A 144,179-nucleotide genomic window follows, 5' to 3' on the forward strand; every position below is an offset into this window, starting at 1 on the left:
AAGTGATCATTTGACCCAGGTTACATATGAATCTTTCAAGGGATTAGGAGATACAGAGTGGACACAAAATTGCAGGCTCAAACCTTTGACCCAGAGTTGTGACCTTCACCTTCAGCCAACATGGCTGACTCATAAGTTCTGCACATCATCTTGATGAGGTGATCATTTGACCAAAGTTCCATGAAATTTCAAGGGGTTTAGGAGATACATTGTGGACATGAAATGGAAGGCTAAAACCTTTGGCCTCGAGTTGTGACCTTGACCTTGAGCCGACATGGCTGACTCATGAGTTCTGAACATCGTCCTGATGAGGTGATCATTTGACCCAAGTTTCATGAAAATCCTTTAAGGGGTTTAGGAGATACGGAGCGGACACAAAAGTGTTACGGAAGGACGGAGACCATTTTAACCACCACCCCCAACCACTCCCTTGGAGGGGGATTAAAAAGGGACAAACCAAAATCTTTACAAAGTTTATTTTTTGATAATTCTTTGCTAATGTAGGTAAAAAATGAACCATGGATTAGGGTCATTTGAAGATTATGATTTTGAAAACAAAATATTTTATATCACTGCAAATATGTAATTCAAATATAGTAAGATCTAATTCTGTCTAAACTTAAGAAAATTGCTGAAGAATATTATGCTATTAAATAAGGTAACCGCCAGGATTTTAGGAGTAAATTATACCGGCTCATGATTGGAACAGAATTACTAGGTATAGCAATGCTAAATGAAAATCTTAAAGTAGGCTTCTGGATTTATTTGAAGAATTCTTGACAATGTAAAATAACAAGTAAAATGCTCATTTGTGTTGGGGGTCAATATGCACGAACGCGGGAATATTGAGATTAACAATATTTTTGTAGAATGATCTATTGCAATGCACAGTAAATATTTATATTAGGTTCTGTTTAAGTATTTAGAAATTTTTTGATAGATGATTACTATAAATAAATAAAATGACCCACTGTTGAGGTGAATTTGACCGGGGTCATGTATTGAAAAATTATTTGTACAATGACTTGAGGGAATGACTATGTTCATAATTATCTAGCTTTATCCTTATTGGTTTATTTATTAGAATTTTTTTGAAGATTTTCTATTAAACAAAGTAGACCCTTTATGGTGCAATCAAATTATTACCTCGTAAGTTGATTGGAAAAATTTAGTTAAGTACAGTGATGGCATTCAAATTATACAGAGACCTTTCAGGATATCTGGTTTATGAGAATAAGATTGTTACCTTTTAAATAATGATCTGGGCGGATTTTGTACAAACCCTCGTTTCACTTGAACAAATTTGTAATTCATCATTTTTACCGGATATATTAAGACCTTGAGGACACTGGTTTGATGTAAGAGTATTTATAAAGTTTTCGGATTGTCATTGCAACAAATCTGTATGAATCAATTCTTTGTAACAATTTTTTAATGATAAGACCTCACAAACTACACAAACTTATATTGAAAAAATGAACCATGTTAAAGATACAGATGTTTTATAAATAAAGTGTGAGACAACTCATCGGACGAAATTGGGACTAAATCGTATGACACTTGGTCAAATGGTGAGCTAAAATAGGCAGTACAAAAAAATCTACTTTTGTAACATAAGCTTTTAACTTTAATAATTCATTTAATGCAAAGATGATTTAATAAAGGATATTCTTTTTAAGATTTATCAATTTTATAAAAGAATGAAACATCAAAATAGCAATGTTTTCATATGTACATTGGAAAAATAATGTAAATAATACAATAGACATATTCTTGCTCAAACACATAATAAAAATATGTACATGATTAGCCCTGAGAAGTGAAATTTAATTAGGTTGGTCAATAACACCTTCAAAATGGGCTGTAAGTATATCGTAATATACAGTATTATGGTTAAAGGTTTCTTCAGATGTTTAGTTTGATCTTCATTTGCGGTAAATAAAGCAATGTATTATGCCATATCCAATGTTAAAAAATTGTCTTAAATTTGTATAGAATTAGATAATTTCTTCACAATAACCAGGGCAAATTACTGCGATAAAATACTTTCACCTTGACTTAGAATCAAAGAATGAAATAATTATGTTATTAGATTTTATGGGGGAAATATGCACGAGATCTGCAGTTGAAATATTGCACGACTTTAGGAGCGCAATATTCTTCCGCTAAAGAATGAGTGCATATTTTCCAATGCAAAGATAATAACCTTTTTATATATGTATAAATGTAACGTAAATATTATGAATTTGTTCAATAACCTGAATAAGACTGACAATACTGAACTAAATAAATAAATTAATGCAACGACACACATTACGTTATTCACCCGGTACAAAATTTAGGCGTTGGTGTATGGAAAATTATTGACGTTTCCAGTACAATTGTAACTTAATGGGGAATAGAAACGAGTATGTAATAATTAGATTTTATCCTGTTATGTTATATTCCACTAATATTGGTTTCATGTTAAAATTATTGACATTTTTTTTTGCAAGTATTATATTTAAGTTCAGTCAAACATTATTCACTCCAAGTTGACGGGACCAGAAAAATTTGTTCCAGCAGTTATCAGTAGATGGAGCCATCGACATTATACAGAGACTCTTCCGGGAATTATGCAAGTTAGAGCAAATGAAGTTTGATTGTGTTACCTTTTTCATTATTATAATATTGGCAGATTTTGTAACTAAAACCGAACTACCCAGTTTTCACTATAAAATAGTTTTCATTTCATCATTTTTTACCGGATATTTACAGATCCTTGATGAAACACTGCAGAAATCTTGATGTTAAGATGGTCCAATTTAATAAAGACTATGACGGCAATGTAATATACACTTAAACTGAACTGAGATCACTGCTTTAGATGTTCATTTCTATTTTTTTTTTCTACATGATAAAGCTTCTCACAACATCTCCACACAAACTTCTATAATTGAAAAACATGAACTACATGTATAAAGATACTATGATGTTTTATGAACCATAAAGTTGCAAGACAACATCAAATCGAGACCAGAAAAAATTGGGACTAATATAGTATGATCACCTTGGTAAAAATTTGGTGAAAAATAGGCAAGTACAATAAAACTCGTACTTTTTGGCTGTAAACCCAGTGGACGGCTTTAAACATTTAATAAATTATCATGATTATATATGAAAAAGATATTTTTACAATAAAGATATTCTATAATGTTAAGCATACAATTTACCAATGTAAATAAATACTGTTCACAGAATGGAAAATCAAGAAACTTTATGGAATGTTTTCATATGTATAACATTTGGTAAAAATATTGTAAATATATGTAAATATGACATCTAGAAGTAGGACGGAAACACATGATGATGAAAAGGAATGTGTACATGAATTGAGCATGAAAAATAAAACATTTAATTCAAAAGGGTTTGGTACAAGGGTAGACAGCGTCTTAATACCTCGGGTGTAAAAGTAATATCTACTGTAACAGGGTTACTTCCCTTACCTTTTATGCCTTGCTTTAACTGTGTGTTTTCCCTTACAGCTGCTTTTAGTTTGTTATTGCTTTACCACTGTTTGCCGGGAAATAGTTTTAAGCTAATGTTATTTATTTGCAATATCCAATGTTAAATAAAGTTTCTTGTATTTTGTGATAGACTTAGGAGTATTTCTCTTCAACAATTAAGGCTCCAGGGCACAAAATCTACTGCGGCAGATATAGAAGTGTTTCTCTTTGATAACTTAGGCTCAAGGACACCAAATCTAGTGTGATAGACTTAGGAGTATTTCTCTTCAATAATTAAGGCTCCAGACTTGCATGATAGACATAGGTGAGTTTCTCTTCAATAATGTAGGTTTCAGGACAACAAATCCACCATGGTAGCTACTTTACCTAACACCAACAACCCTTGTACCACCCTTTTGCTACAAACCATATACAATCACTCGTACAATAAATATAATTTAAGCAAAAACATAATGATCAATTAATACAACCATTAGATACAAGCAAATACAACAGTCAATCTGTGAAAAAAACAAATCAAACATAAATGACAATTCATGAATTATTGTTCTCAATTGCATTATTGCTTTCATATTTAATACTTTTTTCTACAGGACTTCATATCCCTCTTTGGACACAAGCACAGGACTACCTATTCCCAATGCCGTTACATCTTAATGTTCTAAACAGCTAGCATTGTGGAAATGCATATAAAAAAGCTTAAAAATGCATTTTAGCCTGAACTTTACTGGCTTACTTTTGTTTCTATATAAATATACAAAGTCACAACAAGCATTTATGATATGCTCCCTAATTTTGATATAGTGTTTTCTCTGTGTATGTTTTCAAGCTGATTTTTGTGAAAAACTAAAAATGGAAGCCATGTTTAACATCGGCACTATTTATGCTGTATTACACGCATATAAAATCATTTCATGATTTCTGTAAAAAGCAGAATTCTCTAGTTTATCATAGACAGTTGATTTCATTTATGTTACAAAAACATAAAAATCAATTCTTTTCAAACGTAGTAGACAAAAAGATTTCATTGTATTTTTTTAGTTCGACAGATGTTGCTGATAATTTCATTAACGTGTTCCGTGAGTCTCACCCAGGGAAGATGATCTTCAATGACTTTTTCAACATCAACTTTTGAAATTTAAAATGCTGACTAGGGGCGGAGTTACTTTACTTTTCCTACCCTCATCTCCATATTCGGCATGTATTATCTTTACTTCCTGAAAATAAAAACATATCTTAAAGTATTCTAATTTGTAAACTTGTTATTTTTCTGTTGGATGAAGCAGAGTATCATGTTTTTATGCTTTTATGTTTCTTTTGGGATTTAGTGCTGTTTTCAACAGTACTTCCATTATGCAAAGGCAGGTAGTTAACCTAATCAGTGTTCCTGGATTATGTACCTGTCTGGTCCAGTATTAACATGTTCTCTGCAAGTAACTACCAACTTCCCCGGATGAATCAGAGGTGGAGGACAAACATAACATCTTTCATCATTCATCACAGAGAAAATATGTCTTGCCCGGGATCAAACTTGATGGACTTAATGCAAATTTTTGATATTTATTCTCTGCCTCTTGATAAACCAAAAGATTATGATTATTCAAAATTTCACTTTTAAGATTATTGCTTGACATAACACAGCAGAGTCCTATATATTTTCTCTTCACACAAGTCCAAACAAAATGGCTGTCTAGGTCAGAAGCATAGAATTCAAGCCAATGAAATAAAAAAAAACAAGAGGATCATGATGACCCTAAATCACTCACCCGAGTAATATGAGCCACATGTTTGAAATGGCAAAATGATGCTACAATATTAGAAACTAGGTCATTAGGTCACATTCATGGTCACTGAAAGTCAGTTTTAAGATTGGTGTGCAAAACTGTACATGTCATCCAAATTTCAATGCTGTGTCTTAAAAAACAAGAAAGTAGGTCAGTAGGTCAAGGTCAGAGTCAAGTGACCCTTAATCGCTTGTGGTTATCAGGTAATTATAATTAAACAGTCTAGGAAATATGATCTGATAATTTTTTAAATATTTATTCCTATATAACTCATATAACAAGTGACCCCCAGGGCGGGGCCTCTTTTCACCCCAGGGGCATAATTTGAACAATCTTGTTAAAAATCCACTAGGCAACGCTACATATCAAATATCAAAGGCCTAGGCCTTGAACTTTCAGACAAGAAGATTTTTTTTCTCCCTATCATATGTAAGTCTATGTTAAATTTGGGACCCCCCAGGGCAGGGTCTCTTTTCACCCCAGGTGCATAATTTGAACAATTTTGGTAGAGGACCACAAGACAATGCAACATACCAAATATCAAAAGCCTAGGCCTTGCAGTTTAAGGCAAGAAGATTTTTAAAGTTTTTTCCTATATAAGTCTACGTAAAACTTGAGACCCCTCGGGGCTGGGCCTCTTTTCACCCCAGGGTTATAATTTGAACAATTTTGGTAGAGGACCATAAGGCAATGCTACATACAAAATTTCAAAGGCCTATGTCTTGTGGTTTTAGACAAGAAGATTTTTAAAGTTGTTTCCTATACAAGTCTAGTATGTAAAACTTGCGACCCCCGGGGCAGGGCCTCTTTTCACTCAGGAGCACAATTTGAATAATCTTCATAGAGGACCATTAGATGATGTCACACGCCAAATATCAAGGCTCTGTGCCTTGCGGTTTTGGACAAGAAGATTTTTAAAGCTTTTTCCTATATAAGGCTAAGTAAAACTTGAGACCCCCGGGGCAGGGCCTCTTTTCACTCCAGGGGCACAATTTGAACAAACTGCATAGCTGACCATTAGATGATGTCACATGCCAAATATCAAGGCTCTACGCCTTGTGGTTTTGGACAAGAAAATTTTAAAAGTTTTTCCTTTCAGTTGCCATGGCAACCAGAGTTCTGCATGGAATTCAATTCTTTGTTCAATTTTGAAAGCGGGCCATCCAAGGATCATTCCTGTGAAGTTTGGTGTAATTCTGCCCAGTGGTTTTCAAGAAGAAGATTTTTTTAGAAATTGTTGACAGACACAGGACGCAAGACTGACGACGGACATAGAGTGGTCACAAAAGCTCACCATGAGCCTTTGGCTCAGGTGAGCTAAAAAGTTCATACATATTTACAGAAATGCTATAAAAGGTTAAGACACAAATTCACAAAACATACACACCTGTTATAACTGTATTTCCTTCATAATTGAATGCACAGCTGAATATTTCATCAGTATGTCCTTCAAGAATTTGTTTACACTCGCCAGTCTCGGGATCCCACAGTCGTGCCGTCTTGTCAGAACTAGCTGTTAAAACTGAAGTACCTTGTGGATTAAATGTTATCTGGAAACATAAAGAATAGGAATATTACAAATATGGCAATTTTACGATGAATTATTATGACCACAGGTGGTTAATGAAAGCATGCTACATTGTATTTAAGACATTAAGTATACAGTTTGTTTTCTTTTGGATTAAGTACCATATTCCGACAGTATGCCGGATATGTAATGGCAGGCAGTAAACCTAATCAGTGGATTCTGCACTGGTACTAACCCATTCTCCACAAACAAGTAAATGCCAACATGTGATCAAATACTGAGGATGAATGACACACTGTCTTTCACCAATTATCGCCGAGACAGCTTTTCCAAGGTATCAAACTCCTGATTCTGCTGTCCATATATCTACACTCTCCATACTGAGCAAAGTGTACAGACTTAGGCAGGCTGTGATTTTAATACAAGAGTAACATAATGTACATACAGAAATTCCTACTAGTAATTACTAGCATCTGTTATAAAACTGTCAAAACATTTGAACAATTGGCATACATGTACTACTCAAAAATCTTCATCTTTTTGAACAGCAAAATCATATTTTCAACTTGTGTTATACATATGCATCTCTAAATATGTTTAAAATTTCATCCCTTCGAATTATGACATTAAACTGCTATAATGAAATTTATCAATATAAATTCTACATACATACCAGTGCATACAATGTATCTGCACTTATAAATCTCATTGCCTCTATTATACTAAATGCAACTTTCCTTTTTTTAATATCTAAACAAACTTTACTCTTCCCTTGTGATAAATAGAATGATAAACTTTATGAGTCTCAGAAATTTCAATCAAGTACATTCTGCACATGGCTACAATGTGCACAAGTTCTATAACTAAACTCACTTTTGAAATTTCACCTTCATGACCTTCGAACTTTGAGATGAGTGTATGAGTTGTGGCATTGTAGCACCGTGCTGTCCCATCAGCAGAGGCCGTCAATAAATACTGTCCCGTCATATCAAATGCCACGTCAAGGACTTCATCCTCATGGCCTCGTAAAGTTCCTACACATGTACCTAGAATATACAAAACATATTTCCAAAATCTGTATAACAAAATTTTTATTCAGTAATTTTGAGAAAAAATTTAAGTAAGGAGACATATGTGATGGAAAATAATGATATATATATGATAAATTATCATTGAAATCTGCAGGTTACTGCCATGAACTAATTCTTCTATGTTTGTTTGTTTGTTTGTTTTGGGTTTAACGCCGTTTTTCAACAGTATTTCAGTCATGTAACGGCGGGCAGTTAACCTAACCAGTGTTCCTGGATTCTGTACCAGTACAAACCTGTTCTCCGCAAGTAACTGCCAACTTCCCCACATGATATTCTTCTATGTTGCAAGATGACATTTTGTCTTGAAATACAAATTTATGCTTAAAAGTTACAACACATAATACAGATTTTGAATCCACAGCAATAATTAGGGTGGAAAGAAGTGACGGTAACCTGGGTAACTTGCTTCATGCTAAAACATGTTTTCTGATTTCAATGTTCATGATATTTACACTAGTTCCACCAGTACTAAAATTAGCACATAACAGCAAGTCATATGACACATTCCCTTAAACTGAAACACTATCAGATGCCTAATAAATAGTCATCTTATAACAGAACATTATTTGTTACTGTTGTTATGATAAATACTGTAAACAATATTAAAACTGTATCTCAAAATTTGTGCTGTTTATTAGCTTGCAAAAGTAAGAAAAGAGTTCAATAGCAACAAACCATGGTTTGTCTCCCATATTTTACAAGTTTTATCCATGGATCCTGTAGCTATCAAGGAACAGTCATAATTGAACTGGGCACTGCTTATTTCTGCTCTGTGTCCAATTAAAGTATGTATTCTCCTAGAAAAGTCATTGAAATTACTAGATAAGTTAAAACAATACTGCACAGGCAAATTTTAAAGTCTAATATGACAATAGTATATTTACCATTTTGCTAGGTACAGCCTCATACACCTACAAACAAATAAAACTGTGGGTCCTTTATGTCTTTTGCTTGTTTGTTGAAATTTGTATTTTGTTTAACACATTAGGAGAACATAGTTTTGCTATGCAACTACTTTACGGCTAACCAAAAGAATTTGACTAACGGCTGTCACAGATAAATATTAAACATGGATTGAATGTTGAATTTCTGTGCATCTTTTTTTGTGAATGACATAAGACCACATGTGTGTCATCTCACAGAAAAGGTAGCCCTTGATATAACTGCACCATATTATTGAATGTTGTTCACATGAAAATCAACATTTTTTTTTCTTTCTATACAATTAAATGAAAATAGTTTTTGACATTCCATTGTGAAAATTATGTCTTAAGCTTTAAAAAATTTCATTAATTACTTAAAGTTATGTCAGACTTTTAGCTGACATCTGTCTCAAGATTATGATCAATTAGATCAGATTTTGTTAAGCAAACAACTTGGGCACATATGAGGATAGAACATAAACACAGAAATAAAACAAATATTTACTTTCCACTGATGACGTCCCACACCATAACTGTATGATCAAATGAGCCAGTAATCAACTGGGATCCCGACGAGTTGAAAGAAAGGGAGATAATCTCAGCAGAATGACCCTAAAATATAATACACAAATAACTGAGAATGCAAAATTTAAATCACAATTCTGATGCCAAACTATTTGTTGAACACATTAAATTTTGCTTTAGTTTGGTTTAATGTCACGCTGACACAAGTACACAATGTATAGGTCATATGGTGACTTTCCACCTTTTGATAAGTGGAGGAAGACCTCGGGTGCCCCTCTATGTATTGTTTTGTCACAGGCAGGCACCTGGGTAGAACATTGGACCTTCCTTAAGCCAGCTTGGTGGCTTCCTCACATGAAGAGTTCAATTTTAACACATTTAAGTGAGGTTTATAGCAAATAGCAGTATCTGAACTTGAAACAACAATTTTCCTGCTTTACTGGTGAAGGAAGTCCCAATATTGCCATCAAGCAATGTCATACATATACATTTTAGTGAAACCACAAACATTCTACTGTATCATAAACTTATATGAGAAGTTTCCACTACAGGGTTGTTGTCACAGTGAAGGATTATCAATGGTATAATTAAAGATTATTTTCGAGTGCTTGCAGATCTATACATTTTTTGCACACTTCTTACAACATAAGTTAACAATGTTGAACTGATGTGTTCAGTGGATGCCCCCACTCCCGCCACCTCTCCCCCATCCTTACTCATGATTTATGGAGACAGCAGCCAAATTTCAAACATGACAAAAAGAATCCTGAACATTCATGTATGGAGTAAAACTTTGTAACTAGTAACACTGGCTACTTCCTTACATCAGTGGTTAAATGCTAAATAAATGTTTAAAAGAACTGTTTTGATGTTACAAGAAATTCTTCAGTATTCAAAAATGATGAAAAAAAATCTATCGAATCTTACATTTAAAGACGCCACTTCCTGTCCAGTCTGTATATCCCAGAGTTTTGCTGTGGTGTCCATACTTCCAGTAGCAATCATTGTACTTGGTGGGTTAAAACTTAAACATACCTGTAATAATAAATGCACAAACTTTGCTATCACATCATTCTATCTTTAGAACACTTAGTCATGCGACACTGCTTTTTTTATGTACCCCAAATTTAGACCGTGTGAAAAGTTGAATTATTAAACTCTGTTGTAATTCATTTGTTCCACTGTACCTCATTTTAATGCATCACAAACTTTAGTACAGTCAGATGAATCCCTCTCAGTTTCATAAAACACATACACAAATCAAAATAACTGAAATGTTATGGGACTGCAAATATACTGAGATGAAAACAATTGTTATTTTATTTATCATTTATTATCAACTCTTTCATTTTGGAAATCTCCACATTTTGAAATTCATTTCCAAAGGTTTAATCAACATAGTAATGTCTGTATCTTTGTTTAAATTTGCCTGAGCTAAAAATTTAGTGCCTTGACAAATGTTCCAACTACACATGTATAGAAATATCTTTTTCGGCGACGCCGTCTAAATTCGTTTTCGTTACCTATGCCACATGACTTCAGTTTGCAAATCAAACTACTTGATAACGCATTATAGATAATTTATCAAAATGGACAATTTATGCAACACTCTGCCTGATTGGACGACAGCGTCAATTTCTTTCACTCTGTTGATTGTGCTATGCTGAGTAAAATGTAGACAAAGTGTTTATCCTAAACGACGCTGTTCACAGTTTTAAAGCTAACTTTGGCTCAGTATATTTAGCAAGAATATTGATATATCTCAAAATGATAAGTAAGTTTAATAAATATGATAAAAACATGTGTAAATACCAACATATATCAAATTAAAGAAAGAGCTGAATACGGTCTGCGTATCACATGAATAAGGGTGTGATAAGAGTCTTTTATGTAGAGAAGTGCTTTTTAAAAGATTTTCCTTGTTACAATTGTCGTCTGTATATGAAAAGGTTTCTTGCTTTTGTGACTTATTCAGATTGCATACTAAAATGAGTACTTGTTTGCTTTGATATATTTGTTATAAATTATTTAACTGATTTATTATATATGAATATTTTTCTTTAGTATGGTATGCAAATATTGAACTCAGTTGAAATCTGTTTCATTATATATATGCTATATAATGACTGAATCTCATTACACTGAAATGAAGGCCTGCTGCATACAGTTTATCTATGTAATATGACTACGGTCAAACTTTGCTTATGAAACAGAAATATTGAAATAATTACAATTGCATGTTTTGCTTGACCTTCACCTTTTTATAGGTGTGACGTCATTGTCCAAAGATTCATGAATAGCGAATATGCATTTCTTAAAGCGGGATCAGTTGGCCTATTTTAGAAATAAATAAAAATAATAAATAAAAAAAATCCTTTAATTGATTTTTTCTCATGTATTCTAATCAAACTTGATTTGTAGCATCTTTATTAGGCCCGCAGCCAACTTTGTTCAGCTGGGACATTTGACCCCTTTTAGGGGCTGCTAGAGCTAAAACTAGAAATGCCTTTATACAGCGTCTCATGAACAGCTTGGTGGATCTTTGTCATACTTGGTCTGGAGCATCATTATAAGGTCCTCTTCCAAATTTATTTATATAGGAACTTGGGCCCTATTAGAGACCACTATAGCTAAAAGTATGCCTTTCTTCGCATTAACCACTAAAATGTAATGGATTTTTATCAAACTCGGTGTGTAACAATATCGTAAGGTCTCCTGCTATTTTGTTACAAATGGGGATAGGGACCAATTTAGCTAAAATAATCAACACGTTTAATGACCTCTTCTCATGAACCGCTTCATGAATCTTCATCAAACTACTGCTGTAATTATTCGTCTAAGGATAAACGAAACAAAATTGCAACCCTACGAAATCTTTGCGAAAAATTAAAAGATAACCATTTAAATTGTTAAAGTGCGGTGTTTAGTTTTGCAATTTGAAAAATGTTAGATGAATGTTAGATGAAAAATTCATAAACTTCTTTCCTTATTACAATTCGCCGACCATCATTTTTAAAGATATTTCTTGTTTAGCTCTATATATCTTTAAAGAATTTATGTTGTTTACTGAGCCTTAAGAAACACCCTAAAGAATAAAAATCATGTACAAAGGAACTTACAATTTCAGCAGTATGGCCTCTGAACGTATGATAACACTTTCCTGATTCAAAGCTCCATAATTTACACGTCTTGTCAAATGAACCAGTAGCTATTTTATCCCTGCAAAGTCAAAACAAAAGCAACTTTAACCCAAATCTAGATAAATATTTCCTCGGTAAAAACAAGCTTACACTGCTAATTTTAAACATTTTCGGGAAAATCAATCAAGCTATGCTTTCACATCTGAAATAACCTCATTTTTAAATTCTAAGAGAGTTTAGTTTTCACCTGGTAAATGTAAAAATATATAACAACAAAAATAAGCCTCCCCATACAAACAACAAATGCATTAGAAAGAGTTATAAACTACAAATAAATGTGTAACATCTTCAACTCTACAATAAATATTCTGTTCAGTTATATCACACATATCACCTAAGTCCTATTATTATTACAAACTTGTTTTTATTCAAGTTACAATGTAATCTGAAACAGTATTTTTCCATACCGATGTCTGAACTTCATATCTGCTGGTTGAGATCTTTTTTATGTGTCGCATAATTTATGTTATTTAACAATATATATGTCAGTACTGTCAGTTTTATTCAGGTTATTGGGCAAAATCATTATAAATATGAATATTAACTGCTTTGCTTCAAGAAATATGCACTCATTCTTTAGTGGACCAATAATGCGCACCTTAAGTAGCACAATATTTCAGCTGCAGAATTTGTGCATATTTCTCAAAGACAAAGCTATTACCGGTACTCTATAATTATATCCTCTGTAGGTATACTGCCACTTCATACAAAATAAACAGATTTTGCCTGTCATGGTGCTCTACACCGGGCATGTTAAACAATTAATCATTCACAAAGAGGTAGGCTATGTTAGTGGAGCATGTCTGTATCTAACATTTCTATGGTACCTACCCATATGGATTATTGAAGGCTATTGCATACACTACATTTCTGTGTCCCTCTAGAGTATGTAACTCTTCCCCCGAGGCTGTGTCCCATATTTTACATGTTCGATCATAACTTCCTGTGATAAAACTGAAAAACAGAATATTCCTTGTAATTAAACACAACTCTTCTTCCACTAAATAGGTTGTTTTTCTAAGACATATCATTCAAGTCAACACTTGCATTTTATACTCTTTTGTTCAGAAACATCATTTTTTATCAGACTGATTAAAATGGTTTCCCCTTTGATAAACAGTCTACCTGTTTTAAGCAGCCTGCCATGGCAGCAACACAATCTGGCTGCTTAAGACAAGTTGAAATTATAACAAAACAGAACAAAATATCATTTACGGAAGTCAGCAGACTGGCTGCTTAGGACAAGAGACAATATGGACCTTAAGTCTTTTAGTTTTTAGGTGGCTTGCTGCTTAAGGTAAGTGACTGTTTAATACAGTTAGCTGCTAAAGCAAGTTCAACAATAAAACTTAAGCTTTACTTCATTTCTATGAATTGAAAATAAAACAAAAATTCTTCAGATTCCATTTTTTCCTATGTAGCTTCTTCCAATGTCACCTAGGTAACATACAATTTACACTTGTAAGTTCCTTACGTAACTCATAAAATCTACATTTAAGTTACCTTGATCCAGATTTATTGAAGGCCACATTTGTGAGGGGCAGTATATGTGCTCTTAGCACCTGAAATTTAAGTTCTAATATTAAACATAGCTGAAGCATAGGTTATATTATCAACTTTAAATAACAGCCACCATCACCCTCAACAAAAAAATCGAAAAACATTGATGACTGATAAATTATTAAAAGAATTTACAGCAAAATCTTACATGAACATACTTATATTATAATAGCAAAATACATGTACTTTTAGCTGTTAACTTTATTATATTAAGAACTGACAAATTAAGAGCATAACATCTTAAACTGAAAATAACTTGAAACTGACATCATAATACTTCAACAATAAATAACATTTTTTCATTTTAAATTCATAAACCGTTGAAATGTCCTTCAAGCTGCAACAGAGTTCATAATTTTTTATACTTACTTTAAACAAATAAAAATGGTGTTCATCTTTTATGGCAAGTTTCTCTTGTAACCCTGATTTTAGTTAAGGTTTGATATTTTACTTATTTTCTGAACAATTAAACATTATTTAACTAAATATTAACAATCCTAGACTCATTTAAAAAAGTACTGTTTTCAACTATATGGCAAAATTCTGACAAGATTTTTAAAATTTCCACCATACATATCAATAGAATGGGGACCATGCCATGTTTTTTTTGTGCTAACATTTGAAAGGATACGTCCGATGAGTTTTCTGACTTGTTCAGTTTTTGATGCTGTAATTAATGCCTCCTTTCTTGCTATCTCGTCTACAACAGCATCCACATCTGTTCTGAAATCATAATATAGGTAAAACATAATTAATTAAAAATCATATACTGTTTTTTCTCACCAAGTAACAGGGTTCTCACTAGCAATTTCAAGTTGCAGTCCTGGGACTCCAAAAGCTGAAAAAGTTGCAGTCCCAACTACTGACTAGACTGATGGACAGACTTAAATGTTTCGTCAAAACACAGGCCTCTATTGTACTGTCAAATTAAGTGTAGACCGACAGACATTTTGTAATCACAATTCTTCACCCAAATATTGTTAAGGTGCGATGAAAAGGTAAAGGTAAATTGTAGTCAAAAATTAATGCAGGACAAAATCACCCCTGCACAACACCCCCACCCCCTCTCTGTCCCATCCCTGCTGTTTCTGATATTCCTGGACAAAATCCCCCTGTGAAATTATCAAGGTGGACAAAATTCCCCTTGTAAAAATATAAAGTTTGACAAAATTCTTGGCGATAATTTTATCTTTACCTTTTTATTTCAAAATGGAAACGTATATAAACATACAGTGAAAAGAAAATACATGAACAATTACTGCTTTTATTTTAATACTTATTAAAGTTAAAACATTCGGTCTAAAATACATTAAGAATGCACAGTATGTCTATGATCAACTTATTAATAAATGCTTCTTCAGTAAAATCATCGATTTTGCAGAATAATAATCACGTTACTAAGACTGGCATCGGCAGCATCTTAAATTACTCGGACATTCATTCCTAATTATCACTTCTTCTAAAAAAGTTCTTTAAAACTGCCTGGTAATTAGTACGTGTGAAAACAATCAGAGTTACTCCAAACACTACGTAATCCGTCGTTAACAATTAGAAATTGTCACCTATGCAATCACGCCGACAATCACATGTATACAACTGAGTAAATTATACATATGCAGCTTATCTCTCGGTGTACTGTAAACGGGCAACGCTGATTGGCTATACGCGGCTATCGGTGACAAGCGAGTGACTCCGCCCACATATTTTGCTCTCGAGTCAAACCTTGTGTATTCACAGGTTTATGTAATCAATTAATTTTCATTGCGTCTCACTGCAGAAACGTGCGTCCGGGGACTCCCAAGCTGCAATAAACACGCGTATACCGGGACCAATTATGCGTACAGGGACGCCGATTTCGGCGTTTCTGAGAACCCTGAAGTAATAATTAAAGCCTTGAGATGTCTGGTGGTTGCGGGTTTTGCTAGATTTATTTTCTGTTTAAATGCCAATCTATAAATAAACATGTATAAGAATCAAATACAAATGTGCCTCATATCTAAGATTAAGCCTGCCTGACCTTACATGAACTTATCTAGATTGACAGCTGGAAGTCAGTGATGTAACAATGGGCTGGAATACCTTATCTATGATAGATCTTGTATACCGGTAATCTAAATGGTAAGTGTGAATGGATAGAGGTTGAATAAGAACTGCATGATCGTTGATAATTCATCTGATTTGTTCATGAATGGGACTACTTTGTGTAGCACATGAACAAACTTTGGATGTGTTTTGGAATCAAAAAAAGATGCTATATGATTGTCAGAAATACACTTAACTTTGGTAGCAGGATAAACCCGCAACCAAAAATTACCAGCATCAAATTAAAAATTTTAAGTCAGATTTATTTGTCAATATCAGGTTTGTTAGCAAATTGAGAGATTTCTATCTTTAACATGTTTAAGTAACCTCAGAGCTTGAAGACAAACTATACTAGGTTGAATGACAAAACATGGACAGAATGCAGATGGCAAAAAAAAATATATATCCCAAAGCAATCATTATGTCTAATTCCTGTATAGATTCATTTAATTTCTTTTCATAATTTAAAATGGCAATGGCACTTGCTGGAATGGAGGTTAACACTGAACAATTCAATCAATATTAAATTACCATTTTCGCTAAATACTTACTCTGGTTTCAAATCTAGTAAATCTATTGACTTTGTTTTTATATTCCCACCTTGTTCATACTCCAGTATAATTCCTGAAAATAGATAAAATGATGTGAAATGAGGAGGCATTCTCCAACAGCGGTAAGGCACTTTCCTACAGAGACAATGTAAAGGCAAGGGATGATCTGCAGTGAATTTTCCTTGTTTTAACTGTAAAACTTACTGCATTTTTTATGCAATTATATTAAACAAGAACTGTTGCAGGAAATCAACCTGTCACCGAAAAAAGTGAAAAACTGGGATGAACAGGCAAGAACATCCTGGCTGGAGATTTTAATTGTCCAGATATAGACTGGGAAACTCACTATCAATCAAAATTCATCAGTTAAACAACCATCCAATGCGAAATGACAATATTCTTGATCTTGCGTTTTAAAACAATCCGTCTTTGATAAAGAACTCAACAAGTACACCGGGAATCAGTGATCATGTGATGGCAGAGATAGACATAGAAATTAAACAAATTTAATATGCAGAAACCAAGCAAAAATTATTTGTTCTCAAAAGCAATGTGGAACAAAATATATCCAGCCTGTGAAGAGCTTTCAAACAAAATCATAAACAGGACAACAAATTCTGTGCAAGAACTCTGGGACACTCTGAACTTGGTATATCCAAAACTTCTTGGACAAAAATATTGTTGTTATGTTATTCCAGTCTTATATAGCATCCATTTCATGATAATCCTTAATCATGTTGAAAGGAGTTTAGCATAGCGCAAAGGCTGCCACTCAGGGCACCAAATTCATCCTCTACTGGTACATGCACAGTGCAATCTGACCAGAGTGACAGAGCAGGACAAAGCCCCTAGAACAGAGAGAGAGAGAAGCCTCACAAGCCTCCTCATCATCATCTTCAGTAATCGACTCACTCTAAAAGAGCATAACTGCGTTTTGTCTGTCCAGCTAACTTAGCCTAGCTCTTTGTGAATAGACAGTCTGGTTCTTTAACATGTCCGATGTATAACACCCACACACCCAAAGCCATCTTTTCTGGGAAGAACCGGCAGTTCTGGCCTCTTAGTTATAGATGGGAGACACTCAACTTGTCTCATGAGCATCTCAGAAAATTCCAGGGTCACACTACTGAAAGTTCTATCATGATGAATAGTACAGTATCTAATCAGAAAGTATACCATTTGGAATTCTTTTCTCAGTTGAAAAATATTTTCCGTCATCTATATGTAAACACGAAGGCTTGTTACGTCAAATCTGTCGAAACATGTGTCAACTGCTAAATTTCGTCAAAACTTTTCACTGCTCCTGGCAAAGAGAAAACCCTGGACTAGATTGGCCTGATATAATTGTCAAATAGAGGTACAAATGGCACATGCAGATTTTCTTACCCGGAGGATAGTATCTAAGCAAAAATCTTTTCAATTTCATGTCTAAACTTTACTGTTTGTCAGCAGAAAAATTTAACATGGCGGAGCGTCCTGGACGGCAAGGGCAAGTAACTCTATTTAACCGATCGCACTAAAATCAGTCACCATATCCGTCCTAATCAGCCCACGGTAACCATGACAATTAATAACACATTTGTCCTAAGGAATTTGACGAAGTATTTCGTTTATACTAATAAACATAATAACAACACATTTAAAAATGCCTGACTCACAAGAATAAAACTGTAGCAGAAAAAAACTGTTTAACATTGACAAGATAGTTGTTGATATTTTTTTTCAAGTTTGCTGTAATTACATCAAGATTTATATAATATTTGGTTCTGGTTCTTAAAATTGTCGGTACTCCCGTATATTAATATAAATGAGGTTTTCGCTCAACAAATTTATCCCACGATTATTACTACATTTTGTGGTTCCGACATTTTATTTTCAGGGGTGATGACTAGAATTAGGCCTACGGATTGGAACTAACTATTATGCACCTGTCAATATTTTGCCCGCCCGGGGGAGCGGCGGGCATACACGGGACTTTAGACAGAAGACCATTCCCGACAGGCGGGAATTTGACAAACATTTGATGTACCAACCAGGCTCTAGGGTGGGATTTAGACAAAAAAAGGTTGTCTCTAGGGTGGGGATTTAGACAACAAAATTTTTGAAATGTCAAATTCCCCTGGGTCAGCCCGCCGCCCCCCTGGGCGGGCAAAATATTGACAGGTGCATTAACATATGATTGAACACAATGAATTTACATTCTTCTTGTGTTTTTAGATATCCAGTATAATTTGGGCATAATAGTAAACTTATGCATAGACCTGCCGTCATTATAACCTTTCGGTTTTAGCCGATGGTGTGCTAATCTTAAAAATTAAGCTAGAACATTAGTTAAAACAGTGTAAGTTCATTTAAAATAACTCAGGACACATTCAGAATACCGATTTCATTCTAAAACAGCTTCTTGTAAAAAGGTAACGTTATGTTAATGAATGTTCTATCTCTGGTCAAATACTTTTTATGGTACATGTGACACAAAGTTCTAGACCTTTTATACATATTTTGACACGGATAAGGACAAACTATAGCCTGGCTCAATGAAATCACAAACAAACCCCATAAATGATAAAGGCGCCCAACTTCGCATGTTACATGACAACCATCCAATGTTTCATGACCCTAGGTCAAAATCCGCTAACAGGAAGTACGTCATGACGTTACAAAGACAAACGCAACGCAATAGTTCCGGTTTTGTTTTATGTTTTCCCCGTAAAATGACGTCTTTTGAATCGGGAAATACACTGTAATGAACAAAGAGGAACTATCATGGTATTTGATTTTTATCCAGTTTTACGTAACATCAGTATAATTACCACACGAATCTGCTACAAAGATTGCAGTAGTTCGTTATACGTCATTTAGAGCACGAGAGTCATCTTACACTCCATGGTGTAATTATTTTCCAGCACCGGTGAAATCACCATATATCCCAGTCTGGTATGCAAGAAATTCTTTGGCTAATATAATGCAGGTTTGTCCATATCCTTTGTTCAGTGCGTCTAAATAGGTGCAGAAAGCGAAACATTTAAAGTTCCATAAATATGACACAAACTAAGAGAACAGAATGCAAAGGCGATTTGGGCATCTATCATTTGTGTAAACCTTGCCAGGGATTATGGGACAGGTGGATGGTGGGACAGACACCGAAAGCAAAACAATAGCAATTATATATCTTCCCCGCAAGATGATGATGATGATGATGATGCCATAGTTAAGTTACAACACCGAAAGTTGATGACAGAATCTTTGAAAATGTGATTTTCTTCTTAACCCTCTTCTTGGACAAACATATATGTCATATTTGCAACATGTGAAGAATTCACAAGTGCGTGGCAAGTGCGATCTGGGAAAATATGGTCCTACAAAAGTACAGCTGATTATGAACTGTGATACCTATGTTGTAATGCGTGAAATTAATGCTTTCACTTATTGCAAAACGTATAACATTAGAAGGTCAATAAATTATTTATGGTTACCTAGAATTTAACTTAATTGTTTAACCTTTAGCCTGAAGGCGGCAAAAGATTCTGCCTTTGACCAGTGCAGACCAGGCTGACCATGGTCTGCACTGTTCGTTATTCAGTTAGTAAATTTTCAGTGAACTCCCTTCGAATAATAAATGGTATTGCCCAAATTGAATAATGGAAGTCCATTTTAGAAATTTAGCAGGGTACGTAAGGGTTACCTGTATTTAGGATATCTCTTAATGAAATTTTAATGAATAATGTTATTGCTTTCAATTACTGTAAAACGTTAGAGGGTCAGTTACATTATCTATATCTTTAACTTATCTTAAACCACAGCCAAGCCACTTTTTGTTAATTATCTCAAATTTCTACGACAGTTTTGTGTTATTTTAAGGTTCTTGTGAGATAGTTGGTCATATTCCTTCAAATAAAAGTTCACTGAAGGTAACCTAACACCTTAAATGGACGTCTGAACACTAATCAGGACCTTATTCTATTTTCTACATATCAATACAAAATACATGTGTACTGATTGTTATTAATATAGAATTATTTATGAAGTGATTGGCATATTATCCTAATGAAAACACATATTAGTTGTTATCTATACTTGTAAGCATGTATGAGGTATGAGTTTTCATTCTTTGTAAACACGGGAATAAAATATTTATCAGGATTTCAGTTACTGATATAAACAAAGCTTTAATAAAAGTAACATGTGTAAAATGATTTTTGGTCATTTGAATGCCTTTGAAATATATTTCAAGATTTTACTTTATGTGTTTCTGTCTTTGAAAATGCTATGTTCCGCTGTACACCAATGTTCTAGAATGAATGAATTTGATTTATATGGCGAATCGACACACACAGATCCATTTTCGGCAATGTATGTGTTTTCCGTACTGAAAGTCGCACAAGATAAATTAAAGCTATGATAATGCACGAAACTTGCAAGAAAATAGAAACAAATGAAATGACTAAAATAAAATACACAAATGGGAGAAAGTCAATTTCGACACTGAATTGATGTCTTGATACGTCATATTATCTATTCCTGGGACTTGGGTGCTTTTCCTACCCATACCTGTCAATAAAAACTTTTGAAGACTTTTTTACTATTCAAACATAAATGAAAACGCAGGAAACACACACAAATTGTGCTCTATTTTCGTGTTTAAACAAACTAAAAGAGTCATTGATTTGATTTAATTGGTTTTAGTTCAGGATGTACTCAGACAAATTGGAAGTTAATTTTCGAACTAAGAAAACATTTAACTTCATTGCTAAGATTGAATTTCCCATGGTTCTAAGAGATACAGGTATTACAATTACTGAGAGAATGATGGTTACCTATTGAAAACGAAAATCACTTGTAATTGATTACTAAACAATTCCCAGTGTCCCTCTGTACCCGATCAATTAAAAGCGGAAATAAAGAAATAATGAAATCTCTTCATAGATTGATTCTATATCGCATTTAGAGCGTTTAATTGTTGTATTTATAAATATTTGACGCATTTTAAAATCATTAGCCGTTGAATTAACAAATGTTAGAAATCCGCTTGGTATATTTTCAAGAAAACTATAAAACGGTGTCTTTTGATATTTTGTTATCGTGTGTTGTCTTATGATACTCAAATGTATTAGATATTTCAACGGAAGCAAAGATTCAGTATCAACAGACGTTTTTGACAAACTTACTTATATCTAATACCTTTTTGATTGTGATGAACAAAGCAAAATATCAAATTACTTCGTCAGTAGATAAGGCTACTTTCTCAGACGCATGCATTTCTTGCACTCTTTCATATTGTCTTTTTCAATAACGTGTGGCCAGATCTGGTTAGAATATGTTATATATTACAAGTTATATATTATACATTTTGATTGTAGGTATATTCGTGTAAAACCAGACTCTCTGTAATGGTTTACTACCTTTGAAATAAATTTTCTCTTCAGTGTTTATACATGCATACAGAAAAGGACTGTACAATACTTTCGCTCGAATGAATTTTTGATCTACGGTTTTCATGTATTTTTGTTACAATGGCATATGTCTCATAGACACTTTAGTTTGAAAGTCTAGATCTCTTTTACATCACCTCATCAGGAAACGATAATAAACCAAGTTGAAAGACGAGTCTCTTTTCAGTTTTTGACCAACATTTTTGTTGAGTGATACACAACTCTGGTCATACGGCGAGATTTGTAGAGTAAGGTCCTAGGTGCCAGGGTCTACTTCCGCAATGTAAGATGGGGAACCTAGATTCTTCTTCATTATCAAAAATCTGTACAACTCGCTATATGACCTAGATCGAGTTAATGAGACCCTAAGCACAACAGAAATGTCTCAAACCATTTGGATAAAAAGGATACTGAATATCTAACATTTATGTCGAATTATTAGGGAATCGATCAACCGATTTTCGTCGCAAACGCAAAGCGACGAAAATCGGAATCGATCCATTACGGTAACATGCGATATATTCCGAATGAGATATACTATCGAATTCAAGAATGTGGTCTTCCGGCACGTGCACAGAGCGTCTGACTTCTGATGTTTTCCCTTGTGTGTAATAAGCGTTTTACATAACTTGCCCGAACCGTCTTGCACATCAGTACAAATATGGGCAGTCTCGTTCTTTATTCCAAAATCTACCTTTAAATTGATATAAACGCATATTTCTGAGCAAGCTGATGGACTGTCACGATTCCCGATTGAGGCATTGCCTTATTTCTTATTATTCCTTTACCGTAGACTGATAAAATAAAATAAAATATCAGGGAAAAACTTAGAGATTCCTACTCAATGGTTTATGATGCATACATGTAACCGTAACCTCAGGTCATATGATTGCCCTCGTTATTGAAGTCGAAAATCAGAATGTTGGCTTATCATAATATTCGCTCTACAGTGAAATCCGTAATTATAAATGTATGTCAGTCTTATCATTAACTAAGAACGGCAGTACTAAAAAAAAGATCATGAAAATATCCAATAATTAATAGAAGCAACACGGGCGTAAACTAAACTTGGGCTCAGTGCTGTTATATTTTCTGGTTCTTTGGGACTATGTAGCCTATAAAAAGAGTTCTAGTTAAGTCGGTACTACGGGACGTCAGGAGAGTTGAACACTTCATTATCTCTCATAACCAAACTCGGTCACACCGAGCATGCTATTATATTAATATGCTTCCAATTCTTCTTATAGATTTTTATTAGCATGCAGTATCACGTGATTTTCTATCAACTTTTCAATCAAAACACAAAGTGAAAACGCGCGTGCAAATTGTCTCAAATGCGCTGTGTACTTTAGATATCACGTAAATTTCAACAAGACGAATAAAGTTATTTCAAGCTCGCCAATACTGAGTGAATGAATACAACTTTGGTAATCAACATGAACATAGAAAAACGTTAAGAATTTGCATAATTTCCGGGCCGATATAAAACAAATGAACAATAAATCTGATAATCGAATTGCAGAAAAAAATATTCCACAATTTTCCAAACGGTCCAACATACTGGGCATGAATCCGTCTTTTGACTATACACGTGGACAATATTTAGTTCGCGAAATGAAATCGACGCGAACAATTTGCAATCAACTGCAGCCGACTCCTCTCCTAAGTTTCCAGATCTGGTTTACTTCCATTTAATTGGCTCTAAGTGGAAGAAACTGACAAACTCCTTCTCAACCAATATTGACAGAAATTATGCTTAAAGAAATAAAATTCAACTATTTTGTTACCAGACGCGCCAATCAGCAACTTACGTTAGACATAATGACCTGCCTCCTCAATTTATCCAATTTTACCATCTATCAATATGAATATGGAGTGAATAATAACCGCCCACCATTAGCGGCTAAGATCAAACGAATATAGATTAATTAGATTTAAATGAGAGAGGCTTATTCGATTATGTCACAAGCGTTTTAGATCAGTTTGAAAAGTTTCTACAGCGAAGCCTGAAGTTTCTTGGTACAACATAATAATATGCATATTATTGTAAGACAGCAATAACTTTATGTAAAATGTCGGAAATAAAAAAGCATTCCTATGATATCGAATCTCTGATCGGCAGAAGATCGCAGAATAGAGAGGAAGAAAATGGTAAGATTTTCTTTAAACTTTATCATAAGCAATCTCATTTATTCACAGAGTAAATTGTATTACGCTTTAAAGATGCAAGCCAAAGCATTTCTTCCTTTGAATATTTAAAAAAGAATATGTTCTTTATATTTATACTCGTGTGAATCAAAAATGCTAATCCCACTCTGAAGCTGTTTTGAATTTAAATACAGTGTATTTTTACTGAAAAACAAAACGTATAAAAGAACCACTTCAAACGTTTTTTTTCCAGTCCCGCGCCGTCGTTAAAAACGGTCTTTTAGCGTGACTTTTCACGTAATTTTAGACTGTTTTGTCTTTTATACCAACTCTGAATTGGATCATGCAGTATTTCTGTCAGTGTATTTGTAAGATTAAGAATTTGATTATTTTTTATAATTTCCTTTGTAAACTTTTGATGTTCAGAATATGACTTTAGTTTCCAGTTGCTGATATGTAAGCAGGATAATTTGCAATTAATTATTTGTCCGTCTTTGTTCCATCCTGTTCAATTTAAACAAAACAAATGATGTGTGTATGTTAGTATTTTCTTTATTTTTCATAGATATTTTATTTCCCGATAGGTACAGTACATTTACACACAAATACATCAGTGACTGTAATTTCTGGTATTTTTAAAAGACAAATTGACAAAGTAAAGTAAAGTAAAGTTAAACGTAAATTATAGTTAGAGTAAAGTAAAGTGAAGCAAATTCATGTAAAGTAAACTCAGGTAAGGTAAGGTAAAATAAGGTCAGGTAAGTTAAGTTAAGGTAAGGTAAGGTATGGTGAAGTAAAGTAACATATAGTAGAGTAAAATAAAGTAAAGTAAATAAATAATTATCACATGCACCCCTATTTTTACACCAGCAGACGCTTAATTTTTAGAGTAAATAAGACAATAAATAGTGCAATACTTTCCACTTTCGTCCTCTCTGATGTTTCTGTAATGTGTCTGGTACAGAAGTGCTATAAACGGGTAAAACTAATTGCTTAATGTTTATAGGAAGATAAACCAAATGGCCCTATTATAGGGCTTTTTTGTAAATCGATCTTTGATTAAAACCAGTGTAGTATTTAGAGGTTCACGTGTGGTAAAATACAAAGAATATTTATTTTGTTTTGTAGTTTTAGAAGTTTCAGCTCAGCTTGAATTATTGGCATACTTCCGGCACCGACTTTACATTAGTCTCAAATGACGACGATTTATTATCATGTTTATTTTTCTAATTATTTTCAATATTTTCTGTTTTGTTCAACATCTATGACAGTGACTTAGCAAAAGTACACGAAATGGGGTTTTCACAAAAATCGGTGATAAAGTATTTCAAGTAATAATTTTATGCAATATTAACCTTGTTCAACTAATGTTTTCTCCTGTAAATCTTGCACGAGATAAACAATGTACACAAAACTGACTTTTTAACCGTTATAAAAGCAGCGCCACACGAGCCGCCACTATTTTTTCTTCTTCCCCGATCCTTTATCTTTCATCTTTTGTACCTTTATATGTATGTATAAATTAACTTGCGCAAAATCAAAAATTGAACAGACAATCTGTTTAAGTTTTTACGCTTTTCTACATTGAACGCAGAATGTTTCTCAACTGTTTTGTTTTTCTGTTTCAGCGTTAAAATAACACGCACCTGCTTTAAGAGAATTAGGTGGGGGGGGGGGGGGGAAATCTTGTTTCTGTTTCCACATATTCCGCTATGGGGGAGCAAAATTAATAATTCATTTGATAAACGTCCATTAATTTGTCTAAACCCTGATTCAATTTTCTTCTATTGTTTTCCTATAATGCCGCTAATGGACATTTTATCACATTACTTCCCCCGTCTTTTGGTATTATATTATCTAAAGCAGCTGTGTCAGCTCATCAAATTAGTACGCGGCAAGGCAATCTTGAAGAAAACGCAAACAATTTAGCTATATTCTGTTAAAATGTGGTTTAAATTAAAATGATTTATTCTAACACGACTTGATTCATTTCTTATTAAACAAAGAAGGCTGAAAGTTGTGTGTTATTTTACAACAATTCACTGCTCTGACGTAACAATTATTACGGCATAGCGTCAAACGGCATAACGACGCGTTGAAAAAGAAACCAACAAAAAACAAACAAACAAAACCCCCCCCCCCACCACCACCACCACCACCAAAAAACAAACAAAAAAAAAACAGGGAAATATTTGACGGACGTCTTCAAAAAACTTAAAAACCTGTTAGAATCGAAACAGATCTAAGATATCTCATTTAGTGATTTGCTCTTGAATAAAATCATTGTTTGTCGTTCAGATGCGCCCTCATGGTATACTTCCTTCGCATCTTAACTCCAAACAATGATTTTAGTCAACTACAAATCACTGGATGAGATATATTATTTCTTAATTAGGAAAAATGATCTTACATGTCTGCCTGTGTAAGACAGTTGTTTTTCCAACCCCCGGGACAGCTTGGACATAAAAAAACCCAACTTACTAATGCTCGGTTTTTCATCCCACACTGTCCCTTGGGTAAGGAAAAAACCAGTCTTACACAGGCAGGTATGTAAGATCCTTATAGTCTTCTAAGTAAATATCAAAGTACATGAAACGGGGAAGCTCGTGCATCGGACGGTTGCTTTAAATTACACAGTTTGCTACAGGGCAAGCAACTCCTCTTGATTTATATCTTGTTCCTAATTCCTTTAACAAATTAATACCATGCATTATTAATACATATAACAATTACAGCAGCAATTAGATTATCTCGAGAAATTGAATAGATTTTCCATAGAAATTTAAATATTTTTTTCCCGGAACAAATCTTAATTGTATTAAAATTTGCTATTCTTTTGCGGGTTTTAAGTCAAGTACAACGTGGTCATTAAGCGATTTTTCCCACTTTGATGTAAAGGCACGTCTCCTTCAGATCAATCTGGTAGGGCGACGTCGGCCAAGAAAGTCCACTATTTCTAGGGGTAAGCCATAAAATGAAAAGGGTGCTTTTTGTAAAAAATAAGGCTTTCCTCATTCACTTTGATGAAACAAACTGCTGACAATAGCCTGGCATGCATTGTTTTGTAGAATTATTGCAACACGCCTTTCATAAATTGTGAAACATTTAAAGCCAAAAAAATATGTCCAAAGGTCAAATTCCTGCTAATAATACAAAATTTACCCATTCATTATCACTAATTTGTAGTTTTGAAAACTAGAACATATAAATCCTCTTGAAAGAATTCAAAGAATGACGCAAAAAGATTATCTGATACAAAGGACGACAATTATTGATGTTTTACAGTAAAACTGTTGTAAAAGGTATGCATACTAATGTGACTTTATATATATGCGCATTACAAGCTGGTAAACAGAAAAGTACTTGAAGAAGTTGATACATATTGATACATTTGTCAAATTTTCTTCTTCAATTTATGCAGTTATGAAAAACAAATGTTGTGGTCAGTTTCTAGTTCTATTTTATGTTTTGTATTCCCCCAAGGATAGGGATTTTTTTTATCCATTATGAGGTCAGAACATCAGAACAGCTACATATCTGGTTCAGTAACGGTGATTGTTTTAAATTCTGTATATTAGTACATTTATTTATATTTGTTATTATGGACACGGATAATGTCGTATTATCCATAGACAGGTTTTCAATGCTGTTCAAATATTGTGCACATATTGCCTCAAGCAAAGATTTGCATACAAAAAAGAGTGTATTTTTGCATAACTTGAAATATATGCACCTTGATAGAACATTATAAAACGTTTTTAAAACGTTTTGACGTTGTCACTGAAATAATTAAAAGTCTAATAAATCAGTTTTACAAGAGCTGAAAAAAATAATCATCGTCATATTTTCCAAAAAATTATATAATCATATTCGGTTTTAAATGTCAAAACTGAAAACAAATTGACACTATTGCCCTGCTTAAACGTAAGAAAGATGCCATATATAAACTATTTTTTCAAACCCTTGTTTTAATAGTTGACTAATGACCTGTCCCAAAAGGGGATACGGTAGGTTGACAAATTTGTCGCCCCTTTATCGTTAGAGAAAGGGGCATCGACCCTGTGATGCGTGTATGTGGTCGCACGGTCACGTTTTTTTACAACGGTGTCCCTTTTTTTTTTAGTGTATTCATGATACTGTGAGTACTACTCACTGAGTAGTGTACACGGCTCCATGAGTACTGCTCACTGAGTAGTGTTCACTGAGTAATGTTCACAATACTGTGAGTACTGCTCACTGAGTAGTGTTCACGATACTGTGAGTACTACTCACTGAGTAGTGTTCACGATAGTGTGAGTACTGCTTACTGAGTAGTGTTCACGGCGCCGTGAGTACTACTCACTGAGTAGTGTTCACGATTCTGTGAGTACTATTCACTGAGTAGTTTTCACCGCACCGTGAGTACTGCTCATTGAGTAGTGTTAAAGGCACCGTGAGTACTGCTCACCGTGTAGCATTCACGGTACTATGAGGACGAACTTATGGACATGTTTTTGCATAAATACTTTCGAAGTCTGAAAATTGTCCCGAAATCATATGCTATATATATACTTTTATCTATCCGATATTGGACTTTTATGATTATATGACCTTTTGACTTTTAATCTGCATAATAATCTTAGGCAATTTATGTTAAAAGGATACTCATAAAATCTGACATATCGCAGTAAAATATTAAACAGAGAAATAATTAAAACTTATATGAAAATGTAGACATTACGCTGTGTTTTAACATCGTAGTCATCATTACTTTGTGGCGGCCATCTTGGACGCCATCTTAGATTTTTCAGATCGCTACCATTTATGCAAATTTATGCCGACAGCCTGATAAATTTCAGACATTTACGAATATTTTGGTATATAACTTGCCTTGTTAAAAAATGGGTCCAGGTTCGCCTTTTTGAATGGCCTAATTGTCGCCCTACCAATCTGAGACACTGGCGGGAGAGTAAAATAGAGTGTGTTCGATATTCCGTAAGCTTGGTAGATGGCGTCCTCACAAAAAAAAGTGTTTTGGGTGATGCTAGAACCCACAGGACATAAAAAGCGGTGGGGGAATTATAGACCATAACTACTCGGTCGATTAAGGAGGGAGTTTCTTAGGAAGAGAGTTTCTCATAAAAAGTTTATAGCTTTCCTACTCAATCCTTTATGTTGATATTTGTAATGTTGTAACAATTGCAATATGTCAATAAATTTTTGATTTAACCAACTATTCGGCTGCAAAATGATCTAAAGGCTTACAAATCATATGCAGACGTAATACATATTTCTAAATTTAGTTTGATGTTTCATTTACTGCCATGATAGACGTAAGAATGAACGCAAGTGAAATAATGTATATTGTGTACTGTTTGGTTGAGCACTATGAATATTGTATACTGTTTGTAGAGTGTACGTATGTCAGTGTGCCCATACCACGTGACTTTGACGTCATTTTATGGCTAAGACGGCAAGCCAAATTCCGTCGATTCGATTCTTCAAAGAGGCGTAAGTTCTTTATTTTTTTATCAAATATGACCAAATAAAGCGCAGGCTAAGGAAAAAAGTGAGTACTTCACTCACAAGTAAACGGTTTTATCAACAGATGAACAGTTTTGGCCTGAAAACGGGAAAACTGTTTTGTTTAGAGAAAATGAGCATGGTAAGACGGCAAGCAAGAGCCCTTTTTGACAGAAAAACGGATGATTGTACACATCAGAGATGTCGCACGTATTACCGATTCACAGGTATTTAATGTCGGTTCTGTGGGAGGCCTTAATTGACAAAAATGTAGCATAATTATTTAAAAACTTTTTAAAAATCCAAAATATGCTAAGACGGCAAGTCCGCTAAGACGGCAAGTCATTTTTATTAGATATATCTGGTTGCACCAACTTACGTAATTCAACACGTCCGTGGTTACAGGCTATCCATCCTTCTATCGATCCGTCCGTCAGTAACATTTTTACTATGTTTCATCAATGCTTGTGAAATAAAATAGAGAAAAGTGGAAACTTTACAGATCGCCAAACACGACAAAAACAAAAATATTGCAGGCTCGGTTTGATTGAGCCTATTCATGGACGGTAGTGGAAATGCATGCTACCGCCCACGCCCTCTAGCCCCGGGTTGAGCAGAACTCAACATTTACACATGCTAAAAGTACAATAGGCAATTTAGAGACATCCGCAGGTGTATTCAAACGGCAATGAACATGGAACCTTCAATAAACACTTACATAAAAGTTCAGTGACATTCATTGACCATCTTTCATTTTCTCCTTGAATCACTAGTGCTGGGCAAAAGAGATATGAACGGTTTATCCTCACTGTTTTCTCATTAAGTCAAAACAATTATTTTAACTTTGGACCATACACCGTTTTTGGTGGAATTACACACTATCATTGAAGCTACCATATGCATCGCCGAATGAATACATCATCAGATGTTGCTAAATTGATTTTTAGGTTGAAACCACGAAGTGGTTGAGACTAACAATTACCGTATTCCAGAGCATGCAAAAATATCAGACTAACATTTTCACTGAAAAACAGATTAATCCGCTGTAAGGTTTTTGCCCGTTTTTTTTCTCGGGCTAATCGACAGATATTCTTATTGATGTTTTCTGAACATTGTTCTACAGTCGGTTGATATTTTCGTACATATGTAAATACAGTAAGGTTAAAGAACGCGTCATTTCGTATTAAAATTATGTTTTCAAGTCTGTTGATCCATCGAGCATGACTAAGTTGAAAAGCGAACGTGTATTTCTTTAAAACAATTCAGAAAATCGAAGCGCATGAAAATATGCCGTGAAAAAAAATAGTTCAAAACGTATAAGAAAGACTTCCCTAGTTTAGCCTTAAATTAATACATAATGCACCCGACAGTAAACAAAAAGCATATGATCTGAATCATTTTTTCTAGTTGTATAGGATATAGATCTGCATGCGATTCTTTCTACCTGTCCTGATTCGAATGACAAGGGAGATCACTCTATAGGAGTAAGCTAAATGATAAACTGCGTTATTTAATTTAAAAATAGATTTTTTTTTGTACAGCTTTTATAACGACCGATTCATATTATTTATTATTTAACATTTTACTTTATCGTTTTAATATCTCTGTAAGGCTGATACAAAACTGAATCAAAATATTTGTTTAAGATTTCCTTTTTATAAATAATTATATCTGTAGTATATTAATTGCCACAGTGCTCCACTGTAACATAGGAAGCTACACGTTACAGGTTAAAGCCCTGCATCGCGGCTATTCAAATTCTTTTGTGTGTATGCAACTCATGATTACAATAGGTAACAGTTAACGGCCACGTGCCAACCTTTAGCACGCAAAACCACAGGTATTTCATATAGAATTTCATATACAATAGACACTATTTTGACAGATGTCACTGTTCATAGTCAAGATTTTCATGCTTTTTCAGTGACAATCCAAGCTTTAAGGAAAATAGTCGTGCTGCAAGTACACGTCTGGTTAACTTAACTATTTGTTTCGATATTAAATGAAATAACCTATATTAATACTTACAAGATAAATAATTGACATTCCTTGCAAATCCTGAATACATTTAGATGTTAGGGATACTTTACTATGACTTTTAACAACATTACATCAGTTCCGGATTATGATAATTGTTATTGAATTGAAAAATTTACATGAAAGTTGTCATTTTGATAAACGTTAATAAAACAGAGTAAAAGCTACAGAGTTTTTTTAATAGATTATGAAGCAAAATAGAATCAAAACAGTACATAACGAGAATTTATAGTCGGTTAAAAATCTCATCAGAGCTAATGTTACTTGTAATTTGACTTTCCGACTCAATTAATAAATCTTATCTTAGTATATCAAATGTTGGTGTTTGCCTGATGTGAAGTTTCTATGTATGTGTGCCCGATAAATGAAACTGTTTGATTTCTTTTGAGCAAAATTGAATCAAAGCATATCAACGGAGCATTTGCGTCTTCTCCCGATGGTTTTCATGTGTATGGTTCTTTTTGTTATCTCAAAACTGCACGGAAGTCGAAACAGCAGGATCTTGTGGTAGATACAGGTCTAGTTTCCAGTTTGGCGGACCCCACTGACATCTAATGTTGTTGTAGCATTTAATGTTTTGGTGTCACGATTACTTAAGTCGTGACATCAGTACATTTTATTTCTAGTCTCGGCTAAACAAGAAGTTGATTTTGCAGAAATGTGTAGAATTATACAACCCTTTCTCCAAGAATTGTGAAAGTTGGTGTATTTGTGGGTGGTTCCAATACTCCCGCTTTCATAGCCTTGGGTATTGTTTAATTACCCCTTGGATATGGTGCCTGCTTTTTAATTTTGTCTTTTGACTGTTCTTGTGATACACAGGCTCCATAACCTCAGATCCCCTTCCTAAATTCCAGTTTGTTTAGTTCTGCCCATTGTTTTCTCGTTTGGGGCAAACCCTTTATTTTATCTGGGGACCAATTAAACGCCGCTCTTCATGGAATTACACGTCTCAACACGTGTATCATAGAAGGTTCCATGTTCATCATCGTTTGAATACATCTGCGGATGTCTCTAAATTGCTTTTTGTACTTTAGCATGTGTAAATGTTGAGTTCTGCTCAACCCGGGGCTAGAGGGCGTGGACGGTAACATGCATTTCCACTACCATCCATGAACAGGCTCAAACAAACCGAGCCTGCAACATTTTCGTTTTTGTTGTGTTGAGCGACCTGTGGAGTTTCCTCTATTTCTAATTTAATATGTGATATCGTGTTAACTTTTGGGGAAAAATAAGATGTTTCTATTCTACTCAATACTTTGAACACAGCTACAAAGAAATACTTTTTAAAGCATGTCTTCTAGCTTATAGACTGAGTTAAGAAAATGATTCTTATTTGTCAAAACATTATTCTATATATCTGAAAATTGTGTTTTTGATTTGTGGAAGTCGACAAAATGGCTCTTCTTAATAAATAGCGTTATTTTTAATACATAACGATTTGTCAAGAAAACATTCACTCAAACATTATATGTACAACAGAGTTGTGAACATATAAAATAGTACTGATTAGGTCAAAAATGTGTATTATTTGTTGTTGCCTGCTGCCAACTGTATATTTGTTCTTCAGTTTTCGAAACGCTATAACATACTTTAATCCAAAGACCGACACGCAGAGGTACATCCAAGATGGTATACATTCGTAATCTTTCTAGAACAGTGCTCACTTATATGCCAATCCTGCTAGAGCAAATTATAATTCTCGTTTAATTTATCTATTAAGCCTCACAATTTAGCAACTGTACCAAAAACAAAAGCATATAAGGTAGTTCAAAACATCATATGACTTCACATATATAACGGTTCTTTGATGTTTTCCTATAGTTTTGACAAGAAGTAGAATAATCTACTCTTGGTAAACACCCAATGACCGCTTGTAGAGAAGTGCGACTCCATAGACGATATTACTATAAAAAATGACTTGCCGTCTTAGCGGACTTGCCGTCTTAGTGTATTTTGGATTTTTAAAAAGTGTTTAAATAATTCTGCTATATTTTTGTTAATTAAGGCCTCACAAAGAGCCGGCATTAAATTCCTGTGAATCGGTAATACGTGCGACACCTCTAATGTGTACAATCATCCGTTTTTCTGTCAAAAAGGGCTCTTGCTTGCCGTCTTACCATGCTCATTTTCTCTAAACAAAACAGTGTTCCCGTTTTCAGGCCAAAACTGTTCATCTGTTGATAAAACCGTTTACTTGTGAGTGAAGTACTCACTTTTTTCCTTAGCCTGCGCTTTATTTGGTCATATTTGATCAAGAAATAAAGAACTTACGCCACTTTGAAGAACTGAATCGACGGAATTTGGCTTGCCGTCTTAGCAATAAAATGACATCAAAGTCACGTGGTATGGGCACACTGTATGTGGTGCTGGAGAAGTGGACAATTCATGCTGTTTGGTCGCAGGATACATATGATTAATTTGGTTACTTGTTGCGGAGATCACGTGCTAAATAAATTGCTTTCATATGGGGGAGTTAAAAGATTGTACATGCTCTGTATAGTTTAACTGTGTGCTAGAAAGTTTACACTTCCTGTAGAAATTGGCGGGAGAGGGCGTAAAAGAGAAGAGGCTTTGTTGTGGTCATAATGGAGAAATCTACAAATTTCTACGCGAAAATATAGAAAAGGTTGCAACAAACGTTTTCCAAAACAACAAATAATGTGATTCGGTGTACGATTCAAGCTTACTCTGAACTAGATTTAGACGTCAAGAAAAAACGTATCCCGGGAAACGATAATCCAGGAATTTAGCGTGTATAAGTATATGTGCGACAATATATTACAAAGTAGCCAAAACGTACATTACGGACATATTACTGAGTTGATCAAAATGGTTACAAATATTTGCTGCATATTCATATTAATCACTGTTTCTTTACCAGTTCAGTAATAAAGAACACTCATTTGATTGACAAGATCTCCGACATCCTCCGATCTATACTTTTTGCAGTCTTGAATGTATCAGTGCAAGCTCCTCACAGCGGTTACCTTCCCTTGCATTCATTAATTAATGTACCGAAAGGGGAAGTAATCGCTACGGGGAGTTTGGTACCATTGCGCTTATGTCACTATTTCAAATACATGTGCATGTTTTGCAGAAACCTTTGAAATCAACAGACAAGATACAGAGGAAAAGCTCACACACAATGCCAAGTCACAAATATGTCCCGTAAGTCTGCCAACTGATTGTGTCAGACGATCACAGGGTCTGAAAATACCTTCGTTCTACAGGACTTATTTTGACTTCTTAAATACGAATAAGGAGCAAACGGATGCAGCATTTGGATTCAACTTATTTGATAAATCAGGTTCCAGCCAGTTTGAGACAAAGATAAATGAAGACACGGATAGAAGATATGGAACGGGTTTAGGTCCATTAGAACAAGAACCACGTGATTCTGTTCCGGAACGTTCAGTAACAATACCGTATGCAGACAACGTTGACGAAGAAGCAAAATGCCAACGACTGGACGCATATAACGAAAAGACAGTGTTGACTTCTAGCATTTCAAATGGTAGTAGGTAAGAATGATTTAAATATACTTTTTATCTTAGATCCACCCAGTCATTGTCATATATTCTACCTTGCATTGTCTTAATACTGTAAAAGCACATATTTTCACTGGTAAAGAATTTCGCGCATTTGATATATTTAGTATATTCGTGAAGTTTTATATTCGCGAAATTGTAAAAAATAGTACCATACTTGAATTCGAATTATACTAATGGTGAATATTTACGCGATGATTAATTTTCGCGAGAGATAGGGCCTCGCAAATAGCGAAAATTAAACCCTCGCGAAAATTTCTACTGTTTACAGTACCCTTTGTAAACTTTACTGTTTTCTGCAGAAAAGTGCAATAGGTTTTCATAAACTGAAAAAGTGTCTGTCCATGTTGGAAGGTCTACATGTTCCATAAATGACTTAGGACACATGTAAACCTGAGACTGGTGTCACATAAAAAGATCCAATTAATCTGAGTGTGCTGTTGTTTTGCTTGAATGCTTCAAAAGGTTCTTCTTTATTCACATCATACTGACAGCAAGATTTTTGAACGAAAGACAAGAATTTTTATATCTCATAGATGTAAGTAAAATAGTGAATGGAGGACCAAGTCAGTACCTCTTTGAACACAAATGATACACAATATTTGAGCAGTGTCATGAGAAAACCAGCATAGTGCATTTGCGACCAGCATGGATCTAGACCAGTCTGGTCAGGATCCATGCTGTTCGCTAATAGTTTTTCAATTGCAATAGGCTTTGAAAGTGAACAGCATGGATCATGACCAGACTGCGCGGATGCATGCTGGTCGCAAATGCACTATGTTGGTTTTCTCATGGTGCGGCTCATTTGAAGTTCGCGATGCTCCTTTATTTTGTAAGAAAATATGGACACAAAAGGTTTATAAAATTTAGTGTTTTTGCTGAAAAGCGTATGAATACGTTTTTATGTAAATAGCTGTCGAAATGCGGTCCCAGAAAATGATAAAAATAAAATACTACCTTCCTTTGAAACGCATTTCATGTACCTTTATATGTTTTGATTTTTAGCTGCGAAGATGAGATGGCACCTGAGTTTGAGAGATGTAGAAATAATGGAGATTTTAACAAAAGAAAACAACGACGATATAGAACGACCTTCACTAGCTATCAGCTTGAAGAACTTGAGAGGGCTTTCCAGAAAACACACTATCCGGATGTATTTACAAGGTTTAATTTAGTTTGTACTATCACTATCTAGGCTCGATTGTTCCAAAAACTCCCATTCTCCCGAGTCGAGTCCTCTGTCTTTTGAAAAAGCCTGTTTCTCATGTAATATGTACGGTCATGACGCCCAGTTTGAGTTCCAATTCCCGTAGCCCGCATTAAACGCTTTTCACTTTATCCATTGAACCTAAGAGTTTCGAATTTCTCCAAAAAGCGCAAATGCAGTTTAATGACGAACTGATTCAATTCAGTATTACTTTTGCGAATACTATAGTGAACCTTCAGGATTACAAATTGGTGAATTACTTGTGATCGTTTTAATGTAGTACAAGTTTTTTTTTAGTTTCAGCTATTGGTACGATGATAACCACTAAAATGTTTCATCAGCATATAGCTTTCGTTGAATGCATGTCAGAATGTCAATGCATATCTATTTCAGAGAAGAATTGGCAATGCGCATTGATTTGACAGAGGCAAGAGTACAGGTACTTTAAACTTCTCCAGTATATTTAATATTTGATAAAATATAAGCGTTTGTATAAAGATCAAAATCATTAATAGTACTTCAAGTGTACACACGAGTCTCTTTTTTTGTGTGAAAATTACATTGCTTTGCGAAGGTTCTTCTACATTTTACATAATGTCAACATTAATGTTTTGCATCTCAAAGAGAGGTTGCTTTCAGTTGGAGTAAAATGAAATGTCGCTCTTTCCTGACACATCATTATCTAGTTTTTAAAGCTGGTAATTGTTTGTTCGATCCTTGTTTAAGGAAAATATTCTCCATAACAATTTGACTCAATAAATACTGTCCGAACCTGTTTATTGTAGATAATTCGACAATGCTTGAGGAGATAAAGCCTTTGAATTTGTAGGAAATGCAAGGTAACTGTTAGGGCCCATAACAGAAATACATGCACTGTTAAAAAACAGCGATAAAGCTTTCATTTTCTATAAAATTAGGTATGGTTTCAAAACAGAAGAGCAAAGTGGCGAAAGAAGGAAAAAGTAGGTCCGGCCGGACATCCATACAACCAAGGACCGTTCTCAACAACTTTAGGACTGGCATCGAGGTCGCTTTTGCCGCAACAACACATGTTTACTGATCTTTTATTCAAAGCATATGAAGCACAATTTATGCAGAAATATTCTTTTGACGGCATTCCGATTTCGTCGAGATTTTCTGTTCTCGCAGCATTGCCTCCCTTTGGCCAAACCAATATGGCGGGCTTACTCCCAGGAAGTGACGTTTTGTCACAAATAAGAAATCAGCTAAACATGAATACGAGTGCAGATATTCGGGACAGTAAAATACAAAATGGAAATGATGACATTATGTTAGATAAAACTGCTTTAAACGGAATACATGCTTCAAGTATAGCTGGACTCAGGCAGAAAGCAATGCTTTTCGGATTTCCACACAGTGACAAATGAAAGATGTGTTCTTATATACAGTCCATATGTATATTATTTGTGGGCGAAGTGCAATGCTTGCTGGACCCTTGAAATACGTTTTTGCTTTTATTTAGTTTTTGTAGAATATATATGATATAAAATATCTTTCAACTCTGCGCAGATAATGTAACACTAGTGTTAATGTGTGTATTCTGGTGTTAACATCGATCTAACGCAAGTAAGAAAATCATAACCACAAAAGTGTCCGACCCATGTGACGTTTTAGTGTACTTATTCCAGTACAGTATTTTTGCTAACAAATTCCTTATTTCTTGACCAATGCTTTGATCCAATGAAGTACACCAGTTATGGAAAACAGGTGCTTTCTTCGCAGGTAATGGACCCATAATACCATTCGGCAAATTTCGTTTGATTCCGTATTCCTCGAATGGTATTTCGGCATTTTCCGGCTGCTTACATCATTCATACGAACCACCAGTCGGAGAATGCCGAAACCGCATATACGGAGAATACGGAATCAAACGAAATTGCCGAATAACGTTAAAGGTCCACTGCCATATTTTTTTCAGAGAGAAAATGTGTAGGTAATATCAGCGCTCTTTATTGGATCGAAATCCGTCAAGTTCTACATAACTTATTAGAAAAATTAACGTTATCCGGATCGATCTAATTTCCCATGTGTACAACACAAAAATTTCACACAGGACGGCTTGGCCACAGTATAGTAATGTTATATCTTATTTTCTTCAAATTAATATTTAAGGTAATTCTGCAAGTTCGGATCCAAGTTTTTCTATTGTGTAGAACTTTATTAAACACTTAATTTTCAAAAGTTAAGAATATGTACTTAGAAATTTGGCAAATAAAAAAGGCAAGGTCGTGTGCTTGATTTTTTGCTTGACTGATTAGAAAAATTTGGACCTCGCACTAGGTTTCAGAATGGGAGTCTATGGGAAAATCATATTTTTGATACCATTTTCGTGAATAGCAATATTTTTAAAAATAGCTTTTAATGAAACTTCTCACAGTTGTTAGTAATCACATGGCATTACGCCATTACTTCCGGTTTATGAAAAACGTGCAGAACTACCTTAAAACAAAGAAGTAATGAAATGACTTTCTTTTCGACCACCCATCCTATAATAACTCTTTCTTATTTTTATGATGATCTTATACATTCTTCATAACTTGATACTTTAATGGTGATTAATTACCAGTTTTATGTTATCAAAGCGTGCAAAATGCTTCTTGATCATTTCGGTATAAATTAATAACTAATAACATTTTCTAAAGTAATGATTTCTACAGGTAGAGTTCCCTCCGCAGAACAATAAATGGCACGGATATGATGTGTTTATTGGATAATCAACATTGTGCATCACTTTCAACTTCTTTCAGGAATACCCAAGGGTTCAGAACTACATCTAAAATCGGTGTCAGTTTACGGAAAGCGTAACTGAATAAATTATACAAACAGATAATACATTGCTAAACAATATAATAATACAAAATATTTATTACATCCATTATTGTGGAGATATAAATTTAACGATATTTTGTGGAAGATCTTTTAAGATTATTCGGATAATTTGTCTTGGAAGCAATTAATATATTGAAATTGTATACATGCACGGGCCTCCCTGGTCGTAAAGTTGTAGCCGAAGCTTGTGCCAAGGTAGAATTTTAATTTCTTAAGTTATTTTGTAAAACGCTGATTATAACTTCTAGTACGATACGTACCACCTAGGGATTAGTTTCATTTGATCTTAAAAACGAAAGATGTTTTCATCATGAAATGCCAAGTTATTAGCTTGCTTAATTTAGATCAGATTTACTTTTTGTTGTTATCAGCATTTCCATTTATTAGACATTCATTGATATCTTAAAAGAAATGACTATGAATCTAGCAAGTTACAATGGGAGGACCCGGATCTGTGACAGCCGAAGATCACAGGCAGCTAAGAAACTGCTAACAATGTTACCAACCGTTTCAAGAGTATTTCACATGAGTATTTAAATCGATGTCATAATGTTGTTTTTGAACAACATCTCTTTAAGAATGGAGTGCCTTCTTCGACGACATTCTGGTGGAAGACTAGACACCCATCACAGCTAAAACCAAACTTGAATAAGAGCACTAAAGATGGATTATTTATTTCTTACATCTTTCATTCAGAGAAAGTTAGTGGTCCACAGAAATGTTGTGTATATGCATAATCATTTCAATACATTCGCAATGGTCAGTGGCAAGGCTCTGGACTTAGATACCATGGTTCTTTACATCGAACCCTGCTCCTCTATCTAGAATTACCATTCTGAGTCCCTTATGAGCAGACGCAGTTGTCCAGTGATAACACTGTCTGACTACGAAACCAGAGGGTCGTGTGTTCGACTCCTCGCTCCTCAGACTTGATTACTAACATTCGGAAAATAGGCTATTGTGTCGGTACTATACACCTGGCACGATAATTTACCAGGGAAGATATCGGAATTATTGCATCTGTATCTTGCAGTATCCTCCTGCTAAACAAAATTTGAGCCGCGCCATGAGAAAACAAACATAGTGCGTTTGCGACCAGCATGGATCCAGAACAGCCTGCGCATCCGCGCAGTCGGTCAGGATTTATGTTGTTCGCTTTTAAAGCCTACTGCAATTAGAGAAACTGTTAGTGAACAGCAAACGCACTGTGTTGGTTTTCTCATGGCGCGGCTCATTTGTAACAGTCTCCTGCATGAGTCGTCCATTGGTTACCGGGGAAGGCTATAAACAAGCAAGAGTCCCGGGTATGAGAAGATTCTAGACGTTTTGTAACTTACATTACATCTTAAGTTACCCGTTGGGTTTATGGCTATAAATAAGCTTAGATACAAACAAACATTTCTTAAAATTTGACTGTAAACAATCTATAACTTAGGATCTGTATTCAAATGTGCAAGCTGATGAATTCAATAAAACAAAGTTGTGGACACAACAGGTTGACATCAACTTTCCAAGTTAAATTCAAATGCAATCTAGATCATCTAGAGAGATGCGACCGCTAAGTTTCAGCTAAATACAGATACCCTCTGATTTCTTTCCTCACTCGGTTGTAATACAGAATGTTTATTCCACAGTTTTGCCTATCCATTTATATAGTTACAATTCCTGACTTTGCTGTTTTACCATGCGGCTGTGGCAACCATCCAGTACTAGACAAGGGTTGTTCTTTTAATGCTAGTTGTTTTCTAATCTTACCATGCTTACATTATTTCACCCTACTTTATATTCTAACTTTAGCTGATGTTGGACCCATTCTTTTCTCACCTTAACAAACAAGTCGACGTTCTTGACCCGTCTATAACACTGGAGACAGAAGCTGGCATTATTTCGTAGTTTGATAGACATGTTTCCGATTACTATTTTATCAAGATGTGAACATTCTGGATTTTTTTTTAGTTTGGAAATTAATGATTTCTGTAGCACTTCTTTGTTTAAGTAAATCTATATTGTGTTCTGTCGTAACTTATACCAATTTCTTAGTCCTGGCTTTCTGACAACAGCCTCACGAGCGAACTCTTCCAATCATCACTTGGTTACGCCCCTTTACGAAGTGAAGGAGGTGGTGTCTCCACGATTTCGCAATGTATCATTGAGTCTGAAAGGTCACTGGAACTCACCACCAGACCCATCAAAGGTTCCACAAATGTGTATTTGGTGACTTCCACACTCCTAAAATATAACGTGATTCTGACCATGTTCCAATAATGAAGCAAAATGTAATTCCACTCTCAAATATACGATAAATTACTTGACATTTATGGTGATCAAAGTTTCACACAATGCTGACCCCCCCCCCCCCCCCCCCACCCCGAAACGATACCATTCACAACAAATCCAACACTAGTCAGCAACCTAACTGTCCAAGCTGGTAATTCAGACCTCCGTAGACTGATTCAAACCATATATAAAATCAGGCCTCAAGAGAAATCTTTTGGGATGACTTGGGAAACTTCACAATCAAGTGGTAAGTTATTTTTTTTTAATTGCTGAAACGATATTAGTAAACAATTCACTGTAAAAAAATATCGAATAACTTTTGATAACAGCTTCGAAATTCTTGATGTATAAAAAAAAGATTGATACAAGATCTCACATATTTTAGGACAATATCTCTGCACATAGTCTTCCATTGCAGTTTGACAAGAAATCAAAAGAAGGGCAATGTTTTTGTAGTTCATAACGTTGGATTACCATTTACCGAACTTTAGAAAGGGATCTGTGTAACTTTGAGATTCAATTTAGAGTAAGGAGCTGTGATTGTTATCAGTTCTGACTTTAAAATTGATACATTAATCTATGAGATCTTTCAAAATATTTGTCTCATCAAGTGGAGATAGCTGATACTTTTTGTATGTCAATGTGTTTTTTTGTATAGTACGCATGATAATATTGTTTGATGCTTTATCTACAGGAGTTATGGAACTTAGCCCTTAGTCTGCTAAATTTCAAAAATGGACTGGTCCATCATTCAATTTGGACAATACCATTTATTAATCGAAAGGGTGTTCACTGAAAATTTACTGACTGAATAGCGAACAGTGCAAACCAGCCTGCACGGATGCAAAGGCAGACTCACTTGCCGCAAGCAGGCTAAAATTAAATATACTTTACTGTTCGAAGTGATTACTTGAGTTTATGAGGCAAAAAGGAATATAATATAGTTTTATGTGATTTCGTAATAATTTGATGATGTTCTTTTGCCATTTGGTAAGAGCGTTAGAGTCTGCATTTTCTTTCTGACACCATTTGCTAAAAGCTCCTCACAGCTGTTACCCTCCCTTGCGTTCATCATAATCCGTAAGGGGAAGTAATCGCTGTGGAGAGTTTGCATTTGATAGCGCAAGCATCAAGAATCATTTATTTTAGGATTTCATGATTTCGGGGTGGGGGGGGGGGGAAGAGACATATTTCAAAGTATTTACATAAAGGAGTTCTAAATTGTTTACCTTTAAGGATTATTCTCCATCAACAATTTTAAAATTACCAGCTATAATATGACTGGCCTGCTAGATTCTTTACAATTCCAATTGACTGAAGTATTAATTAAGCTCTATGACTAGATCCGAGATATTTTTACAGTAACTAAATAGTAAATTTCTAACTCTCTGCCGATCTTTCAGTTTTTACATTTTCATCTACACACACAGCCGACGAGGACTCTGTGCATGATACCCGTGAGAGGTGTGAGACAGTATGAAGAGATAGGGAAGAATCTGTCTTTACTTGTCATTTGTAGTTGGCCATACTCATCAAAAAAGATTTTTATTTTCACCATAGTTAGATAATTCCACTGCAGCGAAAACAAACCACTGGTCAGGCTATTTCATACTCAAATAAAAAGCTTCAGTTAAAATATTTATTTTTACTGCGTTAAATATAATTGTATTAGATGTTGATGACCAACTTAGGGCCTATAGATAAAAGAATCTTCAAAATGCTTGTTTCAACTGCAGTTGAATTATTTTTACTGTGCCAAAATACCACCTTCTAGCCGATTTGTCAATCAAAAATGATTATTTTTTAATGACTGCAATAAAACAGATCTGTGTCTTTAACAACTAATTTTGATTAACTGTCCACAACAATTTTAACTGTAGTGAACACATTTTGACCGGAGTAATGATACTTTTAAGTACTGTGGTTAAATGAATGGCAGTGGCTAGGTAGCCGGTTCCGGCTACCTAGACTAAAGGTCTACGTAGCCGGCTCTATATATACATATCATATATGAACATGTAAGTAAAGGTAGTCGGCTTTAATAAACTGTATCTATAAAGGATTATAAGGATCATTAAATTAGTTAAATAAAATACATTTCTTCTGATTTATTATTAATTGTTTGTGGTTTACCTGTTTATTTTGCCGTATTTACGCACTCATATCGGCGAACATTTTGTTATGTTAGAATGTACTCGATACATATTCGAGATACAGCGATTCATTCCTAAAAGAAAACAAAACAAACAGTTTTAAAAAGGCAAAACAAAGAGCATCATCGTATATTAAATGATGCGACTCTACTGAACATAACGACGTTGGATTATTTCGTGTGCCTTTTTTAAGTGAAAATTTTAAGTGATCATTACTTTCGCACTTCTATGTGCGTCTTTAATTAATTATCTAATTACTTACTAATTTCTTCTCCGATTTGTCTACAATTCAATGATCTTTATTGGTTCTAATTGTTTGTTTGAACATATGAGCTCTTTATTCTAAGGTAGCGTGATAAATGTGAAATGTAAAATTACATAATTACATGTATATATCAAAAGACCTAATTCTAAAGGATCGCCGACAATTGAAATCATCTATCAAAACTGGTGTATTTTTTAACATTTATAACAAACTACAAAAATTCATTTAAAATTTTACTTTTAATTATAAACATGCCATTTAAACACGCCGATGACGATAACGACACTTTGATCATTTGTTGATAACATAACAAAATATCGGCCGATATGATACGAGTGCATAAATACGGCGAAATAAACAGGTAAATCACAAATAGTAAATAATAAGTCACAAAAAAATGTAATTGATTTAACTAATATAATGATCCTTTATAACAAAATTTATTAAAGCCGGCTACCCTGACTTACGTGTTAATATATGATATGTATATATATAGAGCCGGCTACCTAGACCTTTAGTCCAGGTAGCCGGAACCGGCTACGTAGACCTTTGGTCTAGGTAGCCGGAACCGGCTACCTAGCCACTGCCCAAATGAATATTAAGATAATATTGTGTAGATTCCTAGTTTGGCCAGTGGTTGATTTTAACTGCAGTTTAAAATGCATTTTCACCACAGTTGAAATGATTTTCATTGCAGTTAAAATATATTTTCACTGTGATAAAATGTATATTCAGTGCAGTAAAAATGTATTTTGACTGTGGTAAAAAATATTTTTCTTTACGCACATTATAGAACGGTACTATGCAGAGAATAGTGTCGACTATATGCGCATGCGCAATTGTAACAGATAAACATCCGGAAAAACTGGGTGTAGCAAACAGGTATTTATTTTTTCAAAGTGCAATAATAACATTTGATTTTTCCGCAGACATCGTCTAGGTGCTGAACATATTTATTAATGCGATACTATTCTTTGATTAAACTCAGTCCAAATTCACACTTTGTTGTTAAAAATTATCTGATTTTTTTTTTTTAAGAAACTGTCAAACTCGAGTTTCAATCTTTCTATCTAATAATAGATGGGCTCGATTCATACAACACCGGGCTATTCCAATCACGTGATCAGTTCACTGAAAGATGCTATGATGTTTTTCGTCAGGTTATCCATCATTTCCCTCGTTCGTCGAACTAATCCGACGCCTACACTACAGTTTGTTTTATATTGCGACGGTCAAACTGTAACTTAAAAAGCAGCCACTCAGTGACAGTAAGCTTGTCTAGTCCCTTGTTAGTCCAAATAATACCTAGGACGTTTCGGGACAGCTTGATATCTTTTGACTGTCTCAATCCATCCAAACTAACTAGTCTAAATAATGAGACCTCGGGTTGACCGCTTTTACATTTTGATATTTTACGTTGTCTACCTCAGAGGCGGATATCGACAAGTAAAACAAATATAACGATATTCAACTCTCCAGTACAATTATTTGGACTATGTCCAAACTTATTCTGCATATTTCTGTTAGGAAATCACCAATTATAATCTGTTGGGAATGTTTCTGGTACATGTACAAAGTATTTGTTATGATTACATCTCTGATAATGAATTTATGTTGACATTAAAGCATAAACATGCCTCGCTGACATTTTATGAATGTATATTTTGTGTTTTATTTCTGTAATTTATTGTCGTATTGGCAGTCAGCTGTTATTGAAACCGGTGTCAGGGTAGATAACTGCTCACCTGTCACATCATATTGTCAAAGATTTATGTCTCTTATTTAAAATTATGAATTGAATTTAACCCATATGAAGTTTCAACATGAATATTAACATGAATATTAAACATTAATGTCTTTAATTCATTAAAGCAAGTTATTAGTCTGACTTTTTTGAATTTTTTAAAGTCTTCATTTTCCTGAAAGTAAAATGCAGATACAGGTAAGGCTTAGAGTAGACTAGCTCCTAGACTATGATATATCTTTTTACATTTTTATGATTGAATGTAGTGAACTGAGCCAGTCTATATCCTATGTCCAATATCATAGTCTAGTACAATCCGAAAATTCACAAACCTCTTTTTAGGTTTGTTATCAATCAATGTCAAGAACTGACCACAGCCTAACTGATAGAGATCAGTGGTTTACTGCCACATGTTTATGCAATTCATTGAGACCATCTGGTAGCTGCAGGGGTCAGCTGAGTTGAAATTTTATCAGAAATGAATTTTCATTTCTCTGCATTGGTACTTGCAGTTAGATTGGAAAATCTGAAAAATACATATTCCTATGGCTTGTCATAGAATGGACATAACTTATAAGGAATTAAACTGTAATTGAACAATAAAGGAGTAGAACAGATGTGTTTTTTCCCTGAACTGGTAGCGGAAAAAGTTAGCTTTTGCGATATTTTTGTTAAAACCTTGAACATTAATAGACGGAATGCACATATTATAATATAGTGGTATCACATCTTGGTGCATGAATGAATATCCAGGTTCAGGGACTGAATAATGCATATTGAAGGACAGTGAAACACAAGTACAGGCACATAAATCTGCAATCTTGCTCTGAGAATATTCGGACAGAATGCTTTCATTTCTTGTTATCCTGTATTCTATTAGTAATAGAAGGTCTCTGCCTTTTCTGAGGAATTTTTAGCTTTAAAAATCTATATTTAAATACATGAAAGCACATTTTTTTACATCAAAATTGGTATTTCTGCAGATAGAAATGTCTCAAAGTTAGATATACATTTAAGCTTGTAATTCTTGTGTTTCTTATTTGTGCAAGTTTCGCATGTTGCAAACTTATATAATATTCTTAAGTTAACTCCAGTTAGTTTACTACTACTATACAAATCAAGAAAATCCCATACTTGTATAATCTTTAGTAAAGATTAGCAGAGCCAAATGTTTCAAAATAAAAATTAATTGATTTGTGAAAAATATAATGTTAAATAGAGACATGTGGTTTCAAAGTGTTTTGGTTTTGAAAAGCTAACTCTACATATTAACAATTAGTTATATATCTCTTATAAGGTATATGCATTTCTTCAATTAATCGCGTAGTGTAGAGAGGACTGGAGATGGTTGAAAATCTTATGTATACTATAAAGTAACATTATTTGAAATTTTAAGCGCTGGTTATCACATCTTATAAGACCACTTTATTTGCTATTTAGTTTAAATAATAGTACAGTTTTATTCATGGAAGCTTGTTCAATTTAGCAAATACTTCATTTTAACGTTAAAAATGTTTAATACTCTAAATACAAGTAAGCATTTGATATTTCGCATAAAATATATAACATTAGGAGTTAACATTATAACTCCGCCCTTTCATTTGAAAAAATGCCACATGCCAAATGCAAAATAATTAATGCCAAATGCTAAATCTTAAACATTGAGTCATAATTGTCAAATGCGATGGCAAAACAATACTGTGGAAGGACGGTGCGCCATGCTAATTGCGAAATGACATATAATTTAATAAAAATGGCATTTAGCATTAAATAATATGTATTTAGCATGAAGTTATTGGTATTTAGCATTAAAATTGACATTTGGCAATTAGCATGACGAACCGGCCCTCCATACAAAGCTGAATGCTATCATGCATTGTCCGATGCTGGCATGACATGGTAGAACATGCTTCAAATCAGACTCATAAAACATGATGCAGATCTTTATTTCATAAAATCAATGGACAATTAGCATTATCTTTCAGCATTATAAACATTAAATATTTGAAATTTTCGCATTTATTATGAGAGTAAGAAAATTGTATTTAACGATTAGCATTAGATATCTGGTAGTAAGAATGGTGCACTAGCCTTCCATATATGCATTGACCTTCTATAGTTTTGTTATATATCAATCTTTGTTAAGAAAATAAAACGTCTTTTTTGTTTGGTGCTGCAGTGACTGCAGTACGGTGCTTGGTCACTGAATAGAAATCATTTTATGCTGACACTTGTATTTCTTTTAATTTTGGTACAGTTTTCTCAAAATTTTGTCTACACCGGTATCTACTGGCTTTCCAATGGGACAACAAGTCTCGGTTTTATTAACACCTTTGAAAAGTTTTATATGGTAGCGATCATAATCTTCTTTTTTGCCACATATTATACAGAGCAGTTTCTTTTTCGTTTGAATAAACTTGAACTCAACATATCTTTTAAAATGTGCCTTTGACAATGACATGCAGTAAGAAACTTTTAAAATCCATTCTTCAGTTTCAGAATTTTAATGATTAGAATAATCCTTTAAATAAGATAAACATATTATTGTTAATAAATATATCTGCAAGATAAACCATCAAGATTTCAAAAGTAGCAAAATGGTTTATTCTAGATGAGAATGGTTCTTCAACTATCACCATTAAAAATCAGTTAGGTAAACAGATTTATGATCAGCAGCACAACACTTGACCACTAGCATGATGTACCAAATTATCCATGGGTAATCTAATAGCCATAGGTGCCAATCATCCCTCTGAGAGCATTTCGGATTGTACTAGACTGATAATTTCAACATCAGTCCTGTGTGAAAATCTCTAAAATAGACTGGCTTTTGTCTCTACGAAATTGAATTTATAAAAAAGGGATAATTTCAACATCAGTCCTGTGTGAAAATCTCTAAAATAGACTGGCTTTTGTCTCTACGAAATTGAATTTATAAAAAAGGGATAAATATAGAAATATAGTTATTATCAGTCTAGTGGCTAGTCTAGGCTTAGAGGGATGACAACTATAAAATATCAGGTCATAAAATAAGTCATCCTGATTAGTCAAATGAGTAAGACTAGTCCCTCGTGTACCGAATTGATGTGCACACAATGTACAAAGCAGGCAAAATCTGTGTACTGGGCAAAATCGGGGTACTACTCTTCCATAATTGTAATCATTTAAACGCCACAAACAAAGATTGTTTGTAGAAAACAAAAGAAAATTGGGCCAAATACTGTGAAATATTTTTTGTTCGCGCAGGACGAATTTTCACGTATTTCGCGCTACGAACAATGTGTGAATTTAAAACCGCGCTATTATTTAGCCATTAAGAATATAGTTATCTGAAATGATTTCTAGTCCAAAATATATTATATAGGTATGTTATGGGACTCGTGTATTTCAAATTTTCTCAGAACGTCACTGTTTATCGGCATTTAATCAAAGCTTGTCTTGATAGGAATTTATTTGTTTCTACCAAAATGGATTATGAAAATGAATTATTTATATTAATTAGTTAATTGGTTGTTCTTTACGGACGCTTCAGTTACTTACGCTAGTTTTATATTGTTGTCATCGTCTTGCAACTGTTACGAAATATTTATCATTTAATCTTTGACAGAAAACTATGTAAGTATTTGAATTTATGTGTATAAATTCATTTGTCGTCCGCAAATTTCAAGTTTGTCACACTGCGTTATTGAATGTAACAGCGCAACTTCGTAATTATTCGTACCTGTCATTGTTATTTCAGGGTAATTGGACAAACACCATTCATAGTAAGGCTTCAAACCCCTTTTATTTTAATAGACCTTTTGACACTCTTTCACACTTGACCTAACCATAGTGTCAGTCAACAACAATTATCAGTTGGACTGTCGTACTGTTTTTTATCAAGGTCACAAACGGTTTCTTAACCATAGTGTCAATTAACAACAATTATCAGTTGGACTGCCACATTATTTAATCAAGGTCATAAATGGGCCACTTTTATTGGCAGGCGGTACATGATAGTGACACATGCGATGCTGGCGATTTGTGAAAAAAAATGAAAATGCGTGAATTTAAACCCGCGTGAAACAGTCCTTTTTGCTGTTTGCGCGAAATTTCATGCCAGCGAGTTTAAATGATTTCACAGTATGAAATAAAGGGAACTCAGGGTTCAGATTTAGACCAGCATACAAGCTAATGCTAGTGGAATTTTAAAATAGCTAGTGGGTTTGAATGTACTAGCTAATTTCAGCTAGTCAATAATATTACAAGCAAATGTCTCCAGAGCTTTAATAAACTTTAATTGTTTTGAAGGTACACATTTTTCTTCATGAAAGGAATGTTATCATTTATGTTTATATTTTATTGTTCAACAAAAATGGCACAAGCTATTTTAAGCTGATAGAAAACAAATTTGTTTGTGACTGGCTACTAACAGAGATCAATCAGTAAGTTTTGACCAGTAAAATATTAATAGAGGAATTAAGTATTATTAACTTTAGCCGGTAGCTTTTCATTTTAGCTAGTGATCAAAAAGGGCACTAGCTAATTTCAGCTAGTACAAACTATTGTTAAATTTGACCCCTGGGGAACTTTAGGAAAGTGTGAGCACTATTGATTTAAAACTAAATGATAACAACAGGAGTGAAAAGCAAGGTTATGGTGAAGTATGTTCATTGTTACAAACAGCAGCATTGAACTGCTCAAGGATTGGAAGGAAGGGAATGTCTGGAGGAAGATTATTCCGTTGGAAAAAAAAGAGTAATGTATAATACTAGTTAGTGGTTGTAGAGATGTCAGCAGATGATAATGGTGTGACTGCCTTGTTAGGGGGATGAGGTATAATATGTGATCTTCCATGGAAATAGCAGCCAGTTGACCTGAGATTTTATACATAAGAGAGAGTTGGGAGTCCATGTGCCAGAGATCTAACCTATGCCAGGGGTTCCACTAGACCTGGAAACCCATGGGTCCCAGGACCCTTGGGTCGAAATTTTGAAGGGTCCTTTTCCAAAATACAGGAGCCCTGCCCCAACATGTTGATATTATTCACTAAATTTTTTTATATAGTAATATGCAGCTGGTAATACAATAATATTAACCAAAAGTTGTTTTATTAATATTTATTTCATAATAAACATTAAAGGGCTTATTCAGTTTTAAGTAATAAACTATTACAAGAATGGTGGGTGGGGTTTGATGCCTTTGCATGTTTTATTATAAAAAATGCGTCAAAATATTAGCTGCTTTTGCAACAGTTGTCATATTTTTCTTAAATGCAGACTCCCGTTAGAAAGGACAAATATATGTCCGAAAATCATGGTCACAGAAACATGACAAATATGGAAAACGAAAGTTAAGACTTAAAGCCATGATAAAATACATGTTTTTAGCTCCACTATTCTACTCGTCCCAGTGTCAGCGTGTCACTTCTTTGGATAAAGTTTTTCGGCAACCTTTGTATTTCTGTCATATCTTTATTACTATTGCTTGTATCTTACTGTAACTTCACATAAACATTGTCCAGCATACAAACAAAGTAAGTGCAGGGGCTGGGCCTATTATACCCAAGGTCAAAGTCACTAAGGTGTTATACTTTAACTTGGGTTATTTTTAAGGTTAAAGTTTTTCGACAACTTTTGTGTTTCTGTCAGATCTTTGTTACAATTGCTTATATGTTACTGTTACTTCACATAAACCTTGTCCAGTATACAAACAGAGTATATGCAGGGACTGGGCCTATTATAACCAAGGTCAAGGTCACCAGCCAGGGCACAAGACAACTTTTGGGGACAGGTACCCATACCCTCAGGAAGGGGAATTTTTCGTCGTTTTAAGACTAAAAGGGGAAGTTTTTAGCCATATAGATGTTACTACTTTTCACACTTATTAATACTTTTTTCAGTCATTTCTAACTAATGTAACTCTATTGCAGCAGTAACCTTCCTTAGAGGCACTATGATATCACTTGAAAGGAGAGTTCATATCTAGTTGTGTCAAACAACCTATTATCAGGGGAATTTTCTTGTCTGAGAAAGGGGAAAAAACATACTATTTTATGAGGGGAATGGGGCCCATATTCAGCCCCAAAAACGACCAAACGAGTGCCCTGCCAGCTTGTTGTACTTGGAATTATTTTCATGTTAAATTTTTCCGAAAGCTTCGTTTATAGACATATCTTTGGTACTTTAAAAAATAATGACTTGAAACTAAAAAATTTCTTTATAATCATCAGCTGCTTGTGTGGTTACAGTCCCCATAACTCTTATTATATTTTTGACAGAATTATGCCCCTTTCATACTTTAAAGTTTTTTTTTGGCAATCTTTGCTTTCTAGATATGACTTATACAATATAAGATAATGACTTAAAACTTAAAATGTATCTTTATTATCATCATCCGCAGGTGTGCAATCCACATAACACTGATTTGTATTTTTGACCAAATTTTGGCCCTTTCGTTTTTAAATAATTTTTTTTAATTGAGACAAATTCATTTTACTGTCAAATCGCCGAATAGTGGAGCGTGCTATCTTACGGACAGCTCTTGTTAATTTATTTTCTTTCATCACAGCTATTAAAAACTTACCATTTCTGCTTATTTAAAGCACTTTCCCCCCAAACTAAGACTCGGTAATGATAAAAAAATTGATATATCATAATGACTGACCACTCATAAAATCGTATCAAGCATGAATAAAAATTTACGGTAATATATATAATTTGTATATGCCGGAAAATGTTAAAATTTCCCACCCCTATTCTCCGTAGGACAAAAGTTGAACTTTTGCCTAGTGTTTTGATGAATTACTCACTAAAAGGTTAAGCTGCAAGATATAAATAAATTAAACAGAGTGAAAACGATCCTTTCTTACAGTGATTTTGTTATGAATAACGCCAAATGAATACAACACTCACAGAAATTATTATATGAGCCATGCCATGGGAAAACCAACATAGTGGCTTTACGACCAGCATGGATCCAGACCAGCCTGCGCATCTGCGCAGTCTGGTCAGGATCCACGCTGGTCGCTTTCAAAGCCTATTGTAATAAGAGAAACCGTTAGCAAACAGCATGGATCCTGACCAGACTGCGTGGATGCGCAGGCTGGTCTGGATCCATGCTGGTCGCAAATGCACTATGTTGGTTTTCTCATGGCGCAGCTCAATTATATCCAGGATAAATCTTTAATCTAGATGATTCAGAGATACCAGTTTTTGCTACACATTTTATTGGAAAAAGTAAATAACAGAGAAACACCAAAAAAATCGGCCACAAATGATCTTGATAATTTATATTACTTTATAATAAACCCTTTTTAGTTTGTAACAATATTTAGGGCAGTAGTTCAGATTTATATTTTCTACATGTTTCATAACTATTACAAGATTCACAAACAATTCCTTCTGCTAATGTTGGTTAAATTACTAGTAAGTAGAAATATGAAAAAGTCTGATGCCAGGATTGACAGCCTACAAGAAATTATAATTGAAGTAAACCAAAATACGGTTTAATGATCCAGGTAGGTTGGTACCAGTGCTCAAACTACATTCCTATATAAATTCCAACAGAGCAGTAGAATTCCCATTCATTTTATGTTCAAAGGTCAAATCCGTGATTTTATATCCCCATCATGGAATAGCTGTTATGGTCAAAACCACTGATTGGGGCCAGTACATGATTTCATACTCAGTATTCATTGAAGATGATGTTGATTGATTATTAAGTGTACATGTATCTCATTATCCACTTCAGATGTAAGATACTAATTGTGAGAATTTGTGACAACTTTTTTTGTATGTCTTAAGCTATAAAATTTAATTTTTGACCTCATTGGGTATGAGAATAAAGCATAGTATTACACAGAAATACTGTGAAATCGATAATGTTTGTGGGGGACTAATTTTCGTGGATTTCATAATTGAATCAATCCATGAAATTTAATCCCTAAACGAACATGTAAAATTCCCATTAATTTAGTGTTTAGACATTGAAATCCATGAATTTGTGTCCCCACGAAATTGTCATTTTAACCAAAACCACGAAATTTCATGCCCACGAAATTAAATGATTTCAGTGTGTTTTTACCTGCCTTTGATATACATTTTGGTATTTGATCAGTCTGTTTTGTATACTTCAACTTGTCATTTTGAGTCTTTTTTCAACTCTTTCCAAAGCAGGTGATTGATAATTTATAGATATAGTCATACTTCTTTTTATTTACATTATACAAGGTTTACATAATTTTTTATACCACTAAGTAAATAGCTATGAAATAGCAATCATTTGAGGAGGACAAAAAAATAATATTCATTGATTTTATAGCTGTGTCAATCCATGTTTACTTAATAAATCCCAATAAGCAAGTAAAATCACTTCAATTTTTAGTTGGGGCCTCCATGGCCCGAGCGGTTAAGGTTGCTGACTTCAAATCACCTGCCCCTCACTGATGTGGGTTCGAGCTCCACTCGGGGCATTGAATTCTTCATGTGAGGAAGCCATCCGACTGGCTTACGGAAGGTCAGTGGTTCTACCCTGGTGCCCGCTTGTGATGAAATAATGCATGGAGGGGCACCTGGTGTCCTGGAAACCACCATATGATCTATATTTGTGCCAGTACGACATTAAACCTTACAAAAAACAAACAAACAGCTTTGTCTGCACTGTTCTACATCTGAACTGCTAAGAGAAGACAATGAAACTTGGCATGTATGTTCTTCAAACTTTCTTTGTTTCCCAGCTTGTTGAGACAAGACAATTTAACCAGCTGGCTATCTTTAAAATTTGGAATTTTTTGTCAACAGGAATGGTTTTGTTGTATATTATACTTAATCAAGGTTTTCTTAGAAGTTTTACACTTCGTTGACTAAAACATGATCGAATAAGCTTCTACAATAGCTTGCTTGTGAGAAACATTAATCATTATTTGAATTAGAATAATAGATTCATTCTAAAAGAATTCGACGTCATTTTTTAGGCAAAAAATGATATATAAAACAGGTCATGTTTCAGGCTAGTACCATTCATGAGCAAAATCAATATTGCTTTAAAAATCCTTTGTAAGTTTATTATAAAAGTTTTAAGTATGTGACAAGCTTATAAGATTAAGCTGTATACAATAAAGTATTTATACAATGTAAGTGCAATATAGCACAAGAATGAATTAATGACGAAAGATCAAATTTCGACATAATTCAGTTATACTTGACTGGACAAACATTGATGGAATTATAGAATTTTAAAAAAGTGTATTTTTGTAAGTTCTATTTTAGAAGTTACTTGACTATTTTATACCTAGTTAATCATGAGTGTACTTTTTTATAGACATACTGAAATATAACTGTAAAATGATACTTCCATTTTTATCTTATTTTCCATCAGGTGACTTATTATTAACTTATATGCAAGCTTAGTAGGTACAATGTACATGTACATGTCCAGTATACCTGCTGTAATGTGTTAATATATTAAAATAATATATTAATTCATATGTCAAGATGATAGATTTCAGCTGTAAGGGAATGACTATTCCTATGATATTTGTTCTATTCATGATGATAATCACTTTCTACAGTATCTTTGAAAAGCAGAATATGATCAGTATATGTATATTAATTATGTTTAGCCGTTAGTTTTTTGTGAAAGACGATCAGACAATAGAAATGCGCTTTTTCTTAAAGTTTACATTGTTAACTATGTGAAATTTATATACTACGTAAAATAAAATTAGCAGCTCAAAAAAACCTATTGATGAATTACCACATTTAGGGATGGATTTCAGATTTTAATATGTAGGCAAGTAGGTTGACAAATACAGTAAATATAGTATGGGACAGAAATGAGTGTGTTCAATGAATATTTTCATCTAAATTCATCCATACTGGATTACCTGAGGCAAAAAGACTAAGGTCGCAAGTTTAATTATAGGAAAACCTTGTTAACACTGTAGAGGGCACATTTTGTATTTGGCCATCATAAATCCCTGTCAGAATGTTCCAGGTAAAGTTGAAAACTGGCTTACCAGAGATCTCAAGTTACGTCAGATTATAAAAAAACATTGTTGACACTCTAGAGGCCACATTTTTTTTTACCTGATTTTCATAAAACTTCGTCAGAATGTCTCTATGAAATCTAGGTCAGTTGCAACACTGGGTTTTCTTTAAAACAAGTTCAGTTAATCATAGAAAAACATTTCTATCTCTCTACAATAATAAAACACTAGGTTAATAGGTCAACTTTGTAAATGATCTGTCTGATTTTCTTTGTTTGCTTTAATGGAATCTAGGCCAGATTAGATACTTGGTAATCTGGTGTAAAAGCTAGGTCAGCTGAGTGATACAATGCCTTGAGGGCCCTCTTCCTTATTGAAATTTTCCTTTAAAAGATATTACTTTTGCAATGTTACGAAATATTACACCCTAAACTTTGTTTGCCCATGAGCTTCCTTTTTTTTTGTTTGATTGCATATCACATGTATGACATTTCTCTAACATCACTGTGAGATATACCAGAAAATCTAGATCTATCAAACCTAGGCATGCCACATTGTTGTCTAGTTTCTGTTTTTAGTTTTCTTTTAAATTTACTCAGATTTTTAAGGTATAAAAGCCCTTTACTGTTGTAAAAAATCAAAACAGTATTGACTCTAGCATTTAACAAAGAATAGTTTTGTTTTTCTATATTAACAGATATCATTCCTTGTCGTATATTGAGTGGTGAAGAATGAGTTATCCTAAAGCTGAGGGAGAGAAGACAGGGGAACCAGGGGCACCAGTTGCTATGCAACCTATTCCTGGAGGTAAAGTTTTATTTCCTTTGTGTTTATATACTTGTTTCATTAAAAGTGATTTTAGTGACATTAAAATTTTGAATCTTAATTCTGGGTGAAGCTTCTGCAAAAGTAAAATTGTAAGCTTCTCTGGGAAAAATATTGCGCCTGTTAAGCAAATGAGCCGTGCCATGAGAAAACCAACATAGTGGGTATGCGACCAGCATGGATCCAGACCAGCCTGCGCATCCGCGCAGTCTGGTCAGGCTCCATGCTGTTCGCTTTTAAAGCCTATTGGAATTGGAGAAACTATTAGCGAACAGCATGGATCCTGACCAGACTGCGCGGATGCGCAGGCTGGTCTGGATCCATGCTGGTCGCATACCCACTATGTTGGTTTTCCCATGGCATGGCTCAAATTAATTTTGCAGCAGAAGTCGTGTTAACACAAACATATCAAGCTTATACTCCCTTAAATGCATATTTAGATGCTTAAATCCTTCTTTATTATAGACACAGTACTGAAAGGTCTTGTGTCAAAGACAAAGCGACCGTATCTTGAAACAGAAAGTAACAGAAGTTCAAAAATTCCCTCTCCAACCCCCAGAAAAAAAACCCCTCATATTTGATTAATTGTTTTATACAAATATTCTAGCATAAAATTGCTGTTATTGTCACTTTTTGGGGGTGTTTTAACAGGAGAGAAAACGTGTTTTAACAGAGAGATTATCACGCTACGTGCTGTTATAACACCTTTTTATATATGCACGTTTCGTGGCAAAGTGTAAACGTATTACGGCCCGAAAACGGATAACTCATAAGGAAATGACGTCAACGTGAAAAACAACGCAGACGTTCCCGCGCGTTTCTGGAAATTTACTGGCGTTGAAAGACAGTGCATTCATTTACTTGGTTTTTACGTGTTTTATGCTAGAATAGCGTTAGCGCATGTTATTTCGTGTTATAACATCTTCAGAATCCCTCAGGAATTGTTGGTACCCTCGCTCTACCGGGCTCGGGTACCAACCAGTCCCTCGGGATTCTGCAGATGTTATAACACGAAAAAACATGCATTATCCCTACAACAGCACTTGATACTGTGCAAGTCATTTTGTATGTACGCTACTTGTTCTGATGCAACTATACAAATGAGGTCAGTTATAGAATTTACAATTTATCCAATTTTTATTAAAAATGCCTGGTAAAGCAACAGTAGTTATAAGGCATTATCATATAGTTGCATGAAGTTTAGCTTAGAATTTCAATTTATAGCAGTTATTCAGTTGAATAAATAATTGTGAAATAAAACTAGATAATTTGTAACTTTTCAGGACCCCCAGGAGGACCACCAGGGGTTCCGGGAGCACCAGGAGGAGCAGGCTGGGCCGCGGCCCCTCAGGCACCAGTCAACTGTCCTCCAGGGTTAGAGTACCTGGCATCTGTAGATCAGCTCCTGGTCAAGCAGAAGGTTGAAGGATTAGAAGGTAATTTAACTGTTTAAGCCTGCTGGTGGCAAGTGATTCATATCCATGCAGGCGGATAATGGTCTGCACTGTTTGCTATTCAGTCAGTAAATTTTCAGTTGACACCCCTTTGAATGGTGCTGCCCAAATAGAATTATGGACTAGTCCATTTAAGAAATTTAGCAGGGTACAGATCTATAGAAATAAAACAGATTGGAAACTCTTGCAGGAATATAGAGCAACATTTCATGACATCCACATGAGATCTTGTTTAGCAATGCAATACACTTTATTTAATTAGTGTAGTTTATGCTAATTCATTTTAGCTCTATTGTGATAAAGGTTCAAGCTTATTTGAACCACTCTTGAGTCCGCTTCCTGGAAAAACCAGTACTGGTGTCATATGAGAAGGTGTGGTCATGACCCCAGTGGGGCTCAAACCCCCCCCCCCCCCCCCCAGGTTAGCGGCCTACAATTTAACCACTAGACCATGGCTTTACTTAATGAGCACCAAGGCATTCAATGTATTGATCAAAACGATGATTTTACTAGAAAATTGCCAGTTTCATTTCTTTGCTTTAGGATAATTTTTATGGTTCTTTAAACAGAATAAATTGAACATGAAACATCCAGACACTATTACAAAAGTAAAACTGTAATATTGATACTAGTAGAAAAGCAATACTTGCAGCCATTGCATTTGATTTAAATACATTTAACCCTTACCATGCTGGCGGCAAGTGATTCTGCCTTTGTGACCAGTGCAGACCAAGATCCTGCACATCTGTGCAGGCTGATCATGGTCTGCACTGTTCGCCATTCAGTCAGTATCTTTTTAGCTCACCTGTCACGAAGTGACAAGGTGAGCTATTGTGACCGCTTGATGTCCGTCGTGTGTTGTGCGTAGTGCGTCGTGCGTCAACAATTTCTAAAAAAATCTTCTTCTTGAAAACCACTTGGCAGAATTACACCAAACTTCACAGGAATGATCCTTGGGCGGCCCTCTTTCAAAATTGTTCAAAGAATTGAATTAAAAGCAGAACTCTGGTTGCCATGGCAACCGAAAGGAAAAACTTTAAAAATCTTCTTGTCCAAAACCACAGGGCCTATGGCTTTGATATCTAGTGTGTAGCATCATCTAGTGGTCCTCTACCAAAATTGTTCAAATTATCCCTCTAGGGTCAAATATGGCCCCGCCCCGGGGGTCACATGGTTTATATAGACTTATATAGGGAAAACTTTGAAAATCTTCTTGTACAAATCACATGGCCTAGGGCTTTGATATTTGGTATGTAGCATCATCTAGTGATCCTCTACCAAGATTATTCAAATTATCCCCCTAGGGTCAAATTTGGCCCTGCCCCGGGGTTCTCTAGTTTTACATAGACTTATATAGGAAAAAAAGTTTAAAAATCTTCTTGTCTGAAACCTCAACACTTACAACCTTTGATATTTGGTTTGTAGTATTGTCTTATGGTCCTCAACCAAAATTATTCAAATTGAACCCCTTGGGTGAAAAGAAGCCCTGCCCTGGGGGTCCCAAGTTTTATAGACTTATATAGGAAAAGCTTTAAAAATCTTCTTGTCTGAAACCATACGACCTAGGCTTTTGATATTTGGTATGATGCATTGTCCAGCAGTCCTCTACCAAAATTGTTCAAATTATGCCCCTGGGGTTAAAAGAGGCCCCGCCCTGGGGTCACTTAGTTATTATGTGAGTTATTTAGGAAAAATACTTAAAAAATCATCTGATCCTATTTCCAAGACTGTTTAATTATAATTACCTGATGACCCCAAGTAATATGACTGTCACTTGACTGTGACCTTGACCTACTGACCTACTTTCTTGATTTTTAGCTCACCTGTCACGTAGTGACAGGGTGAGCTTTTGTGATCGCCCTTTGTCCATCGTCCGTCCGTCCGTCCACAATTTCTTGTGAACAAGATAGAGACCACATTTTGCAAGCAGTTTTGATCAAAATTGTACAAAACTTGTATTGGCATGATATCTCAGTTCCTTTCGAAAACTGGCCAGATCTCATCATGGGTTCTAGAGTTACATGTATTGCCCCTTAAAGGGCCAGAATTTGCTATTTTTGTGCGTCAACAATTTCTTGTCTGCACGATAGTGGTTTCATTTATGATTTTATTTTAACCAAACTTGCACACAACTTGTATCACCATAAGATCTTGGTTCCTTTCTTGAAATGGCCAGATCTCGTTATGGGTTCTAGAGTTATGGCCCCTGAAGGGCCAAAATTAGCTATTTTGACCTTGTCTGCACAATAGCAGCTTTATTTATGATTTGGTTTTTAACAAACTTGCACACAACTTGTATCACCATAAGATCTCGGTTCCTTTCTTGAACTGGCCAGATTCCATTATGGCTTCCAGAGTTATGGCCCCTGAAAAGGTCAGAATTAGCTATTTTGACCTTGTCTGCAGAATAGCAGCTTCATTTATGATTTGAGTTTAATCAAACTTGCACAAAGCTTTTGTCACCATAAGGTCTTGGTTCCTTTCTTGAACTGGCCAGATTCCACTATGGGTTCCAGAGTTATGGCCCCTGAAAAGGCCAAAGTTAGCTATTTTGACTTTGTCTGCACAATAGCAGCTTCATTATGTCTCCCCCAGGAGACATATTGTTTTTGCCCTGTCCGTCCGTACGTCACACTTCATTTCCGAGCAATAACTGGAGAACCATTTGACCTAGAACCTTCAAACTTCATAGGGTTGTAGGGCTGCTGGAGTAGACGACCCCTATTGTTTTGGGGTCACTCCATCAAAGGTCAAGGTCACAGGGGCCTGAACATTGAAAACCATTTCCGATCAATAACTAGAGAACCACTTGACCCAGAATGTTGAAACTTAATAGGATGATTGCTCATGAAGAGTAGATGACCCCTATTGATTTTGGGGTCACTCCGTCAAAGGTCAAGGTCACAGGGGCCTGAACATTGAAAACCATTTCCGATCAATAACTAGAAAACCACTTGACCCAGAATGTTGAAACTTCATAGGATGATTGGTAATGAAGAGTAGATGACCCCTATTGATTTTGGGGTCACTCCGTCAAAGGTTAAGGTCACAGGGGCATGAACATTGAAAACCATTTCCAATCAATAACTAGAGAACCACCTGACCCAGAATGTTGAAACTTCATAGGATGATTGGTCATAAAGATTAGATGACCCTTATTGATTATGGGATCACTCCGTCAAAGGTCAAGGTCACAGGGGCCTGAACATTGAAAACCATTCCTGATCAATAACTAGAGAACCACTTGACCCAGAGTGTTGAAACTTCATAGGATGATTGTACATGCAAAGTAGATGACCCCTATTGATTTTGGGGTCACTCCATTAAAGGTCAAGACCACAGGGGCCTGAACATTGAAAACCATTTCCGGTCAGTAACTTGAGAACCACTTGACCCAGAATGTTGAAACTTAATAGGATGATTGGTCATAAAGAGTAGATGACCCCTAACGATTTTGGGGTCACTCTGTGAAAGGTCAAGGTCACAGGGGCCCGAACATTGAAAACCATTTCTGGTCAGTAACTTGAGAACCACTTGACCCAGAATGATGAAACTTCGTAGGATGATTGATCATGCAGAGTAGATGAACCCTAACGATTTTAGGGTCACTCTGTTAAAGGTCAAGACCACAGGGGCCTGAACATGGAAAACCATTTCCAATCAATAACTAGAAAACCACTTGACCCAGAATGTTGAAACTTCATAGGATGATTGGTAATGAAGAGTAGATGACCCCTATTGATTTTGGGGTCACTCCGTCAAAGGTTAAGGTCACAGGGGCATGAACATTGAAAACCATTTCCAATCAATAACTAGAGAACCACCTGACCCAGAATGTTGAAACTTGATAGGATGATTGGTCATAAAGATTAGATGACCCTTATTGATTATGGGATCACTCCGTCAAAGGTCAAGGTCACAGGGGCCTGAACATTGAAAACCATTCCTGATCAATAACTAGAGAACCATCTGACCCAGAGTGTTGAAACTTCATAGGATGATTGTACATGCAAAGTAGATGACCCCTATTGATTTTGGGGTCACTCCATTAAAGGTCAAGACCACAGGGGCCTGAACATTGAAAACCATTTCCGGTCAGTAACTTGAGAACCACTTGACCCAGAATGTTGAAACTTAATAGGATGATTGGTCATAAAGAGTAGATGACCCCTAACGATTTTGGGGTCACTCTGTGAAAGGTCAAGGTCACAGGGGCCCGAACATTGAAAACCATTTCTGGTCAGTAACTTGAGAACCACTTGACCCAGAATGATGAAACTTCGTAGGATGATTGATCATGCAGAGTAGATGAACCCTAACGATTTTAGGGTCACTCTGTTAAAGGTCAAGACCACAGGGGCCTGAACATGGAAAACCATTTCCAATCAATAACTTGAGAACCTCTCAACCCATTTGACCTAGAACCTTCAAACTTCATAGGGTTGTAGGGCTGCTGGAGTAGACGACCCCTATCGTTTTTGGGGTCACTCCATCAAAGGTCAAGGTCACAGGGGCCTGAACATTGAAAACCATTTCCGATCAATAACTAGAGAACCACTTGACCCAGAATGTTGAAACTTCATAGGATGATTGGTCATGAAGAGTAGATGACCTCTATTGGTTTTGGGGTCACTCCGTCAGAGGTCAAGGTCACAAGGGCCTGAACATTGAAAACCATTTCCAATCAATAACTAGAGAACCACCTGACCCAGAATGTTGAAACTTGATAGGATGATTGGTCATAAAGAGTAGATGACCCTTATTGATTATGGGATCACTCCGTCAAAGGTCAAGGTCACAGGGGTTTGAACATTGAAAACCATTTCTGATCAATAACTAGAGAACCACTTGACCCAGAGTGTTGAAACTTCATAGGATGATTGTACATGCAAAGTAGATGACCCCTATTGATTTTGGGGTCACTCCATTTAAGGTCAAGGTCACAGGGGCCTGAACATTGAAAACCATTTCCGGTCAGTAACTTGAGAACCACTTGACCCAGAATGTTGAAACTTAATAGGATGATTGGTTATAAAGAGTAGATGACCCCTAACGATTTTGGGATCACTCTGTGAAAGGTCAAGGTCACAGGGGCCTGAACATTGAAAACCATTTCTGGTCAGTAACTTGAGAACCACTTGACCCAGAATGATGAAACTTCGTAGGGTGATTGGTCATGCAGAGTAAATGAACCCTAACGATTTTAGGGTAACTCTGATAAAGGTCAAGGCCACAGGGGCCTGAACATGGAAAACCATTTCCAATCAATAACTTGAGAACCTCTCGACCCAGAATGTTGAAACTTCATAGGATGATTGTTCATGCAGAGTAAATGACCCTTATTGTTTTTGGGGTCACTCTGTTAAAGGTCAAGACCACAGGGGCCTGAACATTGATAACCAGTTCCGATCAATAACTTGAGAACCACTTGACCCAGAATGTTGAAACTTCATAGGATGATTGAACATGCAGAGTAGATGACCCCTATTGATTTTGCGGTCAGTCTATTAAAGGTCAAGGTCACAGTGGCCTGTTCATGTAAAATCATTTTTTGGAAATAACTTGAGAACCACTTGACCAACAATGTTGAAACTTAATAGGATGATTGGACATGCAGAGTAGATGACCCCTATTTATTTTGAGGTCACTTGATCAAAGGTCAAAGTCACAGGAGCCTGAACAGTGACTTGAGAACCACTAGGCCATGAGTGTTGAAATTTAGCGGGATGACTGGACATGCCAAGTAGATGATCCCTATTGCAGCCAACCATCAATGTCTCTTTGACTTTTGCGCCTGACCCCTATTTACTTCTTGCCTATAGGACTTTGCATTGGGGGAGACATGCACTTTTTAGCCCACCATCATCAGATGGTGGGCTATTAAAATCACTCTGCGTCCGTGGTCCGTCCGTCCGTCATTCCGTCCGTCCGTCCGTCCGTCCGTCCGTCCGTTAACAATTTCTCGTTATCGCATCTCCTCAGAAACTACTGGGGGGATTTTGACAAAACTTTGTCAGAATGATGTATTGGTACCCTAGTTGTGTCCCCCTGAAAATCAGACTGGTTCAACAATTTATGAGTGAGTTATGGCCCTTTGTTTATTTCTATAATTTATATAGATTTATATAGGGAAAAACTTTGAAAACCTTCTTGTCCAAAACCACAGAGCCTAGGGCTTTGATATTTGGTATGAAGCATCATCTAGTGGTCCTCTACCAAGATGATTCAAATTATTTCTCTGGGGTCAAATATGGCCCCGCCCTGGGGGTCACATGGTTTATAATGACTTATATACGGAAAAACTTTGAATAACCTCTTGTCCAAAACCACAGGGCCTAGGGCTTTGTGTTTTGTATGTGACATCATCTAGTGGTCTTCAACTAAGATTATTCAAATTATACCCCTAGGGTCAACTATGGCCCCGCCCTGGGGGTCATATGGTTTACATAGACTTATATAGGAAAAACTTCTTGTCCAAACCACAAAGCCTAGGGCTTTGATACTTGTAATGTAGCATCATCTAGTGGTTCTCTACCAAGTTTGTTCAAATTATCCTCCTAGGGTTAAAAATGGCCCCGCCCCGGGGGTCACATGGTTCATATAGACTTATACAGGGAAAAGCTTTTAAAATGTTCTTGTCAGTAACTACAACATTCAAACTTGGACCACATGTATATTTTTGAGTGGCAAGATGAACCTTGACATGAGATGACCTTGATTTTGACCTAGTGACCTACTTTCACATTTCTGTAGCTACAGCCTTCATATTTGGACCACATGCATAATTTTGTGCACTGGAAAAAACTTTGACCTTTATTTTGACCTAGTGACCTACTTTCACATTTTTGAAGGTACAGGCATCAAATTTTGACCATATGCATAGTTTCGTGTTTCAAAATGAAATTTGACATTGATTTTGACCTAGTGACCTACTTTCACATTTCTCTCAAGCTACAGCCTTCAGATTTGGACTACATGCATAGTTTTGTGTACCGAAAAAACTTTGACCTTGACATTGACCTAGTGACCTACTTCCACATTTTTGAATGTACAGGCTTCAGATTTGGACCACATGCATAGTTTTGTATTCTGAAATAAAATTTGACCTTGATTTTGACCTAGTGACCTACTTTTACATTTCTCAAGCTACAGCCTTCAAATTTGGACCACTTGCATAGTTTTGTGTACTGAAATGACCTTTGACCTTTACATTGACCTAGTGACCTACTTTCACATTTTTAAGGTACAGGCTTCAAATTTGGACCACATGCATAGTTTTGTATTCCGAAATAAAATTTGACCTTGATTTTGACCTAGTGACCTACTTTTACATTTCTCAAGCTACAGCCTTCAAATTTGGACCACATGCATAGTTTTTATGTACCGAAACAAACTTTGACCTTTACATTGACCTAGTGACCTACTTTCACATTTTTAAAGGTACAGGCTTCAAATTTGGACCACATGCATAGTTTTGTATTCCGAAGTAAAATTTGACCTGGATTTTGACCTAGTGACCTACTTTTACATTTCTCAAGCTACAGTCTTCAAATTTGGACCACTTGCATAGTTTTATGTACCGAAATGACATTTGACCTTAAGATTGACCTAGTGACCTACTTCCACTTTTCTGTAGCTACAGGCTTCAAATTTTAACCACATGCATAGTTTTGTGTACTGAAACAAACTTTGACCTTGACATTGACCTAGTGACCTACTTTCACATTTTTGAATGTACAGGCTTCAAATTTGGACCACATGCATAAATTTGTGTTGTGTACGGAAATGAAATTTGACCTTGAGCTAGTCAATAAGTCTTGAAATTTGGAACACTCAAAAATGGCACATTGGTGGGCGCCAAGATCACTCTGTGATCTCTTGTTTACAAAAGCATTTTCTAGTTTATGATTTAATTTTTAACCAAACTTGCACACAACTTGTATCACCATAAGATCTCAATTCCTTTTTATTCGCCCGAAGGGACATATTATGTTATCGCCTCGGTGGCTGTCTGTCTGTATGTCTGTTGGTTAGCAATTTCCCTTCCGCTCTGTAACTCTTGAACCCCTTAAAGGATTACACAAATGTTCACCTCATCGAAACATGACTTTTGCAGAGCGCATGTTTCGGATGGCTCACTTCAAGGTCAAGGTCACACTTAGGGGTCAAATGTCATATGACTTTGTTTTGTGTGTATATTGCTCTGCATTTGCGTCGATTGCAGTGCTCTTGTTTTTATTTGGCAGATCCTTCTTTTGTTCACTTACAATAATTTTTTAGCTCACCTGTCACAAAGTGACAAGGTGAGCTTTTGTGATCGCGTGGTGTCCGTCGTCCATCGTCCGTGCCGTGCGTGCGTGCGTCCGTTTGTCCGTAAACTTTTGCTTGTGACCACTCTAGAGGTCACATTTTTCATGGGATCTTTATGAAAGTTGGTCAGAATGTTCATCTTGATGATATCTAGGTCAAGTTCGAAACTGGGTCACGTTCCGTCAAAAACTAGGTCAGTAGGTCTCAAAATAGAAAAACCTTGTGACCTCTCTAGAGGCCATATATTTCACAAGATCTTCATGAAAATTAATCAGAATGTTCATCTTGATGATATCTAGGTCAAGTTCGAAACTCGGTCACGTGCCTTCAAAAACTAGGTCAGTAGGTCTAAAAATAGAAAAACCTTGTGACCTCTCTAGAGGCCATATTTTTCATGGGATCTTCATGAAAGTTGGTCTGAATGTTCATCTTGATGATATCTAGGTCAATTTTGAAACTGGGTTACGTGCGGTCAAAAAGTAGGTCAGTTGGTCTAAAAATAGAAAAACCTTGTGACCTCTCTAGAGGCCATATATTTCATGAGATCTTCAAGAAAATTGGTGAGAATGTTCATCTTGATGATGTCTAGGTCAAGTTCGAAAGTGGGTCACGTGCTATCAAAAACTAGGTCAGTAGGTCAAATAATAGAAAAACCTTGTGACCTCTCTAGATGTCATAATTTTCATGGGATCTGTATAAAAGTTGGTCTGAATGTTCATCTTGATGATATCTAGGTCAAGTTCGAAAGTGGGTCACGTGCCATCAAAAACTAGGTCAGTAGGTCAGATAATAGAAAAACCTTGTGACCTTTCTAAAGGCCATATTTTTCATGGGATCTGTATGAAAATTGGCCTGAATGTTCATCTTGATGATATCTAGGTCAAGTTCGAAACAGGGTCATGTGCGGTCAAAAACTAGGTCAGTAGGTCTAAAAATAGAAAAACCTTGTGACCTCTCTAGAGGCCATACTTAAGAATGGATCTCCATAAAGGTTATTCAGAATGTTCACCTTGATGATATCTAGGTCAAGTTTGAAACTGGGTCAGGTGCGGTCAAAAACTAGGTCAGTAGGTCTAAAAATAGAAAAACCTTGTTACCTCTCTAGAAGCCATATATTTCATGAGATCTTCCTGAAAATTGGTCAGAATGTTCATCTTGATGATATCTAGGTCAAGTTTGAAACTGGGTCACGTGCCTTCAAAAACTAGGTCAGTAGGTCAAATAATAAAAAAACCTTGTGACCTCTCTAGAGGCCATATTTTTCATGGGATCTGTTTGAAAGTTGGTCTGAATGTTCATCTTGATGATATCTAGATCAAGTTCGAAAATGGGTCACGTGCCATCAAAAACTAGGTCAGTAGGTCAAATAATAGAAAAACCTTGTGACCTCTCTAAAGGCCATATTTTTCATGGGATCTGTATGAAAATTGGTCTGAATGTTCATCTTGATGATATCTAGGTCAAGTTCAAAACAGGGTCATGTGCGGTCAAAAACTAGGTCAGTAGGTCTAAAAATAGAAAAACCTTGTGACCTCTCTAGAGGCCATTCTTGTGGATGGATCTGCATAAAAATTGGTCAGAATGTTCACCTTAATGATATCTAGGTCAAGTTTGAAACTGGGTCACGTGCCTTATAAAACTAGGTCAGTAGGTCAAATAATAAAAAAACATTGTGACCTCTCTAGAGGCCATACTTTTCATGGGATCTGTATGAAAGTTGGTCTGAATGTTCATCTTGATGATGTCTAGGTCAAGTTTTAAACTGCGGTCAAAAACTAGGTCAGTAGGTCTAAAATTATTAAAATCTTTTGACCTCTCTAGAGGCCATATTTTTCAATGGATCTTCATTAAAATTGATCTGAATTTTCACCTTGATGATATCTAGGTAAAGTTCAAAACAGGGTCACGTACCTTCGAAAACTAGGTCAATAGGTCAAATAATAGAAAAACCTTGTGACCTCTCTAGAGACCATATTTTTCAATGGATCTTCATGAAAATTGGTCAGAATTTTTATCTTGATAATATCTAGGTCAAGTTCAAAACTGGGTCACATGAGCTCAAAAACTAGGTCACTATGTCAAATAATAGAAAAAACGACGTCATACTTAAAACTGGGTCATGTGGGAAGAGGTGAGCGATTCAGGACCATCATGGTCCTCTTGTTTAATTACTTCCCTTTTATGTTACTATAAATAGCTTATTTAGTAACTTTTTTATTATTGGCCGTAGGGAAAAACTGAGATCACTTTTCTGTGGTACAACATGGATGGTACCTCCAATTTTTAGGTGTATTTTGACATATCTGTACCTTGTAAGAATTTTTTTTTAATTTTGGTTAAATTCTTCCCTTTGTTGTTCCTGTCCTTTGGACTTAGATTTTTTTTCTGAGGACTTAGATTTATTTTTAATTTCTTCCCTTTGTTGTTCCTGTCCTTTGGGCTTCATCAGTAAAAATTTTGCTCCTAACCTCCTCTGATGTAATCAATTAGGCATGAAACTACTGGCCTGATTTGAAAATAATTTTATTTGAAGTAACTTTAAGAAAATTTCAACTATATTTTCTCATAATTCCTTTGATTAATCTTGATAATGATTTTTGACCTTCTTGTCCTTAAGTGCAATGATAACAGGTGAGCGATATAGGGCCATTTTGGCCCACTTATTAAGCTACAGCCTTGAAATTTTGACAACATACACAGTTTTGCACACAAATCGTAAAACTGAATTTCATTGACCATGAATGTGACCTACTGACTTTCATAATATTTTATCATCAGTTTGACATTTGAAACATGTAGCTCATATTACTCAGGTGAGCGATCCAGGGTCATCATGACCCTCTTGTTTGGTAAGCACTGATTCTGGTATGCCTGGTATGTGGCCTATGGAGATGATAAGGTCTGCGTATTGGCGATAAGGGCCAATACACAAGTCAGGACCATTGGTAGACTTGCTTCTGTTTATCATAATAAGCTACTGTATAGCTACTGTGCAGTAAATAAATTGCAGGTGATATTTCTCACCTTTATAGCAAATCAGTTCTCACCTTTATAACGAGTTTAGAAAGCTTGATTGAATTAGGGCTAAATAAACAAAGTGATAAGATACAACAGTGTTTTATCATATTTTTAATAAAGTAAGTTTTTTAACAATTACATCTCATTATTGCTGTTTTTTATTATCAAAAATATAAAAAATGCATTCAGGCACATAGCTTTTAGAAGTAATAAATTATTGTGTATTTTGAACAATGATATATCTTTATTGCTGGATTTATTATACATAAAAGAAAGTTAACATTATTTAGACAACACAAGAGGAATTAAGCATTTTTAATATATAACATCCTTCTGTCTATATACCTTCTTTATCTATTAAAAATGCAACTAAACGCTTCTTTAATTTCTAATAAAATCCAGCAATTATCTTTTTTTTATCGTTTTTATTTTGTTACTTTTGATAAAAAGATGATAATCATTGAATAAACAAACTTGTAATTTCTCTTATTAAGTTTTGAATAATTATTTTATAGTGAGAAATGCTTTGCTATAAGAGTTATAATTTAATTGGCCAGGACATTACTCAACATGACTGAGCAATCAAAATTAGTATCTTATCAGTTAAAATAATTTTGTGCACATGCTGAAAAAAGACTAAAAAAAACAACAGCATTTCAATTAATAAAATGCAAAACACAGGAAATAACCAATTTACCTGTAGGCAATAAAATTTATGATTCTCTGACAATAATTAGGCTACATGTCAAGTCTACAGGGGTTTTATGGACCCTTATCAGACTGGACCAGACAGGATCTTGTATATTGGGGATTAAAAAGTCTGGTATTTGGGGGGGGGGGGTCACTTATATAGGAGATTTTCTTTGCCTTTAACAGTTAATAGTACTGTCCAAATTGAAAGATGGACAAGGTCATTATAGAAATGTAGCAGGGTAAGGGTTAACATCTTGTGCTCCTATAAGTCTATGTACAGTTGTTTTTACATGTTTTAAATTATTTTTTTTTTCAGCTTTCACTGGATATGAAACCAATAACAAGTACGAGATCGTGAACTCACTTGGACAGAGAATATTTTATGCTGTGGAAGGTACATTTTGCTAGTATCATATCTTAAAAACAAGAGCACCGCCTTGCGGGTGCTGACGCTCATCTGATTTTTTTTGTGTAATAGAAATATTGTCCTACCCATGATTTTCTAAGTCTAAAAAGGGCCATCATTCTTGCAAAAAGCAGGATAGAGTTATGTTTCTTGATGTACAGCGTCCACTTATGATGGTGAAAAACTGTTGCAAGTTTTAAAGCAATAGCTTTGATAGTTCATGAGAAAAGTTGACTTAAACATAATACTCAACCAAGAAAATGATTTTCTAAGTCCAAAAGGGGCAATAATTATTGCAAAAATCAGGATGGAGTTACGCTGCTTGCTGTACAGGGTCAGCTTATGATGGTGAACAAGTGTTGCAAGTTTCAAAGCAATAGCTTTGATAGTTTAAGAGAAAAAGTTGACCTAAACATAAAACTTAACCAAGAAATTGATATTTTCTAAGTCCAAAAGGGGCCATAAATCTTGCAAAAAGCAGGATGGAGTTATGTTTCTTGCTGTACAGGGTCAACTTATGATGGTGAACAAGTGTTGCAAGTTTTAAAGCAATAGCTTTGATAGTTTAGGATAAAAGCTGACCTAAACATAAAACTTAACCAAGAAAACTGACTTTCTAAGTCCAAAAGGGGCAATAAATCTTGCAAAAGCAAGATGGAGTTATGATTCTTGCTGTACAGGGTCAGCTTATGATGGTGAACAAGTATTCCAAGTTTCAAAGCAATAGCTTTGACAGTTTGGGAGAAAAGTTGACCTAAACATAAAACTTAACCAAGAAATCTGATATTTTCTAAGTACAAAAGGGGCCATAAATCTTGCAAAAAGCAAGATGGAGTTATGTTTCTTGCTATACAGGGTCAGCTTATGATGGTGAACAAGTATTCCAAGTTTCAAAGCAATAGCTTTGATAGTTTAGGAGAAAAGCTGACCTAAACATAAAACTTAACCAGGCAACGCCGACGCAGACGCCGACGCCGACGCCGACAACCGCTCAAGTGATGACAATAACTCATCATTTTTTTTCAAAAAATCAGATGAGCTAATGACAAGTCATTTTCACTCATATTAAAGAGCATAAAAGGATCTCGCTTGCACCTGAATTGAAAATATTTATATCACTATTTACATACAATTTCATTTGATTTTGTGATATAAAATTGCATCCAATCATGAATAAGTAAAAATGTTCAATGGAAAACACCCTATCAGTCCTTTTCAATCCTAATATGATATGTTGAAAATTCAAGAAGTTCCTATTTCCAACCTCAGAGTTCTTTAGAATAAACATTTTACATATTGCAACATAATAAAATATTTACTTATTTGCTTTTGATGTAAATTGTAAAACTGAATTAGAAATAGTGAAATGAAAAGCGGTATAAAATGTTTGTAAATTTATTTGAAGGATTTTCTTTTAAATTAAATGAGGAAAAAAATGCATTGTTCTGATGCACTTTTCAAGTCAGTAGCTATAAGTAAATGTACGTCATTTCAATTTGTAACTTACAGACACGTGTTGTTGTACGAGAAACTGTTGTGGTCACCACCGTCCATTTGACATCAAGATATTGAACAACCAGTCAAAGGAGGTGATGCATCTGTCAAGAGGACTCCGATGTAACTCGTGCCTCTGTCCATGCTGTATGCAGGTTAGAGCAAATCTTTTATACACATTTAGCTAATGTACTAAACTTAAATAGTATCAGATACTTAAGCGTGTCTGAGATCCCATAAAATAAAAAAAAAAAAACAGTCTTCAAATGCAAGGTTTTATCTTTGCTTTATCTGTAATTTGTTTTAAGATGAAAGTATTTACAATAAGAGATTTCATGAAGACTTGCATGTATAAATTATTAAAAATATGCAGTTTGGGAAAATCTATGCAAATTTTTATGCCCCCAAGGGAGGCATATAGTTTTTGAACTGTCTGTCGGTCTGTCCGCAATTTTCGTGTCCGGTCCATATCTTTGTCATCCATGGATGGATTTTCAATTAACTTGGCATGAATGTGTACCACAGTAAGACGATGTGTCGCGTGCAAGACCCAGGTCCGTAGCTCAAAGGTCAAGGTCACACTTAGACGTTAAAGGTCATTTTTCATGATAGTGCATTGATGGGCGTGTCCAGTCCATATCTTTGTCATCCATGGATAGATTTTCAAATAACTTGGCATGAATGTGTACCACAGTAAGACGACATGTTGCGTGCAAGACCCAGGTCTGTAGCTCAAAGGTCAAGGTCACACTTAGACGTTAAAGGTCATTTTTCATGATAGTGCATTGATGGGCGTGTCCGGTCCATATCTTTGTCATTCATGCATGGATTTTAAAATTATTGGGCATGAATGTGTACCACAGTAAGACCACTTGTCGCGCACAAGACCCAGGTCCGTAGCTCAAAGGTCAAGGTCACACTTAGACGTTAAAGGTCATATTTCATGATAGTGCATTGACGGTCCATATCTTTGTCATTCATGCATGGATTTTAAAATAACTGTGCATGAATGTGTGGCACAGTAAGACGACATGTCATGCGCAAGACCCAGGTCCGTAGGTCAAAGGTCCTAAACTCTAACATCGGCCATAACTATTCATTCAAAGTGTCATCGGGGGCATGTGTCATCCTATGGAGACAGCTCTTGTTTAATATTTTATTTCATTTGAGACAAAGCACTATTATTAGCATACAGTAGAGTTCTACTGTTACGACCACTTGAGGGACTGTTGATATTGACTAATAGCAAAATTGCATTTTGAGACAGGTCTCCAAACTCTAGGAACTAGGTTTTTGTTATCAGTTAAAGGTGCTTTCTCTTACTAAATAGAGTAAACTGAATTTGAATGTAGTGTTTGAACGTTGTGCAAGGTTTTTGCTTTGTTTCTGTTTGATACATAGCCTTATTTGATCTAAGATCCTTTTCAAGCTGTGTAATATGCTAAAGACAAAGTTTTTCTCTTGTCACTTATAGGTTGAAAATTATTAGCTAACATAAGATTTGCAAATACAGTGGAATTATTTAATTTTTTTGCCATAAGATTTTATAAGATTCTGCCAAAACCACTGTCTTTCGGGCAAATGAATTCACTGAATTCATATTTGAAAGCTTGAAATGAAATAAATTTGTCCTCCATGAATATATATGATTTCACAATACATTTTAATAATGACTAGAAAGTACATGCGCATAAGTTATTTCTGGCAAATTTTCTGGCCCCAGTTACTCACGCTTTGCCAAACAGGGGTGTATTTTTGTAGAATTAATTGAAGAAATAGCTAGAATAGCAAAACATTTCAGTCTTTCATGGCATTAATTTTTCAGCATTCTACGAATCTAAATGTTTAACTGTACATTGTCTGTTACAGAAAGTGACAGTTGAAGCTCCAGCAGGTAATGTGATTGGTTATGTGTCCCAGGCATGGAGCATCTGTAAACCTCGGTACAAGATTCAGACTGCCAACGAGGATACTGTATTGAGAATCAAGGGACCATGTTGTACCTGGAATCTCTGTGGAGATATTGAATTTGATGTAAGATATTTCAGTTCTTGGAAAGTGTAAAGCACTACTTTTAAATGATGTGTTATAATTAAGAAGTAATATAGCTCATTTTAAGATTTGATTAAGAAATAATATATCCCAAACAGTGATTTGTCATTGGATAAGATCATTGTTTGGAGTTTAGATGCGAAGGAATTATATCATGAGGGCGCAGCCCAAGTGATATAATAATACGCATTTAAATGACAAACGATGATTTTATTCATAAGGAAATCACTGTTTGATATATATTATTTCGATTCTAACATGTTGCCAAGCATTTAAAAGTACATCCTTGACGACATCCATTAAATATTTGCCTGTTTTCTGTTGATTTCTTTTCCAGTGCACTGCTGTGCCATTTGACGCTATGATGTAATAATTGTGATGTCAGAAAATTGAATCGTTGTACAATAACATGCAATTTTTAGCCTTCTTTTTTTATAAGGAAAATGGATCTGGCGCTTTTTAACAAAATCATTTGCTATATTGTATACAGTTCAGTAGTGTTTATATATATACATGACCTTGGTAATTTAGAGTGATTCACACTGTGATTGTTGTATATGAAATGATAGATTTTGAGATATGGTACTTTTAAATAATTGTGGTTTGCAAATATTGAGATAGATCCTCCATTTATAGCACATAGACCCCTCCTTCTGTAATGCTTTAGAGTAGCCTGATAACCTCGGCTTGTGATCTGTGTGTTAAAGAGAGTCTCTTATGTGACAGTTGGTAACACTGTCTGACTATGAAACTAGAGTTCCAATATCTGACCTTCTAACTGAAATCACGTACATTGGGATAAGACTGGTGAGTATGGGTGCTTTGCACTTGGTATGCTTAAAGGACCAGAAAAGCTGCTGGAATTCAAGTGTCTTCTGTAGCTTGTACCATCCTCCAAATAAAAATTACTAACAGTCTTCTGGAGGAGTTGCCCATATGTATTTCAAGCAGTGGCTGTAAATAAGCTTATAAACAAACAAATTTGACATCTGCTTATTATTTAGGATAGATAAATTACATATATTTAAAAAATCAAAATTTTTGTTCATACAATGAAATCGCTTTTAAATCTTTAAATAATATTTTCAATCTTGTAGATGCGAAAATTAAATTTATAATGTAGATGAAAAAAAATTCTGTTTGTTAGCTCGACAATTCGAAGAATAGGGGAGCTATCCTACTCGCCCCGGCGTAGGCGTGAGCGTTAGCATGATCATGAGCGTCACACAAATGTTAAAGTTTGTGTACCACCCCAAATATTTTCAAAGTCCATTGAGATATTGCTTTGATATTTTGCATACTTGTTTACCATCATGACCCCAGTCTGTAAAAAGGAGGAGGCAACTCTATCAAGCATTTTGACTGAATTATGGCACCTTTTCGACAGAATATGCTTATTGTAATGTTATAATTTTACTCATAGCTTATATTATACTGTCAAGCACTGAGAATAGTCGAGACCACTGACAGCTCTTGTATTGGTTACAGATTTCTACTGCTGATGAGACGTCATTTTGTGGTCGTATAACAAAGCAGTGGTCCGGACTGGCAAAAGAGGCGTTTACAGATGCTGACAACTATGGTATTTCATTTCCCATTGACTTGGATGTAAATGTGAAGGCAGTACTGGTGGGAGCAGTGTTCTTGATTGTAAGTTTTTTTCTTACATTGTACAAGAGTTAACAATTATTTTCTCTGTCTCACACTGGTATGTGAAAAAATTGTTTTCTATAGAAGGCTTGGTCTGGCTGCATACACTGGTTTCTCACATAGTTTTGCTTTAAATACATGAATCTAAGGTTATGAAATGTGAAGTTTGAGGCCAGTCTTAAAATGCTACATTGTCATTGGTTTATTTTAAACTTGTGATAAGAAACAACCAATGGATGATTTCACAGTATATAAGGGTGGTACAGAAAATGAATTTTTTTTGCGATGAGCTTTAATGAACTTATGATAACTTTAGCCGGACCCCAAATTAACAAAAATTTTTTAAGGGTTTTACTATTTTAAGTCTGTTTTTTAAAAAATATACTTTTGTTTAAAGTTATTGTTATTGATGTTGATTTTTTCTAAAACAATGTATTTACAGCTAAATTATACTATGATTTATTTCAGTCACGTAAATATGATATTTCTATTTAAGCCCAATATAACAAATTAAGTATTTGCTTAAGGATATGTCATTTCTATACTTTTACTTTTCTGTAAAATTCAGAATTGTTGTGTTTTGATCTATGAAATGGTCATAATTATGTGGTTCTGATATAAATGAAAAAGTCGACATTGAAGACACATAAAGGGCAAAAAACAAGCATTTGAAATAACAGACTTAGCTAAGCAATTGCTTAAGTTTTTTCCTGAAATTTGGGCCAGTAAAACAAACAAGCAATCTGTTATTAATTTGTATCTGATTACTTGCTTCTTTAAAAATACTTTTTATTGGTTAATAAATGTGTTTTTTTTTCTTCAAGGGTTTCATTACTTTAGAACAAAAAAAAAGACAAGACAAAGGGAAGAACTAGCACTGTACATAGGACTACACTTACATTTTGCATTTTCCTTTTATAATATACTCCATATCAGTATATATATACAAGCAAGATCTGAACTGTGTGATCATTAGAGCGCCTTTCACTTTTCTTTTAAGCAAATGCAGATATTTCTTTTTTTTTAAAATAACCTGCTGAGGGAGCCGTAATTTGAATACTGCCTTGACTTTGTTTTTCAAAGGTTTAAGGGGAAAAACTCCTGTTATCAAAGAAAGATACATTAGTGTGATACAGTGCAAAATTGTTATGACCAACCAAAAGTGGATATAAAAAAAAAAACCATTCAAGACTTCAGCTTCGATTTTGATGGTGTTTTTAAAGTCTTGTTGTATTTTTTATAGCATTTTAACAAGGTTTATTATTTCATTTTTTTAAATCAGAAATTTTTAAAGAATTCTGCCCTTTATAAAAAAAGCTGGGTTAAACAAATTTAATGGGGGAAAATTGGGAAAAATAAGGGAAAAAAGGTGAATATTACAGAAAAGATAAAAACTTGTAATTGAAAAAAAACCTGCAAATTTTAAACATGTTTTTAAACTAAACATAATTATGTTGAATATATAAAAATATAAAAAAATTAAATTTTAAAAAATGTAAATTATTTGAAACCCTTTTTCCAGAAATCCTATAAATCAATCATAGCTTTAAAAATTTTGTAAGTAGAAAAGTTTAAATTTTTTTCCCTTTTTGCATGATTTTGTGCCTTCTTTTTTTCTATTGATAAAATTCATTTTACAAAAAATTTGTCAAAATTTAAATAAAAAAAAAAATCAAAAAGTAAGCATATTTCCTGTCCTGTACAAGAATGACCTATTTTGCAAAATATCTTCATTGTGGCAGCTTCTACAATTTCTTTATGCATAGTTTCTGTAGAAAAAAATTTTCCCTGTGACCTTTAATAAAAATAATTTTAGTTTAATTTAAATTGTAAAAAATTGACTGATTTCACAAAAATTTATTTAATAGGGGAAAAAATTTAAAAAGAAAGAACATCGCCCCCTTTCCCATCTTGGATAAAATCCATTTAATTATTTTGCTTAAACAGCACTTTGTTATAGATGTTCTCGTTTATAGTAATTTGTTAAAGGTTCTTTTTCTATTTGATGTGGAAGTTTTATATTTCTGGTCGCACTAATTATGTGAAGAATGACCTACACATTGCATGGTTTAATATGGTGGTCTTCCATTATTACAAAGTTGTATTTTGTTTTCTTTTTTAATTTGCTTTATTTTCACCATAATAAAAACCCCTTTGATTGGGGAAAAAATTTGGGTGATGCCTGCTTGTAGTATTTTCTGTATGTTAAGTAAAATCATACAGTCATTTTTGGTAGTATTTATATTCAGTTAACCTAATGTACATTTTTAGAGGGAAAGGTATACAAACAAAATTGAAAATATTTGTAAATGTTGTTTTGATGACCAAAAATTTCCAGGTCTGTAACATCATTTTAAATGTCTGTCCCCTTTTTAAAAAATTTTCAGGGGGCCCAGAATGTTTTTTCCTTAAAAGGTTTAAAAAATAACCCAAAGGATTTTAGCCAAGTGTTCAAATTTTCAGTGTAGGGTGGAGGCAAAGCTTGCGCTGCACTTGTTTATTATTCACTTGCGTGTTTTTTAATGAGTTGTAGCAGTATTAATTTGATAAAATTAGCGCCCGCTAGGCGAAAAACCCCAAAGTTTGGTCCCCCATATTTACCTTTTCAGTGTCGGGGCAAAAAAAAAACCCAAAGTTTGGGCTTTGCCAAAACCCGGGAGCCCTTAGATCCAATCCTTTACGATCCTTCCAATTCATACTGTTCGTTTTTCTTTGCTGTGCAAGCGGGTCCGGGCCCCATTTTATTTTCATACCCAACATTGGGTTTTTTTTTTGTCTTTTATGAAAAGTTTTTTCCTTTTAATTTTTTGCTTACCAATAAACCCTATAAATTTTGGGGTTTTTATTTTTAAGTTTTAAAAAATTTCAAAATTTGGAAAAAGGGTTTTAAAGTTTAAAAAAGGGAAAACTTTAAAATCAATTAATTTTTTTTTAAATGCAATAGGTATTCCCAAATAACAAATTGTTTTTTAGTTGTAAAAAAAAAAATGAACCCAAAATATTCCTTTACTTTCCCGAGTCATTTTTAGGGCCGGGTTTCACAAAAGTTAAACCCCTGGTGATGTTTAACCTAACAAAAAAAAAAAAATTTCCCGATCATTTACAATATTTAAAATGAAAATGCTAATGAAAAATCCAAAAAAAAAGAAGACACTGTTAAAGAAAATGATGAACCAGGGGTAGTAAAACTGTAGGAAAGCTTATAAACAGGGTTTTTGGAAATCTTTACACACTCGTAATACCAGTTTTTTTTGAAACGGGGGCTATTTTTGGGTTTTGTATTTTTATCTAAAATGTTACGGTTTTTGTTTCTGAATTTTTCTTTTTAGATTTCGCTACTTTTTTTGGGCAGAACCAAACTTGATACGCCGGCCCAAAATTTTTTTGAGAGCTTTTTAAAAGGGGTTTAAGATATATTTGTAAAAATTTTAGAACCCCAAATAATTTAAAAAAATTTTTTTAATTTTGTACTTGTTATACAAAAAAGGTTTTAAAAAAACTTTTTATTTGGGCCCTTGTTGAAAAAATTTTGGAAGATTTTGATCACTCTTTTTTTTTTGGAAAAACTTTTTTCTCATTTTTTACATTTTTTAATAAAAGTAACTTAATTTTAATGTTGTTTTTTGAAAAACTGTATAAAAAAATGAAAAATTTTAAAAATGAAAAATTTATGGGGTTCCCTTTTTTGTGATGAATTTAAAAAATTATTTTTTTTGTAGTTGGTCCCCTTTTAAAATTTTTTTTTGCTTTTTTTTTTTTATATTTCAATTTTTATCACTGCTTGGGTTTTTTTTTTTTTTTAAACCGAAAAAAAACCCCTATTTTAATATACTGCTTTTCATTTTAACCCATAAATATGAACCCTGAGGGAATATTTAAAAAATATATTTTTGTGATTTTGGGTTTGGGGGGGGGGGGGTAAACACATTAAAATGCGTGTAATACAGTGTTTTTTTAAAATTTTTATATTTCATGTACAGTAACTTTTCAATTTTTGTGAAATTTTTTATTTCTCTACTCTTTTTATTGTATTTTTGAGGGATTAAATTTACAAATATAACAAACCCATTTTGTTTTCGATTTTAATGATTTTTCTTGTGTTTTTTTTTTGTTGCTCCAAACACATTTTTTGTTTAAAGTTTTGAAAACCTTTCCGTGCTGTTTTTTAAAACTCTTAAAAGGGTTAAAAAGGTTAAATTTTTAAACATGAGGAATTGTAATAAAACCCTCATTTTATTAAAAAAAAAAAAAATTTAAAAACCCCAAAAGAAAAGCCAGCCTGCTTTGCTCAATAGGGAAGGGGCAGATGTTTTGGGTCGGGTTTGATCCTCCGGTGAGGCACATGTTCTTTTGTGCCGATTTGAAAAAAAAAACATTTTTTCAAAAAGATTCATTCCCCACCTCGAATTTATGTGGGGAAGGGGTTTCAGTTAAAGTTTTGGAGAACATTTGTACTGTTTCATAAACCAGAAAACTGTTAGGTTTAAAAACCGGCCTTTTCACAAAATGAAACAAAGGTTTAAAAAAGGTGTTTTTAAAACCCCCACAAAGAAAAAAACAAAACACCCCCAAAAACTGATGAAAAAAAATAAATATATATTTCCTAAAAAAAAATAAATGGGGGGAAAAGGGGGTTTACCCATTTGATAAACCATTTGAAAATGAAATTTAAATAGCTTTTCAAGTAGGCTTTTTTTTTTGAATTTACCCCGATGATGCTTTTCATGGACTGGGGGGCTAAAAATTTTTAAAAAATGTATATAAAGGGGCAAAAAATGATTTATTTTTATTTACATCTTTATTTTTATTCTTCCTACCCGAGGTGATGGTCAATACACTTAAAGAAATACAGTTGATTTTTAAGTAATTTTTAAATTTTACTGGTAAAGTTAATTCTTCCCCAAAGTCCAATTAAACCTTTTTTCCTGAAAAACTCGGAAAAAAGTTTTTTTTTTTAACTTTAAAAAAAAAATGTCCCTTTTCTGAAAAAATTATTGATAAAGTCCTTGATTTAAAATTCAAAGTTTAACATAAATTTTATTAACTGCTTGGGTTTTAAAGACAAAGGATGTGCAAAGTTAAGTAACAAATTTCCTTCTTTTTAGCTCACCTGTCACAAAGTGACAAGGTTAGCTTTTGTGATCGCGCGGTGTCCGTCGTCCGTCCGTCCGTCAGTCCGTGCGTCCGTCCGTAAACTTTTGCTTGTGACCACTCTAGAGGTCACATTTTTCATGGGATCTTTATGAAAATTGGTCAGAATGTTCATCTTGATAATATCTAGGTCAAGTTCGAAACTGGGTCACGTGCGGTCAAAAACTAGGTCAGTAGGTCTAAAAATAGAAAAACCTTGTGACCTCTCTAGAGGTCACATTTTTCGTGGGATCTTCATGAAAGTTAATCAGAATGTTCATCTTGATTATATCTAGGTCAAGTTCGAAACTGGGTCATGTGCGGTCAAAAACAAGGTCAGTAGGTCTAAAAATAGAAAAACCTTGTGACCACTCTAGAGGTCACATTTTTCATGGGATCTTTATGAAAGTTGGTCTGAATGTTCATCTTGATGATATCTAGATCAAGTTCGAAACTGGGTCACGTGCCATCAAAAACTAGGTCAGTAGGTCTAAAAATAGAAAAACCTTGTGACCTCTCTAAAGGCCATATTTTTCATGGGATCTGTATGAAAGTTAATCAGAATGTTCATCTTGATGATATCTAGGTCAAGTTCGAAACTCGGTCACGTGCGTTCAAAAACTAGGTCAGTAGGTCAAATAATAGAAAAACCTTGTGACCTCTCTAAAGGCCATATTTTTCATGGGATCTGTATGAAAGTTGGTCTGATTGTTCATCTTGATGATATCTAGGTCAAGTTCGAAACTTGGTCACGTGCTGTCAAAAACTAGGTCAGTAGGTCTAAAAATAGAAAAACCTTGTGACCTCTCTAGAGGCCATATATTTCATGACATCTTCATGAAAATTGGTCAGAACGTTCACCTTGATGATATCTAGGTCAAGTTCGAAAGTGGGTCACGTGCCATCAAAAACTAAGTCAGTAGGTCAAATAATAGAAAAACCTTGTGTGCTCTCTAGAGGCCATATTTTTCATGGGATCTGTATGAAAGTTAATCTAAATGTTCATCTTGATGATATCTAGGTCAAGTTCGAAAGTGGGTCACGTGCCATCAAAAACTAGGTCAGTAGGTCAAATAATAGAAAAACCTTGTGACCTCTCTAAAGGCCATATTTTTCATTGGATCTGTATGAAAATTGGTCTGAATGTTCATCTTGATGATATCTAGGTCAAGTTCGAAACAGGGTCATGTGCGATCAAAAACTAGGTCAGTAGGTCTAAAAATAGAAAAACCTTGTGACCTCTCTAGAGGCCATACTTGTGAATGGATCTCCATAAAAATTGGTCAGAATGTTCACCTTGATGATATCTAGGTCAAGTTTGAAACTGGGTCACGTGCCATAAAAAACTAGGTCAGTAGGTCAAATAATAAAAAACCTTGTGACCTCTCTAGAGACCATACTTTTCATGGGATCTGTATGAAAGTTGGTCTGAATGTTCATCTTGATGATATCTAGGTCAAGTTTGAAACTGAGTCAGCTGTGGTCAAAAACTAGGTCAGTAGGTCTAAAATTATTAAAATCTTTTGACCTCTCTAGAGGCCATATTTTTCAATGGATCTTCATGAAAATTGATCTGAATGTTCACCTTGATGATATCTAGGTCAGTTTCGAAACTGGGTCATGTGCGGTCAAAAACTAGGCCAGTAGGTATAAAAATAGAAAAACCTTGTGACCTCTCTAGAGGCCATATTTTTCATGAGATCTTCATGAAAATTAGTGAGAATGTTCACCTTGATGATATCTAGGTAAACTTCAAAACAGGGTCACGTACCTTCGTAAACTAGGTCAATAGGTCAAATAATAGGAAAACCTAGAGACCATATTTTTCGATGGATCTTCATGAAAATTGGTCAGAATTTTTATCTTGATAATATCTAGGTCAAGTTAAAAACTGGGTCACATGAGCTCAAAAACTAGGTCACTATATCAAATAATAGAAAAAACGACGTCAAACTCAAAACTGGGTCATGTGGGAAGAGGTGAGCGATTCAGGACCATCATGGTCCTCTTGTTTGATTTAACAGTTTTGTGATACTCTCAAAAACTTTATTACCTCAAAGGATTGAAGTTACTGTGTGTGTTCCTTCTTTTGATGTGTTCCATTTTTAGCTCATCTGATTTTTTGAAAAAAAATGATGAGTTATTGTCATCACTTGAGCGGTTGTCGGCGTCGGCGTCGGCGTCGGCGTCGGCGTTGCCTGGTTAAGTTTTATGTTTAGGTCAGCTTTTCTCCTAAACTATCAAAGCTATTGCTTTGAAACTTGGAATACTTGTTCACCATTATAAGCTGACCCTGTATAGCAAGAAACATAACTCCATCTTGCTTTTTGCAAGATTTATGGCCCCTTTTGTACTTAGAAAATATCAGATTTCTTGGTTAAGTTTTATGTTTAGGTCAACTTTTCTCCTAAACTATCAAAGCTTTTGCTTTGAAACTTGGAATACTTGTTCACCATCATAAGCAGACCCTGTACATCAAGAAACATAACTCCATCTTGCTTTTTGCAAGAATTATTGCCCCTTTTGGACTTAGAAAATCAGTTTTCTTGGTTAAGTTTTATGTTTAGGTCAGCTTTTATCCTAAACTATCAAAGCTATTCCTTTAAAACTTGCAACACTTGTTCACCATCATAAGCTGACCCTGTACAGCAAGAAACATAACTCCATCCTGCTTTTTGCAAGATTTATGGCCCCTTTTGGACTTAGAAATATCAGATTTCTTGGTTAAGTTTTATGTTTAGGTCAACTTTTTCTCTTAAACTATCAAAGCTATTGCTTTAAAACTTGCAACTCTTGTTCACCATCATAAGCTGACCCTGTACATCAAGAAACATAACTCTATCCTGCTTTTTGCAATAAATATTGCCCCTTTTGGACTTAGAAAAATCATTTTCTTGGTTGAATATTATGTTTAAGTCAACTTTTCTCATAAACTATCAAAGCTATTGCTTTAAAACTTGCAACAGTTTTTCACCATCATAAGTGGACACTGTACATCAAGAAACATAACTCTATCCTGCTTTTTGCAAGAGTGATGGCCCTTTTTAGACTTAGAAAATCATGGGTAGGACAATATTTCTATTATACAAAAAAAATCAGATGAGCGTCAGCACCCGCAAGGCGGTGCTCTTGTTATGCGTGCAATTGATATTCTGCGCGTGATTCACGTACTGCAGTGCGTGAATGGGCATGCTGTATCATACACGGTCTTTATATCGGTTAATCTCGCCAGCCCCCCTGACCCTATTTACGGAAATACCGGAAGACGGGATTTATCCTATAATGTCGACATGGTCAATAGGCATTTGGTGCATTTGTTTGGTCAATAATGTTGATATATATTATCAAAAATATTTATAGACAGTCCAGTCCAGCACCCACTTATTATAACTGACTGATTGAAGGTAAACGCCTTGGCATTGCTGCATTTTGCAATGATGGTTATTTCACGCTCTGACATTTTTCTGTCACAGGGCTATATAGATTAGCAATCCCGGCGTAGGTTCTTACTCTCTTTATTTAAGCCTAAAACATAAAAACATGAAATTAGCAATCCTGATAAAATAAAGATAAAATAATATAAAATTGCACAAACGATAATTTCACATGTTGGCAAAGAAATACAAAATACAATAATAATGAACAATATATCGTTAATACCTCTTACCACATGATCTAAAGAATTGACTATTTCAAAATGATTTGAATTTCTAGTCAAATAAATTTTTAATCCCCCGCCACAAGTGATGGGGGGTTATAGGAATGGTCTCTGTCCGTCGTCCTGTTGGGATTTCAGGCTTGTGAATGTAGATTTTCAGGATTTTGATTTCTGACTGAATCCCAGGCCTGAAACTCCTTAAAGGATTTTCATGAAACTTGGGTCAAATGATCACCTCATCAAGACGATGTGCAGAACCCATGAGTCAGCCATGTCGGTTCAAGGTCAAGGTCACAACTCAAGGTCAAAGATTTGAGCCTTCCGTTTCGTGTCCGCTCTGTATCTCCTAAACCCCTTGAAGGATAATCATGAAACTTGAATCAAATGATCACCTCATCAAGATGATGTGCAGAACCCATGAGTCAGCCATGTTGGGTCAAGGTCACAAGGTCAAAGGTTTGAGACTACCATTTCGTGTCCGCTCTGTATCTCTTAAACCTCTTGAAGGATAATTATGAAACTTGGATTAAATGATCACCTCATCAAGACAATGTGCAGAATTGATGAGTCAGCCATGCCGGCTCAAGGTCAAGGTCACAACTTTAGAGTCAAAGGTTTGAGCCTTCCATTTTGTGTTCATTCTGTATCTCCTAAACCCCTTGAAGGATTTACATTAAACTTTGGTCAAAAGAACTCATGAGTCAGCCATGTCAACTCAAGGTCAAGGTCACAACTCAAGGTCAAAGTTTGAGCTTTGTATCTCCTAAACCCCTTTTAGGATTTTCATGAAACATGGGTCAAATGATCACCTCATCTAGACGATGTGCAGAATTTATGGGTCAGCCATGTCAGTTCAAGGTCAAGGTCACAGCTCAAGGTCACCCTTTCACTATCCATACCAGTGGCGGGGGTTTTAGCTGTCTTTGAGACTGCCTTGTCCATCTTGTAAGAGTAGACTGTTCTGAGGGCCGAAGGAATTTGGCATTGAAAAGTGCAAAGAGAATAAAAAGAACAGACCAATGTATTTCTTTCATTCTCTCATTCAAACATGTAAGACAAACAAGACGATTGGACAAACATGACAAGTGTTCACAAAACTGCACGGACAGACACATGGATGAATTGCCTCGGGAACTTCCGTTAATATCCGTGAAATAACGTACATTACTGAGAAGCCCCGATTCAATAAAACAGCAGATGATACAACATAATAAAAACCTGAGGGACACTATTGGAAATTTGGCACATGGTTAAGTATTATTTTCCCCGCTCTGGAAAAGACTTTATGCACGGCGCACGTTACTATTAAGGATAAAACAGCCTGTAAAATTTACGACCCGTGACATTTCAACCTAAAAAGATAGCCAAATATCCGCATGCCAGCAACACCCTACAAATGTATCTCTCAGAGCCTGGGTGGATAATTTTCATGTTGATTTTTCGAATGTATGTGGCTGTATTTCATTTGTAGAAGCTTTTACAGGGTTTTTTGTTTCTTCTATGATAATAGCCATTAATAGGCCCTTTCCCCTCTGAAAATAGGCCCTTTCCCCTCAGAAAATAGGCCCTTTCCCCTCTGAAAATTTTCTTTAAATCATGCAGTTTTCCCCAAAAGTTGACTTGACATCAGGTTTTTTAGCTCATCTGATTTTTTGAAAAAAAATGATGAGTTATTGTCATCACTTGAGCGGTTGTCGGCGTCGGCGTCGGCGTCTGCGTCGGCGTTGCCTGGTTAAGTTTTATGTTTAGGTCACCTTTTCTCCTAAACTATGAAAGCTATTGCTTTGAAACTTGGAATACTTGTTCACCATCATAAGCTGACCCTGTATAGCAAGAAACATAACTCCATCTTGCTTTTTGCAAGATTTATGGCCCCTTTTGTACTTAGAAAATACCAGATTTCTTGGTTAAGTTTTATGTTTAGGTCAACTTTTCTCCTAAACTATCAAAGCTATTGCTTTGAAACTTGGAATACTTGTTCACCATCATAAGCAGACCCTGTACATCAAGAAACATAACTCCATCTTGCTTTTTGCAAGATTTATGGCCCCTTTTGGACTTAGAAAATATCAGATTTCTTGGTTAAGTTTTATGTTTAGGTCAACTTTTCTCCTAAACTATCAAAGCTATTGCTTTGAAACTTGGAATACTTGTTCACCATCATAAGCAGACCCTGTACATCAAGAAACATAACTCCATCTTGCTTTTTACAAGATTTATTGCCCCTTTTGGACTTAGAAACTTTTTTTTTATGGTTAAGTTTTATGTTTAGGTCAGCTTTTATCCTAAACTATCAAAGCTATTGCTTTAAAACTTGCAACACTTGTTCACCATCATAAGTTGACCCTGTACAGCAAGAAACATAACTCCATCCTGCTTTTTGCAAGATTTATGGCCCCTTTTGGACTTAGAAAATATCAGATTTCTTGGTTAAGTTTTATGTTTAGGTCAACTTTTTCTCTTAAATTATCAAAGCTATTGCTTTGAAACTTGCAACACTTGTTGACCATCATAAGCTGACCCTGTTACAGCAAGCAACATAACTCCATCCTGCTTTTTGCAATAATTATTGCCCTTTTTGGACTTAGAAAATCATATTTCTTGGTTGAGTATTATGTTTAAGTCAACTTTTCTCATAAACTATCAAAGCTATTGCTTTAAAACTTGCAACAGTTTTTCACCATCATAAGTGGACACTGAACATTAAGAAACATAACTCTATCCTGCTTTTTGCAAGAATGATGGCCCTTTTTAGACTTAGAAAATCATGGGTAGGACAATATTTCTATTACACAAAAAAAATCAGATGAGCGTCAGCACCCGCAAGGCGGTGCTCTTGTTTACTCTCTTACTACTGTTATTTTTATGCCCCCGAAGGGAGGCATATAGTTTTTGAACCGTCTGTCTGTCTGTCAGTCTGTCGGTCTGTCCGCAATTTTCGTGTCCGGTCCATATCTTTGTCATCGATGGATGGATTTTCAAGTAACTTGGCATGAATGTGTACCACAGTAAGACGACGTGCAGTGCGCAAGACCCAGGTCCGTAGCTCAAAGGTCAAGGTCACACTTAGACATTAAAGGATAGTGCATTGATGGGCGTGTCCGGTCCATATCTTTGTCATCGATTGATGGATTTTCAAATAACTTGGCATGAATGTGTACCACAGTAAGACGACGTGCAGTGCGCAAGACCCAGGTCCGTAGCTCAAAGTTCAAGGTCACACTTAGACGTTAAAGGATAGTGCATTGATGGGCGTGTCCGGTCCATATCTTTGTCATCCATGGATGGATTTTCAAATAACATGGCATGAATGTGTACCACAGTAAGACGACGTGCAATGCGCAAGACCCAGGTCCATAGCTCAAAGGTCAAGGTCACACTTAGACGTTAAAGGATAGTGCATTGATGGGCGTGTCCGGTCCATATCTTTGTCATCGATGGATGGATTTTCAAATAACTTGGCATAAATGTGTACCACAGTAAGACGTGTCATGCGCAAGACCCAGGTTCGTAGCTCAAAGGTCAAGGTCACACTTAGACGTTAAAGATCATTTTTCATGATAGTGCATTGATGGGCATGTCCGGTCCATATCTTTGTCATTAATGCATGGATTTTAAGATAACTATGCATGAATGTGTGACACAGTAAGACGATGTGTCACGCGCAAGACCCAGCTCCGTAGGTCAAAGGTCCTAAACTCTAACATCGGCCATAACTATTCATTCAAAATGCCATCGGGGGCATGTGTCATCCTACGGAGACAGCTCTTGTTTATATGAGCCACACCATGAGAAAACCAACATAGTGGCTTTGCGACCAGCATGGATCCAGACCAGCCTGTGCATTCGCGCAGTCTGGTCAGGATCCATGCAGTTCACTAACAGTTTCTCTAATTGCAATAGGCTTTGAAAGCGAACAGTGTGGATCCTGACCAGACTGCACAGATGCGCAGGCTGGTCTGGATCCATGCTGGTCGCAAACGCACTATGTTGATTTTCTCATGGCGCGGCTCAATTATGTTTTTTTTTCTTTCCTCATGTTTTAAATGTATGGTTAACTCTTCTGTTGAAAAGTTTTTACTTAATTGTGTGTGCTATAAAACACTTTGGGAATATTGTAATATAAAGATCAATATGTTTTTTTGGCCTCACCTATGAGTCACTACCATATTTTATCTATATATCTGTGACTGTGTTAAGATCAATGAAAAGGTTTGACAGACAATTCTCTTTCAGCTGTGGGTTCATATTCATCAACCTTAACCTTTTCTAAGCATCCATTTAGGCGAAAGTAAAAAGAATTTCAAAAATTGTGATAACGTTAACCTAAATGTTTGTTTGTTTGTTTTGGGTTTAACGCCATTTTTCAACAGTATTTCAGTCATGTAACGGCGGGCAGTTAACCTAACCAGTGTTCCTGTATTCTGTACCAGTACAAACCTGTTCTCCGCAAGTAACTGCCAACTTCCCCACATGAATTATCAGAGGTGGAGGACTAATGATTTCAGACGCAGTGTCGTTTATCAAACAGTCACGGAGAACATACGCCCCGCCCGAGGATCGAAATGAGATATCGATAGAATTTTTTAGTATGAAACTTATCTGTTTGAGGTTTCCGCAATCCTTTAAAAGTAAAGGTTTTTTTAAACTTGATATTCTTTATACTTTTGTTTTATTCTTTATTTTCACATTTATTTATAATGTATTTTTATATTGTTGAAAGTAGACACAATAAAGATCACATATACATTCAAGATTGAGTAATTTCTCATGCTTCCCAAACTTTAATAAAGTTGCTTATTTCTATGTCTATGAGTTTGTTCATTTGTCAAGTCCACTTTTGTTTCTCACCTCGGCTCGTTTTTGATAGTTTTTGATGAATTTTTGAAAAGTTGCCAGATTTTACCTGTGCACATGTCAGTATTTGTAATTGTCATCACCCTCACGCCCCACTCTCAGTATTTTCTTTACGGTGGAGGTGAAGAGGGGCACTTGTATTTACCCTTGTCTGTACATCTGTCTACCCATCTTGATGTCTCTCCATCCAATTATCTGCCTGAATTTGTGTCATGGATAACTCAAAAGTTATTTGACCTAGATTCATCAAAGAATACTGGATTATTCAGCATGTTAAGGTAGTTCTGCACATTTGGATTGAAATTATTTCTACAATGTAGAATTTGATTAAACACTGATTTTTCAAAACTTCAGAATATACCTAAAAAATTGAGCAAATAAAAAAGATAGGGTCGTGTGCTTGATTTTTTGCTAGACTGATTTGAAAAGTAGGGACCTCATGCAATATTTCATAATGGGAGTCTATGTGAAAATCATAACTTTCATAACATTTTCGCGGATAGAAATTTTTCTACAATGTAGATTTTGATGAAACTTCTCACAGTTGTAAATAAAGACATGGCCTATAATTTGATGAAATAAAATATATAGGTCCGTGTGCTTATTTTTGAGATATTTGACCATGATTAAAGTAAACCGGACATTTCACGCTTATTTTAAGACGTTATTTTGAATTATTTAACGAGTGATATGTTTTAATATCATATTTTGACTTTACAATATAGCAACAGTGCCATTGTAATAAATTCACTCACAGGTTGCAATTAATTCATAAAATGATTTTCTGTTCCGTACGCCGAATCCAGTCTTTATTCTACGTTTTCCGGAAAAATGGCGTTACGCCATCACTTCCGGTTTATCAAACGTGCAGAACTACCTTAAGTTGTATATCTGGGATAATACTCTGCAATCCCAGAGTTATTGCGCTTGATGTAGTGAAAATTATGCACGAAAGGCCAACAGGTTCTTGTCGCAAGTATCTCAAAAAGAATTTGACCCAGTCATGAAACATCAGAAATATATTTCAGCATGTTAAGCTGTGCTTGTGCTTCCAGGGTTCTTTTTTCTTTACCCTTCCATCCTCGTACCGGCCCCACAAAAATATTTGTTTTTCTCCCAATTTCTTTCATCTTGTTTTGTAACATCTACATGTGTATATCTTCCCTTCTCCCACCCTTCAAAGGACTCGCACCCAATGTAATATGAAACTTTTAGTGTTATTTGTCAGCATGACCCTGTATTGACAGAAAGTAGAAGCACTATAGTGTCCAATGGACTGAGATCTAACCAGTTTCTATGCAATTCTCGCTACTTACATTCTACATGATTACAAAATCGCATGCCTATCAGGTCAAAATTCTTCTGTTTTCAACAGATTTTGTTTAAACTTTTCATCCAATTATGATATATATATTCAGTATGTTTATTTCAGCCTCAAGGAATTGTGGTTCTTTGAATAATTGTGAAACACACATGATTAGAGTGACATTTCGATATTGTGCACACAGGAAATCGACCGATTCAGATAACACGTATGATTTCGTTATTCCTTGACTAATTATATTATAAACAGAGACGAAGACAGGAAAGCTAGTGCTTTTTTTTGGCACAAAGCGCCTGCCAGATATTCGCAATACTTTTCTCAAACACTTCTCCCAGACCAAATGTGTAGATAACGTACACACTGGGATTTAGACGAAGTGTATGAAGAAAGTATTAAGAATGTGTCGCAGACGCTTTGTGCGAAAGAAAACACTCGTTTTCCTTTTTCTTTTTATTTTAATATGAACTAAGGCAAAGCCTCAAAGCGAGCTCAAAGAAATCGGATTTATCTAAAAATATTTTGCAACATTTATTTGTCACAAAGAAACTATTCACTAGTCACAAGAATTCAGGACAACCTATTCACTTGAAAAAGTCTACATTTAGTGTCACCATGCCTATAACAGTGAATATCATACGTTGCAAAATTTATGGGAGCCGGTGTCACGGTGACGTCATTACCGCGTTCCCGTTTCTTTCCGCTTATTAATGGCATTTTTTCCATTTTCTGGCCGATGCTTGGTCTTTTAAATGCAAATAGTATTTTTTTCAAACAACTGGAAATTGTTGAGTGATGAATAATTTTTAGCAATTGAATGAAGTTCTGTATTCACTCCGGAAAGAAGTACTTCCTGTGAGCACCAGTCCGCTAGGGTGCGCTTTTTTAAAACTTCCGACGAAACTTTTCAAATCCATCACCAAGTGTGAAAGTATACTTGCGTTACCGTAAAGCTCGATTCTCGAGCAGGCCCTTCGGGCCTGCTCTTCGAGCTCGCTAATATGAAAAAGGCAAAGCCTCTGAGCGAGCGTAGCTTAAACGGCAAAGAAACTGTTCACTGCTTAAAACAATTCCGAGAACCTATTCACTTGAAAAGAAACAAAAATTTAGTGTCATTATACCTGTAACAGCGAATATCATACGTTGCAAAAATTATGGAAAACCGGTGTCACGGTTACGTCATTACCTGTTTGTGGCGTTCTTATTGCTTTATGCTTTTTTTATGATATTCTATCCCATTTTCTGGCCAATGCTTGATCTTTTAAAAGAAAATCATATTTTTTTTCTACCAACTGGAAATCTTTCTTGCATTATTTTTGAGTGATGGATAATATTCAGCAATCAAATGAAGTTCTGTATTCACTGCCAACAAAGCATTTCCTGTGAGCACCTGTCGTGTAGGGACACGCACTTTGTAAATCAAAAGTTAAATTGAAATTATTTCCATAACATAACTTTTTTAAAAATAAAGACACCTAATGAACATAGAGATTGTAACTCAAATATAAAATTAAAAAAAAACAAAACAATTTTCCCGACTTTGACGGAAGTAGAACAAAATGGCGGCACCCAAAATGGCGGCGCCCAGACGAGAGGAAAATTTTTCAGCTACATCACTTTGCCCCATTCGGCACACCTTTGTTATATTCGCCTACACATTGCCGTAAGGCGAGCTACGCGCTCGCAATTGCGCTTCGCGCAATTGCTCGCGAGCTGCGCTCGCTATTAAAATCCGTCACGTAATAAAAAAAGTGTTAGCAAAATTGCTACCTGAATCAAGTTATTTTACCCGTATGTACGATATACCGAAAAATCACGTGGGTTGGCAACCCTGCTAATGAATGACGTTTAACTGTGGTGAATTTGATAATTCAAATACATACAATTCTCAGATGCACATTAAATGAAAGTTTTTGAAATCTTTTTTTTTTGTACCAAGGCTGATCGTTCTCCAGTACAAACAGTTCATTCTGACGGAACTTTGCATCCATTATAGTGATTACATTTAGCTTCCGGTTAAAAAGGATTTTATGTATAACAATCCAAAATAGTGCCCTGTGTTTTCATACAAAAGTATATACAAATATTTTATCTTGGACTTGTGTTTACCCGAAACATTTAAAACAAAATTTAAACATATATTTTTGTTTCCTATATTACCGGCTGCAAATAAGTAAATGCATTACATGTACATATTCATGATATTGGCCGCAAGCCGATTTGACTGTAGATAATAAAAAACAAACATCGTTTTTCATTTTTTTTATTGCGAAACAAAAAGATGTTAAAGCGTGAACAATCTTTTTTTATACTTGATTAATTCCTGTAGATGAAGACGTGCATTTAATGTGATTTCACCCCTGTCGTCTGCCGTCTATGAAAGTTTGGTGCGGGTCTATTTGGGGCATCACCATGGCGTTAAATCCCTGGTTCACGTTTTGATTAATTCGACCTGTGGTAAGAAAAGTACGAATACCTTTATACAATATTTTGAACCTGTATTGACCACAGACTCTCGAGTCAAAATTGGACAATAAATTTTGAGTTTACCGGTTCCATAATACAAGTTACAATAAAATAGATGACGCATTGCAAAATGCAAAAGAAGAAAAGTAAAAGGAATCTGTTTGGAACGCAGCGCCAGTTGACTCATTTCATTTAAGCAATCTATTAGTAAGTAGTTCTACGGTTTGTATATAGACTACCAGTTAGTCTGTTGTTCTATATTCTCGCACAGCGTCAGTGCATGCCGATTTTTTAGAAACTACCTCCTCCACTTCCATACGTGTGGTGAAGAACTTGCGTGAACTACTTATTTATTACTCCGCCGGCTATATAAGCACGTGCTATATTCCAGACAGATGGAAACAAAATAGTTCAGTATTGATATTCACGTTTGCTCTAGTATCGGTAGATTCTGAGTCTTCAAATATCAAAACAATGCCAGTTGCCTGAAAAGGGACAAGTGTCTTGGCGATTAAACACTCTGAACACACATTCATATATGTAAAAGTATTGCCTGGGTCAAATCATTTCATGAAAAGTCGGTGGTTCTACCAGGGTCGACAATGCCGGAAATAGTACCCGAATGGGTCTTTAGGATCTTCCTCCATCTTTAAATCAGGAAAGCCAACATATGATCTGAGTTGTGGCAACAAACATAGAAGGTATGAACAGGGCATAAGACGACGATAGACCGGTGGTTCTTCATGATTTTCTACCGTATTTGTTTAAGGCATAAAAACGATTGTTTGTTTCCAGTAACATGCTAAAAAATAGCTCCTTAAAAATTGTAAAATTAGTATTTTTTTGCGGGGGGCGGGGGGGGGGGGGGAAGCGGGGGGGGGGCTTTTTCTTATTAAGTAGGACTTTTTCGGAAATTATTTTTGTGTCAAAAAAAAAAAAAAAAAAAAAAAAGATTACAAATAAGGGGAATATGCCTTTAGAACTCCAGTAAGTTGATTTCTAACATCACTGACCATGTTTAAAGAGCACAAAGAGTGCGTTGAAAAAAATCTCTAAGGCCATAATGCATTTAGAGTCGGGCCAAACATTTAGTGTAGGTCTGGATACCGGAAACAAACAATTTCAAGGCCTAATTTGAAATCATAAAATGTGAAACGTAAAGCTTTCATTAAACAATGACATACTTACTATGAAGAAAGAGGGAGAAAATGGTCACCCAGGATGTGGCTATAACAAGGGAAGCAATCACTGAAAGATGAAAAATAATAAAACATGTCATCACATTACTTAATGTGAAGGAAGATCACACTTTATATTTCTAAAAAAACTTGTTTCACGGGAAAACGCAGCAAATAGAGATAGGCCCTAAAATTTTCAATGATAGAATTACATTAAATAAAGTCTAGAAATTAATTTCCAAGTCCTTGAAATAACCAAAAATGATTTCACAAATGTGAAGTTTATGATAGTTTTGTTAATATCAATAACAGAAGTTTTAATTTTTAATTTAAAGTTGTGATCCACAAAGAATGGCAACTCTTGCCTTGGGCTAGTACTTATAAGTAGAGATCTATTAGTTTACTTCCCTTGCAATTACACAATTGAGTGGAAAATGAAAACTGTTTAAGACACAATATCATACTTTTTTGCACAACAAAATCATTAAGGATTTATTCATTTGTGTTTGATTTACCCCTCAAGACATGGTTCCTATGATTCTGTCAACTTACATATGGTAAAAAATTAACAAGCCAATAATAAAACGAAGTACCTGTAGGTAAATAAGAGTGCAGATAATACAGTTTTGCTTGTATCAAAATGTCACAATAGATCCACTTTTGTAATACAGAACACCTGGTAGGATTAGTAAAGGTGCAATTATATTGATCTCTATTTCCTATGCCTACAGCAAATGCAAAATGGGAAGACGTACAGGAATTTGAAAACTCTAGAATCTTTGACAAGTCAGGTTTGTTCAGGGTTAATGGTACGAAGATGTCATTAGCTCCGATGCAAATATCACATACTGATTTTTAACGGTAATTTTTTTTTTAATAATAATTGTGCACCCTCACTGATCCACATCTTATCTTAATGTATCTTTATGTTTAACACCATTCATATTATATATATTATTCTGAGTATTGTAATACTAATATTTTAAATTTTTCAAAAATATCTCTGGTGATCAGTTTTGAATTCACCGTCAAGAAACAATTTGATAGGGTAATTTCAATAATTATTTTGAATTTGAAATAGTATATTGGTAAATACTGACTTTACGTAATGATAAATTGTTATAAATTTTTCAGGATTTCTTAATTAGCATAAAAAAGCGCCATTGTCCCGCTTTAAAAAGCGTCACTGTACCGTAAAAGAATCTTTTTTTTTCTCGTAGGCAGAGATAAACATTTTTCACCAAAATTGACATTATCAAAGATATATCAGCCGCGCCATGAGAAAACCAATATAGTGGCTTTGCGACCAGCATGGATCCAGACCAGCCTGTGCATCCGCGCAGTCTGGTTAGGACCCATGCTGTTTGCTTTCAAAGCCTATTACAAATAGAGAAACCGTTAGCGAACAGCATGGATCCTGACCAGACTGCGCGGATGCGCAGGCTGGTCTGGATCCATGCTGATCGCAAAACCAATATGTTGGTTTTCTCATGGCGCGGCTCATATCGTTCCAGAGTCAAACCTATTACCACCCTTGGGTAGAGATACCTTTAAAATCTGTATCGTACATTTTCAATAAAATTACTGATATGGTGGATCAATCAGTGCATAGCCTGTCGCAGTGACAAATGACTTGTCTATTATATATCATGACTATTCTTCCTGATACACACTGCTCCAGAGTTTTCCATGTGCACGTGAAATTCGTGCTCGAAAGTGGCTTCAATGTAGTTTTATATCTTAAGAACAGAAATAGAATATATAACTTTTAGGATATTTCAAGATAATATTTTTTCATAAACTTACCAATAATCATATCATGTATAGATTCTATTATGACGATGTCAGGGTTGGGTTGATAACTTCCGCGGTACCGCACGTGCAATCTAGGCTTGGAGTTTATAGTATAACAGTCCGGGCATGTAGACAACGGCACCCCGCGCTGTGACAGTTCGTCGAATGAATAGCGTGATTTTGTTTGAATTTGTTTTCCGTGTTTCCTGAAAACAAAGATTTTTTTTCTGCATTAGAATTTTCTGTTTTCTGTAAGTATTTTCGTATTTAAAACTGGTAAGCGGGTGCATTCAGAAAGTTTATGTACCTTTCTGATTGTCTCCTCCGACAATGTCTGATCCGTACAGAATGGTATAAGTCACTGGGACCCGTACACTCACTCCTTAAGCAATGCATTTGAACGCAATCACACTGTTTTTTGTATATTGCTTTTAAACACTTTATTTAAATTTTCAGACTCGTGCCCAATTTCAAGAAAATGAGAAATAGTATAAAACAAAAGTAAACGTGATGGTCTAGCTTCCTTGTTTTTTCTCCACCAAATCCGTAATTATAGGCTAAATTGCAGTTACAACGTTCTAAAGTATAGTATTTTTAGAATTTTCAGGGTATACTAGTATTTAATATTGTTAATCTGTTGATCAAAAATATATCTTTAAAAAATTTTCAGATAATTGGCATTGGAAAATCTTCATGTTCAAAATCTTTAGAACGATGTATTGACCTAGATTTAAATAGAAATCAAGGGGAATTTTAGTTACGTAAAATACCAGAATAAAGAAGTTGTAGCCGGCTTTAAAGCTCACTTAGAACTTGTATTGTACAGTCAAACCTATGCTAAAGACCACCTCTGAACAGAGACTACCTGGCTCTGAAGACCACATGTTTTTTCTCCCAATTTAACATTTACAGTGTATTTTAACCTGTGAATAAAGACCACCTCCCAATAAAGGCGACATTTTGGCTCTCCCAAATAATAATTGAAAATGTGTATAGCATGCATTTCAGTACTTCTGTAGGTAACAATAGGTGAGAAAACAGTTCAAAACTAGAAGCTATGTAGATAGATCCTAATGCAAAATATACATAAATATTACTTACTGTGAAATCTGCCATCCGGCTTGAGCAAAACACCAGCCAATAAACAGAATGGCAAAAGTTACAAAAATATTTGGCGTGACCTGCATAAAATAATTAAATAAAAGAAAAAAAGAAAAAAAGTCTGACGCCAGTTCAGTTGTACGTTACATCGCTATTGTCTGTGTGACGTAATTTATTGCGGACACACGATTTCGCGAACTTTAAACGTTTAACAAGATTCTAAAGGAGGAGGTGACATGATGTTTTAAGTTCACTATTGGACGGAGGGGGCAATACATAACATATTGTTTCGGCCTGTTTGTTCATTCCTGTGTCTGTTCGCAAAATATAATAATGACGTAGGCCTCTTTTCCTTTTGCCTTTCAATGGGTATATATGGAAATAATGGACCGCATTGTTATACATTGTAATTCTAAAGTATTTTCATGCCATCTGCTCATGAGAGAACAGACTAAACAAAATTGGACAAAACGTCTGTTATTTTTAAAAAAATACTAAACGATCATGCTAATAAATGTAATGTATAAGAACAATTTTGAAATTAAAACTTAAAAATCGTATTAAAACATAGAAATAGTTGCCGTCAATACACGAAAATGCCAATGGCGACAGTGCCACTCATTTTGCGCAATATGCTTACAAATTTTGAGACAGCCTTTGGCCATATGGACTACGACAATGTGTCACCAGTCACGAAAGTAAACGAAATGTTCCGAATTTCACCGGATGAGGCGGAAGTCTGCATCGAAGGAAATGATATAACAAGTGTATTATAAAAATGCGCCCGGCCTTCTGTTTATCACTATTTCCCATTAAGTAGTCATCAGTCAACAAGGTAGGAAAAGTTTCTTATGAAAACATGTAAAACTACTGATTATTTTTTTTATCTAACATTCACAATAGCTTAACTACAAATAGTAAATATTCAGCTTTACCTGTTATTTCAATAGCGACTTAAAAACTTAGAATATTTTAAAATCAGTAATATAGACATTTTGTAAAGATTTTGCTAAGAAATGTATTGTATACTTTCAGAAACATGAAAGTCACAGCTCTTGCACTTTTCGCCCTCATCGGAATCATCGGTGTGGCTCTTGGTGCCGGGTACGGGTACGGCGGTTATTCAAGCGGATACACCTATATGCCGGCATACGGACAAGGACAGAGTGCTGGTGGAATTGGAGACGGATCTTTCTGTAAGTGATATATATTAATTTTATGCTATTCTAAAACTGCAAGAAAACTCCAGCATGCAGTGTGTAATAAACTGATCAACAAGCGTGTTATGATCATATGTGTTTATGTAACGTGCAACTTAGGGCAATCATATAGATTTTGTGATTTTAATGCCCTTATATTCACTTCCTTTCTCCCCTGTCGAGCTGATTACAATATTTTTGCCGCTGAAATGCTAGTTTCGGTTTATGTAAAAGAGTAAAGGGTGCGAAAATATTATGGTTACATTTGTTGCGTGAAAAACTGATATGGTTTTAGTTGTAAATTATCAAATCTTAGGTACAGGCCTCGTGTTTACAAAACAATATCAGTCTCAGCTGAGTCTGATAATATTAATTATTCGTCATTTATATATCTAATTCGCATGGTCATTGACCCTTTTCAAGAGATTATTCAGTAGGCCTATCGGTAGTCTGTCTCTACTGGAATTTAATCTTAAAGTTGTAGTAAAAATTGTTATTAAGATTTCATTCTCCAATTCAGCTGAAAACGAAAAAGTTTTTGAGAACATGGGACCAGAAGTATAACAACTGCGGCAAGATTGCAAGATGGTTTGCCGTTCTGTTTACTGTTTCCCAGTAATTTTCAAATATTTTCATATGAAAAAGGGAAGTAATTCTACATTTATTATTTTATTCCAGTGTACCTGATTATGTTCTTGTTCCTGTTCCTGATCCTGTTCCAGGGCAACCTCTTCAACACCACCTCTAGCACCACACCAATCAACTTCATTCAGGGTTAATTATGGTAAGTTTTCTAAACTTTGCAATTTATATTTTCATTTTTATGGCCATATTTTAGGACAGAATTTTGAGCAGAGATTTAAAAATCTACTCTTAAGGAATGTTTGATTCGCATATTTCGTTTCGTAGCAGAATTTTTGTGTAAAAGAAAATAAATACATGTATCTACATGTGTAATATGGAATTTATATGAATATATTCGAACTAAGAGGCTAAGAATGACATTTTTACATTTTTAGACATTTAAAAAAAATGCAGCATTTCTCCAGATGCATTTGGATTCTTATGATATAACGTACATCTGGATCTTTTTTTGACAAAAAAAAAAAAAAAAAAAAAAAAACAAAACGTTTTCGAAAAACAAACTATGTTATAGAATAACGACTATTATTAGTGAATCTAAACGTACATTTTCGTTAACATTTGTTGAAGTCTCAGAGGATTAAGGCAGTAACATATAACTATACTGGGTGAAATTTCAACTTTCTTGTAGGTCTAATTGCTAAAATTCAAATTATCGTAATTTCATACAGAATACCTTTAGTGAAACTTTGAAGACTTATTTGTAAAAGAGTCTGTCCTCTAAAACGAAATTTCAAGTGAAAATTTAAAGTACAAAACCTTATATGAATAAGGATATACAGTTTTTTGAATGGGTTTAATTAAATACTTAACAGTCAAAACGAAATACGTGGAGTTTTAATAAAAACAAAAAAGTTTTCAAATATACACTTAAATACAAAATAAATATCTGTCTTTCAAACAAAATAGCCTTTAAAAATTATTGTTTATAGCTTGTAGTTCATATCGCCCTTCTATTTCAGATTTAGTTGCCATTCGAATAGTGAATGCAGGACAAGTAGAACTAGCAATCTTCCAGCCATGGTTGTATTCGTATTTCATGTTGACTGTCCGAAGTTTACCCGTCATCTGTGATTACTCGATTATTTATCAGCATTACCAATGTTCTATTGACCTGTTTCGTTCGTTAATAATAATAAAAATTGTATATTTGAAATACTTGTATGTTTTATATGAAACTCGTTCAGAACTGTCAATTTCTGTCCGTAAAGAGAATTTCGATTAAATCCGTCACATGTGTTGGATCTTATGCACTAGAAAAGAGTTAGATCTACATTCCAAACATAGTCCCCTCTGCAAGTCTATAGCTAGGACTTTAAATACGTATGATCCCATTCTATTTTGGTGTCCTCCATAGGTCGAGCAAAACATAGGCAACTGGAACATTTTGTTAGATAATCTACAAAGCAAAAGATTCAATCAACATATTTACATAAGATAGGTTGATAAATCCAATATATTTATAAATGCCACACATTTCCAAATACTTCAGTAATAATTCCATTCCTCAAAGATCCTTCAAAGACGATGAAAACATTTAGTTTGCTCGCTGCGTAAACATGAACAACATGTCCTCCATTTTGATCACGTAATTGTGTGGTAATTGTACATTCAGAATTGATTTTTCATTGGTACGGAATTGCAAAATGAAAGAAATTTTGTTCAGTCAGTGTAAGATGTTTTACGTGCACAGTTCCAATTTATAACTTGTCTAACAATCAACATGTCATTGATTGTTTGTTTTCCGCCTTTTGCTTAAATGACCTTTTTCTACATTTCTCACAATACAAGATTTTACAAACATTAACATATAGCTCTTTTTACATTTGCCCTATTCTTTTCCATTGAAAACTATGACGTTCATTTCGTATGAACAGGAAAAGGAAAGGCGCGAAAGTTACGTAAACCATGCTTAGTGATAACCGACCGACCGCAACGTTCCTTAGATGACGTCACGTTTGTTCCGTCTGGTGAACAGAATGGCCGGGAACCTGATTTTAATCACAGGTACCCTTCGTCTGGACATATTTGCGTCGTATTTACTACCCGTCGTGATTCGACCGTCAATTCACATACATGTATTTGAAATTCTTTACATTAATATTACCAAATACCACGCAGCTTTCGATTTAAATGCTTCTTTAAAATATTTAGAATTTGCCGATGATATTAAAAAAGACTGTGATTCAATGCAGACTTGGAGCGCCGGTATAAATTACAGACTCCGGTACATACCGGATTAACTAAATTTGAACGAAAAGTATCTTAAATGTATATATTTTGTAACCATGGTGATACTAACCCTAACCTTAGTCAGTATTTTATGCATATTGTACACTAAATGCGTGCGGATATGCAAAAATGTGCATATTTTTGCCGTGCGCTACAATTTGATAATTACTTTTGGGCATGCGCAGAAGACCGCTCCAACTCTGCAATGAGTTACATCGATTAAAAAAAGTTAAGATAAACCTGACGCCATTTTTTTTCAACCAAAGGAAGTGGATTGAGCCCGGCTTGGCAGTGATAACGCGTGTGCACGCCGGAAATCTCACTCTTTTTACATGTCCTTGCGGATTTTGTCGTTTTCATTGCTAAGCCGGGCTCAATCCACTTCCGTTGGTTAAAGGATTGCGTCAGGTTGACCTTGTTTTTTTTAAAATCATTATTTCAAAGAAGCATTTAAATCGAATGTTGTATGGTATTTCGTAACTATAAATGTAAATAATTTCAAATGTGTGAAATAACGGTCAAATCACGGCGGGCAGTTAACACGGCTGCTATATGTCCAGCTGCAGTGTACCTGTGATTTTAAAGTTAAATGCAACAAAATGTTTGTAATTTATAATATAATCTTGTTTACAAATGGAAACGAATTATAATGTAAATATAAGAAACGAAACGTTTTTCGATGTTCATGCGAAATGGACGACAGAATAGGAACGGCAAATCCATGATTCGTGTTTAATCTGCCGATCCTATTCTGCACTTCATTTCGCATGAACACCGAAAAAAAACTTTTCCATTTCTTAATAATGGACCTGTAACAACATGACATAACACATCTTCTGTATGCGACTTCATATGCATCCTTCTGCTTTAACAGAAAAACAACCGGAGGATGCCGAAGTCGCATGCGAAGAACACGTAAACGAACGGAAATTGCCGATTGTCATTACGGGTCAACAGTTTGCTTTTCTGCAATTATCAAAATTTTAGGTTTGTAGAGAACAAAAACGAAAAATGAAAACATAATGTAAAACCCTGAAAGTGCAGAAATCGCATACTGAGAATAAGTGATTTTTCACTTGTCAATACGGGTCTACTACCTTAGGACTTTAAATAAAGAAAACCCATTCAGAATTTTCGCAGTTGTAGGTATTGAAACCTTCCAAAACTCTAAAAAAACAGTGTAACAGTGTCTGGTTTTTTTTACTTATATTTAAGAACCTTCTTTTTTCTGGAAATAAATCTTTCTTATAATGATAATAATGAAATCTTGCCAGTTGTTACACACAATTATGCCGGACGTTGTCAGAACCTATTCTTTGCCACCCCACGAAGAACTTTGATTTTTCGGCGTTAGCTGTATGATGGATTTTGACCTAGATTCTGTTGTAAACGGGACACGGAACAAGTTCGCGCTGAAAAGATAAACCATTTATTAAGTCTTAAATGATATTGAATATCGGAAGGCTTAACTGGAAGATATTTAGCAGTTTTGTTATCCAAAAACTAAAATAATTTATTCTAATTTTAAATTTTTTGGTGTACCCGGTTTCGGATTGTACGCGGTTTCATACACACGGCAAATTCATGTTCTTCTTGAAAATAAAGCAGAAAAATTACCAATCCTTTTTATTATTTCACGAAGCTGAGTTATTCCCTACATACTTTGACACCAGGGATCGTTCCCCACTCTGGTAAGTGCAGACGAAAACAATAACAACTGCACTGGAGGCCAGAAGGTCAGCTGAAAAATCTTGAATTTCATGAAAATGACTATGCAAACAACAACACTGTGCAAATTAAATTTAAACTTCACTATTACATCATATATTATGTAAGTTATTTACATTAGGCTATTACTTTTCCCAAATATTTCAACATTTATTGAAGGTCTCCATCTGCAAATGTTTGATGTTTTCCGGCGACGCCGTCTAAATTCGTTTTCGTTACTTATGCCACGTGACTTCAGTTTGCAAATCAAACTATTTGATAACGCATTATAGATAATTTATCAAAATGGAAGATTTATGCAACACTCTGTCTGATTGGACGAGAGTGTCAATTTCTTTCACTCTGTTGATTGTGCTACGCTGAGTGAAATGTAGACAAAGCGTTTATCCTAAACGACGCTGTTCACAGTTTTAAAGCTAACTTTGGCTCAGTATATTTAGCAAGAATATTGATATATCTCAAAATGATAAGTAAGTTTAATAAATAAGATAAAAACCTGTTCAAATACCAACATATATCAAATTAAAGAAAGAGCTGAATACGGTCTGCGTATCACATGAATAAGGTTGTGGTAAGAGTCTTTTATGTAGAGAAGTGTTTTTTAAAAGATTTTCCTTGTTACAATTGTCGTCTGTATATGAAAAGGTTTATTGCTTTTGTGACTTATTCAGATTGCATATCAAAATGAGTACTTGTTTGCTTTGATATATTTGTTATGAATTATTTAACTGATTTATTATATATGAATATTTTTCTTTAGTATGGTATGCAAATATTGAACTCAGTTGAAATCTGTTTCATTATATATATGCTATATAATGACTGAATCTCATTACACTGAAATGAAGGTACGCTGCATACAGTTTATCTATGTGATATGACTACGGTCAAACTTTGCTTATGAAACAGAAATATTGAAATAATTACAATTGTTTGTTTTGCTTGACCTTCACTTTTTTATAGGTGTGACGTCATTGTCCAAAGATTCATGAATAGCGAATATGCATTTGTTAAAGCGGGATCAGTTGGCCTATTTTAGAAATAATTAAAAATAATAAATAAAAAAATCCTTTAATTAATTTTTTCTCATGTATTCTAATCAAACTTGATTTGTAGCATCTTTATGAGGCCCGCAGCCAACTTTGTTCAGCTGGGACATTTGACCCCATTTAGGGGCTGCTAGAGCTAAAACTAGAAATGCCTTTATACAGCGTCTCATGAACAGCTTGGTGGATCTTTGTCATACTTGGTCTGGAGCATCATTATAAGGTCCTCTTCCAAATTTATTTATATAGGAACGTGGGCCCTATTAGGGACCACTATAGCTAAAAGTAGATATGCCTTTCTTCACATTAACCACTAAAATGTAATGGATTTTTATCAAACTCGATGTGTAACAATATCGTAAGGTCTCCTGCTATTTTGTTACAAATGGGGATAGGGACCAATTTAGCTAAAACTATAAACACGTTTAATGACCTCTTCTCATGAACCGCTTCATGAATCTTCATCAAACTACTGCTGTAATTATTCGTCTAAGGATAAACGAAACAAAATTGCAACCTTAGAAACCTTTGCGAAAAATTAAAAGAGAACCATTTAAATTGTTAAAGTGCGGTGTTTAGTTTTGCAATTTGAAAAATGTTAGATGAAAGATGAATGTTAGATGAAAAATTCAAAAACTTCTTTCCTTATTACAATTCGCCGACTATCATTTTTAAAGATATTTCTTGTTTGCTTTAAGTTGAATTTAATCAAGTAATTAGAGTAATGGGGGTCACTAGTGATTTAAAAGCAAGGGTTTTATTTTTATTTCAGGTATTCAACTGCTTTAGCCTTTTCTATTGGTTGACTTATGGCGGATTCTGACGCAACACGATTTTTTCTGAATAATCCCAGGACGGCAAATCAGTTTGAACTTCTATTCACTGAAAGGATACCTTTTCATCAGTTAAATTTGCTGCTAAGTTGAAATATTTGCAGATGAGTCATGTGTATATAAATATTTTCTGTCTGTACATCCTGTTTAATTCTGAAATTTTCATGCACCAAATATTATTACCTCTACGCCGTTTATCTTTTTAAAAGACATTTCTTGTTTGTAATCATTTGTAAGATAAAGATATTCCGTACTTAATCAATTAGAAAGATATATTATGTAACTTCGAAACCGACCCTCTGGGGAAAGCATAGTTATTCTACAAATTATGTCTTAAACATGAACAGAAAGAGAAACAATTCACAAGATAATAGCGTTAGATTTCTTTGAATGAAAGCTGCACGCTTGAAATGTCAAAATGATATACAAACCCCTTTGGGGTTATGGTAGGCCATTTCTGTCTGGAAATATTTTGATTGTAATAGAAATAATCAAGATTAGTTATAATGGGAGCTAAAACGATTTGACTTTGTCTTTGAAAATATATAGAAGGTTATTTCCCTTTATCTGCCAAAGAAACAAAAAAGAAAACAAACAAAAAACCAAAAACATCCCGGAAAAGTTTAAGATGGGTCTACCGATTAAACATATGTAAAGTCGGGTGTTTGTTGCTATTTTTTTTATGGAAAAAATAGCTTTATATACGGAATCGAGGTAATTTATTGAGGGCCACACACGACAATCAACGCTACACACGACACAACACACGAAATTCAACGCCACACACGGCACTCGAAAATGAACAACGACATTCACTTTTTGCTGAAATAGTTTTTGTCAAAACTTTTAAAATGTTGTGTGTCATTGTAGGGACAATACACGTTTTTTTGTGTATTAACGTCTGCAGAAGCCCGCGGGATTGTTTGTGACCGAGACCGATACATATTCCAAGGGCTTCTGTAGACGTTAATACACAAAACAAACGTGTATTGTCGCTATTCTTGCATAAAAAAAATTACACGACAACTTAATGTATTGTTTTCATATGTGAAGACTAGACTTTTCCGGTACATTTTTTAATTACCATTCTGTTGTTCTTGGAAACGGTAAACATGTTTTAAATATGCGTATCCATGACCCAGAAATAAACAACACTATCAAAAAGCGCATCCTGAAGGGTTTTAAACGATTTTGTTATATCTCTCGTTATTACAAACATGAAATTACCAATAATTGTTCATATAACTTCACAAGTTGGTGAACTGGAGCACAATTTCAAGAATAATAACTTTACATTCAAGTTATATTGAGTACGGACACAGTTCGAGCACGGATGAGTACGAACGTAGTGTCAAGCTTTCAAGCTGTTTATATAAATTCTTCCAGAAATTAGATAAAAACATACCAACTGATACTTACCAAAATCACAAATATGATTCCTAAAAACAAAAAATCGCACAAGTTACACGTGATTCTTAAACATTCACGGTTATCTACCACGATGAGTTCTAAAAGGGGAGTAAACAAGGGAAGAAGCGAGTACGAACATCGTTGGGGGTAGTGCATTTGGCGTTGGTAACTGATACAACAAAATATTCTATGGTTTAGATTGCATCTTTTATGTTACAAAAAGAGGTCATTATGGAAGAAACAAGACGCAGATACCAGATGTCAATCTGCGTAGAAATACATTACGTCCCTGGGAAAGCATTTTAAAAATAACAAGAGTGCCAGAATGTCACAATATACGCCCGTCACAGCAAATTTCTTTACTCTAGCTGCTGTATTGCAAATGAATTTTAATTTTGTGGTTGTTTAGTAATCATTGTAAGTCTTTTGTTTTCCTAAGTCCACAAAAAAATTCCTTACCAGGTAGAGAGACCTTAAAATACACCTAAAATTTGAAAGTAACATCTATGTTGTACCACAGAAAAGTGGTCTTGGTTTTTCCCTATGGTCAATTATAAAAAAGTTACAATATAAGTTATTTATAATTTTATAGTAACAACTAAGGGAAGTTAATCTTAAAAAAAGAAAAAAAATCCAAAAAAAAAATGTAAGTCCACACAAAAGTCTTCACCAGGTAGAGATTGGTCAAAATACACCTCAAAATTGGATGTAGCATGCATGTTGTACTACAGAAAAGTGGTCTCGATTTTTCCCTACGACTAGTAATGAAGAAGTTACAATATAAGCTATTTATAGTAACAACAAAGGGAAGTAATTCTAAAGAAAGGAACTGTGCATGACACTTTCTCTCATGATGGTGTATAATTGTGCCAAGTTACATCAAAATCCCTCTATGCATGAAGAAGAAATGCTTCGGACAAAGTCATTCTTGTATCTGACCTTTGGCCTCTAAGAGTGACCTTGACCTTTGACCTAGGGACCTGGTTGCGCATGACACTCCGCCTCGTGGTGGTGAACATTTGTGCAAAGTTATATCAAAATCCTTCTATGCATGAAGAAGAAATTCTCCGGACAAGGTTTTCATTCTTGTATCATTTGACCTCTAAGTGTGACCTTGACCTTAGACCTAGGGACCTGGTTTTTGCGCATGACACTCCGTCTCATGATGGTGAACAACTGTGCCAAGTTTCATCAAAATCCCTTCATGCATGTAGAAGATATGCTCCGGATAAAGTCTGTGGACGCCGCCCGCCCGCCAGGGGCGTTCCCATAATACGTCCCGTTTTTCAAACGGGCGTATAAAAATCATGAATTAAAAGCACGTAAATTGCCTTGTTTGCACACGACATGGGCGGATCCAGTGAAATAAGTAGTTTTTATGCAAGAATGTACATTGTCGTCCGTCGCGTTGCAATGTCGTGCGTCGTGTCGTTTGTCGCGTTGATTGTCATCCGTCGCCCTCAAAGAGCAACAAACGACATTCAACGTGACACTAAACGGATTCCGTATTTATACCTAATATAACCCACTGGATTACCATCTGGAATTCTGGCGTTTTTCTAAGCACGTTAATCGGAACATCTGTCTGTCCTTTCGCTAAATATCTCCTTTTCACAAGTTGATATTTGACTAGATATTCTTCTTATTATAGAATGATTAAAATGCTCTCCCTAGAATTGTATAGCAGAAACTCTCAGATTCTTTTTTTTTTTGTTCGATGGCTAGTTGTTCAAAAACATATAACTGTTTCTATATAGTTAGTTCAAGTGCTTTACCAACTGACTATAGCTCTAAATCAACTATCAAGTTTCAACCTCGCGTCGTTTGATTTTCCTTCTATATTGTATGTGACCGCACCACACAAATATTCTTGACGTATAAAAAAGTAGTTCCATATTTATTTTTCATAATTTTTGAATTGTGCGAGTGTGTGAGCAATTGAGGACTACTGGTTTAAACAACAAAAACAAGCACCAACGGATTCGAGAATAATTTTGAACTTTATATTCACATTATAAATAATCGGAATCTCTCCTCTCACTCTGTCTTTTGTATCAGTTTTTCTACATGAACCCACTCTCGCGCATACCTAAAATTCTACTCGTAATGCAACACTCATAAATAAAATTCCGCGCGATTTGGTTAACAGCATGGAAAGACGCTTGGATTGATCCTCTATCAAAGTTGTTATTAAAAAATAATTCCAAACAGAACTCTGGCAACTAAAATGATGACCTCTACACAAAAGTTTGCAAATCATGACCCCCGTATGGAAATTGGTACCACCCTGGGTCAAACTTAGTTTTACTTAGAGTTGTATAGTGAAAACCTTTAAAAATCTTCTTATCTTGAACCACTATGCATAGAACTTAGATATTTGGCATGTAACATTATCTAGTGAACCTCTACCAACGTTGATCAAATTATGACCTGTCTATGCACAACGAAATGTTGTTTCTTCCTGTATATCGGTTGAAATAGCACCCAATAAGCAATGGCTATCACTCCTTTTAAGGCTTTGATTTAAGACAGCCTTTGGCCATGTAGACTGCTACGATGTGTGACCACTCACGAAAATAAACGAAAGGTTCCGAATTTCACCGGAGGAGGCGGAAGTCTGCATCGAAGGAAATGATATAACAAGTGTCAATGATTATAAAAATGCGCCCGGCCTTCTATTCATCACTATTTTCCATTAAGTAGTCGTCAATCAATAAGGTAAGAAAAGTTTGTTAATATCATATGTAAAACTACTAGTTTTTAACATTCAAAATAGCTTAACAGCTTTACTAAAATTATAGTGAATATAAAGCTTTATTTATTATTTCAATAGCGAAATAAATAATAAAACAAACTTTAGAACATTTTAAAATGCGTAATTGATACAGTTTGTTCAGATTTTGCTTAGAAATATCTTGTATACTTTCAGCAACATGAAAGTCACAGCTCTTGCCCTTTTCGCCCTTATCGGAGTTATCGGTGTAGCTCTTGGTGCCGGGTACGGGTACAGCGGTTATTCAAGCGGATACACCTATATGCCTGCATACGGACAAGGACAGAGTGCTGGTGGAATTGGAGATGGCTCTTTCTGTAAGTGAGATATTTAGATTTTTATGATATTCTAAAACTGCAAGGAAACTCCAACCTGCAGTGTGTAGTAAACTGATCAACAAGCGTGTTATGATCATTTTGTTTATGTAATATATGCGACTTCAAGGCAATATAGAGATTTTGTGATTTTAATGCGCTCATATTCGTTTCCTTTCTCCCCTATCGATCTGATTATAATATATTTGCCACTTGAATACTAGTTTCGGTTTGCGAAAGCATTAGGTTAAATTTGTTGCGTGAAAACTAATATGGTTTCAGTTGTAAATTATCAAATCTTAGGTACAGGCCTCGTGTTCACAAAACATGTTCAGTCACAGCTGAGTCTGATAATGAATTATTCGTCATTTATATCTAAATTGCATGGTCATTGACTCTTTTCAAGAGATAAGTCAGTAGGCCTATTGATAGTCTGTCACTTCTGAAATTTAAATCTTAAAGTTCTAGTAGAATTTGTTACCAAGATTTCATTCTCCAACTCCGCTGAGAACGAAAAATGTTTTGTGAACATGGAACCAGAACTATAACAACTGCGGCAAGATTGCCAGATAAAAATGTCTGCCATTCTGTTTACTGTTTCCCAGTAATTTTCAAATATATTTTTATATGCAAAAAGGGAAGTAATTCTACTTTTACTGTTTTATTCCAGTGTACCTGATTATGTTCTTGTTCCTGTTCCTGATCCTGTTCCAGGGCAACCTCTTCAACACCACCTCTAGCACCACACCAATCAGGGTAATTCAGGGTTAATTATGGTAAGTTTTCAAAACTTTGCAATTTATATTTTCATTTTTATTGCCATATTTTATAAAAGAATTTTGAGCAGAGATTTAAAAATCTAGTCTTAAAGAATGTTTGATTCGCAAATTTCGTTTCGTAGCAGGGATTTTGGTCTTTCGTTTAAAAGAAGATAGGTAGTTATTTTCGTGTGCAATATGGAACTTATACGAATATATCGTTCTTAAAAACTAATTTTTTTGACATTTTTTTTTTAATTACAGCATTTCTCCAGATGCATTTGGATTCTTTAATATAACTTACATTTGGATTTTTTTGGACAAAAAACCGTTTTTGAAAAACAAACTGTTTTATAGAATAACAAATATTATTGGTGAATCTAAACGTACATTTTCCTTAACATTTGTCGCAGAGGATGAAGGTAGTAACTTTCAACTTTCTTATAGCACTAAATTGCTGCTAAAATTCAAACGAAATACATGTATGTGAAGTTTTAATTACAACAAAAAAGTTTTCAGATATACACTGAAACGCGAAATGAATATCTATGTTGCAAACAAAATAGCCTGAAAAAAAAAAACAACAAAAAAACATTATTAGATCGATGTTCAGCATAAATTTTAAAACATATTGCTGTTTGTTTATAGCTTGTAGTTCATATCGCATTCTATTTCAGATTTAGTTGCCATTCGAATAGAGCATGCAGGACAAGTAGAACTATCAATCTTCCAACCATGGTTGTATTCGTATTTCATGTTGACTGTCCGGAGTTTACCCGTCATCTGTGATAAACCGGTTATTTATTAGCATTACCAATGTTCTATTGACCTGTTTCGTTCGTTCAAAATAAAGAAAAAATGTATATATGAAATACTTGTATGTTTTAAATGAAGGTTGTTCAGAACTGACAATTTGTGTCCGCACAAACACTCGGATCGTATGCACCACAAATGAGTTACATTATAAATGTAGTCCCATCTGTAAGTCTAGCTAGGACTTCCAATACGTATGATCCCATTTTATTTTGGTTTCCTCAAGAGGCCGATTTGCCAAGAGCAAAACTTAGGCAATTGGAACATTTTGTTAGATGGTCTGCAAAGCAAAAGATAGCCAGGAAGTTGTCAATTTAAGTGAATTATTGGAATATAACAACGAAGTATTTCTGCCACTGTGTGGTAATTTTACACTGGGCATCTCTTCTTCGTTGGTACGGAATTGCAAAATGAAAGAAATGTTGTTCAGTCAGTGTAAGATGTTTTACGAACACAGTTCCCATTTATAACTCATATATTCTAATAAACAACATGTTATGAATTGATTGTTTCCCGGCTTTTGCTTAAATGACCTATTTCTACATTCCTGACAATATAACGTTTTACAAACATTAACTTTAAGGCCTAGAAAATTGTTTGTTTCCGGTATCCCGACCTACCCTGATTTTTTGGCCCGACCCTAAATGTTTTTATGACCTTGGAGAGTGTTTTCAACTTCTCAACAAAAAGTTGCAAAACTGCACTTTTTATGCTTTAAATTAACATGGTCAGTGATTTAAGAAATCAACTTACTAATGCTCTAAAGGCATAATCCCCTTATTTGTATTCATTTGTTTTGGCACAAAAAATAATTTCCGAAATTCCCACTTAATAATAAAAAAACCAAAATAAGATAAATCATCAAGTTACCTACCTACCTACCTACCCTAACTTTTTAAGCATGTTACCGGAAACAAAATCTTTCTTTCAGGCCTGTAATGACATGAGATATCGCATCTTCTGTGTGTGATTTCATGCATCCTTCTGCCATAACAGAAAACAACCGGAGAATGTCGATATCGCATGCGGAGAACACGGAAACGAACGGAAATGGCCGACAAAAAAACGAAAAGGGAAAATATAGAAACAAATAGAAACGGCAACAATCATATTCAGTTGCAGTCGAGGGATAAAATACTGTTAGTATAGACTTCAACACATTTTTTTCTGTTAATTCAAATAAAACAGTAAAACGATCCTTCATGACACTCGGTAATTTCCGTATGATTTCGCATCTTATTAGGCATTTCGGCATTGTACGGACGTAAGCAGTTGTCTCCCCTTACAATAAAGGAATGTAGCGCTAGGGGAGGTTATCGTTGCTGGAAGTTTGAAATCGCAATAAAATATAATGCTTTTACGCAAAACCCGGAAAGTGCCGAAATCACATATTGAGAATAAGTAATTTTTCACTTGTAATTATGGGTCCAGTACCTTAAGATTTTAAAAAAAGAAACCCCTTTCAGAATTTTCGCAGTTGTAGGTATTTAAACCTTCCAAAACTCTAAAACAGCTTCACTAAAAACTGATCTTTTGGCTTAAATTCAAGAACAATTTTTTTTTTGGAAATAAATCTTATAATGATGATAATGATAATAATGATATACTTCCAGTTGTTATACACAATTATGACAGCTTAAGTATTTTACACGTTGTCAGAACCTACTCTTTTCTACCCCAAGAAGAACTTTGAATTTTTGTAATCATTTGTATATTTCGTACTTATAAAGATATATTACGTAACTTCGGAAACGACCCGCTGGGGAAAGCAGAGTAATTCTACAAATTATGTCTTAAAATTGAACAGAAAGAGAAACAAAAGACAAGATAATAGCATCAGATTCTTTGAAAGAGGGCTGCACGCTAGATATGTCGAGATGATATACAAACCCCTTGTGGTGTTATTCCTAGTTATTCCTATTTATACCCATTAAGATTCAAAATAAAGGCCATTTTTGTTTGGAAATCATCATATTTGATTGTAACAGAATAAGCATATATAGCAAATCGAAGGTTAGTTATAAGGGAGGTAAATACAATTTGACTTTGTCTTTGAAAATATAGTTGGTTATGTCCCTTTATCTGCAAAAAACCAGAAAAGTTCAAGATGGGACTATCGTTAAAACATATTTAAAGCCGGATGTTTATTGTAATTTTTCAAAGAAGAAATAGCTTCCATACCTCATATAACACACGGGAACATCATCTGAGGTCAGCTTTTCAAGCATATTTGTCGGAACATCTGTCGTTCCTTTCGCCGACATTTCATCAATATGTCTTCTTTTCTCAAACTGATATTTGACTAGACATTCTTCTTTTTACAAAATGATAAAAAATACTCTTCATATTCATAGCAGAAACTCTCAGATTCTGTTGTCCTTCGATGGCAAGTTGTCTAAGAACATTTTACTGTTTCAATATAGACAGTCTTTTTTATAGAATGTTTATTAATATCAATAAACGTTGATACATCAGCTGATTTTCGTTTACTTCGAAAGGCAGTGTGATATATTTGCCATGTACTGTCATAATGTCCTGCATAAAATAACACGCGCCTTAATGTTCGCGAGGAGCGCTTAAAATTTGTAATGAGTGATACGCTACTTTACGTCTGCGGATATTCTTGACGTTTTTTTCCGACCGTTTTCGAAATAACAACAAAACTAATCCAACTTCCATTTCTCGTGTCGACTTTACAAGACAATGATGCCAATTTTCTGGTTAGTTGCCTGTCAAATAATATAAAACGCAATATCGTATCTTCACAAAATCTGATATTGTTGAAATAAGACAAGAAATTGTTATAGATGTGTCTCCTTCATGGAAATGAGGTCCAAATAAACACATTTTCCCGCTTTGAACACGTGCTTGTATTCCAGGAAAAAAAGATAGTTCTTTGTGCCTTTTATGACATGTGTTGAAAAGCGTGATGCGTATTGCATATCACGTGTTATAGGTTTACTGAATTAACATACACATGTAGGCTAGGCTATTTTCTTTAACATTTTCTTTAACATTTTCTTTTTATCCCCCTGTCCCACTTCCTCCTCATCCCCGGTATCATCTCTTCTCCGCAGCTTCCGATTATAAAAATCTTTCAACATATACCTTTGTCAAACAATACTATAACGTTTCTGTTTCTTCGAAGGCTTTAACTCTGTTCATTTGCTTTCCATTTTTCGCAGTGACACTTTTGCACAGATGTTTTGTCTTTATAAAACAGATATGCCGTGGTATTCCATAATGGTCTGAATTCTGTTTTCATAATATATCTCTAAAATGTTTCTAAGTTACTTATTACTATAAAATTTCGGGGTTTGCACCTCAAATTCCTATAAAGCATCTTTCTGTCTTCCGACTTTGTCAAAAGTTTTCAGGGTGCTAATAAGTACTGATGAAGCAATTTTGAAAAAAATCTCGCCAATTTATAACATGCAATGAAAAATAATATTGAAAGTTCAGACTGGCTTGACAAAACAACCTTTCATTTCTGTAGGTTCGAAGCAAGGACCACAACATATGCTTGTTCATATTATACAAATATTGCCTTTTTGTGAGGTCGATAGCTATGTGGATTTATCGACCTGATAAAAGCAATATCGACCGATGGCGCTGCCCGATGTTGATATCGCTTTTATCAGGTCGATAAATCCACATATCGGCCGAACCTAAAAGGCAACAATTGTTTTATAATTAAATCCAGCCTACCGTTAGAAATTAAATACAAATATCTGCAGCCTTTTGTCATTTTTCGTAGTAAATTGTGTACGACGTCGCATTGTTTTGACGTCAAACCGTTATGACGTCATAGCTAGAGGTCAATACGTGTTTTTGGCTCCGCCTTTTAGTCAATACGACTTTTAATCATTGATCATGTGATTACAATGGAAAGGACTATGAATATAGATTTAGTAATAAATTTACTTGCAACTGCGAATAACAAAAAGCGAATGCTACCTATTTTATGATTACTGGGGATTCACATTATGTATGGCGAATTATCTGACGCCAGCACAGGATGAAACGAGAGTCGTTCATTAGGCTTAACACCATGTTAGAGAATTCTGTGCACAGCAAATATGACCCCCTTGAGGCTCTTCATATACTGAATTTCTGTATTGACTGTCTGGATTGTGGGCGAGCACAGGACATGGCCGTGTGTAACAGGCTGGAATATCAGGACACGTATTTATCAAAGTTCGTAGTCTAAAAATTTAGATTTAGACTTTAAAATGATAAAATTTAATTTGCAATTATTTCCTTTTTGATGTATCTATTTAACTGAAAATTTGCACTGCTTTATGTTGTAGGATATACTATATTCAAACCAAGTTTCAGGTAAAATCATATATACTATACAAAGCTAGGGTAAACTGTAATTTTAGCATTTCAAAGTCTTCGTTTCAGAATTAAATCTTTGAAAACGGGCCCGTTACTAAATACAATACAACTTGCATTCAGAGGCCACCTAAGAGAAGTGTCAAATGAGGTCTCTTAATACAAGTGGTCTCTTAATACAAAGTAACTTGTTCTTTGACAACACAAAAAGGAACAGAAAAAGTGACCTCCTAATGGACCTCTTAATGCAAGTGTTCTATAATCGGTCTCTCGAGCAAGTTCGACTGCCCCGAAAAAGAGCTCGGTGATGTTATTATTCCGGTCATAGCATCCAGTCAGTATTTTTTCCACAACAATGTTCCGTTAAAGCCGGTGCTAGGGGACGCGAGAGGAATTACCTCTCATAAACGAACTCAGTCAAACTGTATAGGCCTATACTACTAGTTTTATTTTTGATAGCTTGCTTTCGGTACTTCCAAAATGTCTTCTTACAGATTTGATTGCATATCTTTTGGCATTTCCATAGTGAACTTACATCGGGTGACGCTAAATCAGAGAAAATATCGAGCAATTGCTTTGAAAAGGTTGTCTGGGTTAGAGCTTAGGCAAATTAAACGTAAGACTTTGAATCAAATTATGTCTTTAAATTGAAATAGATTTTGTTTCGAGGTTATACTAGCATTGATATTGAACTTGTATCGTGTCGCTTGCTTCCTAAAATGTGCTAACTAAGTTTAAAGGCACTGGCCTCAAGATCGTTCGAAAACAAAAAAAGGAGTTTTTTTTTTAGATATCTGGAAATCAGTGCTGGTAAGAATGCTATGAAACTTAATTACATACAGACTATATGTTACGGAAACACATTTACTACTTTGTACGATGAAAATCGAAACAGTTTGTAATGCTTTACTTAAGGTAAATTGCCTAAATTGCCTCGATTATAAATATCTTCATTATATACCTATATAAGTTCTGTAAAAAATCGGCTTGTATTTCACAATTAAATATGAACAGGTAGATTTTTGTTTCGTATTGTACCTATTAAATTCCGTATTGTGCTTTCCGTTTCATATGCCGCCGGAGTACTTTCATTAATATGCATGACCTGACACATTTCTATAAATAGCGCACATAAAAACTTCGTTCAATGACAAAACAATAAACATAAAGGTACAGGTATATAGTAAAAGCTAGCGCCTCGTGAGATCCGATCTGGCGAAAGTCCACTCGAGCCGAATACAACATCCCAGATCGAGCTACTGTTATAATAACCCTATTATATAACGAGCATTTGTCACTAAATCGTCTATAGCGGTACTGGTAACGACAGCGGAAAACTTCTTTATTGCCGTGGCGGTCCGGGTTCGATTCCCGACGCGGTAATCTTTTTTCTTGATTTTGCATTTTTAAAATAGTTTAGACACAAAAACTCATATTCTAATGTTCATAATTTAACCAAACTTCAATTTGAAAGAAAGATCATTTTTAGCCAAAGTTGGAGGTCAGTGCCTTTAACTGAAAAAAAAAAAGTCTTTAACCTGATTAAATGTCGCTTTTTTAAACAGCAGAACTCGTTACAATTTAAATGACACAATTAAGAGTTGATGTCAGTTATGTTTCTCAACATGAAAATTTGTTCTTCATGGGATTTGAATGTTTTGACATAATAGACGTTTGATCTTGCCCTACATGGAAACTTGTTATAATCTGAATAGTAAAATATGCTTTTTTATTCATGGCATGATTTCTTTTCTTTTCAAAGAGTACAAGGCGTGGAGTTCTGTCAAATGCAATTACATGTTACCATTTATCTGACAAAGGCATCACCATTTCGATCTGTTTCCTGTGAATAATGCTTGTGAATTATATAGTAAATACTACCCTTTGATGTGTAGAAACCAGGCTGTACCAACAAGTACTAGCCTGTGAGATCTAAGCAATCATGCTGTACCAGTGAATACTACCCTGACCAGACCGTACCAGTGCATACTACCCTGACCAGACCGTACCAGTGAATACTACCCTGACATATGTAGAAACCAGGCCATACCAGTGAATACTACCCTGATATGACAAGAAACCAGGTTCTACCTGTGACTACTGCTTTAAATAATTAAACGTTTATTAATCGAGCTACATAAAATGAATATTTTTATTTTAGGTTGCACTTCACCATTTTATACTCCTTCATGTAAACACAAATCATTGCCTGACATTTCCAGTTTCATTCTTTTGATGTTTCAAATTAGATTTGAAAAGTAGTTCTACGACTTCCAATTCATAACGGTTTCGGTCTAGACAAGAATCTTATCCTAATAAATTTCTTCTATCACTTCAAATAAAAGACAACTGACTTGTTTATGTAGATGTAGTTCATAACAATACATTAGGGGACTGTTAGATATTCAGGAGAAATGATTTATAAAATCTAGTTTTGTAGACTTCAAATATCTATGGTCTGTAAAAATGATGTACTAAATTAAGAAAAAAAAAGCAAAAGAACAGTATCTTCATAACTTGTTCATTAAACTCTTTACGCATTTCAGTATATAAAGTAATAAAACAACAACATTATTTGGCAAACATTTAAAAAAGAAATAATCCTGAAACTTAAATATATGTCAGGATTTTATTCATAACTTTATTGCTAATACTCCTATTTTGCAGCTGCTTAAATATTATCTACATAAATTCGGCTAAGTCTTTTAAAATCAAGAACAGTATTGGAGATTTAACCCAACGAACTTCCATTTGCGACGGTATGATACCTTCCATTTCCGGCGGTATGATACCAAGCCAATGACCTTCCGCTTTGGGCGGTAGGATACCTGCCATTTTCGGCGGTAGAGTACCAGGTCAAAGACCTTCCATTTCCTAGGCAGGATACCTTCTATTTCCGATGGTAGGATACAAAGCTAACGACCTTTTAATTCCGACGGTAGGATTCCAAGGGAAAGACCTACCATTTCCGATGGCAGGACACTATTGAATCTAGTACAGATAAGAAGTAAATGTTACGTGGAGACAATTGCGAGTGCTGCCCAGAATTCACAAATCATTCGTAATGGCAATGTTGCATTATTTTCCACCAAAGGAAATACGAAATACAATAGCCGTTCATTAGACTTGGCATCATGTCAGAGAGTGCTGCACACAGGAAATATTACACCCCTGAGATTTTTTTTTTTGTAATTTTGTACTGTTTTGGATTGGCTTTCAGGAGTGTGGGCTAAATTGTGGTTTTGAAGTTTTATATAACATGGCAAGGCAAGTCTCAGTGATACTTTGAAAGATATACATGTAGATCGATTAGACCCGAATTCGTATTTAAAAATAATCTAATGCATGTTTTTTACAATTTGTGTCAAAAACATTCTTTTTAGTAAAAGATGCTTGTTGGATATCTTTCTTACGTATATAACTACGCAATACATAAGTAAGCATTTGTAGTATGTAGTTATTCAGACCAGATCTAAAGAACTGCCAATTTCATACTGAAAATTGATCAAAGTACGAAATAAGTGTGCAAGTAATGTAACGCACAAGCTGTTAAATGCGAAGAGTACGTCTCATTTTTACTGTCATATTCTCTAATCGTCTTCAAGTATTTAGATGTACTGACGACGGCTGACTTTAAATGCTTAAGAGGATAAAATCTTAAATGATAAAAAAAACATTAATGTTAGTATGTTTCTAATAGATATTTTAAATAATAGCAAGGACACAAGTCAAACAGGAAAAAACATTTTTAAAGAAGGCAGCCACATCTACGATAGATTCATAGGATTGCAAATTGTATATTCATACAGTATGTATTAGCTCGTGAAATGCTGTATTCATAATATGAGCCGTGCCATGGGAAAACCAACATAGTGGGTTTGCGACCAGCATGGATCCAGACCAGCCTGCGTATCTGCGCAGTCTGGTCAGGATCCATGCTGTTCGCTAACAGTTTCTCCAATTCCAATAGGCTTTAAAAGCGAACAACATGGAGCCTGACCAGACTGCGCGGATGCGCAGGCTGGTCTGGATCCATGCTGGTCGCAAAGCCACTATGTTGGTTTTCTCATGGCACGGCTCAATTATAATCTCTTAGAAAATGGTTAAAATAATGTAATTTTAATATTGACAAATCAGTTACTTTCTAATCTACATGTAGAGAATGATTATGTGTAAGAAACCTAACATAGATTATGTCAGTCCGTACTATATAGTCCATCTGTTAGAAACACTTTACAATAATCTCCATGTTCTGAAAAAATCAAGCATACGCTTAAAGGATCATAATGCCTTTGTTTAAAATGTAACTGCCACATTTTCCGTTAAGAACATAGAATGAGCCGCACCATGAGAAAACCAACATGGTGCGTTTGCGACCAGCATGGATCCAAAGCTGTTTTTGTGGACTCATAAGATTTTCGTCTCCGTACTACTATAATGGATTGTGGCATTGTTTTGATGATATAACAAACGACAAAATAGTCTGGTCGGTCTATTCTCACAAATGAACATTTTGCTTTTATTTGGTACTTGTTTGCCCAGACAAGTGTGATATATCTAAACAATCAGTTTATTTCTTTTATTGACTACATCTTTGAACTAACGAAAATCATTACAAAAATCCTGTATCATCTGAATTCCAGATGCGACGAAATGAGTCATTTGGATACAAGTTTAAAAATTAGTACAAATGTACATAAAAATCTTCAAAATTCAATCTAAGACTCTATAAGTAAATGGATTTATGACTTAAGTAAATATTACTGTTCTTGGGAAAAATACAAGATGCCAGCACATATAATGAGCCGACTTTTTCTTGACCCCCTCCCCCGCAAAAAAAAAAAAAAAAAAAAAAAAAAAAACAACAACCCCCCCCCCCCAAAAAAAAAACCAAACAAGTATTTACTATAAATTATATCTTAAAACAAAATAAAAGACAGCAATGTCTTTCAAAGTGAGTAACACGCTAGATGCGCCAAGATAGCTTACGAACATGTCGCTATTATTTCTCCTTTGCAGATGTGTTTGACCATATTAAACCGATCATTAGTAGTTTGGACCAGGAAATATTTGTTTTAACGTTAGAATCTACAAACGAACCAAACTGTTCGAGCCTAACTATTAAACAGTTCATTTTATACAAACTGCTGCAAGATCTTTGTTTGATAAAAGATCAATTAATTCAGCTGAGTTCATATAAGAACTATAGCTATCTGAAATTAGCTGAATATATATTTAAAAGACGCACACTCGTTAGTTTCAGTTTATAATGTTATAGTGTCATGCTTATCGTTTTGTTGTATTTTCACTCAGTTGAAATCGTATCTGCTGTAGTTATAAATGTAGTCTATTCTGTCATCTCATACTACCATGGATTCGTACTTTCCGCCTAGTCGTGTATTCTTTGGACATTGGGACATTGATATTGATTTTAAGGTGACTTGAGTGGCATATTTTTGAAATTACGCCAAACATAAAATCAGGAAATGACTGGCAAATGCCTTTAACGAGTATTTTTTTATACGGACAATGGCTGCTGACGGTCGATTACTTATCTGTTTGCACAATACCTTGTCAGAAAATTAGCAGATAATTTTAGGGTTAAGTAATGGACTTTTGATGAACCATCAGACTGATTGATACCATGTTTATTTTTTATTAGGGTCAGAGAGAGAGTTATAAGTATACACTAACAGATGGATGGTCAGGCGTCACCCCTCGAAATATGAATATAGACCTCGGCTGGCGCCTCGGTCGATATTCATATATCTCGTGGTGAACATTTTTCATATCACCCTCTCAGGAATGCAATATTTATATAATGTTACCAGGCAAATAGATAACTGCCTACCAGGAAGGACGCAAGCATCTAACACACAATTAGCAATTTTCAATTATTTTCTTTCGACAGGCTATAAATATAAGAACAAAACATTTCGGAGAAGGTAGAATCGTTTCAAGATAATTGACTTTGGTGTTGTTACTCACATCACGATTTATTTAAGGAAATCATAAAAGACAAGTAAAATGAAACGATTAATTATGAAAACATTAAATGACAACTAACAAACTGGCGGTGACAACTTTTATTTATAATTTTATTTTGACTTTAGAACAAGACGGGATTAGGTGCGCATCTTACACGATCCTTTTGCCACCAACCGTTTAAAAACTGGTTGCAAACTGTGCTTCTTTTCGTCCTCGTCTATATCTTTCACTTTCTGCATGTTATTTTATGTATATGCTGCGTTCTTTCTGGGTTTTATGCCACATACAATTTACAAAATCAATCGCATATTGAATAAAGTACGAAACACTTTATGGTCTATATGTTACGGAAACTTTAAATAATTTGTTTGGAAGTTATACCTTTCTAGCATGATTTAAAGATCTGGACGTTTTAAGGGTCACGGGGTAGTTGTCATACTTTTGTTATTTGAATTTGCAGCTAAGCAATTAAAGTCAAAGCTCTTAAAATATGAACATAGCCCACGACGCTTTTTAGCCACTATTTGACCTTATCCCCCGTATCTTTAACTTGAAACGTGCAGTCAATGTAACAAGACATGTTATTATATATGTTTATTTCAGATTTTTTCAACATGTAAGATGTACACTGCAATCAGTCTAAAAACTGTTATGATCTGTCTCGTCCACAGTTACCATTATCAATTATTGTCTGACATTATATATATACCAGGTTATATATACATTAAACAACAAAAAACTTGCGCAATTTCTCGCATCTTTGCTGAAGATGTAAAATATCAGACATTTCTTAATTGTAACTTTTACATGTATAAAAAAATGAAAAAAGTTATTTAGTCTTCTCTTTTTCGACCTGATATTAAAGGAAAATAGATGACCTCTGTTCTAGTCACAGGTACGTAATAAAAAGAAAATCAGTGTTAAATTCTAGAGAGTATTCCTTCCTTTAGCAATGATGTTTGTCTTTATTGTTTCGCAATTTTACAAAACCTTTTTATTTTCACGAAAAGGAGACTTTTTCTCGATTGTAATCACTTGTACTAGAAATATATCACTGAATCAGCTTTATCTAAACCCAAAGCAATTCCACAAAGTGTGTCTTAGAAGAACAAACAACAGACAAGATAATAACGTTTAATGTCTTTGAAAGAGAACAGCACGTTAGATATGTCAAGATGATTTACTTATTGCTATTATTTCTGTTATACAGCTGTATTTCATTTACACTAAATGCAGTAAGTTTCCAAATCACCCATGGTTTTATATTTTCCTTTACATATGCAAATATGCAAACAATTCTTTAAAGCCTTTCAACGTTTAAAGTTACAAAAAGCTTTGTTTCTAAATTATCTATGAAACATTTTCTTTATATTTCATCGTCTCAAATAAATGGTTCGTGTGCGTAGATTGGAGTAAAAGATCAAACGATTTAGACCCTGTAACAAACCTAAACACACTGACTGCTATGTACTGTAAAAGCACATATTGTCGCTGGGTCAAAATTTCATGACTTTGAAATTTGAGTATATTCGCGAGGTTTAATATTCGCGAAATTGTGAAAATGGTATCCTACTTGAATATTTACGCTAGGATTTATTTTTGCGAGATGTAGGGTCTCGCGAATATAGCGAAAATTAAACCCTCACGACAATTTCTACTTTTACAGTATGAACTCATTACAATTTACATAAAATGTGCGACATTGAGAATATCTGTGTTCCATTTTGAACTGGAACTTGACCAAAATATTCAAATAAGTTTCTATCACTTTCTTTTAAAACGCGCTAACTGTACGGACTTGTATACATTTAAACCAATGCACTAACAAACTAGAAAAGAATATATATTTTTTTCATAATCATTTAAGATATGAATAAACTATTCTAGCATAATGCATGATAACACATGTTATCAGTTGCTATATTAGAAATGATTAGAACGTTTGTTTTTTTGCCTTTTCAAAATTCTTCACTTATGTCCATTACATAGAAAAAATCTGAATGCAGTTGCTACTGATATCAATTCAAGTTCAGATCAGATACATTGCAATACGTTTACACCTAAAGTTTTACCATATCATCTTTGAGAATCACATTTCAAAAAGGAATAGAACATAAAACGTTTGACAACAAACTTCTTTATAGCTTTATATGTTTGTTAATATGTTTCGTAGAGTTTCCCAGTTAATAAATTAGGCCTCCAGACTAAGCTTTCTTTCTTTGATCCTTCGGAAGCATTGAACGCCATCGGTCCACTTATTGGGTCTGTTCATGATAGGTTATGGAAAGTGCAACACCCTTCACGTCTCCAGCAATAGTTCAAGTGGAACTCTGTTGTAAATAAACATTGAATACACACTATGATTCCGATCCGCCAAAATCAATAGCCGATTGGAGCGGTAATCGGGCATTGTAAAAGGCACCAAAACTTTATAAAAATAGATTATTTGTCAGCATAAAAATAATACCAGACTTGACTTATTACGTATTTCATGAGAGGAAATGAAACACGCAACACATCTCACGCCCGACATCCAACCTAAATGTACTATAAGATATCTCGAAAAAAAAATCAGTTTCAGTATCATCCAGCTCTGGTAGACAAGGAAGTTAAAATATGGTCTACATTTAAATATTTCCACTTTAAACGATGGACTTGATAATATTAATTCCTACATTTTGCCCATTCGATGGAACACAATTTTGACACTAGTCACATATCTTATGTTTTTAATTAGGTCAGCCTGATAGATAAACTTTCCACTATGTATTTGATTCCAGAATAACGTGCAAATATACTAGTATAATGCCTATTTCATTGCTAACTTTAGCACTTTTATTACAACTTGTATTTCTACACTGTTCTGTTAACATTATGTTTAACCGATATAAAAGCCCAGGTAAATGATTCTACAATACAAAATATAAAAATCTCTGGTAAAAAACCTTTCTTCTCAGTCACAAAGCCTTTGAAAATCTTAGATGAATCTGAAATTGGTATCTTTTCTGATGTCAAGAGGTTGAATGCAATTTCGCATGACAATGCCATGCGTTGGCAGGTAGGAATTAGTTTATATAAACAATGATATATTATCACTAAAGAGTGTTTATTAACGGTTCCGAGAAACGTAATTGTTTTGTTTTCTAAAGAACTTGACGTTTTAACACTGGAAGCAAATCAAACTAAATGCTGTTATTATAGGTGGCATTCTACCAAACAATTGTAATGCTGTGAACATGGTGAAGTTGATATAAAATAGAAAATAAATAAGATCAAGTTACCTAAATGGGGTAATAGATTAGCTGATGAAAAAAAAAAACAACAAAACAAAACAACAACCCCCCCAAAAAAACAAACAAACAAAAACAACAACAAAAAACCAACAAGAACAACAACAGCAAAAAAACAAAAAAAAAAAAAAAAAAAAACAATAAGTAAAATTAGGATTAGAATAATGAATTTCAAAATGACTTGAAAAATTGCAGAGTAAATACAGATTACTGGAAATGTCTTAACAAAATGGATGTGTAGAAACACCAACTCTAGAATCTATTTATGAATGTTTCATATAAGCTAGTAACAATGATAATCATGAAACAAATGAAACTGATACTAAACCATTCTGCTATAGTGAATAAACAATGCAATATACTCTACAAATTACCCTAGAAGAAATAAATAATTGTATAAGATCTCTTAAAAATCGTAAATATGCGGGATAACAGGAGATTTTAAATGAATACATAAAATCAACTTGCCAAAAAATATTACGAATATATATTTCCTTCATAAATCTTTGACACTGGAATTGAATAGTTTCAACCAATAACTTTCCGTGTTTTATATTTGTCCTTATCTTTTTGTCTTTTAGCTACATCAGCAAACACATGATGCTGTACAGTATTGTGGTGTTTGGAATCTGAGCATAAATGTAAGTAAGACTTAAGTAAAAATACTATATTTGGAGGGACGGAATGGTATCTGGTTATATTTAAATAATGTACAAACTGAAACTGTTCAACTCACAATAAAACATTTTTTTCTGAATCAAAATTTTAAAAACTGGCATGCATCTCTCAATATTTTTAGTAAAGACAGAAGTTGTGCATTTCTTTAAAAAGACAATACTAATCAAGAAGGTTGTGTGCCGGGTATAGATATTTCTAAAAGGAAGTGCACGTTCTGAAGCCTTAATTATCTGGGCAATGAATACCATTACTAGTCGAAATGGGCGTATTCCAAATCTAATAGAAAAATATATGTAAAACGTTTTACTTTACAGATCAAATATTTTGAAATTTAAAGACTTGATAACTAATACCACAACATCTGTGTCACAAAAAAAGACCTCTGAAAATTAAAAACAATACTGCTACTGCAAACAATAACTGGTTGTAGTACAAATTAATCTTTAATTAGTTTTATTATTATATACTATAAACTCGACAAGACGCACAGATCTCTTCATGACTGTTTTTGTTTATTTGTTATTGTTCGTATTGTTGTTATTATTGTATAATTCCATTTCTTATCATTTAAATTATGCTTCTGCAAACTACAAATGTACATCAACAAAACTCTTATTCATTTCAATGTCTTACTGAACCGTAGATGTACAGGGCCAGTTATTTTCAAATTCTTCTGCTGTTTACAAACATATGTTTTTCCATTGCTATTTAAATAGATTCATGACAAATCACTTGAAAAAAAGATCATGATATTTATTATTCTTAGCAAATCCACAGTTCGCAATGTCCCCATTCTTGGAAAGACAGCAGCGTTCACTATATTTTCCCCACTTATACACTGATCTTTTCAAAAAAAAAAGAAAAGAAAAAAAAGAAGGTTGATGTTTATAGTGAAATAAAATTAATCTGTTTTTGATTTTTTTCGACTAGAACTTGAATGTTGCTATATTGCTGCTGAAAACGAAACAAAAATCACTAGATATTGCTTTTTAAGCGTATTCTTAAAATTTGAAATTAAGGTTTATGTATTCAGTACGTTATAATCCATTTTATTGCCATGAGTTACGCACTGATATTTGCAACAGTCTGAACAGACTTTATTGGTCAAAGTTCTGAGCGCTTTAGCAAATGCTAATTTAACTGTCTTTTGTAAGACAATAATGTCAATTGTTCAGTTGGTTGCCTGTCAAATAAATATTACAAAATGGAATGAGGTTGAAATTACTGATCTTACTTGAAGCAGGATTTGTTGAGATAAACACAGAAATTCTGTCCATAGTGTGTTTTCCGGGATACAATTTATAGAAAATATATACTTGTATGCCAATGACATCATTTGTCTTCTTTCAGTATATTTGTCCAGTTGCAGGAGCATTTATCAAAAAAATACGCTTTCTTATTCGAGTTAGATGGGACGTAACAATCGGCAGTAACAAGCAACAGCATGGCTCTGATGAAGGTTCTTGTCTTTTAAAGACGCGTCACGAAATAACTGTATTCTTTTGTATTACCATAATGGTAATTATAAATGATTTGCGTGAAAACCTTGAGAAATAATACATATCTCGTTACAAATTGACTGTGACATATATTACACCAAGACAATGTGTTTAATGTCTAAATATATTATTAAATTAATATAGTAGTCTGTATAGAACTTGATGTATCAAGGTGACTTTAGACTGCACTTTGTTTCTACTGTGTCAGATAGTTATTATTCTGTGTATTTAGAACTATATTGAAAGGAAAATGACTGAATAAGTTTGCAGGTGAAGTTTTGAAAAAAAAAGTCAGGGAGGGCCTAAGTTGTCCATCTGTCTGTCATCTTCTAGAAAAGCTGTACGGTATCATCAGACTGATTTGCACGAAGTTCTTGTCGAAAGAAGTAGGTCACTAGGTTGTAGTGTGTCTTTAATTAACATTTAGCACATTCTATGAAACCATTGAATGTGCTTTAAACTTGTTATCTATTGGTTTTGACATGCTGTCACTTAAAAATGTACACTTCCTAAACATCTAGATATCGTTAGAATACTAGTTCCACGGCCTGTTTGAATACAAGGACCCTGATAGGTTTGAATGCCTGTTCCGTCACTGGTTAGAATAAAAGTACCATGTCAATGTTTGATTACAGGTACCATGATTGGTTCCAATACAAGTATCGTCGCATGTTTGAATAAAAATACAGTAAAAGTTTTGAATACAAGTAACATGAAAGGTACTATCGCAGGTTTGAATATATAGTATCTTGACATGCTTGAATACAAAGTACAATGCCATGTTTGAATATAAATTTATATGCCAGGTTTGAATACCAAGTCCTATGACATAAATAATACAAAGTACCACGCAATATAGTCTAAATCAACATGAAGAGTTAAAAAAAAGATTGCTTTAGAGTTAAAGGTCACCTTAAGGACGTATGCTGCAGTTTTGGGTAGAAAAATTCCCAGTAATAGAATGTGTTCAAACTTTGTATATGAATACGGTATCATGTTAGAAACAGAATTATGAAAAAATATCGAAGGTCATCGTGCTTGTTCTTTAGTTATCTGCCCTTGAATAAACAAATTTGAAGAAAAATCCAGTTTCAAGGACAGATAACTCCTAAACAAGCACAGTGACCTATGATTGTTTTTGCATTTTTCTGTTTCTAACACGAAACTGTATTCATATACAAAGTTTGAACAAATTCTATTATTTTGAAATTTTTGCCCCGTCTCTTATACTGCAGCAAGTGTCTTTAAATTACATTTATAGAAGCATAAACCATCACGTACAGCTCAAAATCAATACAACAATAGAATCATTTACAAGGTAAGGTATTCAGTTAACAAAAGGCATTATTTCTCTTTTTCTTCTTTTCTGTGTAATTATCTATTATACTGTTTCACGTGCATTTAAGGATATCATTGTTAGATTTGTATATAATATTCAAGAGCACGATAATATAATAACATGTTTTACAAGATCCATCATCTTAATGGGCTGTTTGTCTTTTTTATAAATGAGCTTTATATTGAATTCGATACGGAAGAGAAACTTCATGGTGGCACGATCTCTAGTTATTCCATAACAAGAAATTCAATATTTTTACAAACAATCTAAAAGTACGTTTTTCTGAAAACCGAATCCCCTAGCATTATGAAAGCCGCAGTCAGTCCCTATTAGCGTGATAACTATGGCATGCAGGAAACATACATACACAACTTGGCGCAAACTTAAAACATACTATTGGCTTTTTCAACATTTCTCAAGTGTAAGGGTACACAACTCCCTAATGTGCAAAGTCTAACGTGGTACAATAATAGAAAAACTTGTCCATATTAGATATATCAAATGTCAAGGTAAAAGTGTTTTGTTTAATATTACTTTGGAGAAACGATCACCACATTATATACCAGCATAAACTGTCATCTTTCTAAATGGGTTGGTTCAGATCATTGAGGGAATTGTGTCGGAGGTTTCTTCACTTTTACTTTAAAAGTACAGCACAAATCAGCTTATCGGAGATAGGGAACACATATGTTGTACCTTATAGATCTCACAAAAAATAAGGTGGCGGGTTCAAAACAATTTCTATTTCACTTTTCATTGATCCGTTGTTGTTTATCTTTATCATTTGGCAAAACAAACTACCTTTTCAAATTTCAAAATTTCGAGAACTTCTCTGGTAACATTTTGCTAAAGTTTAAAGTAAGAAGGCTGCTCGACAAACGAATGTCTACTGATCAGCAGATGAAAAGGAAACGACAGTATTGAAATTATTTTAACAACTCTGTACATCAGGACTTTTTCTTTAAAGGCCTTCAGTTTTTTGTTTCCTTATTCTTTAAGAAACCCCAGAGATAATGCAACATCTGCACATATTTTAAAGTAAATGAAGTAAAAACTACAATTGTTCAAGGGACTACTCCAATTTCTATTTCCGAATGCTTAAATTGGTTACATTTGAGATAAAAAATATAGTGCCTGTAATGAAAGACAAATTCTGCAGCCAGGAAACTTAAATTAAGGTAGTACTGCACGTTCGGATATTTTATTTTGAACAAAATAGAATTTTATTAAAACTTGGTTTTTTAAAAATCAGAAAAAAGGGCAAATAAAAAGATAGTGTCGTGGGTTTGACATTGTGCTAGGAAAAGTTTGACCTCACACAAGTGATAATGTGAGTCTATGGGAAAATCACAGATTTAATGATTTCATTCACTGTCAAACTGTTGAATATCATATTTTATCTTTAAAAAGATAGCAGCCTTGTCGTTTGAAAAAAAGTTTCACGCGGATAGCAATGAAATCATATAATGACTTTCGTTTCCGTATGCCTAGTCTAGACAGTTTTTTAGCTTACTAGATAAATGGCATTATTCCATTACTTTTGAGTTACGAATCGTACAGAACTGCCTAAAATATTAGTAAATAATTGTGTTTAACTGTTACATTGACAACACTTTAACTACAAGAACTCCAGCTTATTTACCAGAAGAAATGTAAAATAGAAACCTATTTTTTAAAGCCTTGTTATACTGGAATAGCAACCTGTTAGAATAAAACTCTAATTTCTTTTACAACAGGGTCACCGATTTAGATTTGCGTAATGCAAATACAGGATTAAATCGTGTTTTATCGGAACTGTTGTTGCACACTAAATATATGCTTATTAATTTTTTTTAAATATGTTTTATATCACACATTCTAATAAGTTATTTATTAAAGGAAAAGGCAATATTGTTAAAATGATAATTTCGTCTGCTAAGGTTTCTCAAGTCATTTAAAGAAGTGAGACAATTTTCAAAATCGTCTTAAAAATAAGAATGAGAAAGTTATGAGCACTTAAATATTTGATAAAAAATGGCCGCCATTTTGTAATTCATGGCAACAAAAAAAAACAAAATGGCGGATTTATTCAGTTTCTAGATACATATTTGAACTGTATTTACTTAATACTTTGGTAAAATAATTTCTCTACTTTTTCCAGCTATAACGAAAGAAATTACCATGGTTTACATCTTACACTCAAGAAATATATGAAATTAATCTATTTAAAAGGTTATTTGCCAAATAATGAATTCAGGAGTGTGTAATTGGATAAATACAAATGTATTTAGCTGTTGTTTTGGAGAAAGTAAAAATTTTATTAGCAAACATCAAAGTTTTTAAAAATCTGTCTCTTTTATCACTAGATTAAAAGCAGTTACTGCACATGCGAAAAGTTGATGCAAAATTTTGAAAATTATAGAGATGACGAAAGATATCGTTCGTAATACAACAGGACGCAAAAGATCAGTTATGTGCAAAAACTGCTCGTTTATACAAAATCATCATACCAGAGTCGAAGGTCTGCATTCCTTCCATATAGTCAATCTTAAACATATTGTACTTTTGTTAGAAGCAATTTATTTTCCCAAAGATTTTTAAACGGCAAAGCATACAATAAAATAGATATATCTTGGAACATTGTTCGTAAGGAAAACATTAACCCTAGATATTGTCTTAAAATCGCTATACAGCAATAAACAGAGACTTAATAATAATACATAAACTCTTTGAAAGAAAACAGTATGCTAGATGTGTCAAAGTGATTTATAATTCGTTGCATTTATCCCGCTCTATCTTGTGCACGTTAAAATCGGTTTCAGTTTCAAAGAAAGAAACGTTTTCTGCTGTAGCTTTACGGCTTGATTTTTTTTGTATAATTTGATGAAGTCTTCTACACGCTAATGTTACATTTCCTTAAATAAGCCTGTAGGCGCGTTAACCTAAAATTCTTTAAATATATAGACCTGGATACGAAGCTTGATGTATATGTCGTAATGGTTAATTGGTTACATAATGGTCACGTAATGTTTAGTTATGTCCTCTCAAGAGAATATTCATTCCTGTGTTTCATACGTCGTATTAAGATCATTGGTTTGTGTACTGTTCATATAACAAACTTATAAGCAATTCAGAAGGTTGGAAAAGCTTCTTATTGCAGTTACTATTTTGAAATATATACTTTACCTGTAAACATATGTTTTTTTCTAAATATTACGTGATTAACGGGTTTTTAGCGGTTAAGATATAACAATGAGCTAAGTTAGATTATTCCAAACTTTCAAATTGTATGTTCTTTATGGAAGCCACTGGTTTCCATGTTAATCCTATACAATAAGAAAAGAAAAGGATATTATCTACAAAGATAAAACTCACGGAGCTGTAAAATGTTAAGCCAGGTTTTGGATGACTACCTTCGTTCAAACTCGTTTTCACACCAAGTTTCATTATTTAAGTAGTCATTTTCCATTCACATTCCGTAATAAAACTACCTGATAAAAATTCAAAACTACTACATTAGTAAAATGTACATCTCTGGTAACTTGTGTGAAACGCTATTTCGAAAAACATGGACTGGATCAGAAATAATAACTAATGACAAAGACATATATAACAGCAAACTTATTTGATACCGAAAGCCGTTGTATACCACAGGTAGAATACATCACTGAAACAAACGCACAAAAATTTAATTGAGATGTCAATGAAAGCCCTTTTTTGTTTATCTGACTTAACAAATTTTAGGACCACAATTTAGCAAACAGACATCGATAAGAAGTTGTTTAATGGTTAAGCTATATTTAGCTCTGGGACTCAAAAGAGGCTGAATTTGTTTTAGAGATATCCATACAAGGAGGCAACACATCTAGTTAAGTAAAAATCAATTAAGGATTTCATGAGAAGAAGTGGTTTAGAAGAATGTTAGCTCTGGTGGTCCAACAAAGGGACCAAGCGAAACGGCTTGAAAATATTGAGAGAGGTCTATATAAGGATGCTATAGAGCAGTTAAGATACCTCAACCGAAACATGAAAACAAGCCGTTTGTAACATCTTAAAGAAACCAAGAAATATTATTTGCGAAAAACTTGAGTGAAGTCTATTTAAAGATGAAACGAGAAAGATCAATGCAAGGATGCTACCAGTAAATTGTGAAGACGATCCATCAAACAGTTCACGAGAAGAAGTCGTTTAATTGTTTTCATCTTTAGTTCTTGCGGCCTCTAAAAATAAACCAAGTTGGCCTATTTAAACAAATTTGAGAGAGGTCCTTGCAAGTAATTATGACCAGCAGTTACAATGAAGCAGACGCGTAAGTAAAAGTATTAACGTAGGACGATGGGCACCGGACCTATAACCATTGATCTATACTAATAGTCCACTCTGAACAAAAGATCAAGGTGAGAACATAAAGAAGAAATTTCGGAAGGATTCTTTATCAATTTCAGCTATTTATTATCCGCATCCCCTAAATACCAGTACCCTTGCATAATGAAATCGAGCCAGTTCCCAGGTTTTCTGAAATCATTTAAAAGAAGACAGTATATTTGAAGAAATAAGTATTCTATCTTTGATTCACGAGAGTAAATTGTCTCTTACATGTAAAGAAAACACAACTACGGTTCACCATCAGCACTTCTTATCTTAAACTAATTGCCGTTTCTAAGCTGAACCTCTAATGCAAAATGGCGTTATCAAACAAATAAAACGAGTATAAAAGCGAACAAAGTGAGTAGAATACAGTCTATAGATACGACAAAACTTCAGGGGACCATAAGCAAACACGTATATAGCAATAGTAAATAATAGTTTTTATAGAGTATTAATTTAGTATATGTAAAAATGAAGCAGCTAATGGAAATGAGCACAATGTCCGAACTATGCGATATAGTATGACAGAAGTCATATAGAAGTCGAGAATGTAGGTGAACTGATGCCCACTGTATATTTACATACATAGTTTTCATTTGTGTTCTATTGAAGTCATATTCGATAACGCTATTCCCGACAAGTCAGATAATTGCTTTAATTCAGAAAAAAATAATTTTATAACACATGCAATTTCATTAATCTAATTGTAATGAGAACATTTTAATGTCACAATGTCATTTAATTAAAAAACAAAACAAAACAAAAAACATTCAAACAGAAATTTCAGCCTTCCTGATACGTCAGTACCGTAGGGAACGAATCACAGGATCACGTTTTCCAGAGACTGTTTGGATTTTCAAAAAATGCTAACAATTCTATTCTCAACCAGCGAGTAAGTGATTTTTTTGTTTCATGTTATCAGTTTTTCAGTTTTACTTTTGCGCATTGCATTTATGCGTTCAAGGAGAAAGACAACCCGCCCACTTGGCTCAATGGGGAGAGGACCGATCTACGGATCGCGGGTCGTGAGTTCGATCCTCGAGCGGGCCGTATGTTCTCAGTGACGATTTGATAAAAAACATTGTGTCTGAAATTATTCGTCCTCTACCTCTGATTTATATGGGGAATTTTGCAGTTACTTGCGGAGAACAGGTTTGTACTGGCACATAATCCAGGAACACTGGGTAGGTAAACTGCCCGCCGTTACATAACTGAAATACTTTTGAAAAAAGGCGGTAAGCCTAAAACAAACAAACAATAATATGCTGTAGTCATGAATTACTGATTTTACTTAATATTGATGTATTTATGTTTAGTTTTGAATCAAACTAATTCCGCTTATTTTGATTACATTGTCAAAAAACATATAACGGTATGTAAAAACTAACCGTCGGAAAATAATGCACGGTAGGGCACCTGGGGTCTTCCACCACCATCAAAGCATGACATATGATTGTGTCGTTGCGACGTTAAACCCAACAAAATAAATAAATAAATTGCGTTTTCAAAAAAAGATGTAACAATAAAAGGCGATACCAACCCCTTTTAACTCGTTAACCTTGTTTAAATACATAGGCAATATCACAGATCTTTCCTATTTCGAAATAGTTTATGGTACTATTTTCTCTCTGCATTTCCCGCACAATGGACTCATTTAGTTGAAACATCAAACAACCATTATCTTCAACTATAGCTTGTCAATACCTATTCCACTACCTGATGAAGACCATTTCAATCATAATGTATATAAATTTTGTATTTTAATGCTCACATTTCTTTCGTGAAGCAAGCACAGCCCATGGACAATTTGAGATTGGCAATCATATTGAAATTCAATACGAACCTGCACCTTAAACGCCTAGTCGTCATGCGGGTCAGAAAACAAAATTTTTTATTTTTTTGAAAAGCTATCTGAATGAATGCTAATAAACTATACATTTTACTGTATGTATTAAAATAATCATTCTTTCAGAATGAGGGTTAGTAGACAAACAATTTGTCATTGTGTTTCATTATGTGGATAGTCAGGTCTGGAAATTTAAATGTATATGAAAGAAAGCCTTTACATAAACCGACAAACGTTTATAGAGAAAGAAAGTTTGATACATTTCAAGTATTATAAAATTTTATTTATAAATCACTTACTTGTGTAACAGTAACCACAGAGACACCTTCTAAAACAAATATGCTTTTACATATTGAGACAAAGTCTATGGAACCATAAAAGTGTGTTTCTATGGTAACTGTTACGTATTTCAGTGACTTATTTGATCTAAACAAGTAACATGCTTATGATGCTATCATATAGTTAAGCTATCAACACTGAATGAAAGAGTTTCATATTATTTGATCAAACTCATACTCTTCAGACCATGTTCGCTTATAAACTAAATCATTCTGCAGAGATATGGTTTTGTTGAAGACTAAGAAAAGGTCAGAGAAAAGACAGCCTTACATACACAAAAGAAAAGTCAATTGGAACGATCAAATATATCAAACCTGTCTGGGCAAATATGCGCCAAATGAAAGCAAAACACCCGTTTGTAAATAAAAACGTCGCAAGAAAGCAATTCCTGTCATTGTAGATTAAAAGTGATTTTCTAAACAATAATAAATTTCATGAAAAACAAACTTATCGAATGACAGTAAAGATTTCGTTATATAAATAATTCCTCTCTGCAGCCGTAACTTATGATGAAACACATTTTTAATAAAATCTGAAAAGTAGATCCCTCGGAAGCACCGAAAACAAGGCAAACAGTGAAAATTGCAGACTCGGTTTGATTGAGTCTGTTCATGAGCAGTAATGGAAAATGCAACACTGCCCACGCCCCCTAGCACCGGCTTAGGCAGTATTCAATCTTCAAATCTAAATGAATTGAAATCAATGATCCCGAAGGACCAGAAAATATAACAACACTGAGATGAAGTCGGGGCGACTTTTTACGGCCGCCACACAGCACTTAACACCCGCTGTTGTGAAGTAAATAAAATCTGAAAAGTAGATCCCTCGGAAGCACCGAAAACAAGGCAAACAGTGAAAATTGCAGACTCGGTTTGATTGAGTCTGTTCATGAGCAGTAATGGAAAATGCAACACTGCCCACGCCCCCTAGCACCGCTTAAGCAGTATTCAATCTTCAAATCTAAATGAGTTGAAATCAATGATCCCGAAGGACCAGAAAACTTGTATTGGAATAGTATTGTACAAACTATATTCAGATGTAAGCATGCCACATAACCAGGCAGACTCTGTAAAGTAATATTCATCGCTCAAATAGTGAAACTGTGTCATCCCATTTAAGCCAGGATAATCCTTTTATTACCAAAGCCTGACATTATAACTTTTTACCTTTAGCCTACTGGCGGCAAGTGATTCAGCCTTTGCGACCAGTGTAGACCAAGTTCACCCTGCACGTTATGGTCTTCACTGTTCGCTATTTCCCCAGTAAACTTACAGTCCATTTTAGAAGTTTAGCAGACTAAAGGTTAAAAATAAGTATGCTTATGTCCTAAAGGCTTGCTTATGAAGCCATTTACTGTGTGAATGGTATTACCGCGATTAAATATGGCTATGTTGTTCGAATTTACACGGAGTCCATCTGTCAATTCGCAACAGTGTTCCGCTAAAGCGTGTGGCAATGACGAATCGCTGCTGCACCTTTCATTACCTCTCATGATCAAAATCAATCAGAGTCTGCTATTATTACGCTTCAATGCATTCTGTGTTTTTCAAAGATCTATTTATAGATTTGATTGCCCATCGCATCAAGGATCGTCTCGAATAGTGCCCTAACTATCAATAGCTCTCAAATGCAGTTTATTCATATCTAAGATTACTGTCGTGTTTTCTGAAAATACAAAACAAAATATGTTAGCTGATAGTGCAGTTTGTCATTAGTTTCCAGACGTATAAACTACACAAATCTACTAAACATAGATACATGTAAAATGGAGGCAACATTGTTTTATGCCAAACACCCATTTTCATTTGGAAACGTACTATCATACATATTTACGTTATCGCCGACAAATTTGATTTATTGTAGCAATAGGTAACATCATTCCATATGTATTTCTGATAATAAGATGAATTTTTCAGTTTTTTGAAAAATAAAAAAAAAAAAACCCACAACTAGTTAATGTGGTTGTTTAGAAATAATCACATGCATGTGCTAAGACAGCTGAAGGGCTTATTAATTCATTTGAAACACTGAACAACTGTGTAAATCTCCGCTGATAAAATACTGTATAAATCCTAATAGTATATAAAACAACAGGCAGTATAAAACAGTAATGTTATGTTGCTTTAACTGGACTTAAAACCGATTAAGCTTCATACAGAAATGATACTGGTGGCAATAATAATTATACCTGCTTTACCTATGCATCTGAATGACAGGTTGTGATAAGTCTCGGTACATATTAAAATTAAAAAAAGAAGTTTGTTTGTGTTTTTAAACAGGACGTGCAATGTGTAATAGATAAATGATATCTTAATTTCACGTTTAGTATTAGATAGCAATTAATTTTATTAGTTTATTTTGATATGTTCTGAATTCATACAATATGAGATTTATTTAACGTACAGATAAATTCTTATTATCCTTTGGGCCTACATGTTTTCACAGGCTTGATCCCACCGCCCCCTTCTACCTCCTATACCTCCCCTTTTTTTCTATATTTTGCATGAAATTAAAATGGTCCTGTTTGATTTTGAAGCAACCCGTCTATAATATTTTCCGTACAGCTTCTTTTTGTTGTGGGCCTACTTTGCAAATGCGTGGCGTAGGGGCTGTGTTTGTGGTGCTCTATGCTTCCGAGAAATCTACCCTTATCTATTATCTTTGATAGGAAGTTTGCCTTTATTTGCAAGCGTAACTACGCGGAAACTAAGTTAAAAGCTTACACAATATTCTTAACCTTTACCTTGCTATATTTCTAAAATGGACTGGTCTATTATTCATTTTGGATAGTACTATTTGTTATTCAAAGGGCTTTTCATTGAAAATTTACTGGTCGTAAAGGCAGAATTATTTGCCGCCAGCAGGCTAAAGGTTAAAAATGATAAAATATTTTTTTCAGTGTTGCTAACTGATTTAAATTTTAAATATAAACGCCTGCCCTTGTTCATCAATTCATTTTTGTAATTTAAAATTTAGGTTCTTTGTAAACTAATGAAAGCAGTTTGTGTGCAACATAAGCACCTTTACATTAGTATAATAGCGCCAAACCTACCATAGTGTGCCCCATAATAGTAATTGGTCATAAATAGATAATTCATTTCCTATTATAGCGAATGTGCATTTACAACAAAAAGACAGACGTTTTGTATCATGTTTTCAGAACTCTGTCAATCAATTTGTCTTAAAAGGTATAATTAGAAAATTAACGTCCAACTGAAACGTCATAAACTAGAGAAAATTAATCACGCAAGCATAAAAGAAGCATAAGCGTGCGACTAATTGTTGTCTCCATTTAAATGTACGCTTTGTTTTTGAAATAAAAGAACGTTCGTCATATTACGTACGGAATGAATTTAAGGATTGTCTTATCTTAGAGTAGCCTGTTTGTTTGTTTTGGGTTTTACGCCGTTTTTCAACAGTATTTCAGTCATGTAACGGTGGGCAGTTAACCTAACCAGTGTTCCTGGATTATGTACCAGTATAAACCTGTTCTCCGCAAGTAACTGCCAACTTCCCCACATGAATCAGAGGTGGGGGACTAATGATTTCAGACACAATGTCGTTTGAGTAGTACATAGTGCCTGTGAGAGATTTAGAATATAATTAGAATATAATAACCTGCCTCAGACGTTGAATTATTTTCAGTAGACTGGTTTTCGATAACTCACTTTCATATGAAAGCTTTTAAGTTAGATCTTTAGCATGTATGTGTACTTATATTAGTGATATACTTTTATAGCATTGTAACTTGTACGAGCGTATGCTAATTCGTGTGCTCTAAATATTGTTTTCTATTTATATGCGAATGAATATCAATCATATTCTAGAATTAGTATCTAAAATTTTAAAATATGAAAAACAATAAGGAAATTAACGTTAGTTGTTTATATGATATTTAAGACCGAGTATAATACGTAAGTCTAGATTTTAGCCTGTTTTGAGAGTTTCTAAAACTTCTTTTAGAATTTCCATGTGGCTCTTCTTTCAGATAGTACTACCTATCAAGTCATTCAACAATTATACCTGATTATTGCGGGAAGAACTTATTTCAATGCAAAAATGTTGTCAAATACAACACCGTTGTATGGCAACAGAAAATGTCTTAAGTCTTAAAAAATAAATTCCGGTTCACTTTTTAAGCTGAACTTTACATGTGATGTTATTTGTACCAAACCACCCATAATATAAAACGAAGGAAAATATCTTCATTATTTACTATGAAAGTTGACATTACAATGAAGGACTTATCACTAAAAATTTAAACACACAGTTACTTCCTTGTTCTTTTTGACTTGTGTCATACAATTGTATAGATAAATGCAAGGTAGGATTATTATTTTTGTCATTAATTGATCTCTAGTTCTATATCTACATGATATTCGGACATGTTAGCCGTTACGTCCGTCGTTCTACGGAAAGGTGCAAATGTATGAAACGGCAGTTATAATTATAGGGGTGAAAGTGGTCTTGCGACTGAAACGTACACTAGATTTTTAATTTAAAAGAATATGCGAAGCTCAGATATTTTTAGAATGATTTGTTTAGGACAGGAAAAACCCATTGAACTTAAGTTTCAATTGGCACCACTTATTCTTCTGGGAATGTATAAACTCTATTAACGTTTCTTTTCGTTGACAGATATCTCACTTGTTCTTGATTAGACAATATATCTAAAATTTTCATATTCAACCACTACTTCTCGGACAAACTTTTTTCTTAAGTGGTAGTATGGTTCGTTTATGTTCCGTAAATTTCGGTACATCATAGAAGTTCTCAAAACACAGCTCCCATGAGTTTTTTTTCCATATACATGTACTTTACAAGGACGTAATACCATACCCCTTTTTAAGGAATATACTGAAGTTTACCGGACGTTGTACCATTGCAATGAAATATTGTCACCATTTTCAAGATTAATTGTATTTTATGCATAATGTATTGCTTCTCTGTGGCTGATGTAAAATTAACGTATATTGTAAACTGTATTCGGAAAGAAACAAAACTATAAAGATCAGGTATTAAGATCTTCGGCCTATTCAAAAAATAAAAAGTACTTAACCGCTGCCTTTTCAAATGCATAAAATCAAAGCACGTTTTCGATCTTAACACTCCTTTCGTAATAGTCGCATGTATTTAGTGCTTCGAACTTATTTATATTTACGAAATCGAGAATTGTTTTCCGCTGTAATTACTTGCACTGTTGGATATACATCACTGAAACACTTTATCTAAAACCAAAGCAATTCCACAAAATGTGTCTTAGAAGAACAAACAAAAGACAAGATAATAACGTTTAATGTCTTTGAAAGGCAACAGCACGTTAGATATGTCAAGATGATTTACCTATTGCTATTATTTCTGTTATACAGCTGTATTTCATCAACACGAAATGCTCAAACTTCCAAATCAACAACAGTTTTATAGTCCCCTTTACGCCAGAAAATCAATGTAAGATTCTATTTAGCATTTAAACGGTAGTATTTACGTTGTTTCTAGAATAGCTATTGAATAGTTTCGTTTCATGAAAATAATTGTAAACATTGCTTTTTTTTAAATATTTCTTGATGTTAACAGTTTATTAAAATCTTTAAAACTTTGTAACAAGTTCAAAGATACTGGCTTTTCAGATATATTTTTATGATTTGAATTGACAAGTATTTGGCCTTTGTAATGCGACCTTCAAAAACCACAAAGTAAGTCGAAATGGCAGTACACAGCTTGAGAAATGTTTATGTTGTATTTTGTCCTAGATATAAAGTAAAAGTGTCTTTTCGAAAATGGAAATGGCAACAAATTGAACTCTGAAATGAAAGTTTATACATTACATGTTCCCGTTTAGCTAGGGTATTGGCAAGCTCAACGCTCTTTTATCAAGACAAGGTATTATCTTATCTTTCTTAGCGTTGTATTGATACATAATTACAGCACATGGGGCGGAGTGGTGGGATGGCGGGGTCTTTTGTGGTCCTCTGATATATCATGTGACTATTCTGATGACTAGTGGATAAGTGGTTGGCAGTGACAATATTTCTGACTATGATATATGTCTGAAGATATCATCTTTTCTGTGTACAACATCACGAATATATTTGAATATATATCATGCACATATATACCGCTTATATATGGTGCCATTTATGCAAGGTTTATGGTGTAAATATTGAAATTTCTCGTCTAATTCAGAAGTTCTGTACCTTCCCTGTTCATTTACACACAAGTAAAGAAACAAACAAACCATCATTTATTAGCGTTATCAGAAGAATGATGTGAGAAAATATCAAGTAAGCAATTAACAGATATAGCTCAGATGGCTTAAAAAGCATCTGTTAAAACTAGAATTCTTGAACAAACTATTTTCTTTCTTTACTGCTATTGGTAAAGTAATCAAACTTCAATGGATGTTTATACCTGAATTTGGTATAGAACAAAAAGTAAAGAAATTTATTTTTCATGGAATGGAGAAAACACTTCATACATTTGAAGGAAAGAATAAGACATTAACATGACAGCGCAAAAGCCAGAAAATGCTGTTTTAATTATGTTTATGTTTGTCTGTACACTGCCATAAACTGATCAGACGTAATTATCTTTCGTTTGTGTAAATACTTACATGTTTAAAGACCAAACACAGCCTTGAGACCTACCCTCCTCCACCCCCACCCCCCACAAAAACATATTTCATGAAAATCATTCTGATAATACAGATGTACTACAGATGTACTATAAGATTACAGTGAACAATTCAGCCCCTTCCGTAAAATGTGTTTTACAACTTCACCTGATAACTTATTCAGTCAATTTCTTTTCAGTATTATTTTCGAAACGTACTGTATTTTTATGCACACTTTTCTTTCGAAAAGCGAGTACAATCAACGGTAAACTGGAGATTGGCCATCATTTCGAGATTTAATACCAACTTGAACCTTAAACGCCTTGTCGTCATGCGGGTTAGGATAAATGAAAAGCTATCCAAATGACTGCTAATAAACTATACATTTAACTGTATGTATCAAATTTGTCATTCTTCCAGTATTAATAGATATTAATATTATTATGTGTCATTTCGTGGATAGTTAATCTGGAAATTTAAGTGTACTAGTATATGAATGAAGCCTTTACATAAACTGACAGACAGTTGTGGAGAAAGCTTGTACTTAATATTAACTTTAAACATTTTAGGGAAATGTTTGGTATATTACAAATATCAATTTATTATCTACGACTGGTAAATGACTTACTTGTATGACAGAAACCACAGAAACACCCTCTAAGATAAATATGCTTTTATATATTGAGACAAAGCTTAGGGGACCATAAGAATGTAATATTTTTGTAACTTTTATGTATGTCAGTGACTAATTTTATATTAACATTGCGGGTTCAAGTTCTGGATTTTTACCTTTTTTTAGTGTAGGTTCAGATACATGAAAACAGCAACAACAACAAAGTTTTTTTTTTTAAATGATGTTATCATTTATTTACGCGATTAATACTGAATGAAAGACTTTCAGATCATTTGATCAAACTGCGACACTTCAGACCATGCTCACTTATTAACAAAACTATTCTGCAGGTCTATGACTTTGCTGAAGAGTGAAAAGAAGTCTGAGAAAAGACAGCCTTATATGTACAAAAGCAATGTCAAGTGAAACGATCAAATATATCAATCCTGTCTGGGCAAATATGCGCCAAATGAAAATAAAACACCCGATTGTAAATAAAAACATTTCAGTGAAGCAATTCATGTCACTGTAGATTAAAAGTGATTTTTTAAATTATCATAAATTTCATGAAAAGGAGGTTATCGAATGACGGAAAAGATTTCTTTCTATGAATAATTTCTCTCTTCAGCAATTACTAATAATCAAACACATATTTAAGGATAGTATAATTTTGGTAGTTTTCAAGGTGATCAACTATATTGGATAAAAGCGTGCCATTGCTGGAGTAAAGTTCTCATCGCCGCACGATGTATTCACGCATTGTTCTGCAAAAATGTACTCCATTTTAAGCCATAACCATATGGACGCTGGAAAGTGCAAAAATTCAACACTATTTCATCGCTAAAATATGACGCTTAAAGATTGAAATTGTGTCATCTCATTTAATCCATGAAATAACTTCTATTACCAGAGCGTCACACTGGATAATAGTTTATATTCATTGTCGCAATGTATACTGTGCATGCATTTTGACGAGCATATAATATAACTATTAAGAATTAGATGTGTTATATGATGCCAGCTACATGTAAAACGTATCAAATAACAACAATTATTTTGTGTCACTAGTCCTGTTAAAACATGTACTAAACAAGATTTCCTAAAATGTCCGATACTATAAATGACACTAAAACAAACTTTTTAAAAATAAGTATGAGTATGGCCTTGCCTATGAAACCATGAACTCGAGGTCATGTACTTTGTAAATTGTATTAACGTGACCACATATGACTATGCCGTTTGAATTTAAATGGAGTCGATCTGTCAGTTCCGCTAAAGCAGGTGTCCATCACAGATTGATGCTGCAATTTTCCTTACCTCTCATGAGTCTGCTATAGTAACGCTTCGGTGCATACTTTGCTTCTAAAAGATCTACTTCATTATAAATTTGATTGGCATCGTCTGGAAGAGTGCACTTGCCATAGATAATTGATGACCCGTCTAGCTATTAATACTTCTCAAATACAGTTAAGTCATAACTAATATTACTGTCTTGTTTTCTGAAAATACAAAACAAAATATGTGATCTGAAAATGTAGTCTGTCGTTAGTTTCCAGACGTATAATCTAAATAAATCCGTTAAACATAGATACATGTAAAATGGATGCAATAGTGTTTTATGCCTAACATCTATTTTCAACTGGAAACGTACTATTATACAAAATCACGTTATATCCGACAAATTGTCTGATTGTTACTTATTGTAGCAAATTTAAGAAAAAAAACTATTCAATGTGGTCGCCTCGAAATAAGCACCTGTATATGCTAAAACAGCTAACGTTAGGGCTAATTTATTCACTTGGAACATTGAACACGTGTAAATTTCCACTAATAAAAGACTGTATAAATCCTAATAGTAAATAAAACAACAGGCAGTATAAAACAAGTACTGTTACGTTTCTGAAACCCGACTTAAAATCAATTAAGCGTCATGGCGATCAGTTAATCAATCACGGCTATAATAATCCATTCTGCTTTTATCTATCCAGCTGAATGACGGCGGTGGAAAGGCATAATAAACTATATCTACAGTTAATTCTTTGCGAAAAGCCGTTTTTTATTTAAACTTTAATTTTCTCGTATGTATTGAATCAAAAATGAGTTTGTTTGTGTTTTCAACGGGATGCGTAATGTATTATAACTAAAGTTATATCTAAATTTCATCTTAAACATTAGATAGCAATTTATTTTATTAGATTATTTTGATATGTTCTAAACTATATACTATAAAATGAGATTTATTTAGCATACATAC

The 144,179-nt window shown here is 34.5% G+C and overlaps 4 protein-coding genes and 1 long non-coding RNA gene across 6 annotated transcripts; 3 read left to right on the forward strand and 2 right to left on the reverse strand.

Moving 5' to 3' along the window:
- Positions 1-2,087: 2,087 nt before the first annotated feature.
- Positions 2,088-18,268, reverse strand: LOC123554480 (dynein assembly factor with WDR repeat domains 1-like). Its single transcript, XM_053547886.1, has 13 exons — positions 18,137-18,268; positions 16,751-16,823; positions 14,749-14,840; positions 14,487-14,539; positions 14,061-14,119; positions 13,389-13,511; positions 12,477-12,576; positions 10,285-10,392; positions 9,338-9,444; positions 8,585-8,706; positions 7,692-7,864; positions 6,678-6,840; positions 2,088-4,723 (listed from the first exon to the last, which is right to left on the reverse strand). The coding sequence occupies exons 1-13, from the start codon at positions 18,174-18,176 to the stop codon at positions 4,689-4,691; spliced, it is 1,248 nt and encodes a 415-aa protein (XP_053403861.1). The 5' UTR covers positions 18,177-18,268; the 3' UTR covers positions 2,088-4,688.
- A 5,986-nt stretch (positions 18,269-24,254) lies between these two features.
- On the forward strand, positions 24,255-38,028 carry LOC123555955 (pituitary homeobox 1-like). The gene is made up of 5 exons (XM_045346543.2): positions 24,255-24,333; positions 34,970-35,393; positions 36,426-36,584; positions 37,021-37,066; positions 37,545-38,028. The coding sequence occupies exons 1-5, from the start codon at positions 24,255-24,257 to the stop codon at positions 38,013-38,015; spliced, it is 1,179 nt and encodes a 392-aa protein (XP_045202478.2). The 3' UTR covers positions 38,016-38,028.
- A 6,974-nt stretch (positions 38,029-45,002) lies between these two features.
- Positions 45,003-75,833, forward strand: LOC123554481 (phospholipid scramblase 1-like). Of its 2 annotated transcripts, none has more exons than XM_053547887.1 (7): positions 45,003-45,054; positions 56,581-56,690; positions 57,992-58,144; positions 70,500-70,577; positions 72,099-72,238; positions 73,953-74,117; positions 75,624-75,833. In XM_053547887.1, exons 2-7 carry the CDS (start codon positions 56,615-56,617, stop codon positions 75,816-75,818), a joined length of 807 nt encoding a protein of 268 aa, XP_053403862.1. In that variant the 5' UTR covers positions 45,003-45,054; positions 56,581-56,614; the 3' UTR covers positions 75,819-75,833. The 2 variants fall into 2 exon arrangements, with proteins under 2 accessions (XP_053403862.1, XP_053403863.1); XM_053547888.1 differs by lacking the exon at positions 45,003-45,054 and adding an exon at positions 55,107-55,148.
- Positions 75,834-92,998: 17,165 nt separating this feature from the next.
- On the reverse strand, positions 92,999-97,448 carry LOC123555511 (uncharacterized). The gene is made up of 4 exons (XM_045346118.2): positions 97,291-97,448; positions 96,202-96,395; positions 94,406-94,465; positions 92,999-93,203 (listed from the first exon to the last, which is right to left on the reverse strand). The coding sequence occupies exons 1-4, from the start codon at positions 97,374-97,376 to the stop codon at positions 93,106-93,108; spliced, it is 438 nt and encodes a 145-aa protein (XP_045202053.2). The 5' UTR covers positions 97,377-97,448; the 3' UTR covers positions 92,999-93,105.
- Positions 97,449-97,809: 361 nt separating this feature from the next.
- On the forward strand, positions 97,810-100,554 carry LOC123555513 (uncharacterized). The gene is made up of 4 exons (XR_006687308.2): positions 97,810-98,125; positions 98,326-98,486; positions 99,168-99,273; positions 100,094-100,554. It is a non-coding gene; the product is annotated as an uncharacterized LOC123555513 (long non-coding RNA).
- Positions 100,555-144,179: the final 43,625 nt, after the last annotated feature.

Source organism: Mercenaria mercenaria, chromosome 7 (assembly GCF_021730395.1).
Source record: "Mercenaria mercenaria strain notata chromosome 7, MADL_Memer_1, whole genome shotgun sequence".
In the NCBI taxonomy this organism is placed as follows: Eukaryota; Metazoa; Mollusca; class Bivalvia; order Venerida; family Veneridae; genus Mercenaria; species Mercenaria mercenaria.

Bases quoted from the DNA above. Each gene is read 5' to 3' on its own strand.
- LOC123554480 (XM_053547886.1), bottom strand. From the start codon at position 18,176: ATGAAATTGAAAAGATTTTTGCTTAGATACTATCCTCCGG. The intron at 14,841-16,750 runs GTAAGTATTTAG...TTATGATTTCAG, and splicing joins TTACTAGATTTGAAACCAGA to AACAGATGTGGATGCTGTTG. The intron at 6,841-7,691 runs GTGAGTTTAGTT...TTATGTTTCCAG, and splicing joins ATGAAGGTGAAATTTCAAAA to ATAACATTTAATCCACAAGG.
- LOC123555955 (XM_045346543.2), top strand. From the start codon at position 24,255: ATGTCGGAAATAAAAAAGCATTCCTATGATATCGAATCTCTGATCGGC. The intron at 24,334-34,969 runs GTAAGATTTTCT...CATGTTTTGCAG, and splicing joins GAATAGAGAGGAAGAAAATG to AAACCTTTGAAATCAACAGA. The intron at 35,394-36,425 runs GTAAGAATGATT...TTTGATTTTTAG, and splicing joins AGCATTTCAAATGGTAGTAG to CTGCGAAGATGAGATGGCAC.
- LOC123554481 (XM_053547887.1), top strand. From the start codon at position 56,615: ATGAGTTATCCTAAAGCTGAGGGAGAGAAGACAGGGGAACCAGGGGCA. The intron at 58,145-70,499 runs GTAATTTAACTG...TTTTTTTTTCAG, and splicing joins GAAGGTTGAAGGATTAGAAG to CTTTCACTGGATATGAAACC. The intron at 70,578-72,098 runs GTACATTTTGCT...TGTAACTTACAG, and splicing joins AATATTTTATGCTGTGGAAG to ACACGTGTTGTTGTACGAGA.
- LOC123555511 (XM_045346118.2), bottom strand. From the start codon at position 97,376: ATGCAGGTCACGCCAAATATTTTTGTAACTTTTGCCATTCTGTTTATT. The intron at 96,396-97,290 runs GTAAGTAATATT...CTTTGTTTTCAG, and splicing joins GCCGGATGGCAGATTTCACA to GAAACACGGAAAACAAATTC. The intron at 93,204-94,405 runs GTAAGTATGTCA...TTCTTACCACAG, and splicing joins TTTCTCCCTCTTTCTTCATA to GTCGAATTAATCAAAACGTG.